This window comes from Eucalyptus grandis, chromosome 3, assembly GCF_016545825.1.
Source record: "Eucalyptus grandis isolate ANBG69807.140 chromosome 3, ASM1654582v1, whole genome shotgun sequence".
In the NCBI taxonomy this organism is placed as follows: Eukaryota; Viridiplantae; Streptophyta; class Magnoliopsida; order Myrtales; family Myrtaceae; genus Eucalyptus; species Eucalyptus grandis.
This window is the reverse complement of record NC_052614.1, coordinates 72,100,551-72,244,729: the sequence shown is the minus strand read 5'-3', so window position 1 is coordinate 72,244,729 and position 144,179 is coordinate 72,100,551. Positions and strand designations below refer to the sequence as shown.

General features: G+C 38.9%; 4 protein-coding genes, 2 long non-coding RNA genes and 2 pseudogenes across 17 annotated transcripts in view; 5 read left to right on the top strand and 3 right to left on the bottom strand.

Annotated features, from left to right (window-relative positions):
• The first annotated feature begins 24,932 nt into the window (after positions 1-24,932).
• Positions 24,933-29,145, top strand: LOC120292148. Of its 2 annotated transcripts, XR_005549836.1 has the most exons (3): positions 24,933-25,635; positions 25,728-25,869; positions 28,802-29,145. It is a non-coding gene; the product is annotated as an uncharacterized LOC120292148 (long non-coding RNA). The 2 variants fall into 2 exon arrangements; XR_005549835.1 differs by having other exon boundaries at positions 24,933-25,869.
• Positions 29,146-40,464: 11,319 nt separating this feature from the next.
• LOC120292147 lies at positions 40,465-43,012 on the top strand. 3 transcript variants are annotated; one of them, XR_005549834.1, is made up of 4 exons: positions 40,465-40,734; positions 41,685-41,940; positions 42,285-42,394; positions 42,582-43,012. It is a non-coding gene; the product is annotated as an uncharacterized LOC120292147 (long non-coding RNA). The 3 variants fall into 3 exon arrangements; XR_005549833.1 differs by having other exon boundaries at positions 40,466-40,734; positions 42,285-43,012; XR_005549832.1 differs by lacking the exon at positions 42,285-42,394 and having other exon boundaries at positions 40,467-40,734.
• An 816-nt stretch (positions 43,013-43,828) lies between these two features.
• On the top strand, positions 43,829-103,252 carry LOC108957610 (annotated as a pseudogene).
• LOC120292115 (disease resistance protein RPV1-like) lies at positions 48,299-49,714 on the top strand. The gene is made up of 2 exons (XM_039310016.1): positions 48,299-48,588; positions 49,345-49,714. The coding sequence occupies exons 1-2, from the start codon at positions 48,299-48,301 to the stop codon at positions 49,712-49,714; spliced, it is 660 nt and encodes a 219-aa protein (XP_039165950.1).
• Positions 48,461-60,015, top strand: LOC104432182 (disease resistance protein RUN1-like). Its single transcript, XM_039310147.1, has 4 exons — positions 48,461-48,588; positions 49,345-50,502; positions 58,961-59,006; positions 59,501-60,015. Exons 2-4 carry the CDS (start codon positions 49,954-49,956, stop codon positions 59,605-59,607), a joined length of 702 nt encoding a protein of 233 aa, XP_039166081.1. The 5' UTR covers positions 48,461-48,588; positions 49,345-49,953; the 3' UTR covers positions 59,608-60,015.
• On the bottom strand, positions 74,229-76,552 carry LOC104435065 (annotated as a pseudogene).
• On the bottom strand, positions 78,298-83,221 carry LOC104432308 (DNA polymerase zeta catalytic subunit). 2 transcript variants are annotated; one of them, XM_039310149.1, is made up of 9 exons: positions 82,883-83,221; positions 81,366-81,448; positions 80,980-81,037; positions 80,607-80,654; positions 80,390-80,502; positions 80,258-80,300; positions 79,143-79,211; positions 78,860-78,976; positions 78,298-78,730 (listed from the first exon to the last, which is right to left on the bottom strand). In XM_039310149.1, the coding sequence occupies exons 2-9, from the start codon at positions 81,410-81,412 to the stop codon at positions 78,704-78,706; spliced, it is 522 nt and encodes a 173-aa protein (XP_039166083.1). In that variant the 5' UTR covers positions 81,413-81,448; positions 82,883-83,221; the 3' UTR covers positions 78,298-78,703. The 2 variants fall into 2 exon arrangements, with proteins under 2 accessions (XP_039166083.1, XP_039166082.1); XM_039310148.1 differs by having other exon boundaries at positions 78,298-78,682.
• A 36,779-nt stretch (positions 103,253-140,031) lies between the features above and the next one.
• The window catches only part of LOC120291296, an 8,024-nt gene continuing 3,876 nt past the window's right edge, over positions 140,032-144,179 (bottom strand). For 4 of the 8 annotated variants that reach the window (XR_005549269.1, XR_005549272.1, XR_005549270.1 and 1 more), the window contains 3 exons: positions 141,878-144,179; positions 141,171-141,268; positions 140,032-140,356 (listed from right to left, as the gene is read on the bottom strand). The exon at positions 141,878-144,179 is cut by the window's right edge. Coding sequence is in view for 2 of the 8 variants with exons in the window: in XM_039308476.1 (XP_039164410.1) it covers positions 140,220-140,356; positions 141,171-141,268 (235 nt within the window). In the remaining 6 variants the exon portion in view is untranslated. The remainder of the gene's footprint in view (positions 140,357-141,170; positions 141,269-141,877) is intronic. The other 4 variants (XR_005549273.1, XR_005549274.1, XM_039308476.1 and 1 more) reach the window with 1 other exon arrangement.

Sequence of the window (144,179 nt, the reverse complement as noted above, 5' to 3'; positions counted from 1 at the left end):
CGTGGTTATATCTACCACCTCGATTGTTTGGCCAACCTTTCATCCGCCAAGCTCATGGCTTTGGCGATTCTACCCTCTCCAACGAGCCCATTGATCAAAGTGTTAAAAGCTCGCAGTTGTGGGTTCAAGTCCAAGTTTGACCATTTTACACAAAACTGAGGACCCGAGATCGGATCTTTTCAATTGGCAGAGGTAATTCATCAAATGTTGCGAGTAGAACTGTTGGGAGTCATTCCTTTCGAACCCATCCGCTCAATCATGTCAATGGTGACGGAGTAATGCTTCATCTTGGCCCCAACCCTCAAGAGTTGGGCGAACCAGGGAGGTTGTCACGCCCCGAATTTCGAGCGCGCGCCCATCTCTCTCTGGTTGATAAAATTTTGCGACTTGTCAGGACTAGTCGCTGACCCTTTTTGTTTTATTGCACATGCGGAAGGGGATTATAAATCCCCTGACAATAATCTCGGATAGAAAAGCAGGATACGAATTCATAAACAAACATACTTTTATATTCACACTAAGTCATGTACAAAAGTTTATGGCCAAAAGACTACAAAAGACTAGCCTTCCAAAAAGAAGCGATCCTAACTGACCTACGCTTTCGATCACCTCCTCTCAGCTCCAAGTCCTCCACTCGGGGTGAGATATAATCTCAGCTAGTCTAAGCTCTAAACCTCAATTAGGAGGGAAATACGTCCAGAAGTGTCCTAATCGCACAATCACACAATCAATGAGACTTACCTTGTCTCAGATCCACCTTGCAGGTAGGGGTGAGCACGGTTCCCCGTTCCAAAGACACCGGTTCTGGTTCCCGGTTCCTTTTTCGGGAACCGGGCGTTTCCGCCCAGCTCCGGTTCCCATAGGAATTGGAACCGGAACCGGTCATAATTCTAAAAAAAAACCCTAGCTTCCCCCGCATGTTTTCCCCCTCTGCGATTCTTCCCCCTTCCTCTCTCTCTCTCTCTCTCTCTTTTCTCCACTTTTCACTCCTCACGTCACTTCTTGCCCCCCCAACTTTTTTCTTTTCTTCTCTCTCTCTCTCTTCTCTCTCTTCTCTTTCGCCCTCTCTCGGCTGAGACCCCACCTCTTCTTCTTCCTCTTGCTGGCTACTACTTCACCCACCACCACACCGCCACCCCACGCCCTACTCACCACCATCTCTTGGCCACCGAACCACCACCACCCACCGCTCGTCCGACGAGCCGTCTCGCCGTTGAGGTCGACGAGCTATCGCGCCGTCCGCGTTTCCCCTCGCCGCCACGAGCCGCCACTGCCGTCTCCAAGCCACCATCACCACCTCTTGCCGCCGCTTGCTCGGCCGTCCAGGCCGTTGTTGCTTCGAACCGCCACTGCCTCCGCTAGAACCGAGCTCTTCCCCCGTTGGCCATGGGTTGAGCCACAACCGCCGCCATCTTCGCCGCGCCGTCCGTGCCACCGTTGGTGCCGTGAGACTCGTGTCTTCGTTGCCTTCGCCGTCGCCGTGTGCTCACCGTTGCCAAACCTCCCTCGAAGATTGATCTGGCCACGAACGATTCGATGGCGAAGTGCCGATGGCTGGGCTTCGCGAACCTCGCTCGCGACTCGATGAATCGGATGGCCTAGTCGAGGTTCCAGTTTGCCGCCTCCATCTCGCGAGCCATGGCTTTTGCGAAGTGCCTCATGGATCGTAAGGTGTAGTGGAGGACTTGGGCGAAGTGGGTCGGGCTCAACGACGTGAACTTGAAGCCGTCGAACAGGGGCGAGACGCCGCTCGCGTTGAGCTTCTTCTCCGACGACCAGCTCGAAGACGAGCTCATCGAGCTTCCTTCTCGCCGCGGAGATCTCCAACTCCTGCGCCGCCTGTCTCCATCTTCTTCACCGTGATCTTGTACGTCCTCATGAGGCTCGCCGCTCCCGAATCTCGCCAACATCGGCGTCACCGTGGGGAGAGGTCGAGCTCCTTCTTGAGGAACTTGATTACGTTAATTTTGACACTGGAAGAGATGAATTTAATATCATGCATAAGGCTATTTCTCCGATGAATTTAATAACATGCGTAAGGCTAATGTAGATACCCCGACAATAATGAAAGGGGAAGAAAATGGGGAGAAATATCCGCTTCTCTCTTTTATATCAGTTCATTCTTTCGTTAATTTTTGAAAACTTTTAGATATGGCTGTTGGTAAATGTTGTCCTAACTCACATGCCGACTTAAATTGACCCAACTCCATATTCTCTCGTTATTTCATTTCTTTCTTTCTTTTTTTCACTTCGGCTATTGTTTTCGATGCTCCAACAACTGCCAACACCTTTAAAGTTTCTGCTGACATTGAATCACCAAATTATATATTAGACAATGAAGAACTATGAATTTAGTTGTCTATTCGAATGTAAAAGATTCACATTGCTATGTATTAGCAGGTACCGAAAATGGAGGGCCAACTATTGAATTATTTCGGCTTTCGAATATTCGCGCTCACTACGAAAATGAAACCAAAAAAAAAAGAACCTGTTGGAACCTAGAACTGACCCTGGAACCTGTGACAGGGTAGGTTCCAAGTTCTCGGTTTTGACAGTGGTTCCAGGTTCCAAAATTGAGGAACTCCGTACTCGGGTAGGTTCCTGTGTTCCGACGGAACCGAACCGAACCGCTCACCCCTACCCGCAGTCGATACAATTTATAACTCGGATAACATGAAAACATGAGCAACAAATAAGCTCCAACAACTGGAACACCACATTCGCTAATCATGCGTTCCTAGTCTTGATCTTGGCATATAGCACGACCTACTCTCTGTTCGGCGGTCTTCTGGCATTGCCAAGCATCGTCTCACCCCATTGAGCATGGCACGTCTTTTTATCAGATGGCTTTCTCGAAGGAGCAAAGGGTCCAGAATCTACTGCGACCAGCTTCCTGTTGTCTAGGGGGTATCCCAAATAGGGATAACGTCCAGCTTAACAGCCTGGGATGATTTCTCTTAATCAACACACGATCACTCAAATATGGTCCAGGGCACCATACATTACACTCAAATGCTTCAATTAAAATGGTGAGCCTGGCTTTTTTCTTCGTATTAGAAATTCACATGTGTGGGTACACGGTTAGATTGGACCCAGAAAATTCATAACATTCTTTTCAAAATCCCACTAATTTATATAGTATATAAAACCATTTTTGGTGTTTAAAATCCGACACCTGTGATTTTCTGAATAAATATCGAAATTCATAATTTTTGGAATTGAATACTTAAATTTCCAATCAGCACTCAGCACTCAATTTGTACAAATTAACATCTAATTACAGAAATTGAACACACCATCGCAATCAAAGCACAATTCCGGTCACCACTATCCCGACTAATTTTCGGAAAATAATTAATAATTAAATAATTTCTAAAATTAATTAAATAAATCAATTAAAATTCTAAAAATACTAATCTAGGCCGGTAATCATTAAATTGGGGATAAGTGTTCCAGAGTCCTACAACTTGTCTCGAAAATGCATTTTCAGCCCTAAAACTTGCAAAAGTGCATTTAAGTCCTAAAACTTGTCAAATTGTTTCAAACAAGTCCTAAGATGGACGCCGTTAGCATTTTCCATTAAAAATGCCGACGTGGCATTTTAAATAATTTTTTATTTTCCACGTGTATTTTTTAATTAATTTTTGTTCATTTTTTTTTTAAGTTAGATTTAAAAACTAAAAAATTAAATTTATTCTTATCTTATTTTCAACAAAACTAAAAAGAAAAGTTAAAAATTTATTTTTAAAATTGTTAAAAAAAATTAGTGCGGCTCTTCTCCCCGCCACGCCGTCGCCGCCGCCATCGCCGGAGGGGCCGGCGACGGGTCGCCGGCCTGGCGGGGTGGCCGGGCCTCACCGCGGCCTCAGGCGAGGCCCGCCACCCCGCCCGGGGCCGGGCGATCAAGCCGCCGGCCCCACCGGCGATGGCGGCGGCGGTGGCGGCGGAGGAGCCACTCTCTTTTTTAATAAATATTTTAACTTTTTTAAAGTTTTTGGTAAAAATAAGATAAAATGAATAAATTTGATTTTTTTAGTTTTTAAATCTAATTTTTTAAAAATAATTAAAAAATTCACGTGAATATAAAATTTTATTTAAAATGCCACATCGCATATTTAACTGGAAAAAATGGCTAACGGCGTCAATCTTAGGACTCGTTTGAAACAATTTGACAAGTTTTAGGACTTAAATGCACTTTTGTAAGTTTTAGACCTGAAATGCATTTTCGTGACAAGTTGTAAGACTTCTAGAACACTTATCCCTTAAATTAATAACCAATATGGACTCGAAGAAATTCCCGAACCCTTCTAGATAAATAGTACAATTTATTTAGGCATTAACTAAACCATGCTAACCACCTAACATGCTCAATTAAATAATTACATTTCTAATTTAATCTAACTAACCACATAATTCTTAATAAAATAAATCTAAACACCCCTTAAACGTCATTAACCTACTAAGCAGAGTTTGGAGTATAAACTACCCGGTTAATTGCGGAAACCGGTTCACCGCAACGACGACTTGACGGTGGCTGAAATCGAAATTTTTGGCGGCGTTGACAAACTTGGGCCGGGCCTAAACTTGGCCCAACAAATCTCAACCCAACTGAGATTTGTTGCTAAAACGGGCCGGGCTTCGCTGGACTGAACAGGCCTTGAATAGGCTGAACAGGCTTGATTGCGCGGGCCTCAAGATGGGCTGAAATGGGCTGCTGATGGACTTCAAATGGGTTGGCTTTGCGTGAAGATGGGCTGCAGAAAAATGGCAACTTGCTGGGCCGTTGAGCCTGACTCGGTGAAGATCAACGGCGAAGGAGCAGCTGCTTCGTGAGGCTTCGGTTCGGTTGAAGATTGCTCGGTCTTCTTTGGCGAGGAACTTCGGACGTGGCAGCTGAAAGAAATCGCCGGTGGAGGACGTGCGGATGTGAACGATGGAGGGGGAAACACCGTTAACCGGAACGTGGGGTTTCGGTGAGCTGCAGGGCCGTGCGGACGTGTGGATTCGGTTGCTGGACAAATGGAAATCGTGGAGGTGTTGGTTCGGTGGCAGCGCAGGAACGAAAATGAAGATGCTGGATGGGCTTCTCGGTGAAGAATTCGGTGGGCGGCAGACTCGCGGAGGCAGCTTGGTTGAATTCTGGGGAAAGCTTCGGGCGTGAGGGGGAAAAACAAAGGGCCAGGGAAATGAAAGCAAGAGCTGAAATCGTGAGGGTGCTTCGGCTGAAGAAAAGATCAATGAAAGCAGAAGCAGATGCGCGTAAGGAGAAGAGAGCAGCTAAGCGTGCTCGTGAAGCTAAGGAGGGGGCCCCAAAGTCAGAAATTTTATCCCCTCCATGGATGGCCTTGTCTCCTATTACTTTCCAACATCAATTACCACTAATTAAACACATTTTGGTGCCTAAAATGCTGCCCCATGCCTTATTCCGAATTTCTCAATCTTAGGATCAATTTCATTACTCGATTTCCCAAATTGAGGTCCAATTTCGATGAAGAAAAATCATGTATAATTTTCTACAAGTCCCCATCACTCAAAAGCTTAGCTTGAAGTCCAAATTTCCATCAATTTAGCCCATTTGAATTTCGTTGATTTCCGCAACATCCGAATCGACTTTTCATAAAAACCTTGAAATCTCTGAAAATTCTTTGGAGAATGAGTTGACGTTCCTCAAATAGCTCGTGACACCACAAAACTTTCAATTTATGAAATCGGGTTTAAATTCGCGGTTAATTTCAATCCGGTACGCTTTTAGCGCGACCTAGTCTATCATGTAGCTTTTAAGAATTTTTAGTGCAATTGACCCGTGATCGATTTATCTCTAATCACAATGTACATCTTCGACACATTCGCGACTCTCGGTTATCGTGAAAATCTCAAGATTTCAAATACGGACACATGGTACCAAAAACGATAGAAAATCAATTTAGTGCCGATCGATGAGAATTTTGTAATTAGGTGGAATCACTTACATTTTGATTACCTATCTCAATCAAATAGACCTATGTTTGATTTCTGATCGATTTTTAATTGTGCCGTAATGATCCTTGCAAATTAGCATGGTCGAGCAGTCGATTTCTGGTCGAATTCTCAAGTCTTTTACGTTAAAATCCCTTAATGACTTTCTTAGATAGTCTAGTTATCTTATGAGTGATCGGCTCAGAGAATAGCATTATAGACGCGTCGATGAAAGGCCCGATTTATTCAATTGAAATCAGATTTGTAAAATCAGGATGTCACAGAGGTAAAGTCAAGAGGGTTCACTCGAATCATCCTCTCCAAGAAGAGAATAAAGCATTGTCGGCATCCACCAATCCGCCATTTCTGCATTTGTTCACCACAAAGGTCATAAGTTCAGATTGATCCATTGAATCACTCACTCCAGCAGTGGATGGGCAACTGTGAGAGGGACATGAAAGAAAATGGTTCGATGCAAAGATGGGATTAGAAGTGAGAGGTTTAGCGAGATGGCAAGATTCTCGAACAAGACGGTGAAGAGCAGAAGTGCAGATGGATTGATTCATTTTCTCATCAGTTTTGCCAAATTTTCTCCTTCTGAATTCCGACAATGCACAAATTGACGCGATGGTGTATGGAGAGGATGATTGTTAGGCAGTTTAATCACTGAAACTTTAGATGTCTTGATAACAACATAGTTTTCGATTCGATCATTGAAAACTAATTGTTTGCCAGACTGAACATTTTGAGAAATACTCTGATCGATTCATTCCCATACTCGGGAGTTGAAGAGAGATCAGTATGCAAAATCATGTTCTTATACTGTTGTGAAAACGATCATGAAATCCACATCTAAAACCAAATCCGAATGGATAGATATCTCACACAACGATGGCGAACACTAGTGGGTTTGAAGTATCGCCTATCGAAATGAACATTTCTAGTCTTACTACTGTTAGCTGAAAAAAATGAGAACTTAATACGAATGTTTCTACTATTGTCATTGTGTGCACGGAACATACTACATTATACCAATTTTTTTATTTTTTATTTTTATTTTTATTTCTATTCGACGCTTTCTTACGCATCGAATGGGACAGTCATCCCAGCTCATATGTCGCAAAATGACGTCAAAGGGAAATTTTGATGGTTTACATTTGAAGCACGTAACTTCGCAAAAGAACATAATATTTCGGTCCTCTTTTCCCCGATGGCATAGGATTGCTTATTTAGTGAATAAACTCTAAACATGTAAAGATCGTGTTAATTCACCTAGTTGAAGTCAGTAGAGGTGAGTGCGAGATGGTTCGGACACCAACTGATTGCTAAATTTTAAAAAAAAAAGAAAAAAAAGAAAAGCTAATGGATTAAGAAAAATTTTAAGCTGTAAGTCTGGACAGCGAAATCCATTATCTGTCTTTGATAATGTGGTTATGCGAAGATCGATTGCTTAATCCACGTGCGCAAGTTCGTCGTAAATCACAAAACCAATCGCATGAGTAGTGTCGGGAAAAAGAATTATTAATTATGACATTCGAATGAAGAAAATGAAAAGATTCTTTTTCCCAACTTCAAATTGTCCCCATTTTCACAAGGAGTATAGTTTACAATTCGGTTCTCATGTTGAGGATACGAATTGTGCATATAGCGCAAAACAGACGTAGAGGTTTGATCAGTAACTTCTTCTTTTATGCTTATCTTATCATTGTGTCATTCAATTGGAGTAAAACACGCACCTAATTAGCAATTCCACTCTATGAGAACACAGAAATAAAATAATTTACAATTTAACTAGACGTGAACACCAAAGTCACGCCGAAATAAATGACTAATAGAGGAAACAAATAATTATCAAAAAGGGAATAAGTATTGTAAAAGATTCTTTTATTCATTTGCTCTATAACATAAAGGAGCAATTCATGAAAAAAAATATGAGTACTCAAATGTTATTAATGACAATAAAAGGCAAGCCTTTGAGGTGAAGAGACCAGAACCAATTGTCCAACGAAATGTAAATATATGCTTAGGTGGAGCATTTTTGGTGGACAATACAGTAAATCCAAGTTTTGCGATATGAATAAGACTTCTCTAGTTATCTTAAGTCTTATGCGTCATCATGGGAAGTGATGCTTTAGCAATACTTTGTTATTACGTATTTGTATAAATGAGACCATATAGAATTTGTAATACCTGGTAGCTTAATGATTACGCATGAACGTTTTCCTAGTACATCAATTTTTTTTTCTTCTAGGTTTTGCCGGATCGGGGAGTGCAGGTAAAGACTAGTTGTGCCATGTAAGAGTCTTATTTAGATCATAAAACAAATTTCAATTGATGCAAAAACAACCCTTCCCATCATTAAGTGGAAAGTAAACGACGATAGGTGCATAATAGACCAAGCTATCTAATTGCCGATAGATCTCATAATAAATTAGCAGATAGTCTGATGGAAAATACATCTAGACTATAGACCAGGAGTGTAGGAACTCAGAGAAAATCTCATGGATTGATGTGGTAGAATAATAGTTGAATTTTTTTTATAGATTTATCTGCCAAAACTTACTCACATCTGGAAGATGTATATCGATGACTTTTTTCGGTCAACTTATTAATTTTCTTTTTCAGAGAGTGCATGCATCTTCCAATTTTTTTGGGTACATCCTTGTACTAAAGAGTCTGCATGGGCAGATGGAAGAAGTGCTATGCAGTAGGGTGAAGTTATGAATCCAACCGTCCATCCTCGAGGATGGAATAGAATGGGCCTTGAATGAAGGTACTAATCAATACCTTTTTGTTTCTATCCACGTAAGACGCAATAACAATTTGGACGTGTTTTCTACTGGTCACTTTCTTAAAAAGTCAATAACACGTGTATAGTTTCTACTACATTGAGCATTTCCATATACGTAGAGAATAGTGAAAATAGTGTATGGAGATTATTGGGTCTTGTTTGGTTTAATTAATAAGAAATTAATGAGGGAACTCTCGTTCCTTGAAGTTACATTTCATTATTTTTCTTTTTTTAACTATTGGTTCAACTTTAATGCGAAATTTCATTTTTATTGTTTGAAGATTAATCGTTGCCGTGAACTAAGTTAAGCTGCTACCACAAACGCACCACCACCACCCACCCACCTATTCACCGCGTCCTCGCCACCTCAAATGCACACCGTCACCGCAAGGATGCCATTAGCTCAACTACCACACCAACCGCCCACCGCCACCAGCCACCACCAAATCACCCATTGCGCCCATGCTCCTCCGCCATGAGCCACGCTGCAGCCACCATCAAAGCACCACGACCACCACCATCAATATTCCAGTACCACCAAGTTGCCCAAGCGAGAACCCCCAAATCACTTCCCCGCCTTCACTCCTGATTCCACCCCACTTCTACTCGCGAACCCAGTCAGCACTCTCCTCCCACCTCCCCGATCTCCTCCACCTCGCCACGACCACTGCTGTCCGCTGCTCCCACCCGGCATGACTTGGAGAGCGTTGATGGACTTTCAAGTCTATGCTTACAACTTACAGCTAATATTAGACTCTTCATAACAAACACATCTGAAAAAAGGACAGAACTAACTAAGGATCAATGCAGCCGCGCCCATATCTTTTGTTGAGATCACTGGAGAGTGTAACGCAGTTTAGTCTCGACCATCTCATGTAACACATCCATTGCCCCTCATATTCTGACCATCTTTAACAAGTGCTCAGGCGGAGATTAGTTTTTTTGCCAGAAGGTAGAGATTAGTTATAAGTCTCCCAAGGTTGAATTTGCTAGTGTTAATAACTTTTCATGAAATACCAGAACTTATCGTACAATCTTTTCCTGCATCTATCACAACGTACATTTGTAGCTAACAGAATTATTAATTGATTTCAATATCCCCAAGTGACAACAGTTAATTGGAAAAGCCAATGAGTATGAGACCCAAGTACGAGAATTATATGTGATGATGCGGTTCAAAACTATTAAGAGCGCGCACACACCTCCAGCTCGTCCAGAACTTCTGCATGACTTGCCTTGAAGGACACAACAAAGAGAAGGCAACAAAATCTCACCAAGCAATGATAAAAGCCGAAAGAGGAAGAAGAAGAAGAAGCATTCTGTGCCATCATTTTGTCGCAAGTTTTCACGACTTTCTGGTCGTGTTTAATAAAGTCGTTCAAAAGTCTTTGCTCATGTAATTTTACAGTCCATTGTCACTTTCTGGCCAAACAGCACCTTTTACTATAGGTCTTTTATTATCTTTATAGACTCGCATTGGTGATGACCATGGAAGAAGGAAATAAAGAGGAAGATGAAGAAGGTGGTATTCGTGTCATTTTCCTAATTTCCTGGTCAGTAATGCAATCTGCCATTTGCCTGAATTGAGTTGACAACAAGATGTACTGAAAATCTCGGAAAATGAAAGAACATGTCTTCAAAGTTTGAACGCAACAAACGGAATTCGCCAACATGGAGTAGTTTGGTGGCACTTCACAGCATGATCAAGGGCTATTCAACTCGATGCTATTCAATGGATGTCCACTAATTTGCGTAATTCTTGAACGTATATTTCCATGGAAGGTTCTTCCGTGCTTTCCCTCATAAATGCTGAGGAAAAAAAATGCCATACCCTGCAAATATATTGCCTCAGTCCCTTCTTTATATGAGCTATTTAATTGCCTGTTGTAGTTACGGTTGATTAGTTTTTGAAGCAGCTATTCACATTGAAGCCGTTCATGGAGGTTGTTATCGTTGTTTTCACACAGTTAGGACTGCAGTAGACTCTCACTGCCCATCTGGTCCCTGATTTGCTGAATCATTATTACAATCATCCTGCTGATAATTGGGCTTCCTAGCGAATCGCCAGCTGATCAATTATGCACATGTTGGAATTTTTGCGAGTTTAGAAAAATAATTTCAGGCAGCACTAATGCTTAAGAAATCCTGTTGACGTTGGAGAGTTTCTCAAACCTCTTGTTGGAGATGTTAAATTCAGTTCTCTATGACATGCTTGGCATCAACATGAAGAAATTCATCTGCACTACATTCAATCTGGGAGTGGCACAAATTCTGTTTCTTGGAGTATTATTAGAAATGGGCGGAAGTAGAGTAGAATGGGACCAAATCAAATGTTGATTGAAAGAAAAATCTCACGCAATTCCAGGTAAATGTCATTTGTCTAGAATGCAGTTCCAAACTATCAGCCAAAACCAGCATTTCATACGTGCAAGTTGCCCCTAAAATGTCGCCTCCAAGTCATTGCCTAATCAATCCAATGGTCTTTTACAGCTGGCGGCCTCTCTGTAAAATTACTTTGCGTTTGGGGACAGCAAGCCTGTGACCCGCCTCTGGAGCCTCCTTCTGTCATTGCATTTGATCAGATGAAGCCCGCAGCCTCTTTCTGTTAAATTTGTTACAAATCTGATGGCCTTTGCAGTGTTGCACGGGCCCCCAGCCATGATTCCACTATATATCCTTTGGGAAGCATTTCATCGACTGAACTTATGACATGACTTGTGCAATTTAACCTTTTCCTTAAAGTCCACTGATCAAAGGGGCAAGCTCACAACATCTGGTTCGAGTCCAAGCTTGAAGACTATATTCAAAACAGAGAAGCCAAGATGAAATCTTTTCAAGTGGCAAGAGGCAATTTATCAGAGTCCTGAGAATATAGATGTCTCAAGATTAAGGGAGTGTGGGTCATTGCAGCATCCTCTGCAAGTTAAAACATAATAAAATCTACAGCAAGCCTATCATGAAAAGACAGTTAAAGGAAAGAATCGTGGTCAATCTATTACTAGAATAAATAGCCAAAAATTTTAAATGGCAAAACAGACGTTAGAAAAGCTCGTTGTAGCTTGGCAGATTCATTTTTCATACTCTCATACCATCAGCATCATAAGGATATCATAAAATGAATTCCGACCTTTCTTTTCTGGTCTTCCGATTCCAACGGAATTTAAGAGAAATTAGGCATGAGTGCCTTTTTACTTTCTGTTAACTTAGTGCCTTAATTTTCTCATCACATGTACCTTTTTATCTTCTGCGAGTAGAGAAATGCTAAATCTATAGCAACCTTACTGGAGAAACACAGTTAAAGATATGAACCATGATAAATCCACAATGAAGATTTATAGCGTGAAGGTTCGATGAGAAAACAGATGTAAAGAAAAACTTTTGTTGTAGCTTGGTAGAGTTTTGAAGATGGTGATGAAGAACCAACAAGAGTTCCATTGGGAGGAGACTCACAGATCAACACAATCTGGACCATGTTTGTATTGGGTGTTCTCTCAAGTCCATGCATACAACTTTCAGCTAGTTTTAGGTCTTCTTGCCAAATATAGTCAAAACAGACAGAACTGAGGATCAATGCAGCCGCTCCAATCATCTCTCATTGAGATAAGAACTCTCTACTATATACAGTCACTCTCAACCATATTGTGCAACCCGTGCATCACCCTCATTTTCTGACCATTTTTAACCAGTGCTCGGGTGGAGAGTGCAGCTTCTCTTTCATTTCTTGAAGCAGCTCATAGGCATCACTCATTTGGTTGGTTTACATAGCCCTGCAATTATAGCACCAAATAACAAAGCATCATGTTGCAAACCTTTCTTAGGCAAAGCATTGGAGAGTTCGATAGCATCTTCAAGTTCCCCTGCCACATAAGCCGCTAATAAGGGTGTTATGGCTGATGATATGGACATTTCCATCTTTCACTTGTCTATACAAAGCAATTGCCTCGTGAACCTGGTGACATTTATAAAGGATCATCTAATGTTATTGATTATTGTTGATTTAAATGGTCGCTACTAGCTAGAATTTTGTAAAACAAATGGTGTGCAACCTGAGGCATTTCAATGAGGAAAAAGCCACCCCCTGAGATAGTTATAGGAGGCAGCATCAAGGACTGATCCATTCTGTAACATTCATGAATCAATGTTAGATTGGTTGTGAGTGAAAGCGAGCAGTTTTGTGCAATCATCAAATGAAATGGAGTGGGTGCATCATCCATTTGATTTTAATAACAGTAACCACCAAGCAATGAATTATAAGCAACTAGGTCGGGTGTAAATCCTCCTCAGATCATCAGATCAAAAATGCACTTTGCCTCGGTAGTCCTGCCCACCCCACTCTGCAAAGCGCATCCACAATGATCTTGATGGTTCGAACATCTGTCATCGCTTCTCTTTGCAGCATCTCAGTTAACGCAGGAGTTACAAGTGAAAACATGTGGTCAGATTCCATTGCTAATCATCTTGTCCAACAAAACCCGTGCTTCTTTTCATTAACCTATGCGAGTTGAGCAAGGGATGACATTTGCGCATCAGTAATAGTATTATAGAACTTCAAAGCCTCTGTCCCGGTGCCTCCTATGACCGTGGTGTACATGATCCCATCTAGCTCCCAGCCTCTGTCTTCCAAATTCTTCGGCAATCAAACGGTCTTCCTAGCCTTGCCGGTTATGCACAATCTGTCACTATGGCTCCACACGTGGTCATATCTACCTTGATTCATCTGACCAACATTTCATCCGCCAAGCTCATGGCTCCGGCAATTTTACCATCTCCAACAAGCCCATTGATCAAAGTGTTAAAGCTCACACTTGTGGGTTCTAGTGCAAGTTCGTCCATTTATATTGGCGGAGGCAACTCGCCAAAATGCCACGAGTAAAAACGACGGGAGCCGTTCCCTTCGAATCCGTCATGCTCCGTCTTGGCCACAACCCCCAAGAGTTGGGTGGAAACATGGAGGTGAAGGCAAAGGGTTCATCCGAACCATCCTCTCCAAGTAGAATAAAGCATCGTCGGCTTCCTCCGATCCCGCCATTTCAGCATATTTTTTTTCGTCACAAAGGCCCCGCATTCAGGTCGATCCATTGAATACCTTACTCCAGCAGTGGTCGCGCAAGCGCGAGAGCAACGTCGGCAAATGGATCGAGGGAGGGACGAAGGTGTGGACGGTGTCCATCACCCTGCCACCTTCGCGGAACGCGTACGGGAGGTGGGCCTTCAAACTGGCATTATATTCTTTTTCGTTTTTCGCATTATATTCTAGATTTTTATTTATTTTTTATCTTTTCGCATTATACTTTAGTGGCATTTTCAAAAGAAATTCTTACCTTATCTATAAATTTCATCTACTTAATAATTTATCCATAAATTAGATTGACAATGTAGAAAAGAACTAGATTTCTTGTAAATTTCTCTTTTCAACTAAATAAATGTTTATGAAAGTAATATCTAACAATAAAAAAAATAGTGTCTTTATTATACATGAAAAATCTACAATAAACGAAAACTAAATATATATGAAATTCTTAATTATAGTAAGGAAATCTTACATATATATAGAAAAACTAAAATAAAAGGAAAGTAAATATTTTGGGGCCACCAATTTGAATTGCAATTGTAAACAGAGTGCAATTTTGTCTTCTTAATGAAAACGGAGTGGATTTAGTCATATAGGGGTAGAAGTAGCACCGCCCCAATAAATTGCAAATGAAGAAAAAACAACTCACTAGACCTGTCTCCTTAGAGCCTAACCAAAGTGCAGTTGGGCGAAACCGCTCTGATTGGGAATTGCACTGCTACGCCATTCAAGCAGCTGATCGAGCCTTGCTGGCGCCTAGGGCAAAAATCTCAGTCTGTTCCTTTGAACATCTGCTCCATGTGAAAACCCCAAAATCGCGTCGGCACTAGATTTATTTATGCTCGAGCTCGAGATACTAATCCAAATAAAAAGTTCAAAAGGAGTTTTGGGTGCTTGGAGTTAATGTGCTAGCTTTCATTGAACACTGTCGAGGATCGACTGAAAGTTCGGTGGAAAAAAACATGAAGTACTGATGTTGAAGTCAACCAAAGCCATAACGGATTTTTTTCTCACCATCTTCTATTAATTATATTATCAGTTTCAAAAGGGGAGTCAAACAGTATTTGTTGACTTATAATATGCAAAACGATATGGCACCAATATTATGCAAACAACCATATGCAAAACATCGAGGTGGGCACCGTCTTAGATTTTTTTTTAAGGCAATGTATATTATACATTTTATTTTCACATAAAAAATTAAAAGAAAATTGTTTAAATTTCAAAAGATTATAAATTAAATGGGAGTTTAGGTGTCCTATGGCAAGGTAGAAAATGGACAAATTGCGCAACTGCATAATTTAATAAAGAGAAAAAAAAACTAAAAAAAAATTTGAAAAGTCAATCTAAATACTAAGTTGATTGATTTGACACACAAGAAACTGAAATGATCAAAGCAATTCGTCTCAGCAACGACTATGACCATTTTTGGGCATACAAAAATGAATAGCTTAAAAGGTTACAGAGCCAAAGATGACAAGTACCAAATCTAGAGAAAAATGGTGAAAACTCTTTAGTATTCCAAAGCAATACCAATTCCAATAAGGCACTATTAATAGAGAAAGAAGAATACCAAAAGAAGCTTGGCAGCACGTGAGACATCATGTGGATGATAGCTTAAGATTCAGTCAAGGTGCCACAAAGATGTTGCTACGGAATATTCAGGCAGAAAAATATATATACAAAAGCTGTCATTTATGGATACAGGTATATCTTGACAAACAGCTCTTCAGATGCATGATAACCATAATATCTCCTTGCCCGTACAAGGCTGCAACCATGCACGTGTTGCCACGCCAGCATTGCCTTTGAGCTGCGGTAACTCACAAAACAATCCTTTCAGATACAAACTAGCAAGTGAATCGCAAGAAAAGTTAAAGCTAGGACTTAATATTTTCGAAGAATGACAAATTATACCTTCAAGGCTTTCTCCATGGCTAGAGAGACAGCATTTGTAAATGCATCCCCTGTGCAATTCAACAGTGACCAATTAATTCCACGCTAGCAGCAGAACATGAATTTGAAATATATAAAAGCACAAATAATTCAAAGAAATTGAGATAAAGTCTACAACAACATTATATTACGAGGACATTGACAAAAACTGGTCAAGTAAAACCACAGCCATGTTGCCAAAAGAACATATCACCATGAAAACATACAAGCTACATGCTAGAGGTATTGTGAACTGAGAGAAACGTTGATTAATTTCTTCAAACCAAGATATGCACAAAGCAGCCTATGCATCTGTAACACGCACAAGTACCTTCAGACGTTGGATGGACAGGAATATCTGTACATGGTACATACAAATAGGGTAAAGCCTGCAAGGAAAAAAAACATAATTTAGAACCAGTACGAAAAAAAATGTACAAGATATTGCTGTCTCATAAGCTATGCCATGATAAGCATCATGTGCTTTTCACAATAGGCTCCTCATTTGTTATTTAGACATTCAACTAGTGTCCAGCCAGTCAAAGAAAGTAGACTGTTGCCAATATGGTGCCTCTTGCGAGCAGAAAGTGGAAGAAACTTTCTGCATCCTGAATTTGCCTTTTATCTTGTAGCATATACCTCAACTCAAGTCTGTAAACCCATGCTGGTTTAAATTCTTCATCGGCAGAAAGGAAGTTACTTTCATTGCTCCACAGCTCAAGGGATGTAAAGCAAGTACTTGAAACAATTAAAAAACTACAAATAAACAAGGACTACACTCACCTTATGCACATGTAAGCAAGTTTTTGACCAGCAGGAGTTGAACCATATACTCTTATTACAGGAACCTCATTCACTTTTTCACCTTCATCAATCAATCATGAACAAGATTATGAACATACAAAAGTAGATATTTCTAGATAAATTTCTAGCTACTGTATAGTAAATGTAACTGTTATTTTTGCAGGTTAAAGGTCAAATCCTCACACAGAATTTTAAAGATTGACATGGGACTACGCCACATGGGAACTGTAAGCGCACCTTCTTCTCTTTGCATCAGCAACAAAAAAGCGAATTTCAAATATGTCATCATCAAGACAACTACACTCTCCAAACGAAAGGTAATCATCATTCTACAGAAGAAGACGATGAGTTGAACAATGCCCACCAAATATTAAGAAAAATATTCAATACTCTCTGGATTTTCTAAGCAACCAAACCAATCATGTAATAAATTATCAAGACACCAATGTGCTGATTCCATGACTGTGCTACAATTTTAATCAATCCTTGCGTATATCTATGCCAGGCAATTACTTCACATCAATCCAGCAGCCCCAACAAGAAGTCTGAATAAGACATCCACGGAAAAACTGACAAACTGATAAGTTCTTCATAACAGAACACTAAGCCAAGCATATTCCTTGCACTCATAAGAAAGTAAACAAACTTTTGTCTGCAATGCAGTAACTGATTGAGTCCTACTCTAGCAAACAAAACTAACAGCTTCCAGATTCAAACCACAGGCTTCTCTGGCATTTCCTACTTACCACTAGATTCCATAACCAAAGAAGCGAACACAAAAATTATGCTTCAAAATATGAGAGCAGACTCTCATTCTTTTTTTACCGAAGATGCGGTACATACATTTTATTAGGATAAAATCATAGAATAACTACAAAATCATCGCTGTTCCTAGGAGAAGACAACATCAAGACCCATTCTAAGACACCAATTCAGCCACAGCTCCATGAAATGGCAAAACCCAACAACGTTCCCACCCGCGGCTACCTATAACCGTCGCGGGCACAGTAAAAAGACGAGTCTTTTCTATCTGTTTCCCCGCTTCCCCTCTGGGAGAAGACAATATCAAGACCCATTCTAAGACACCAATTCAGCCACAGCTCCATGAAACAGCAAGACCCAACAACGTTCCCACGCCGCGACTATACATAACCGTTACGGGCACAGTTAAAAAACGAGTCTTTTCCATTCATTTTTATGTTTCCCCTACTGCCCATATTCCCCACCGTCCGAACTGCCAGTACCTTGAAAGCTGCTGTAACAAACATCGACGCCCGGGTTCGGGCGCGCCATGTAGTAGTCGATGGACACGATCCGGACGATGAAAATCGCGGGGTCCTTCTCCGGACCCGACGCCGCTGTACTGGGCTGCGAACCTTCTTCTCCCTGCGTCGGGAGTGGCGGCTCCTCCATCTGCGGAAACCTCCCCACGACCCTCGCTGGGGAAAAGCGCCGGAACCCAGGGAGCGGTTAGCCCAAAAGTCGATCGCCGGCGAGAGCTCGGAGGCGCTGGCTGGTGTATAACCGACCGCGCGAAAGTCAAGAGCGTCTTCTCCAAGCTTTTTCCAAATTTTTCCCTCTCGCTTATTCTATCTTTGGGCCGATGAATTATTATAAGTTACCTCGGATCAGTTATTTTACTACTGTCAAATATAATGATAGATTCCGACCAAAAAAAAATATTTAACTATAGATTCGGCCAAAAAAATATTTGATGATAGATTAAAAATTGGCTTTGATCTATCTTATTAATTGGTTTTATATACTAAGTAAATGCTAACAACAATTTTCAACTAGAGATATCAGCTTTTAATAACTCAAAGAATCAAACCACCTACCCGGGTGGCGCCGGCCATGCGGCAAGCTTCTCCCCCTAACGCAAGGGGAGGAGTTCAATTCCCGGGCGTCGTAGGGTGACTTATCATGTGGCATGTGGTGGCTAGCATGTGTTGCCCCCAGGATTTACCCCCCGTTACCTCAGCCCTTTCGGGCTGTTCGTGTTGGTACGGTGCGCGGGTTCCCGAGTCACAAAAAAAAACAATAATAACTCAGCAATCAAATTACAATTTTATAACTTTCAAATAGATTAAAGAAATAAGAGTATTGGAAATATTAAAACTTTCAAAAAGTGTAATTAAATTAAAAAATTTATCGTAAATGTACAATTGAGTTTTAAAATTTTAAAAATTACAATCAAGTCTTAAAATGGATTAATAACTTTAATATGAATTAAGATTTGTGTATCACTCGAATCAAAACTAGTTCATAACTTAATTAAAGAAAAAATTGTGTATCGCTTGAATTAGGATTTGTAACTTCATAAAAGAATTAATGACTTTAACATGTTAACAACTTGTACGACTAAATATTTATAAATTATTAAAACGAACAATAATTTTGGAATAATCAAACAAACCCCGATATTTTTAATGAAAGTTTGGGTACAAACATATCACAAGCCAAATACGTCGCCGATCTATTTTTTAACAAATTGTTACTAAACATTATTTCTGAACTTATTGATACGGAATAACAGAACAATCCTGGTCAGAGGTGATGCTCCCAAATTACAGACCTTCAAGAGGTTTGTTCAACAACAATAGGCATCGAATTCAAAAGATATCCACCCATAGCTACATCTACAAGCCCAAGCTGAAAGTTTATCAACACCTCGGACCATTCGCTAAAACACTAGTCGATCCACACACAAATTACTCTCTAAATAAATGAATGTCAAATTTCAAGATTCAATGCAAAATGAATCCAGTCAGACTCAACATGAAGAATCTGAACCTGCTCCAGACTCTTCAAAGCTTACATCTCAAGAAGCATCTCGGACTGAAAACCAGATCAAGTTATTCGTGAAGATTCAAGTAAAGAAAGAGATCATCAATCGACAAATCAACCAAGAATCGGAAGCATAAATCCAGTCATCCCAAAGATCTCATTATTGGCGAAATTAATGAAGGAATTCGCACCAGATCCAAAAGGCGTGAAGAGTCTAGTGCTGTGGCACTTGTTTCTGAAATAGAACCCAAAAGCATAGAAGAAGCTTTATCAGATGAAAACTGGATTGAAGCTATGCAAGAAGAGCTCGAGCAATTCAAGTATCAATGATGTCTGGGAATTGACTCCTAAACCAAAAGGTAAATATGTTATTGGAGCTAAATGGGTTTTCAGGAACAAGATGAACGAGAAAGGAAAAGTTGTAAGAAACAAAGCAAGACTCGTGGCCAAAGGATATACGCAAGAAGAGGGGATAGACTATGATGAGACCTATGCACCAGTAGCAAGGTTAGAAGCTATTCGATTATTGCTTGATTTTGCTTGTTATAAAAATTTCAGGTTATTCCAAATGAACGTCAAAAGTGCCTTCCTAAATGGATTTATCCATGAGGAAGTTTATGTGGAACAACCACCAGGGTTTGAAGATTCGATTGAAAAGGCCTTGTATGGTTTAAAGCAAGCACCTCGAGCTTGGTACGACGTACTAAGTAAGTTTTTAATACAAAATGGTTTTGTCAAAGGTAAAGTAGATACTACTCTATTTATCAAAAAGGAAAACAAAAGCTTTCTACTTGTTCAAATATATGTGGATGATATTATTTTTGGATCCTCTAATGAAAGTCTGTGTAAGAAATTTTCTAAGTCTATATAAGATGAGTTTGAAATGAGTATGATGGGAGAGTTAACCTTCTTTCTTGGACTTCAAGTAAAACAATTGAAGGAATGAACTTTTATTCATCAAGAAAAATATGCTAATGATCTTGTCAAAAGGTTTGGACTGGAAAAGTGCAAAAAGACCGACATACCAATGTCAAGTTCTTTGAAGATAGACAAAGATGAAGAAGGGAAGAAAGTTGATCAAAAGCTGTACAGGAGTATCATCGGTTCACTTCTTTATCTTACTGTCTCTAGACCTGACATTTTGTTGAGTGTGTGCATCTGTGCTAGGTTTCAATCAGACCCTAGAGAATCTCATCTCAGTGCTGCGAAACGGATTATTAAATACGTTGCTTCATCTTCAAGCATCGGTCTTTGGTATCCTAAGAAGGGAGACTTTAATCTTCTTGGATATTCAGACGCAGATCTAGCCGGTTGCAGAGTTGATAGAAAGAGCACCTCGGGAACTTGCCAATTGCTTGGGAACAAGACAGTGTCTTGGTTTTCAAGAAAACAAAACACTGTGGCTCTCTCTACAACAGAAGCGGAGTATGTAGCTCTTGGAAGTTGTTGTTCGCAAATCCTGTGGATAAAACAACAGCTACAAGACTTTGGAATTGAAGACTCATGCACTGAGATTAGATGTGACAGCACCAGTGCAATCAATCTTACTAAAAATCCAATCCTTCACTCAAGGGCAAAGCATATAGAGATTCGACATCACTTCATTAGAGAACATGTTCAAAATGGAAAAATCTCGATTCAATTTGTTGAGTCAAAGAGCCAACTAGCAGATATATTCACAAAGCCCTTGGAGAAGAATCAATTCGATATCATCCGTTCCAGACTCAACATTTTGAAGCTTGAGGAAATCAAAGTCTAGAGACTCTCAAACTCTCAGACTCGATTATTCACGGCCATAGATTGTAAGTTGTTTTAATATTCAATCTCGAAAAGGTACGATCATTCGTTCAGTTATATTTGATTTATCTTTCATTTCTGAGAAAAACGGATTCTTGTCTTTTCAAAAAGATAACCTCTATTTAAAAAGGCAGTTATCGATTTTAAAAAAAGGGGACGACTGTTCACTTTCCTTTGTGTCTATTGGTTTTTCCTTTTTTTTAACTGGGTTATATACAGTCATTTGTTTTCTTCACTTAACTCCAAAACCCTAAAAAAGGCATTCTCCTCCCAATCCTGTCTCGACTTCGTGTTCATCTTCGAGAAAGTTGTCATCTTTTCTTGGGAAAGCGAGTCAAGGAGTCTTTCAACGACAAGAAACAATGTCTTCTTCTAGAAGGTCTTCAAGAATCGCAAAGGTGGGACCACAGAATGAGGGAGGGTCCTACCCATTTCGATCTCACCCGGAAGAAGAGTTACCGAGACAAAGAACAGAGCCCGATTCACTCTCAGCCACGTCAATCTCCATTATCTACCCCACGAGTGTGGATCAACTTCCACGGAAGAAATAATCGAGGAAGCGAGACTGTAAGAGTCCAAAACCCTCTTTTATTTACAAGCTCTATCGTGCTTTGAAAAGCATAGGTACACCACTGAACTATGTGGATGTCTTCCTTAAAGACAAAGGGTATAAAAATGAGTATATCTTTTTGCGACGGATGGAGGATTTGAGAATTGCTTCCAAAGGAAAGGCTGAGGAAGCACTTGCGAACATTCCAAGTGACCCTCGTGTAGGGGGATTTAATCCGACTAATGGGAATGATGATGATAAACTATTTAGAGAATTCCAACTCAGGATGGGTGTTGCTGCGAAAGTGAAGGGAAAAAGAACGGAGTTGTTCAAATCAAAGGAACAGGAGGATCTGTTCTTCAAATTGTTGAAACGGGGGGTAATAAACCCCAAGAGCGTTGATTTTGATTTTCCGGATGCCATCAATGTGAACTTGAAGGAGAAGTTCAATCTCGCTTCAACTAGAGCAATTTTGCTCGACACCACGACGGCTATGCACAATTGACAGCATATTTCTATTCGAATCTCGGCTTTTAGATGCGAATAGAATATCCTTCGATGTTCGAGACCAAGACTATGAGGTAGATGTGGACATGTTGGCGACATAATTGGAGTTGAAAGAGGACGATATCAACCGATTAAGGTTTCAATCGCTCGTACCACACTTTGGAACTTGTCAAAGACAGGAGTACGAAGGAAGAGTTAACTACACAAGAATGCATGCCATCAACATCTTCTTGCACAAAATCGTGATCAACTGTCTCGTGGCCAAAATCAACATCCAAGACAGACGTGTCTAATTCGAGGCGAAATTGATGTACGCGATTAATTCGAAAGAAGTTTTCTCTTCCTCACACCATTCTCTTTCACATGTACAGAGCAATGGTGAAGGATAAGGGCCAGTTACCTTACTCAGGTCTTGTGACTAAGATCTTCAAACACTTGAACATCGAACCTCCACAGACTCTTTGTGTTCGACCATGCGACAAAATGGTGGTGGGTTTGAAAATACTGACAAAAATGCGTCTGAAAGAGCTTGATAAGGCAATGGAGAAGTTTAAAGTGAAAACTCCAGTTAAATCTCATCCGCTCTTCTCATCAAAGGAAAGGGAAGGAGCCCATGGGTGCTCCATCCAAAAAGAAAAGAGCTCTAATCTTAGAGGATGAAGATGAAGAGGATGAACTCACTATCTCTGCCTTGGCATTGAAAAGACTCGCCGTTACGTATCCGAATCAATGGAACGACAAGAGAAAGGAAAAGAAGCAGAGAGAAAGAAGAGAAAGAAAAAGAAGAAGAGGAGAAAGAAGTTGAAGAAGAAGAAGCAGTCAAAGAAAAGTCTGCAGATGAAGCTGGAGAGAAAGGCAATCAAGATTCTACTGAACATGACCATCACTCTTCCCTAATGGAGGCCTTAGAAACAGGGGGAGATGACGAGCAAGGAAGGACTACACCATATCCTGATCACAGTGAAGGTGTGAGTTGCTCGCAAGCAAATCAGAAGATATTCAGGCTTCTCAAATGCCCGAGGAAGGATATGACACCTCAACGCCAAATTTGCGCAATTACACCAAGTTCTATCGTCCGCCTTTACTCCATCGATAGAGCAAATGCCAAAGCACGTAGACGGACAATACCGCAGATTTTCGTCGTATCCTTGATCTTCTTCTAGAAATGCAGGGTCAAATATATGCTTTGGAATGTGAATTTCAAGTCATGAAGAATGCTGGACAAGCGTCTTCTATTACCCTGTCGGATCAAATGCAAGACCTCGCTCATCAAATTCAAGCAAATGCCAAAGAAGTAGAGGTGACTCGTCTAAGGGAAGACTTGAAGAGGTTGGAAGGCGTTGTACAGTCGATGGGAGATTTCCAGATTGTGCGCATTCCCAAGCAGACTTGACTCTTTCTCACCTTTTTAATGATGACAAAAAGGGGGAGAATTGCCAGCTTTGAACTGAACTGAACTTTGATTTTATCTCTTTAATTTCAGTTTGTTTTGATATTTATTGAACTGAACTTTGATTTTATCTGTCTTTAATTTCAGTTTGTTTGGATATTTATTTTTGAGTATGACTTGAGTATGTGGATTTGAAATTGACTGTTGCATTATTTATATCAAGTGTTATTGTATGGCTTTACTCATGAAAGACTAACCTATTTTCCGTGGATGCGAGTCTAGTTGAGTTATTAATCTTTATGAGATATCCATACCGCTTGAGTAATATTTTGCGGAGTCAAAGTTGTTCAAATCTACAGAAAGTTTTGTCACCATAAAAAGGGGGAGATTGTTGGAGAAATCTCTCTAGAGTGTTTTGAAGCGACAAAACGTTTCTATCGATCTAGTCCGGAAGTCGAGACCCTTGTACTTTGAGTCTAAAGACTTTCAGATCACCAGACTTAGCACACATGACTCAAGACTCAAGACTCAAGACTACTCTCATTGACAGTTTCTAATCTAGCGACGAAGACGATCCAGAGCTAAAGTGTTTGGTTAAGGATTTGATCTTATCAACTGGAGAAGATCTCTTGGCTGGATTTGATATAACGGATTATTTATTCGAAATCAAGATCGTTTGAAGATCCGATGATTGACGAAATATTCTTGGAAGGTTCTATTCTTGGAAACCAAGATCCCGATTGTATGAGCGAACATGATTGATGGGCTATCGACATGTTCCTTTAATAGCTCGAATGACCTTCTTAATTGATTCTCATCCAACGGGAAGATTGGAAGAATTCCTTTGGTAAGTGCCAACAGGTATGATGGCATAAAGGAGTATAAAAAGAAGACGTTCCAGTTATTCTAGTAAGTGCTCGATAGAAAAATTCCAGAGTCTGAAGCTCTTTGATTATTAGTCGATTCATATTGAGCGAAACTGTACACACAAAGAGAGTTTATACTTAGTGATACCTTGAGAGAGTGTGGTAGATCTTCTACACCAAGAAATCAAGGAAGAACAGTGCTGTGATATCTCTTTGTTCATAGTGGAATCCAGCCAGTGGGCTGTTAGTGCAGAAGAGTGGACGTAGGCTTGAAATAAGCCGAACCACTATAAACCTCGTGTTCAATTTTCTCTTCCCTACTCTCAAGTCTTACTTTGATTGTTGTTTATTTACTGACGAGGAAAAGTTGTCTCATTTCTATCAACTGTCTAGTATTGTGCGATTATCATTAGAAATTACTCGTTATACCTATTCACCCCCCCTCTAGGTACTTATACTAGCTATATCACAAGTCAGTTGAAAGGCTAATCCTTGTAGAAGTATGGTGTTTGAAGAAATTTACAGCTAGTGGTTGCGACAATCTAGTCGAAATTCGAGGTCTTGATGGGACGGAGTTCTTAGAAACATTGGATCTATGTTTTTGTAAGTCCATTGAAAGATTACCTGACCTATCATGCTTTGGGACCTTGAAAGAATTGAACATTAATGACTATCGCAATCTACATGATGTTGAGAGTCTCGAGAGCTTTTTGTCTTGCCGAAGCATATACATAACGGGGTGCATATCATTAGAAAAACTACCAAACCTGTCAAAATTTGAAAATTTAGAGAATTTCACATTGAAGTATTCGTTTCATATTACAGACATTCCTGGGATTAAGGAATCAAGATCTCTAACACACATAGATATCAGAGGATGTGTATCAATGCAGACTTTGCCGATTTGTCAGGATGTAAGAAGTTAGAACGTCTAGTGGTACGAGACTGCAAGAAACTTACTCAACTTTGGGGATTGGAAAAGTTGGATATTATTTATTTGGATATTTCTGGGTGCGACTCATTGCAAACAATACATATGTTAGCTAATACACACATCATGAGAAATTATGAAAGTCAGCCATATGTGAAGGACTATCAAAATATTATATTGCAGTGATAATGATATGATAGATCTTATACCCATATTACAATAATGAGACGAGCCACGTTTCCTTAACAAAGGTAAATAAGCCATAAAATACCATTTTTCTTCTGAGATTCATAACTTATTTTTCATCACTATTTTCTTTTGACAAGAAGGTTTTCCTTGACAGGGTTCTATACTTTCCTGAACTTCTAGTCTTACATAGTTGAAGGAGTCATGATGGTGGTTGAAGAAGCTGACTTGATGCTTAAGCCAAGATCAAAATGTAGACCCAAATGTGTCTACATACAATAGAAGGCATTTGTCATCTAGTAAGATTCTTCATCCTATAGCCAGCGTGAGTGAATAGTATTAAAATATATCTTGAGTTTGAGTTTGTAGAATAAAATTCAGTTTCAATAAAGTGAAGTACACGGGCTCTTCTTGATCATAAAACAAAATTAAATGGAGAGGGGCACACAAATTATATGTCCTTGTTAGTGCAGTCGGCCAAGGAAAGGATAAAATAGGAATGTTAAAAATTTGGTTTTGGTTGACCGAATATGATTCCGACTTTGTTTCCTATTTGATGCAGCAACCTTCACTATGGAAATTTGCACTTTCGCTGGCAATGGTATATATGATATTTTGTTTTGCTTAGGATTTTTTTTTTTTTTTTTTTGGACAAAGAGTCTTGATAAGCCGTTGTTGATAGATACGTGAAGTGCTTCTTGAAATGCCGTTTTTAAGCGAGCGTTCGGTGTGGATTATTTTCATGGGTTTGTACCAGACCGACGCTAATCCACACTTCTATTGGCAAAGTCAAGAGACTTGTTTACTTGGACTTGAGATGGTGTTGTTGTCTCAAGAAGCTGCTAGAGCAAGTGGGCAAATTAGAAGAACTAAAAGAAATTAATGTAGGTTGGACTCGAATTAAAAAGCTTTCAATGTCAATCAGTTCTCTAAGGAAGCTGAAGAAGGTCAAAGCCCAAGTTTGTCCCAATTTGGGATATCTCTAGCTCAATTGGGAATCTTTCTTCTCTCTTGCACCTTAATCTAGAAGTTTGTCGGTCTTTGAGAGTAATCCCTAGCTCAATTGGGGATTTATAGAATTTACAAGATTTGAACATGAATTATTTTGCGATTGAAAAGTTATCCAGTGCTATTGGGAGGTTGAAAAAATTGCGGAGTCTACTTCTCATGAATTGTGGTAGTCGGAAGGGGATCCAAATGAAATTGGTGACTTGTCTTCGCTCAAGATTCTCCAAATCACTAATGCACAAATGTCTAACCTACCGGAAAGCATCCGAAATCTTTCTTTTCTCAAAATGCTTGACTTAAAAGGCTGTGACAACCTCCGGGTGTTAGCAGAGCTTCCTTTCGACTTAAAATATCTTACGCTTTCTGGTTAGAGTCCCAAATTGCCCCAGCTTTCTTGCCTAATCAATCTGGAAGTACTTGATCTTTTTAGATGCAATCTACTTGAATACATTCCGGAGCTTACCTCAAGACCCTCAAAACATTATGTTGCCTCCTCTCCCAAGTTAATATTGCCTAAGCTTGATGGATTTGGGTACTTGAAAAAATTTTCAATAGGAGAGTGGTTCCATTAAAAGATTGGACATTTCACAATTAAATCAGCTGGAACGATTATATGTTGAATGTTGCCGTAATCTAGTTGAAATTCAGAGCCTTGATAATTTGGAGTTCTTGGAGGAGATACATATATTACACTGCAATTCCATTGAAAGGCTAATCCTTTCAGAAGTACGGTGTTTCAAGAAATTAACAGCTAGTTGTTGTGACAATCTAGTGGAAATTCGAGGTCTTGATAGATCAAAGTTCTTAGAGGCATTGTATATATGTTGTTGTGGGTCCATTGAAAGATTACCTGACCTATCATGCTTTGTGACCATAAGAGTTGAGGATCAATGGTTGCTGCAATGTACATAGTGTCAAGAGCCTCGAGAGATTCTTGTCTTGCCAAAACATATACACAGATGAGTGCAAATTCCTAGGAAGACTACCAAACCTGTCGAAAATTCAAAATTTAGACAAATTCAAGTTGAAGTATTTTCTCTGTGTCACGGAGATTGCTGGGGTTGAGGAATCAAGATCTCTAAGGGACATGAATATCACAGGATGAATGAATGGAGATGTTGCCAGATTTGTTGGCCTATGAGAAGTTACGATCTCTAGTGTTACGAGACTGCAGGAAACTCAACTTCGGGGACTTGAAAACTTGGATTTGATTTATTTGGATATTTCTGGGTGCGACTCATTGGAGACGATACCAAAGCTTCCCGGAACACGTGTCTTTAGAAATTACGAAAGTAATGTGGGAATATCATATTCTGTCGTTCTCTGAATTTATAGTCTTACATAATTGGAGGAGTGGAACAATTGGTCATAGAAGCTGACATGATGCTTCAGTCAAGATCAAGATGTAAACCAAAATGTGGATCTACGTACGATAGAAGGCATTGGTCATCTCGTAAACTGTTCACCCTAGGGCCAGAGCAAGCAAATAGAGTGATACTTTTGCTCCCGACTGAGGGTCTAGTTGCTTGATTTTAGAAACTCCGGATTTGCCAATGTGTACTTGCTGTTGACTGCACCATGGCATTATCTCTTCATATATCCTTCCTTTGGCAGCTTTTGCAGATTGCGAACAGAGTCGCGGCTTCTAAGGCAATGAATGAAATTGTCAACCTCGGTAACCTAGTGATTTAACGGTTTCCCTCTCCTAAAACCAAGGATTGAATTTTTCATCTAAAGGCAAAATGATCTTGTGCTACTAAATATTGCAAACTGCGCCCAAAAACCATTTTTCCCTCCGTCTGAGATTAATATTTTCTTTGGAAAAGTCCTTGGCCGTTTTGGACTCCGTTGTGAGTTTTTTCTTGTCAAATTAGACTAATGGAAGATATCCTGCTTAGAGGAAACACCTTCTAATTTTCTGTGATGTATGATTGTTGATCAGCTTTTTATTACCAGTGGTTGAACTGTTGTTTTAAAAGATTATCAAACAAGGTAAACTTGTACTGCTTTTGTGCCAGGTCTGGTTGGTCTATGTAATGATCAAGGATTACTTTTGGACTTCGATTCAAAGAGCCATATAGATGACATTTTGCACAATTGGGACAATTTTTGCCTGCTCTGTGAAACAAGTTGGGTCGAGAGGCTCAAGAATTGGCTAATTAGTTTTCATCCTGTCTAATCCTATTGTTGACATGGAATTGTTTTATCAAATGATTGATCTAGGTCTGGCTAACTTGTCTAAGAAGCTTCAAATTCCATACCAGAGACCGATCAAAATGAAGAGGAGGGATTTTTTAGAGGAAGCATCAACAACAACTCAGGGCCATTTGCCGTGCCAACCTTGAAGAGGCTAGTGTGCCAGCTAGAGTGTCCTGAGGAAGTTTTGATGTTGGTGAAGATCCGAAGATGTGATATGGTCTATACCCAAATGACTGACTTGAGTGTTTTCAATTGAATCTGCTTCATGTATGCTCATTAGGTTCTACCTCTCTGTTAATCAAATACGTACCTGTTGATATCCTTGTATGTTATCCTGATGCAGAGTTGCTTGATGCAGTTGCATTCTACCATATCACTCCCGAACTTGATGAAGCTCTGCAGAGGGAGGTATGGATAACCAGTAATGCCATAACTATGAATGAAAAACTTATGTGCTTATACTATATGAGCTGTGAAATTTCACCTGAAAACCTATATACAAGGGTGCATGATGACAATCTCCTCCATTTTCTATCAATTTATTGGTGTGACAATATCCCTCAAACGTTGTCAGATAGGTTTCTGATTGAAAAGCTCAGTCTCATGTTTGCAGTGTTGAATTTGTGAAGTCCAAATTCGTCTTCCATCACACTATACTGAATTGCTGATTTTACTAATTGGATATTGGGGAACAAACAAGTACATGTTCATCTTTCTGTTCTGGAGTTTTTGCACATCGCCTTTTCAACATAATTCTATCAACACCAGTTCCGTTCCAAAACACAAGCAAGGAAAGTGTTGCTAATTGCTTACACAAGTCTGTCGTGTTCCTCTTCATCGGCCAGCTAATGAAGTCTCTGCTAACTGCGGTCCGATTGTGAACTAATTAGAGACACCTTGAATCTGTGGCAAGACATGTCCCCAGATTTTGGTCTTGAAGCAAATGATGTTTATGCATTAGTACCTCATCTTTCATGGGGTAAATTGGGATGCTATGATCTCGAATGTCTTCATGTATTGATAATTAGTTAATCCGATACTTCTTGAGTAGATTTAATCTGTTTCCATGAAATTTGGAGAACGAGATGGCAATGCAGATAGCAATGAGTTTTGTCATGAGACATTATGGAAAGCGTTCCAAAGTTCTTTGCCACTGGCGTTTATCATGTGCTCCAGGTTGTTAAAACTCTTCATAGGATTCTTGATATCAAGTGACCACTTCTCATGGGGTGTAGTAGTCCTTTGCAAAGCTTTGATATCGTGCTATTCTTTAGCAAAGGCTGAATCTCAAAAGTGCTTGTGTAGGTGGTTCTGTGTGTGAAGTTTAGGTATGAAATTAAATTTCTTGACAAGATCACCGTTAAGATGTCCTCTTGTGACTGGAAGAGAAACTATTTTCGTGGAAACAGCGAACGCCGTGGAATCAGTAAAAAATCTGTATAGTGCAGCCAAGAGTTTCGATAAAAAGGTTTCCAAAAAGACAGTATTTTCTCTTTTGAAAGAATTTCTAACCCAAAAATGAAAGTTTTAGTGTACAGTTGTCTCTTTGATATGAGTACGTCAAAAAATTCATGTCTTGGCATTTTGCAATGACACCAATTGTGTAATCTCAAACTTGATCATTTAACCATGAATCATAAAGTAGAAGAGACCAACCATATATTTTTACAAAAGAACCAATTTTTGTGTAATCTCTAACCGGTTAATATTCCGACTCTATTAGACCAAATTGTGGTCACAGGTCTATTGGCTGAGTTCCCTCTCATGCGGAGGAAGTCAAATGAATTGTAAGCTCAAGGGCTTGAGCGCATATTATAAGTCATATGGATAAATAGGAGTTTTCACTATTTTTATGTGATAGCCGCAAAGGATATTAGTTGAGATGCAATGACAAGAAAAAGAGAGAGTAGAAAATCTGGTTTGAGAGTAGTATATGATTGAGCTGAAATTTTGTTAGTTTGTTTGTGGAATATTTTTCTCAAATATGAATGGTTTGATTTTCAAATGAAGCTCCTTACATCAGATTTTTCGTGAGTTGAACATCTCTTGTGAAATTTATGTGTATTATCAAGAATGATATTCTTGAAATCTTTACTATGTGCCTCTAGTATTTACTAAGAACTTTATTCACCCAATTTTGTTAATAGTGAAGAATTTGGGTGGACTCCAGTCCTATGGTTTTTTATCTTCTCATACCGAGGAGACTTTTCACGTAAAAAAATGGTCTTGTGTTTGCATGCTTGGCATTTATATTGCTTTATTATATCGTTTCCTATTAGATTTACATAAGAGAGGAAATTATTTTGTTCTATTGTAGTAATCCGATATTGTTCAGGTTGTTACGATACTCTCAACAAGAGTCATGCATTCAAGTTTCATACAAAGTAATTTTTTTGGGCCACTCTCAGAAATTCCTAGATTACATTGGTGGAATTTTAGTAGTTAACACTCGAAGGGTTGATTCACCGGCTGTCTACTTGGACTTTGATTCAATTTCTCCGGAGCTCAAGACAAGTCCAAGTTTTGAGCCAAGCTCGAATCTACAAGTACAAAGTCGATGTATTGACTACCAATATATTTCCTTTGTTGCTTAACTAGTACCTAAGTATTTGTTTGAATTTGACAAAGTAATACTTTTTTTTTCTTAATTTACATTTCTACTTTTATATTCGTTTTTATCTGACGATCTCCAAAAAAATTGAAAAAATGGCATTTCAAACACTACTTTATCCTCTGGCCAGAAAGAAAATGGATAATTATGTACACCAAAGGAAGATTAGGATCCGTAAGGTAATTTACTAACAAACTGAAAATAGACAAACCATACGACCCATAGCAAAATCACCATCATTAGACGGGATTCGGTCCCATCTTCCCTTCTCATCTGGTCACTGTCGATCATTGGACTAATTCTTGCCATTCTTTAGGTGGCTTTGGGTTGTCCCCAAGCATTTTGTTAGCGAACCGAACTCGAGTCAAGAAAAGAATAATTGATCAAGTTTCGATTCTTGAGTGCCACGATCCGAGCCGAATACACGCATTTGTGCACATTTTCTGTGGCAAGTTTCGCCATTACGAGCGAGAAAGATAATGACATTCGGGGACGAGTCCCATATAAGAAAGCAAATGGTCGCAGAGAAAGGAAAGGATACCGAAGTCAGAAAAGCATATTTGTACACATTGCACGGGCTAGTTAGCTTCAAACTTCAGCCTTGCGAACACTGCAGGGCCATCCTGCCTAGCTTTGCATAGGACCGAAAACCTAGATATGTAAGAAATATTGATACTAAATATATATATACATATATATTATATACAAACATATATTATGGAGTGAAAAAATTCAATATATATTGTTATTTTTAAATTTTTATTTTATATTAGAATACAAATATTATTTATATTTAATTTTTCATTAATTTAAGAAGTTTGTTATTTGAGAAAAATAGCTTTTATACCATAAGTATAAGAAATTATATCCACCTTTCTTATACTTTCTATAGGAAAATTTCATCTAAACTGTGTTTCTATATATCCAACTTTATTCTATCTCGATACACTAAATATGATACATTACACTATCCTATCTTGATTTTTTAATTAGGCTCATTCAATTATTGGTCAATCGTAAGATCAAGTATTCAGAACTAACTTTTCTACCAAGTGCAATGGCCATCTGATTCTCGGGGTAGCTTCTATTGTATATAGCCCAGACTCGAGTCTCTCTTCGCTTGGAGCGAAAAAGGTGTACGTCCTCTAGCTTGGCCACAGCGGATGATGGATATCTTGGCCACAGGGTCATATTCATTATTCAGGCATCAGTGCACCTACTAAAGCATGCTCAGCCACTTGCAAAATTCTCATCATACGGTCAACAGCCATAGCTACATTACACCGGACGTAGATACCATGCATGATAAGCAACCAACTCCTTCTTTTCAGATGAGACAACGGCATTTTTCTTCTCTGGTCCGGCCATGATTCTCTCCAGAACATTGGATATCTCACGTTTAGCCACGTCTCCAGTTCACATGTGCTCTGGCGTTTAGCCCCGTCTCCAGACGAAGCATCTAAGCTACCCAGAGGCTGCCACCTCCAACTTCCTGGGATCGTAGATGATATCCAAACAGGAGTCTCCAGGTGGGGCATCCCTACCCGAGTCAACCTGATGAGGAACTTCCAAGTATCATTGACTATCCACAAACATACGTACCTTTATATTATGAAAACCATATACAATATGAAGCATAAAAAGAAAGACGGTCTTGTATGGCATCCGCCATATAAGAGAAGATAAATATGACTTAAATGCAGCAAACATACAATATGACTTTGCCATCACCTGTATTCCTTGATCATTATCACTACATATCTTTGGAGCAAAAATATCTGGTATTGGATGTCGAAACCTTATTCTCATTAGATGAAGAAGACCCATCCCAAATAAGTTATAGTCAACCTGCCACTAATTAACCTCAAGTGCATCAAGAAACACACATATGAAAGATAGCAAGTCTGGGCATGAGGGCATTAATGACCCATCCTTGCAAACTCACCCACTATAGAACCAGAGAAAGGCAAATTTGGATAAGATAGAAAGATAAACTGATGTCGCAAGATAATACCAGAAACTGAAGCAGATAGGGAATATGCGATTCATGCGGCTGCAAACTTCTGTCAAATACTGCCCCTCCCTGGAAAATGATGTTGGACCATGAATAAAAAGAAATAGACAAACAAGATGACTATAGGCACCTGTATTGCATGACACTTTTTTTTTTGTCAAAGCTAATATATTTATTACAAGCTTTTCTTACAAGAAAACCTTCCTCATAGAAGATAACCTTTTGGAACATATCCAAATACCATCCCAACTTTCATGCACATACCAATTTCCATCCACTACTTTTAAAAAACCACCAATTCAAGAGTGTTGTTAATATTGAGATGGGGGAGGGAGGGAGAGAGAGAGAGAGAGAGAGACTGGCAATAGAGGTTTAAGACATCTAGAGCGCAGCCGAAGATGGCAACTGGTGGCTGTGAAGCCTTTGAGTGGTGTGATTGGTGGAGATGATTAGGTTTGGGTTTAGAATTTGGAAATGATTTTGGGATAATCTTTTCTAAAGTTTGTTGAAGGAAGGGCAATTTGGTCTTTGGACTATGCAGTTTGGGCCTAAGATGCAATTTGCGAATTTCAAAATTCAAGTATGTAAAGTGATTTTTACGTGAAATCTTAGCCTGGTATTCAGAAGTTTGCCTTTTTTTTACCAAAACTAATATCTCCATTTACAAGGTTTTCTTTCGAGAAAATTTCCCTGCATCTCAGAAAATGTTCAACAGAACATACTCCAATGGCCACGTTTAATGACCAGTGGACTTCCCATATTCGCCACCGTCCGAACTGCCCGTACCTTGAAAGCTGCTGTAACAAACATCGACGCCCGGGATCGGGCACGCCATTTAGTAGTCGATGGACACGATCCGGATGCTGAAAATCGCGGGGTCCTTCTTCGGACCCGACAACGCTCTACCGGGCTGCGTACCTTCCTCCTCCGTCGGGAGTGGCGGCTCCTCCATCTGCGGAAACCTTCCCACGATCCTCGCTGGGGAAAAGCGCCGGAACCCAATGCGCGGTTAGCCCGAAAGTCGATCGCCGGCGAGAGCCCGGAGGCGCCGGCCGGTGGTAACCGACCGCACGAAAGTCAAGAGCGTCTTCTCAAGCTTTTTCCAATTTTTCCCTCTCGCTTGTTCTCGTGCAGTGCAGTAACGGAAGGCCGGAACGGGAAAATTGACTTCGAGAAAACTCTTCGGACCGATTTTATTTTTATAAGTTATTTTACTACTGTAAAATGTAATGATAGATTCCGACCAAAAATAATAATGATGATGATCAATTCGGTCGAAAAATATTTAATGATAGATTAAAAATTGGCTTTAATCTATCTTATTAATTGGTTTTAAATACTAAGTAAATGCTAACAACAATGTTCAATTAGCGTTACCAAAAAAAAAAAAACAACAATGTTCAATTAGAGATATTAGCTATTAATAACACAGCAACCAAATTACAATTTTCTAACTTTCAAAAAGATTAAAGAAATAAGAGTATTAAAAATATTAAAACTTTCAAAAGTGCAAGCAAATTTGAAAATTTATCATAATTGTACAATTGAGTTTTAAATTTTTTTAAAAATACAATCAAGTCTTAAAATGAATTAATGACTTTAATATGAATTAAGATTTGTGTATCAATTGAATCAAAACTAGTTCATAACTGAATTAAAGAAAAATGTGTATCGCTTGAATTAGGATCTGTAACTTCATAAAAGAATTAATGACTTTATCATGTTGACAACTTGTACGACTAAATATTTATAAATTATTAGAATGAACAATAATTTTGGAACAATCAAACAAACCCCCTGTGTTTTTTATGAATGTTTGGGTACAAACATGTCACAAGCCAAATACGTCGCCGATCATCTTTTTTACAAACTGTTACTTAACAATATTTCTGAACTTACGGATACGGAACACCAGAACAATCCTGGTCAGTGATGATTCAGTGGTGATGCTCCCGAATTACAAACCCTCAAGAGAGGTTTGCTCAACAACAATAGTCATCGATTTCAAAAGATCTGTCCACCCATAGCTAAATCTACAAGCCCAGCTGAAAGTTTATCAACACCTCGGACCATTCGCTAAAACATTAGTCGATCCACACACAAATTACTCCGTTAACATATTAGTCAGTCCACGCATAAAATAAATCATATGCTCCATTCCTTTGCAAAAGGCTAAAAATATATGTACGTTGATCACTTGATTAGAGAATCATACAATAGCCACCACCCTTCTCCTTTTGGACACTATATATACTATGAAATGCAAATTACAAATGCATTATACAAGGTTCTATCCACAGAGTGATGGGGAAACAAGCTAATCGACGCTTGAAGTTGCCCCAAGAATGCAAAGAAATAGATGCGGCTTAGTGGAATTGAAGATTCACACACATGGAGAAATAGGTTCAATTCCAGTCCCGTTCTTCAAGCTGCCATCTCCATTCATTTCATCTTATTAAAGCAGCCATAATGTTGCCTAACCCTTTCATTTAGGCCAATCCCACCTGTCTCTCTCACCTAAGGTCTTCGGAGAATTTCGAGAGTGCAGCCCTTGGGTCACCATCAGAGATAGACAAGTAGTACTGAGCAGTCCCATCATCAACCTGCATGCTCCTCCTAAGCGAGTCGAGTATTCTCTTCTTCCCTCGTTCAGAGGCTGTCCTCTTCAGCAAAGAACTTATGTCCCGGACGCCTTCTGGGTAAAGCACGGCAACTTCCCTCTTTGCATGGTTATCTCGCTCTATGTAGCATGTGGAATCGATAAGAATGTCAGGGTTGCTTATGGGGATTAACAATCTCTCCCTCGAATATATACCATGATCACTCATCATGTTGTTCAAGCGCTTTATGTCCATGACCTGACAGCACAAAAGAAATTCTTGAAGCATGTGACATGCGGTGTTGACAGGCACAAAAAGGATATGCTTGACAGAAACATTGAAGCAGGGAAGAAAAAAATTTCAGTGAAGCCATTCTAAAAGTAAGTTTCGGACAACAGTTATCAAAACATTGAACCCAGAGAGATCTAACTACATGACATCATTATTGACACTTCAGGGATTATTATGACTACAACCATGGAAAATTTCCATATAAAGACATTCATTTCCTAGTTGCACAAACAATTTAAATTCTGCTCTCAGAATTTGAGGTTCACATTCAACCATTTCGATGAATCAATACCACCACTGCAGAATCATCTACCATTTCTATGTCAATGTTATTAAGTCAGAGAAACCATCATGAGGATCACAAAGTGTATTGCCCATCATTTCACACTGATCACTTGCAAAATCTGAGCATCATTTAGCCTTGTGTGTTCTGGCAACTAAGAGATTGTGATTATCTATTAAGATAATCAGTATATAGTCGTCAATCAAGCATATATTTTTGCTATTAGTAACCGGAGATGCTTCTTGCTTGGCAAAATTAAGAAAACTTTACCACATGAAGAGATTTCATAATGTTTTACATGAAGAGGACCCTATGCTCCCTAAGACATAACATTTTTGTCCAAGCCCCAACCTTCCTCCATACCTCCAGAAGAAACCGCGACAGTGACTTCCAAGTGTAACCGTTTCCTTTTCCTTCTTTATATTTTAGGCTTCACTAAAAGATGAAGTCACTCCAAAATTACAAAATTCGTATGTCAATTAGTCTGGCCTTCTCTAATGGGAATAAATCTATAAGATTTGCAGTAGTAAATTCCATTGAGCATCTATCCTACCACCTATTTGATACAATATAGAGCCACAGCGTAAAATTATAACTAACCCCACTCAATGTCATTAACATTGAAGTCATTCAACCGCCAGCCTGCACAAAGAAGCTATGAACATCATCAAATGATATGTACACTGTGTAGCATCTTGTCAACATTTTTCTTCTCCTAGTAAATTCCCCAAGCTAACCTTTATCAAAGAGGCCAGAACCCAATCGAATGGAGGTATAAAAGAGCCATGCCCGAAATTGAACAAAACTATGTACTTAGACAATCCTGCACCAATCAACAGAGCTATCCAACTTTGGCTGTTATAATGGAGGAATGACAGAATGCTTCTTCAAGGAGAAAAGCCTCTGCAAAGACCTGATAATTGTCGCTAGCTGTACAGCATTCCTCAACCAACAAGTCCTCAGCATTCTTCGGGATTCGCCAGTTTAGCAATCAAACTCAGGATCACAAATTCGTATATTATGAAAAGCACCTAACCCATCCCCACCCATCCTCTCAGGGCCATTGAATAACCAAATAGACAATCTATGCTGGAGAAGAAAACCAGATGGATTCCAAGCCATCAGCAAAGCAAACCCACCAGAAATCCATGAAAATTCACAATAAGGCTCCCAGCTTCCGTCCACTTCACTCAAACGGACCCACCCACGTCTAACCCTTGGCTACACATGACCACCATGCAGAACAGACCTACATGACTTCCGAAACATCAGAAGGATACTACCAAGAAACCTTCTTCGTAAAGTTTCAAAAGCTGTAGCCGTACACACCACTTTTGCTAACATTTAAATGAAGTCGCAATCCATTTGTTCTTCAGAATCAGCTGAAAGTGAATCTCTATCGAAAATGCAGCGCCAAAGCATGTCATTTGCAAATGTCAAACGGATTTTTCATGATGTTTTTATAAGTTTGATTATATTTAGCTTTTTGGTGGAAAAATATATATTCTTTTTTACATTTTGAATAATATGAACAAAACAGCTTTTGAAAAGTTTAGGTTAATATGAACTAAAGAGTTTCAAATGTTACATTTCGTAGAGACTTACAAAGGCATGATAAAAAGATAAATTGCTAAAACTTAAATGGAAAATCGAATATATTCATTATAACATTGGTAATCTTTTAAGTACTTGTAAAATTTCGAAGGAGTTGGTGATTTGCTAATTTTATTTGATATGTCGAAGCCAAGAAAAAAAGGTGGAGCGAGGGTCATTTCTGCGATCCCGTGCTTTTGCGCACAACTTTGTCATGTTTCTCCTTAGCCGTTGGATTCAAGTGGTTTAATATCAGCCGTTCGATTAATATGTGTTGTCGGCGTTTCTGGATCACTCCCGTTGGTGGAAAACTCGTGGAATTACCCACTCAAAGGTGCCAAATCACGGCATTGCCCTTCCTTTGTTTATCGCCTACTTCAATTTTTCTTCCACCGTTCCCTTCTTTCCAAACAACATACGTTAATAAAATTTTTAATTAGTGCATTAACATTGTCGCAGTTTCTTTATATAAGCTGGTTTTTATAGAATGACACATATTCAATTTTTATTTTTAGCATGTAGATATATTTCATAAATAGTTATGCTCCCATTTTGAGATTATCTATGTTAAACAAAAAAAAAAAAAAAAAAAAAAAAAACGTACATTGACCGTGTATGTAATATATATTCTCTTCCAAGGGTTTTTATTTTGTACAATGGCAAAATAAATTTTTTTTTTCCACAAATAGGCTTTAGATAATTTTTTTGGCACAAATAATTAAGATTTATTTTCTCTCTTGTTTTATTTTGTACAATGGCGATATAATTTATTTTTTTGGCGATGTTTATCACCTGCCGAATGGCCGTGACTTCAATATTTTATTGACTTGTGTATATGGGTGTCAAAATGGGTCATTGACCCATTTATAGACCCATTTATAGCTAAATGGGTCGTTAATGGGTCAAGCTTACACCCATAATGGGTTTTAAAAGTAAAAAGCTTAAATAAATGGGTTTTAAATGGGTCTGTTCTCGGACCCATTTATGACCCACTTATCAACCCACTAAAGCGAACCCATTTAGGCTGCGTTTGTTTATATTTCTTTTTTTTTAATTTTTAAACATTTTTCTATTTTTTTTTGTTCCCGAACAAAAAGAATGTAAACGCGTTTGGACGCATTTACTTCTTTTTTCTTTTGTTCCCGTGAACAAAAAAAATGAAACAAGAAACACAAATTTTGTGTTTCTTGTTTCAAAACACAAATCGAAACAAAAAAGGAACAAAAGGGAACATGTCTCCTCCGAGCCTCTCCTCGTGCAAGCGTCTCCACCGTCGTCTTCTCCGGCGCCTCCCACTCTCCGGCGCCGATGCCCGCCTTTGTCTCGAGACCATCGGCTTCTCCACCGTCGTCCTCTCCGACGCCGACAAACCGCCGCGAGCGTCTCCACTGCGAGCGGTGACGGAGCCGGGTCGCGGTCGGCGGCGCGGCGGTGCGGGGCTCGGCCGTGGGGTCTCGAGCGGCGGACGTCTAGGAGCGGAGCGGCGAGGACGGCCGGTCGAGTCGTGGGCGGCGGCGGTCGACGATCGAGCGGATCTCGAAGTCGTGGGTCATGGCGCGGTGAGATCTTATGCGCGATGGCGAACTGGGAGGCTCGAGACCCGCGATGCGTCGATCGGGCGTGAGGCGGAGGGGCGGTCGCCGATGCGGTGGCGGCGAGGAGGCGTCGAGCGCGGTCGCCGATGCGGTGGAGGGAGACGACGGTGTGGCTCTGGGTCACTGTCGGCTCGGCGCGGCGAGGCCGACCTCACGCCCGGTCCGGGCAAGCTCGATCTCGCCCAGATCCGGCGAGGCCGAGCTCGCTCGGCGGCGGCGACGCCGAGCACGCCGGGCCGGGCGACGCCGAGCCTCGCCGTGGCCGGGCGAGGCCGCTCTCGTCGGCCGATCGCCGACCATGGCCGAGGCCCGATCGGCCAAAAGTAGAAAAAATGAAAAAGGAAAAAGAAAAAAGAAAAAAAAAGGAAAAATAAGAAAGAAAATTAAAAATTAAAATTAAAAAATTAAAAATTAAAAGAAATAAAAAAATTATACAAACTTACCAAACGTGTTTCTATTCTTATTATATTTCTTGAACAAGTTTACCAAACGCGTTTTTGTTGAAATTGTTAAAATGTAAACACTTTTTTTTTATTTCTGCTCTAACAATTTTTAAACAAACGCAAACAAACGCACCCATAATGGGTTTTAAAAGTAAAAGCTTAAATAAATGGGTTTTAAATGGGTGTGTTCTCGGACCCATTTATGACCCACTTATCAACCCACTAAAGCGAACCCATTTACTTTCCCTCTTCGACGTCTTCGTTTTCTCGCTTTCCCTCATCCATGGTACGACGTACTGCAAGTCGCGACTCAGAGGCCGAGAGCTCGCTGGTGAATTCCTGTCTTTTTCCGAGCACTCCTTTTCCTTCCGCCATCAGTCGCCGCAGCCACCGCCGTCATCGCCGTCTTCGCCGTCCGCGGAAAGCGATTGCGCTTTGATTGGGCGAATTTGCGGTCTTTTTAGATCTCCGTCGCTCTCGTCCGGCGCAGTTCAGCCGCAAACCTAAGCCGTTTTCGTAACAGCCGGGTAAGTAATCGTGTCGCGGGCACGCCCTTCTCGCTTGTCTCGTTTCTGGGTTTGGCCTCTTCTTTGGTGGCAAGCTGATCGGGGCATGGGGCTTGCTGGGTTTTTCTATGGGATTGAGTTGCGATGTGGGTCATTCCGATTGGTTAACCTCGATTGGGGGCTCCAAAGGTTCTTATTCTTCGGGTGAAACAACGGGTCTTTCATTACCAATACAATGCAGCTTAACCTCAATCACGGGCTCCGTAGATACGTGTTCTTCATTTGAAAGCCAAGAAATTGAATCATAGAACTCGTGACTGTTGCTAGGCGGATGGTTGCTAGGCGGATGGTAGCTAGGGCCAAAGCGATTCATTCATGTTGTTTCGTCTGTTTGTTCTTGTGATCTTTACAATAAGAACAGTGTTCTTGAAATTGTGCGCTTGTATTTTTTCAAAAGGACCTACGTGAAATAGAAAAATTATTACTTGATTCCCCGGTCTTGTTATGAAAGTGTCTGCATTGCTTGGTGTATTCGGCTTTTTAATGTTCATGATTTTTATGTTATCCTAGAGGTTTTGCTTAGAGATGAGTCTTTTGCAGCATCTTCACCATCTGTGTGCAGGCTTGGTCTCTCAGACTATTTGTAGGGTTTGTGTGTTTCAGAGTGAGAGTATAGATTTTATGGGGTAACTATAGTTTACAGGTGAGTGGGTATGTGCAATAAAATTGGTTCGCAATATAAGTTCCTGTTCATTTGGAGATAGAAATAGAGATATTGGTGATGTCACAATTAAACTGTTAAAGTGATGTTTGGGGTTTGAGTGACATTTCTCTGCAAGTGCTTGTAAATTTGGAACAGCTAAAATCTTGATTATGTTTGACGAGTATCTTTTTGGAGAACATGAAGATAAGATTTTGCTTATAAATCATCGTTACTTCTGCATTTGACACTTTCTTCGAATGAATGCCAGGACGAGGAAGAGGCAGAGGCGGATACCAATCCGAGGGCCTAAGGGGACGCCTGGGTGGTCAGAGTTTGGGTAGGGGAAGCAACCTGGATAATGACTACAGCCGTCCGAGGGGCAATGGCTCCTACTTCTGTGGTTCGCAATGAGTTATTCGTTCGACCTTTTCGAACCGTTATAGCTGTGGCCAAAGGCTCGTTAGGTTGCTATGGGTGATTCCATGTACGATGGTTTCCTAAAGTCGTGGTCTGTGCTTCTTGAGGTGTGTTTCTTCCTTTTTGGCAAAATTAGATTGTTAAGACCTTTTTCACCTTTTGGCCCTTGCGGAGAGCTTAGATGAGCCTTTCCCCTTGAATGGTTTTTGTGATGCAATTCAAGCGGGAGTTTTGGGCGCCATCGAGCCTTTACACTGTGAGGGCTGGTGAATTAGGTTCTATATTGGAAAGTTTGTAACTGTTCGACAGTTTTCTCTTATCTTTTGTTCAACGGTATAATTCCTACCTTTGCTGTGTATATAAACCGTTTATGCTACCTGCTTCTGAGTTGGGTTTATACGAAATCAGCTGCAGGGTGTTTACTTTCTCTGTTTTTATTATGATGTTTTAGGTGCTTTCCTCCCTGTTTTATCTACTATTTGCGAGAGATATTACAAAGTCACATCAGAAGCATTACGAGTTTGTGGGGAGCTTGTTTGTGTTGTTCGCCCAAATATTGAGGTGGGGCTTATCTTATGATTTAAGATTTGTTAGTTGACATGTCAAGACATAGCGAGGATCAAGGAGAATATTCAACTACCGAACGATCCAAGAGAGTTACATCCTTAGTTCATGAGTTGGGCTCTGATTCTTGTTTCTTTCTTTTTGTATTTTCATTGGCTGATTGGTGGGCTTTTCTGTTTTGCAGATACTAAGCAGATAGCCGTATGGACAAAGAAATTTACAATCAGCTGGTTCAAGGCTGAAGAAGAAGGGTATGACGTGAGCAAGTTCCACAAGACTCCACATAGCGACAGTCCACCGGAAGAAGAAGGACCCAAGGACACTAAAGGCGTTTGGTGGATCAAGTCCATTCTAGGAAGATAGGGGGAACTCAATTTCACAGCCAGCTTGATGAAGATGATGCAGCAAAGGCTTCATGGAGTTCTGAGTACATATGAGTTTTCATAAATAATCAGCATATGATGTACCCCTGTTTTAAGTTAGATTGAAATCTTTTAGTCTCGAGACTACCATGCGTTTGTTTTGTTTGATGTATATTTTGCTTCTGCTGTGTGCGGATATTGTATCAATGATGAGAGATTGGCAATGAATAGGAGCTGTTCAATTATGAGATCATTTTGGGATTTCTTTCCGCTTGCCGGAGTGTGGGTCAGTGGCAAATTTCAATACTTGTGACCTCTTAAAATTAGTCTAGGCATAAAGGTGGCACCTGTAGAGAATGTTGCATCAAAGTTATTTGTTCAATGCTCTCAGCAAAAGGGGCTCATGAAGATCTATAGACACTTGCTCAACTATCAAAGTACTGCATTAATATTCCTTAAATTCTTACATCCATTGAGACACATTCCATCTATAAAAAAAAAAATTCCTTAAGTGACTTGATAATTCTAGTTTTAATTTAATTAAGAATTAAAGTGTACATATATGTCTATGTTTATATGGATGTATGTATTTAATACTGTACCATGTCTATATGGAGAGTCAAGTGTTGCTCGTCGGTTCATAAACAAATGATAAAAGAGTCACTTTTTTCTTGAGCCACCAGAAAAGGCTAGCATGGCTTGAATACTTTACATTAGAAAGAAAAAAAGGAAAGAGACCCCTTCAATTATTTGGTTGTTACGATTATAAGTAGCCCATCTTTTGCCTTTAGCAAAGAAAAAGCAAAAAGAGTAGCCCATCTTTTATTTAAGAATGATATTTGGGATCATGCGCATGATCCCGTTGTTTTGTCAAAGATCTGAATAAAATTTCATTGACAGTGAATGGTATTTGTTTTTCCGCCCACTTGTGACTTTATTACGTGCGTTCACACGCCAAATTTGAAAATTTTCTTCTCTCATTTTATTTTATTATTTTTAACGAAAAATAATATATTTAAAATAGTTGATCATTTGTGCGTTGTCTATTAGTTTTACACGCTAGGGTTTCTCTGCGAGTTCTCTCCCTTTGCGCCTCCCTCTCTCTCTACCCTCCTTCTCTCTCCGACGAACAGGATCGCGACCTCCCTCTCTCTCTGCCCTCCCTCTTTCCGACCGGCGACCCACCGCGCGCAACCGACGGACCACTGCGCGGGATCGGCGAGAGGACCGCGAGCAACCGACGAACCACCGCACGGGATCGGCGAGAGGACCGCGACCTTCCTCTCTCTCTGCCCTCCCTCTTTCCGACCGGTGAACCACCGCACGGGACCGGCGAACCACTGCGCCGCCCCTCCGGCTCCAGATCCGGCCCCGACTCGTCCGTCCCTCGCGTCTCTGTCTGCCCTCCCTCTCTTCGACGGCGAACCAGCGCGTGACCGGCGAACCAATATTTTCTCCTTGCGGAGAAGCAACGAAAATATCTTTGAAGTCTACAGCGAGGTAGTCTTACCGATTTCGAGGAAGGAAGGTTTATTTCGGCGGTCTTGGTCAAGAAGGTGAGGGTAAAAAAGCAGTACAAGTGCCTCGTGAAAAGACGCGCAATCTTGTCACGCAATCCTCTCCACAGGATCGCGCGTCTCCTTCGGGGCAAGAGGTTCGAAGTAAAGCTTTATTTAAAGTCCCGGGTGCTTGTGACCCAGGAGCAGAAACGCCAATCACCATAAATCAATTGAGACGTTCATCTTTCACTCTGAGATATCTGGCTTTGATAGTTCTAGATTGAGGCGTGGGGGTGGTCTTAGAATTGTGCTGCTTTGAGACTCGGACACGACTCGGATGTGCTTTAAGGTAACTCCTTTTTAGACATTAAAGCCCATCCGAGTAATTCCGTCTCTGCATCACTCCTCCAGATGAGCCGGATAGTCTATTACATTTTGATATAAGAAAATAAAAACATTTGATCATTACCCATTGCATGACATCTAACATTCTTAAAAGCATGCACAATATAACATGTGAAGTTCCATCGACTTTTTCAAAATCACGTTCGTCACATTTATTGCAGATTGTTCTTACTACGTTCCCCTTTTTCAAACTGATCAGTATGAGCGGTTGGACTGGTTAACCCTGGTGGAATTTGATAGTTCTCTCTCTCTCATATTTCTCACTTTCTGTATCTTTTACATCCGGCCTCTCTCTTGCAGAACAATTCAAGGCTATCATCTAAAGTCCTCGCTCACTTTCTTTGCTCATTTCCCTCATAAAAGTTCTCGGCGAGGCTTGTTTAGGGTCTTCTCTCTCCGAACTCGCACCTCTCTTTGCATCTCAGCGCGCAGAAGGTAATCGCTTTTTCATCTCTTATTAGCGTGTCATTTCTGTTGATTTGTTGCGGCTGAACTAGCGTGGTTTGGGCTCTTTTTGTCTGATGTGGGTGGCTGTTAACTTGGTGTGTCACCAGCTCATAATCGACTTTTGTAGAAAAGGGAAGACTTTGCTTTCAGACTTTAGATGTGACTAATCACGTGGCCTTTGTCTCATCGTTCGTTTGCATCGTAACTTAGTGTCGATCCTTTGTCGAGCTAGAATGAGTTGGAATGCGAGGCGCGCTAGATTCTATTGTGCGCAAAATTGCCAGTATTCGCCTCAAGCCAAGGACCGTCTTTTTACGGATTGTGAGGTTTCTTTGTCCCTGAAGGTATAAGATCAATTAAATAAAAAATGAAATCCAAAAGAAAAAGTAGTAGGCCAGTTCGCGGCAAAGTTCCAACATCAGGGGGTTCGATTTTCAATTCCGAAAATTGAGAACATGCTCTGATAGGTAGGTTTCAGGGTTTTGGTCTGGAATCAATCAATCACCCATAAAAGCAAGTACTCTCTTAATAAGATTTTATTCACAATTTTTCCTTTGACGATTATAGGACATTCTAGACGAATAATTTGTTGTCTTCCTTGAATTATTGGACAAGATAATTTTAAAAAGTATATTGCCTTTCACCTCTAACTCTTTTTCTTCCTTCAGGGTTTTGAAAATCCTGAAAAATGGGTAAAAAAAGGTTGAATGAGTAATGAAGAGAATAGTTCAGTGATAAAATGTCGATCGATTATTCAAATTTCAAAGTTTGAAGAGAATAGCTCAATGATGTCATATTAGGTTAAAGTGGATTCATTTTGCATGACATTGCTAATACGTAAGGTCAGCGGGAACGAATAAAAGAGAAATAGCAAAGACCTTTTGTTCATCTCGATCTCATTTCCAAATTCATTTAGAATATGACAATTTGAAATTAAAATGTAAGATCACATTCCTAATCACTAACTAGGCCCTTTCTTCATATCTGCCACACATTTCTAATTTCGTTTGAACTCTGTATTAAGCTTTTAAATGATTTATCAAATTATGATTTTTAATAATCAAACAAAAACAGGACCTTTGCTGATTTATTTTAATGAATGCAACTTGCTTGTACACAGATTCTAGCTTTTTATAGCCCAAGCAAGAATTTAACATCGTGAGCGGACCAAGCCAACATCTTTTGGCTTGACTAGAGGGTGAGATACAAAAGAAGATAAGGCAAGGACTAAAAGCATCTGCAACTGCTTCTGTTCAATCAATTACATAATTAAAGATTTTGTGTTAATCTGTTCTTGCTTGATAAAAAAAATTTGGTGGGGCCAAGACTTATGGATGAATATGGAATTTTTTTTAAATTATTGGGTTGAAGCATGATTTCCGAGAGTTGGCCGGGGCAGGGCACCCTTAGCCCCTCATTAAATCCACCCATATTGTCAGACATTTTGGATGCGACAGGAGAAGAACTAAACAAGGAGAAAACTCAGGAGGGCATTGGGAATATATACTGCTGAGAGAGTTGATAACTTAATCAGTGGAGGTTAGGGAAATGAAGAAAATAAGAAAAATAGAAAAAAACCATTAGTAATGAGGGCGAGGATATGGACATGGATGACCCATTTAGCAAGAATGGTTCGGGAAGGCCTACCATTGCTGGGGGAGAGCTCACTCTCAAATTTTATATATATATATATTTTTTTTTCAGTTGGGTCAAAAGCTAACTCTCATTGAGATTGAGCGAACGAAAATGCTTAGAGAGAAAGAGTTTACCTATTTTGGCTCTTCACTTTTCTAATTTTTAAATGACAATTTCTTATTTAATGACCCACAAATTTGATTACTTTTTCTTTAAGTTATTTCCTTTTCAATTGATTACAAAGATTTGATATTAGATTTTATGAATATCAATAATCAGCACTTTGATGAAGGCAGAGATCAACGTATATGCATGTACTTTCAATAGATGCTTATATTAAACCACTGGTCAAAGGCATGATTGGAGCAAATATGAAAATTTCCTAGAGGACCCGAGTGCATATGACCTTAATAAATGTGAACCTTTGTTATTATTGAGTCTCATGTGAAAACCACATAATATAAGAGTTGAGATTCATTAGGGGCATATGCATTTGAGAATGCCTAATGAAATATAGGCATCAGCATGTTAGCTTTAGTTAATTTTACATGTGGGCGACATGTTTAATTTGTAACCAAACAATAAGAGACACGGTTAATGAAAATCTCCTTAGTTAGGAAAGTCCATGCATCAAGAGGATGAGGTCCATGGGAAAGAGAACATGTGCATTACACTGCTCCAAAACAACAACTTGTAATATTGGATTAATCAATATAGACCCCCCCCCAAAAGAAAACTCATTCATTAAATATTGTGTACATTTGGAAATCAGGTGCTTTCTATCTAGCCTTTTCACTTGTTTATCTACATCTTTTAGCGGAGCAGGAAGGCATCTTCTCTTCATTAAACATTTTAGCGTTAGTAATCGTTCAAAATGCATGTGCTCTCCACCAAAGATTAGGAGCCTTGACTATAGAGCACGCATGTAGAGATGAAGACTAGCCATTGTTTTCTTGTCAATGAGTGGACACAACCCAATGATGTTGCCTTGACGAGAAAGCGCGGTCCATTGGAAAGAAAAGATGCACGCCTAAGTCAATAACTTTTACTATTCAATTAGTCAACAGACTGACTTGATCATTAAACATTTTGAATTCGAAATCGTTCAGAAATCATATGCTTTCCTCCCAAAAAGCATGTGCTCTGCCTTTTCATTTGCTTATCTACTTCTTCTTGTGCAGCAGGTTGGCATCCTCTCCATTTTTGTCTATAAGATTTCTATGGGGAAAGGGCAAAGTCTGAGCAAAATAAAAGAAAAAGAAATGAGCGCGAAAAAAAAAGGAGCACCGAGGGAGAAAAAGAGAAGGATTGCTGAGAAAGAGATCATTGATGGAGCATCTGCTTCTTCGTCCTTCCCTTCAATATCCACGGGAGGAGGTAGTAATCAATACGATGTGTTCCTGAGCTTTAGAGGCTCCGACACTCGCAAAGAATTCACTGATCACCTCTACCGCAGTCTGATCAGTGTAGGGACTATACCAATTTCTGTGTTCAGGGACGATAGCAGCCTTGAAATTGGCAAGGATTTTAATTCAGAGATTCTCAATGCTATCATGCGATCTAAGATTTCAATCCCCATCATCTCTGAAAATTATGCTTCAAGCAAATGGTGCCTCCGCGAGCTAGTACACATCATGGACTGCCAGAAGAGCATGTCACACACAGTGTTGCCCATTTTCTACAAAGTGTTCCCATCAGATGTGCGGTATCTAAATGGAAATTTTGGGGAGGCCTTCCATTTGCGTAAGAAGCGTTTTGATAAGAAGGACATTCAGGAAGGTCAACGAGCCCTTACAGAAGTGAGTTACTTGAATGGATGGGAATCTGAGAAATTTGCCAATGGGTACGTACCTTCTACCTGCACCTTTTTTTCTAAGTTTTGTTATTTAGCAAAACCAATGTCATATGGATGAATTGCTTCCACTACAAGCTTACAAAACATCCCAAAATGTCCCAATGAATAACCATAGTGGCCCACAGACTACAAACACTTGTACTCCTTAAGATTTCCCCAGAAAACTACACTAACAACATCTAAAACCTTAGGATCCCTTACTCAATCTTCCAAAGCTTGGTAACCGCCGGATAAATCAATCTCCTATTGCTTCACACGGATCATGTCTAGGTTTAACACCCGTTGTTGCCAGTAACTATCATTGGTAGGTGATCAATAAGTTAATTACAAGTCCTCCATTTAGGCCTGTGGGATACACTGTTCTTAGAGGGATAACATCTTTTTTTTTTTTTTTAGAACGAGTAGGGATAACATCTTGTCCTCCTAAACTTTTTGCAACAAAAATTATCGACCTCCTATCCTTCAACTATCAGTGACCATTAGCCTCATAACAAACTCTTTACTTCTAAAGAATCTTAATTTGCTAGGTGCACCACTATATCTTAATTCAATAAGATCTATCTATTGGAAGAAAAAGAAGGGGAAAAATGAAATGACTGCTACATCATCATCCTATATTGTCATTTGTAAAACCAAGATATTTTGCATGTTAACTGGTCCCATCCATCCTTCACATATATGTGGGTGTCTTTTGATGAGATTACGCAAAATTATGAAGTTATGGTGAGTTTTGTTGTTTGACAGGCATGAAGGAGAATTAGTGGAAGAAGTTGTCAAAACTATTCTGAGCAAGTTGAGACATGATTTTCAGCTTGATATTCCGGACCACTTAGTTGGAGTTGACGATCATGTCAACAAAATTAGGAATTGGGTAGACATTCCTACCAAGCATGCTCGAATGATAGGAATATGTGGCATGGGCGGGATCGGTAAAACGACTCTCGCAAAGGTCATCTACAACCAGTTGTCAAATAAATTCAAGCATTGTAGCTTCCTTCCAGATATACGAGAAACAACTCACAACAAAGGCATTCTTGAAATACAAAATCTACTAATTAGGGAAATACTACCAATGAACGTGGAGTATGTAAAGTTGATGATGGAATTAGTTTGATCAAATCTAGATGTAAAGAAATAAAGGTTCTCATTCTTTTGGATGATGTTGATCACCGAGATCAACTATATGCTTTGGCAAGAGAACGTGATTGGTTTTCAAGAGAAAGCATCATCATTGTTACAACTAGATATGAAGCTGTTCTTCATCAACCTAAATTCAAGGTAGACTACAAGTATGAATTGACAGAATTAGATGTGGTGCATTCTTCATGTTTATTTAAAAGACATGCATTTTCCATGGGTGATTGTCCGAAGGATTTTGAGGGTATCTCTCGTGATATCTTATCCACCATGGGTGGGCTTCCCTTGGCTATCGAGGTCATAGGTTCATACTTGTATGGGGAAACAGATGGAAAAGTATGGCAAGATGTGCTGAAGAAATTAAGAAATGAACCAGATAGAGATGTCCAAAGGACATTGAAGATTAGTTATGATGCATTGGAACCTACACAAAAGGAGATTTTTCTAGATATTGCTTGTTTTTTAATCGGCAAAAATAGCAAATTTGCTAGTTACATGTGGGAGGACTGTGGGCTTTTTCCATATATTGGAATTAAAGAGTTGAAGCTAAGGTGCTTAATAAAAATTGGAGATTGTGGTGAGTTTAGGATGCATGACCAATTGAGAGATCTTGGAAGGAGCATCTTTTGCCAAGGACAACCGCCCGAGAGATTTTTGAAGCCATGGCTCGAAGATAAAGCTTTGAGAAGTAATATGGAAATGGAGGTAACATATGGCTCTCTCTCTCTCGAAGATAAAGCTTTGAGAAGTAATATGGAAATGGAGGTAACATATGGCTCTCTCTCTCTCTCTCTCTCTCTCATAACTCCATAAATTTAATCTGATCCATTTTAGTCTTTTATCTAGTATAAGCAATTACCCCAACTCTTTAGGAAAAAATCTATTCATACACCCATTTATGTCCCCCTTAGATAAATTGTGATAATAATTGGATTATAAGTGTCCCAAGGATGAAAAAGTTACATTATTTGATTCAAATTCATTGATATAAATTACATCCGTCAAAAACTTAATTTTGCAATCAATTTAAGATTCTTTAACTACAATTATACACTGAAAATCTTGTTCACTAAAAGCATGTAATTTTATATCTACTTGAAACTATTGATAATCTAAAAGACTACAATAATTTAATTAAGATGAGGCATATACATCATAGATCAGATAAATGAAGATGTTTTGAATTTTTATTCAAAACGGTAATGTACAACATAAGCTGATCATAATAACTACACGCTAAAGAAAAATTTCACACTTATCACAGGTGCTTGCTTTCTAGTACGGTCAAATGTATTGCGGTGCTCCTATGAATTAGGAAATCAATGTTTGATACACTTTTATTTATTTTTTTCCATTTTGATTTTGAAGATACCTCTTCCCCCACGAGGTATATCTATCTCTTTTCATTCTTCTTGTGTCATAATAGCTATGATGGCAAAAATCACCTTAAGAATCTTATAGGAAAATCCTTACAATGTTTTTAAGGTCGGATCACGTTGGCCTTGTTCATCTCATGGATTCAGGTGTGTGATAAAGAGTGGATTTTCTTATTTTCCTTTCTTTGCTTCTTTCATTTCTCGTTGTCTGGTCCTTCACCTTTCTTAATAAATATTTCTTTCCTCTCCAACTGTTTTATATTATTTATATTTTTGGTACAATGCCCTTTTGTGCCAAAAACCCGACAAACTCGACAATTTAGAGGAAATGTCATGCTTGTTATTATATCGATACCTTTTTCTTTACTAAATAACAATTTCAGCATGCAGTCAATTTTGAAAGTAAGTTTAATTTTTACTTAGATTGTCAATGTTCATGTCGTTTCATTATTTTATATTTTCCATTTAGAGAAGCGTAGTAGGTTCATGACTGATCAGTGGGGGGAATTAACCTGTGCAATTAACCAAGATATGTTGGGAAAGGAAAAAGCTTTACTTTCTCAATTTAATTTAAATTAGTTCTCTCATACCATTATAAAGAACACATTCTTTTGTTGATTCAATAACTATTCTTAAGAGAAATAACATTGACCGTGAGTTTTTCACTAGTTAATACATAAAGTACGGATAATGGCAAATGAGTCAAACCATAAAATTAAGCCCAACCTAAAAAAGAGAAAAAAGAATTCTATTTTTGGTTTGATGGTGTTCGTGGAAGTTCATATTTCACAAAACAATTTGTCTTTTCACAGATTCAGTTTATTCATAATATATCCAAGAAACTAACGAAAAAAAATGCACTTTCAAGTTATGTTGATTAGTTGATAATTTTTTTTTCTTTTTAATGTTTACTTATATCTCCTGCCCTATTGTATCTTTGCACTCGGCCTATAAATAGCATTCCAAAAAAAAAAAAAAAAAAAAAAAAAAAAAAAACAACAAGGTACTATATTCAATTTGGAGCAGATACCGTTGTCACAAAAGTTCATGTGAAAGAAGAAAGGTGTCGAGTGTTGTGAAATATGGATCAATTAGTTGTGAGCCCATACCATGCATATGCACAAAATTGACATGATTAAATTTATCATGAAGATATAAATATAGTATCCTTATCTCTATTGGAAAAGCACATATAGATGGACAAATCATGTTCTTTGGAAAGACAGTTATAATTTATAAGTTGACAGTTCTTAATCTTTCATTATAGTAATTCAACCAGAAAAAAAAAAAATCTCTCATTATAGTAAAAATTCAGGCCGGAAACTGCATTTGAAAGACATTCCTTTTTTTTTTCCCCATAACAATGGACACATACTTCTCTTGGATGGAGTGCACAAGAAATAGTTAAATGCGTTAAAAATCGAATTACAAGGAATTTAAAAAGATAATAAATGAAATTGCATGAAACGGAAGTGCGATCAAAGGAAAATTACAAGGAAAGTAAAAGATGAACTTTGTTGTGCTGTGCGTGTCTGATCTTACCTCTGAGTACCCCTTTTATACCAATGCCTCGTGTCGACCATTCTGTTTCTAGGCCATTCACATGTAACTTCCACATGCATCATATGTCACATGCATCAATTATCTCCTACGTCACTTGCCACATACATCCTATGACACCTAGTCCTATACTATTATTCTTTTCGAGGGAGAGATTTCTCTATTATTCTCTCAACCTAAATTTTTTCAAAATCAAATTCATTATGAATCGTATTATTTAAATGAATCCATGGGCTATTTTCATCATTTAGCTCTTAAAGGGGAAACCACCATCATTAATAGCAATTGTCCACTGTCTAAACATAGTTAATTATATATATATATACACGTGTTTTGCTTCTCTTTTAAGAGGGAATTGCTCATCATTTGAAACATCAATTGGTGTCACCTGCTCAATCCAATATAAATGGTGTGCATAGCGTGGGTCATGTCTAGTCTATATCTAATATAACATGATACTATAGTTATAGAAATAAGATTGGTGTCACTTTAGGTCCATTCCAATTTTACTATTATTTAAGGATTCTCCTACTAATAAAAAGTATGGCAGAGGAGTGAAGTTTCACTTTGGTAGAGTACTCCTTCTCTAACCAACACATCCCCCACCTTTAAAAGTTATATAATATTCTCTTCATCAACATGTTGTACCATCCCCAATTTTTATCACCATTCTCTTTTTATTTTTAAGAGTTTAAGTTACAAAGTTCACATAAAAATAAGCATAATGTTAACATAACATACGCGTAGCATGTGTATAGAGTATTGTGGACATTAAGCAAAGTCCATTTACAAAAATAATACCATTTCTAGGTCGAATTTTGCTTTTTTCATGTTACAAATGCATGTTCTTGAACACGTCGAGTGAGGGGCATTACTGGCTTGAGATTACTCTGCTCTAGAAGTGCATGTTAACATATGAGTACTAATTTCTAATTTCTAATTCACCTCTTGAGAAGCATGCCTGTGCTAAAAACGAACGTCAATAATTTACATCAACATACCTCTAGAAAACCTATCTGACAAAAATGGGTACTAACGGCTACCTAAGTTCCATAATGGTGAAATACTCCATTAACTCTCATTGCCAGGGGGGACACCAGATTAATTAAGTCCGGCTGGACGATTCAAACAGGAAATTATTTGCACTTAATGGTGCAAGGTATCAAACCCATATCATGATACACAAAAGCGCATTCCTTAACCACTAAATGAGCAGCGTGGGGTTGCCTCTCAAACATTTCAGCCAAATCTTTCAGCAAACTATCAACTGTTCCTTATATTGCTTTTGGTAAATCTTAAAGAACTTGACCATAGAATAAATTGCAAAGAAAAAATAACGCCCAACCGAGTGTGACTAGGTGCCCACTTTGATCCAGAATCGCATCTCTACGGTGTTCAAGCGACTGAGTCTTGCTGGAGGCCCAGCCACCGACCAGTAGCTTTGGCTACTTGCGATCTCTGTTGTGGGCATCTCAGTCTGTTCCTCTGAACGTTTACGCAATGTCAATGTGTAGATTGAGTGGCGGCTTGATTTATTTGTGGTCAATCTCGAGATGCTAATCCAATAGAAAGTTTAAGATTTAAAATTTCGATACTTGAACGTTATCCAATACTGTCACTGATCAGCTAAGCTTTGTGGGGAAAAATCATAAAGTATTGTTGTTAATGTCAATCAAGCCGTCTGGGATTTTGTCACCATCTTCTTCCAATTAAATGATCTCCTTTAGCAACAAAGTTTAAGCGGTACTTTTGACTTATAAGATGCGAAAAGAAATGGTGCCAGTCTTGGGAAACGGACATACGTATCTTCACTTTTCTGTTTAGGTAACATAAGTAGATTTTTTTTTCAGAAAGTTTCGTGTGGCAGAGTTTGCCAAAAGATGTTGCCCAGCATCGACAAACCTACTGTTCCATATGTTAAGACCTTAATCTAACTATAACACCATGTAAGGAAGTTAATTAGTTCATTTTTAGTTGGTCAAAAGCCAGCTCTCTTTAATTAGTTCATTTTTAGTTGGTCAAAAGCCAGCTCTCTTCCAATTTCTATCAAAATCTAAAATATTATTCAAATGCTAAAGGTGTATTGCTAAAGAATGATTAAATACTTAGGCTCTGTTCGTTTTGCAGAAAATAATTTTCGGGAAAACGTTTTTCTTGTTTTTCATTTCACGGAAAATGAATTCCTTGGTGAAAATGTTTTTCATGAAAGGAAAAAAGTCTTCTAAATTTGGGGAAAACGTTTTCCATTTTTGGAAAGTGGAAAACATTTTTCTCACTTGATTTCTTTTATCTCACACTTCTACAAATCCTCACTTCCTCCTCCCTTTTCTTATTCTTCTTTTCCTTTTTATTCGAATTATTTTTTAATTTTCTTTTTCTTTTTTAATTCGAATTATTTTTAATTTCCTTTTTCTTTTTATTTTGTTTCCATCTTCTTCTTTCTTGGCTAATCGTGGTCGTCACCAGGTGAACCTCAAGCTTGTTGATCTTAAGCTTGCACTCGTCGATGGCAAGCCTCGAGCTTGATGCTCATGCTCGCCAATCTAGTGAGTGGAAAATATTTTACTTACCGAACACTGGAAAATATTTTTCGAAACATTTTTAGGTTCTAGTCGAACACCAAAAAATATTATCATTTTCTAGGAAAATGACTTCTGGGAAAATATTTTCTGGAAATGGCCAATTTTCTATGAAACGAACGGACCCTTAATAACAATAGTTAACAAATTGAAAATCGGTGCTTACTTAGCTACTTAACAAGTGACCCATGGGTACTCTTTAACATTCGTCTTGTTTTAAAAGGTTTCATGTATTTCCACTTTAATAAAAATCAAAGTACATGCACTACAAAATTCCAAAAAAGCGAGAGGTAAGAATTGAGGTGTTTCATCTTGAATTTTTTAAAGCAAGAAAAAGTGTTCTTTTTATTTAAAATATTGTTTGAATTTTAAATTTTTTTTATCAAAATACTATGTGTGTGTTTATCTGTCAACATTTATGTTTGGCGAGGGGTAAAAAGATGACAAATTGTGAAAGTATGGGGTTTAGAAAAGTAAAAGTAAAAAATCGAAGTCGATTCAAACACTCAATTGATTGATTTGATATGCAGCATTTCGGGAGCAGCTTCGATTATTGGCCCCATGGCTGTTCCTCTACATGCACAAGTGAACTGTTTAAAAAGTTACCGAGCTCAAGGTTCCTTTCATTATCTTGGACGACCATAAGTGGAGACTTTAATGAATTGTTTCCTGAATTAAGATGGCTTCAATGGTTATACATTAAACCCGATATATTTTCTTCAGCAATCAATTTGCATCTATCTAAATTAGTGGTCTTTGGAATTGTCACAAAACAAGCTTACAAATGATTGGGGAGGATGGAGTTCGATCATGGTAAGTTGGACAAAAAGACATCTTCTATGATCTTTGCTTTATTTTGTTTTATCAATTAAACTCATTTTTGATAGCTTTTTCTCTTTTGTATAGGCGGCAAAGCAACTAAAAGTTCTTAACCTTTCAAATAGCCAGGAGTTAAGATATACTCCTAATCTCTCGGCTTTCACGAAGTTGGAGATTCTCATCTTGTCCAGTTGTTACGAATTGAAACAAGTTGACCCTTCTATTGGCAAACTCAAGAGGCTCATTTCCTTGGACTTGTGTAGATGTCATAATCTGAAAGAGCTACCAGAGGAAGTGGGGGAATTGCAAAAACTAAAAGAACTCTTTTTAATTTCTACTGGCATTACAAAGATTCCTATGCCAATCTATTCTCTAAGGAAGTTAGAGGAACTAGCTATCGGATCTTGTCATTCATTGGATGAAATCCCTGTCGCAATTGAGAATCTTTCGTCTCTCCAGGACCTTAACCACAATTTCCATTCATCATTGAGGAAAATCCCTCATTCAATTGAGAATCTTTCTTCTCTCAAACGATTTAAACTAGGTCGTTGCAGGTTATTGACAGAAATACCTAGCTCAATTGGGGATCTTTATTCTCTCGAACAACTTGATCTCGAGTTTTGCTCCTCATTAACAAAAATCCCTAGCTCAATTGGGAATCTTTCTTCTCTCAAACAACTTCAGCTAAGGTTTTGTTGGTTATTGACAAAAATCCCTAGCTCAATTGGGAATCTTTCTTCTCTCAAACAACTTCAGGTAGGGTTTTGCTGGTCATTGACAGAAATTCCTAGCTCAATTGGGAATCTTTCTTCTCTCGAACAACTTGATCTACAGACTTGCTCCTCATTGACAAAAATCCCTAGCTCAATTGGGAATCTTTCTTCTCTCAAACAACTTCAGCTAGGGTCTTCTTTGGTCATTGTGAGAAATCCCTAGCTCAATTGGGAATCTTTCTTCTCTCAATCAACTTCAGCTAGGGTCTTGCTGGTCATTGACTGAAATCCCTAGCTCAATCGGGAATCTTTCTTCTCTCGAACAACTTGATCTACGAAGTTGCAAGTTATTGACAAAAATCCCTAGCTCAATTGGGAATCTTTCTTCTCTCAAACAACTTGATCTACGGAGTTGCGAGTCATTGATAGAAATCCCTAGCTCAATTGGGAATCTTTCTTCTCTCGAACAACTTGATCTACGAAGTTGCAAGTCATTGACAGAAATCCCTAGCTCAATTGGGAATCTTTCTTCTCTCGAACAACTTGATCTACGGAGTTGCGAGTCATTGATAGAAATCCCTAGCTCAATTGGGAATCTTTCTTCTCTCGAACAACTTGATCTACGGAGTTGCGTGTCATTGATAGAAATCCCTAGCTCAATTGGGGATCTTTCTTCTCTCAAACAACTTCAACTAGGGGATTGTGTGTCATTGAGAGAAAATGGGGTTGTAAGTTGTTGACATGATTCCCTAGCTCAATTGGGGATCATTCTTCTCTCAAACAACTTCAGCTAGGGGGTTGTGTGTCATTGAGAGAAATCCCTATGTCAATTGGGAATCTTTCTTCTCTCATACTATTTGACTAGAGGTTTACAAGTCACTTAGAGAAATCCCTAAAGGCTTGCAAGTCATTGAGAGAAATCCTTAGCTCAATTAAGAATCTTTTCTCTCAAATATCTTTACCTTTACGAGTGTTGTTCACTAAAAGAAATTCCTACCTCAATTGGGGATTTAACGAATTTGCAAAGCATTGGGGATTTTTGACCTTGAATAGCTACCGATTGCTATTGGATGGTTGAACAAACCGCCAAAGGCCATTTCTTGAATCTTGTGATAGTCTAAAAGGGGGAATTCCAAGAGAAAACAATGACTTGTCTTCGCTCGTGATTCTCCATATCACTAGCACATTGATATTTGACCCGCCAGAAAGCATCTAGAATCTTTCTTCTCTATAATGCCTTTACCAAGAGGGCTGTAAGGAGCTCGATCATTGCTAGAGCTTTCTTCTGACTTAACATATCTTTAGGTCAATTAGGTTGCCAAAGCTTTCTTACCTATTCCACCTGGAAGAACTTCATTTTTATGGATACGATCAACTTAAGTACTTCCCAAAGCTTACCTCAAGACTCTTGAAACTTTGTGTTGACTCCTGTCCTAAGTTGATATTGCCTGAGCTTGACGGATTCAAGTACTTGGAAGAGTTGTCAATAAAACACTACAATTCCATTGAAAGAATGGATCTCTCACAATCGAATCTTCTGAAAGGATTGGACATTGAGGATTGTGATAATCTAGTTGAAATTTAAGGCCAAGGTAAATTGAAGTTCTTGGAGACAATACGTACATATAGTTGCAAGTCCATTAGAAGGCCGATCCATCCGAAATAACGAGGGCTTGAAGGGATTATATACTTGCTATTGCGACAATCTAATCAAAATACAAAATCTTGATAAGGTGGAGTTGTTAGAGATGTTCAATGTCTGTAGTCGTGGTTCCATTGGAAGATTACCTAACCTCTGATGCTTTTGGAACTTGAAAGAGTTGAATATCAATGGTTGTCATAATCTACATGGTGTTAAGACTCAATTCCCAGTCTTACATAATTGCAAGAGTGGGGAAGTCGGTCCTAGAAGCTAACGTGATGCTTCAGCCAAGATCAAAATTTAGATCCGATTGTGGTTCTTCATACGTTAGAAGGCGTTAGTCATCTGGTAAGATTCTTTGTTCTTTAACAACTAGCATGAGCGAAAAGTGTAATACTTTTCTAATAGATATATCTTTTAAGAATTATTTGCTCGACGCTTGGTATCTATTTGATATGGATTTGCCTAATATTTGCTGTTGATTGCATCACGGCAATGTTTTTTCAGCTAATCTTCAATCGACAACTTTTGCAGATGGATTGGCGGCTTGTGAGGCAACAAATGAAAATTAACGACATAGGTAAACAAGAATTACTTAGTGATTTACAGTTTCCCTCTTGGTAAACTCAAGATGAGAATTTTTCATCAAGAGGTTGATCTTACGCAACTCAATTTATAAACTATGCGCGCCTGATCCCTTTTTTCTCTATGTCTCAAACTAGTATTTTCCTTTAAAAAATCCTCCGCCATTTTGAACTCCTTTTATGAGAAATTTTATGTGTCAGATTTGACTATCGGTAGATATCTTGTTTAGGACAAACGGCTCTCGATTTTTCGTGATGATGGGAAAGCTTCGTCCATTGTTCATTCGAGCATGAATTCCCAGTAAGGAAGAGAAATTGAGCTAAAATAAAAATCAAGGTTCAATTTTTTTTTTTTTGCATGATTTAAAAAAAGTAAAATTTAGTTTTGGCTAGCCTTTTTCATCTATGATTGTAGGTAGGCTTTCCATAAACAATTGTGAGACTCACAAAGATTATCAAACGAGATAAATTGGTGCTACTTTTGTGACAGGTCCGGTTGGTCTATGTAATGATCAAGTTTTACCTTTGGAATTCAATTCAAAGAGCTCTATAGATGACCTTTTGCATAATTGGGACAATTTTTTGCTTGCTCTGTAAAACAAGCTAGGCGAGGAGCTTAAGATTTTGCTTATTATTTTCCATCCCATTTGATCTTGAAGTTGTCGTGGAATCATTTTATCAAATGATTGATCTGGGTCTGGCTAACTTGGCTGAGGCAATTCATAGTCCATACCAGAGAACGATCAAATGGAGAAGAGGGATTTTGCTGAGGTGTCATTAGCAACAGCCGAAGGCTAGCTTTTGGGCAACCTTGAATAGGCTCATAGGCCAACTGGAGTGTCCTAAGGAAGTTTTTTATGCCTGTGAAGATCAAAGCACTTGATATGGTTTCATCAGCACAAAACTGAATGATTGTGAAAGTATTATTTTTTAGTTGAATCTACTTGCTGTATGCTCATTAGGTTCTACCTATATTAAGCAAATACATACGTGCTGATTTTTCTACATGTTAACCAAATGCAGAGTTCTTTGATGCAATGCGCTCTAATGGTATCATTCTTAAACTCAGTTAGGCTTTACAGGTAGAGGTATGCACTGTCGGTCCTACCATAACTGTGAAAGAGTGACTTGTGTACTTATATTTAATTGAATGTGCTGTGTGCTTGTTAGGTTCTACCTTTCTATTAATCGAATATGTATGTGTTGATTTTTCTACATGTTACCCTAAAGCGGAGTTGTTTGATGCGGTCTTGTTCTAATGATATCACTTTCAAACCCAATGAGGCTCTACAGATGGAGGTATGCACTACCGGTTGTACCATAATAAAGCAACTTGTGTGCTTATACTATGTGAGCTTTGAAATATCACCAGAAATCCGTGGACTAGGATGCATGATGGCAATCTCCTCTTTTTCTGTTAGTTTATAATATCTTTTGAACGTTGTGATAAAGGTCTCTGATACGATGAGCATAAATCCCATGTATGCAGCATTAAATTTGTAAAGTTAAATAGACGTGCAAACCCCTGGAATGCCACAACTTTGCACAAAGGGATACTTAAATGTCATAACTTACGAAAGGTACTCTTAAGTGCCAAAATCGGAACAAAATGGATCGGTGCCAATTTGGCCAAAATCGGCCAAATTGCATACATGGCATTTTCTTGTGATTTCTGGCGACTTCTTTTACTGGTGTGGCAAATGTTTTTTTTTAAAAAAAAACCGACGTGGACGACAAAAACGACGTCATCCATCCACATTGAGTGTGCTGACCTAAACAACGTCGTTTAGGTTATTATGCGTTGACCTAAACACCGTTCCTCCCCATCTGCATTCACAGTAGATCTCAGGCCCTTCTGTCTATCACCGTTCACGCCCAGAGCTAGTCATCGGTCGCTGTCGTCAGTTGCCGTTGTTGGTCGCCGTCGCCGCTCACCGCTCACCATTGTCAGTCGTCGTCACTGCTCACCATCGTCGCTCGTCCAGGTTCGGCCCCTTCTCTCCCTACCCCGTGATGAAATTAGGGCTCGATTATTTTATTTGGGTTTGCTCGATTATTTTATTACAGCTCCGATGGAATTTGTGTTGATACATTTCAACTAAAACTTGCTAACATCACACAAAGAGACTAGAATTCTCATTATTTTCGTGAATTTTTCTTTCAAGCCAATGTCAGAGTATGCTTTGATTGTTGAGTCACTGGCTATGCATCTCCTTAAGAGCATCCTAAGAAAGCAGGTGACTAATGCATCTTCGAGAAGAAAATTAAGTCCTTGAACCATCATACTTGTGAGGCTGTATATGGTATGTCCTTGAACCACCCTGCTTGTGAGGTTGTATAGGGTATGTTTATCAATCCAAAATCCTAAATGAGAACATAACAACTTGTAGCTAAAATTTTATTGGTAAAGTTACAAACTAAGAAAAGTTTTAAGCGGGAATAATAAGAACTTGAAAGGGTATTGAAGCATGTTTTGGTGAAGCTATTTTTTGGAATGGGCTTTGCAGCTTGCGTTAGTCTTCTTTGAGAAAGGTATTACCTGCTTGTCTAAATTTGTTATGGGTTAGGATAGTCTAAGACTTTGGAATGATCTGTCTGTGCTTCATTTTCTCTTTGTTTTTCTTTAGCTTTAGCGACATAAAATGCTTCCCAATTTAGTTGTTCTAATTTTAGTTTAAACTTCTAAAGAAATTTGTAGGAGTCAGCGGCTGTGATTTAATTAAATTGATGTACATTCTCTCACATCACAAGTTTAGTTCAGTAGATAAAATTACTTGGGTTGTGATTGTTGTGGGGACTTATGCTTGTTGTGAGGACCTCTGTTTTTGGTTAATATTTCAAGGGAATGGAAGGCAAATAATTAAAGTGCCGACCCCTTTTTTGGCTATCATGTAGGAGCATATTGTTAGTGTAGGAACCTCTGTTTACTAAAGTCCCTAAGAGTGGGGGGACTCTCATGTGCAATTGTCTAGTGGTCCTAAAAACTAATGATTCTTTTTCTTATTCTCGGTGCAGTAATGGCTCATGACAAGGATTATATCACTGTCATAGTTTGCTACGATGGGGAATTTGTGATTGGGGAGGATGAGTGGGAGTATAAGGGTGGAAATGAGGCCACCATCTTTGTTGATATAAATAATGCATCTTATATAGGATTTCTTAGGGATATAAAGACTTATTTGCATTGTAAAGTTCAGAAGCTGCTGTATTGTATTACTGGAAAAGACTTAAGAGATGGTTTGGGATGCTTAGAAGATGATAATGGTCTTAGGGATGTTCTATACCATTATCTTCATGGTAAAGAGGTAAAAATATTTGTTGAGTACAATAGTGAAAGTGAGGATGATAATGATGATGGAGAGAGCACCAAAGTAAGATAAGGAGATGGTATTCAAGGTAGTATTGACGTTAGGGTCGAAAGAGGGCAGGATAGATATGATGAACATGAGAGAAGTGCAGATGTAGTTTACCAAAGTGATGATGACATAGGTGATGTCACAATCTCTGGATTAGATTATGAAGTAGCTGAATTAACTGATGATGATGATGGAGGGTTGCCTGTTGAAAATTTTATAAGTGATGACGAGGAGGAGGAGCTTGTACAGTTAAGAATATAGCACAGGGATTTTTTGACAACTTAAGTTTGCAGCTTTACAAGTAACCGATGAAGTTCCAAAAAGACCCGAAAGCCCTGCAGATGCTAGTGTTGCTGGCGAGGAGACTGACTATGAAGAAAGCGTCGAGAATGCTACTTTCCAGGATGAGCTTAAAGAAGATGAATGACTTATGCATAGAAGGAAAATGAAAAGTAAGTTTCCTTTTTATGATCCATCCATTGCCTCTCTTACTTTGTCGGTAGGCATGAAATTTCATGATGCGATACAATTTAGAGAAGCTATACTGAAGAACTCCATTGCTGCATAAAGGAATATTGACTTCATTAAAAACATTAAAACCTTTATAAGAACTAGGTGTTCGCAGCAAAATTGTCCATGGAAGATCTATGGCGCATTTGTTAGGAGAAGTTGATCTTTTCAGATTAGAGCTTACCAAGAGGAACATACTTGTTCCATTAATTTTGAGAATAAAATGATAACAAGTGCATGGTTGTCGAAGCACTTCTTTGAATTGATTAAGCTGATGCCTCAAATGAATACTACTTAATTCAGGATACTTGTGAAGGAGCATGTTGGCATCAATATATTCAAGAATCAATGTAAAAGATCAAAGAAAAAAGTGATGAATACTCATTGGTCAGTATAGCGATGAATATAGATAATTGTGGGACTATGCTTGGGAGTATAGGCTGCAAAATCCTGGAAGTAAAGTGTATATAGAGGTCGTGGAGAGACCACTTCCTGATATTGGGACGAAGTTCGATAAATTCTATGTTTGCTTCGATGCATGCAAACGAGGATTTTTATCTGGTTGTAGATAGATTATAGGATTGGACGAGTGTTTTTTGAAAGGCTTGTATAAAGGAGCATTGCTGGCCACAATTGGAAGAGATGCAAACAATCAAATATTTCCTCAGGCTTGGGCTGTTGTGAAGGTAGAGAACAAGGACAATTGGTCTTGGTTCTTAAAAAAATTGATGACTGATTTGGAGATAACAAATGGGGCAGGGTGAGCGTTCATGAGCGACCAACAAAATGTAATGTTCGCTTTTTAAAAAAATTGGTCACTTGTTTACTTTTTGATATCAACATGTCATTTGCTTACATTTTTTATATTTTGAATTATTGCAGGGACTGGTTCTAGCAACAGCTGAGTTGTTACCTTATGTTGAATATTGAATGTGTGCGCGGCACATATACGCAAATTGGGCAAAGACCTATAAATGGGACAAGTTGCAGTCGCAATTTTGGCAGCTAGGAAAGAGCACGAATATGGCTTGACTTTAGGATGGCCAAAGAATAGATGCTTCAATTGACAAATGATGGTTATGATGCACTGTCTTAAACAAACCCGAAGCATTGGTGTAGGGCATTCTTCAGCGAGGATTTCAAGAGCAATAACATTGATAACAATATCTGCGAAGCATTCAATGGGAGGATAATAGGTGCCAGATGCAAACCAATTATCTCGATGCTTGAAGACATACAGGTTTTGGTCATGACTCGGCTATACAGATAAAGAGATGAGACTGCAAAGTGGACTAAGTAATATAGTCTTAGGATTGCTAAGAAATTGGATGACAACTTGACTGCAAGTAGGTATTGTCATCCCATTTGGAATATGGATAAAGAATATGAGATAATGAAAGGTTCCGATAAGTATGTTATCCATTTAGGTACAATTAAGTGTTCATGTAGAGCATGACAACTAAATGGAATTCCTTGTGCACATGCCATATGTGCAATTCAATTGAAGGGCCACAACACATAAAACTACCTTGATGATTGGTACAAGAAACCGAAATATTTTGTTTCGTATCAATTCATGTTGCAACCAATTAGAAGTAGCAAGTTCTAGGAGCTAACAGATCATAAAGCACCTCAACCTTTGCCACTAAAGAAAAGAATGGGAAGACTAAAGCGAAAATGAAAAATGATGGAGGGAGAGGACTCATGTCACTGTAGGATGAATAGGACAGGTGTACCGATAAAGTGCTCTTTTTACCACATAGCAGGACACAATATTAAGAGTTGTCAATTAAAGAAGCAGCACGAACAATTGAGGCTAGCCGAAGGGCCTAGTGAAGGGACAGTTGGAGAAGGAGAAACAAAAAGGTGAAGTGACTCGACTGTTCTTCAGTCGACAACAATAAACCCAGTAAGTCATGACAATTGTGTTTATGTTACTTTGTGATTTGTTACGAATATGTATATAGATATAAGTAGCATATATGTAATGTTTTTGTCCTTGTTAGGTCACCGTGACACGTGAAGAATTGGCCGAAGCCCCTGCTATAGCTAAAACTGAAGGGCCTGTTCAAAGAAGGGAAGGTAGAAGACAGCCAGCTACAGGATTGGCTAAAGCAACTGGAGGGCTAGTTAAGTCAACTGTTCTTCAGCGGCAACAGAAAAAAAAAACCCGGTAAGTTCAATGATTTGAGTTTACTTTTTATTTACGTTTTAATATGGCCGATATTATATTTATGATGTCCTTTGCCTTTTTCTCAGGTTCAAAGAAGGCAAGTTAGAGCTCAGCTACCAATAGAGGGCCTAGTTGAAGGGCCATCACAAGATCAATCACCAAGGTCATCACAAAGGCCATTAGAAGGGTTATCACAAGGGCCACCACCAAAGCCAGCCGAAGGTGTCACTAAAGCTAAAGGCCTAACTAGAAAAACAACCAGAAGAAAGTCAAATTAAGAGCCACCTACAAGAAGGCCATCTACAAGATGCCTAACTGAAGAATTGGCTGAAGAAGCCCCTACTGTAGCTGAACAGTCACAAGAGCCCAAGAAATCACATGCGAGAAGAAGAGACAATCAATCGCAAGTACCTGAAAGTAACGCTCCCCTTCGAACAAGAGGGGCTCTTAGGAAGAGGCTAAAACAATATGATTATGGCATTTATACATATGAGCGTTTTGGAACAATTATTCTTAATGTAAGTTTTATAGGCTGCGTTTAATTTAATTTATAGTGCAAACTTTTGTTGATAATTGAGTTTTCTTTTTGAAGCTTAGGAGAAGTTTAGAGGTTCTTATTTCTCAAGGCCCAACTCAAGAATCAACGGCTGCGCTAACAAAAAAGAAGATATTGCTTGCGCCAACAAGAAAGAAGAGTAAGAAGAACCCAGTTGTAAGTCCATCTGAATCAGTTCAGCCTACAACAGTTGCAGCTCCTTCTGAATCAGTTCAGCCTAGGACAATTGCAACTCCATCAAAATCAACGCATCTCAAGACAGTTGAAAAAGAAGTCTCATCCAGTTAGAAAAAGTGCAATGATTATGAATTAAGTGCGAGGTCCATCAAAACAAGCACGAACAGGAGTCATTGTGCATATTGATTGATGAAATGGGATGTGATATGGTTTGTGGGGCTGATGAGTCAGTTGTAAATATCTGTGGATGTTTGTTTTTTATTTATTTATTTATAATAGTTTGTCATTGAGTTAGTTGAGTTTGTGAGACTTCATTTGTCATTGAGTTTGTGAGACTTCATTTCAAAATCAATGGAACGGTTGTTACTTGTCATTTTTGGCATGCCTTTTTCATTTTTCATTTCTTTTACTTTTACTTATTGTTGCTTTTGGTGGTGGATATGTAGTGGTGACTAGGGTGCTCGTGTGGCTGGTGGCGGCAACTGGTGAAGCCTAGTGGTGGTGGGTTGGGTTGGAGGTTTTTGCTACACCTGATGAAAGATATAAGTGTACAATATGCACAGCTTGCACCAAGTGGTGCTGGTGCAAGCTGGTATAAAACACCTTACACTAGCAACTTATGTAGTAACATACCACCAATATAGTGGTGGCCGGTGGTGGCTCAAGTGGATGCCTGAGATGCTTGGTGTGGTTGGTGGTGATGATGGCTGGAGGCTGATGGTGATTAGTGGTGGGCGATGGTGATAGCTGGTAGTAGCCGATGTGTACAAAAAAAAATGGCACTTAACTGATCACATTCTAAAAAACTTAGCACTTAAGTGTTCACTTTTAATAACAAGTGTCATTTAAGTGATCCTTTTAATAATAACTTGACACTTAAATGACTCTTTTTTTTTTTTTTTTAAATTATGACTGTCACTTAAATGATCACTAGATACAACTTATAGCACTTGAGTAATCACTTGTGTCTATTCTATGTATATGATGGTTTGTAGCAAAACAGAGAAGTTGTATTTGCTGTTGGTTTACACATTTGCTACTGGTTTACATTCAATTCAAGTAAAATAGTCACCACAGCACATCGACCTAATATACATTCCATCATCACCGATTTATATTTGAGAATAAGCAAAAACATTGTACAAACAACATTTGTCAAAATCATTCATTCATTCATTCAAAACAAATACATTTCTCTACACATTTACAACTATGCCAGTCGGAGAAACTTCTTTTCGTCTTCCAGTATTTTACATTTCATCATAAAGTAGGATAGACAAAAAAAAAAAAAAAAACAACATTAACACAATAAACGCTTGGTAACACTTCCGTTCAATTTTCATTTTTGAAACTTCGTTCTTCAAATGATTAACAAAAGATACTCGAGCTTGAGCTTGCATTGAGTCAACATTGTCCAAGTCATCCACAAGCGTAGATGGAGGTTGATGACATCCATCAAGTAGGTCCAATATCACCTATGTGGCTCTGTAAGAGAATTTCACATCGACCCATTTGAAGTATTTGCACTTCGAGCCTTCTCTGTATCGGGCACATCCATAGAATCTTCTCCTGGGATTTGTTCGAGTCCACGATGTTCTTCTTGGACTTGGTAACCCACAAAAATAGAAATGCTCACTTTCTCCTTTGCTTCGGCGAGAGAAATTTGAGCCGCTGCTGAAAGTCTTGCTCTCCATTTTCAATATTCGGTGGTAGAATTTGGAGCAAATCGAATTAGGGTGCGGGATTAGGGCTCCAACGCTTCAATGGCATTTTGCCTGATTTAGGGTTTTAGATTTAGGGCAAATGGGGAGACAACGGCGTTTTCGTTGATTTAAGGGCTCTATTTTGGGCCAACACCCGAAACAACGTCGTTTGAGGTGAATTCGAGCTGACTTAGCTCTCTGGTGAGACACATCGACGAGAAATATTAGCATTTTAATGCCACGTATGATTATCGGCCAGCTTTGCCGTAGATGGCACTCAAGTGTCCCACTTTTTTTAAAATGTGGCACTTAAGTGTACCTTTCGTAAGTTATGGCACTTAAGTGTTCCTTTGTGCCAAGTTATGGCACTTAAAGCGTTCTTTTGCCAAGTTAAATATAGTCTCCTAGCAAACAATTCCGTATTGCTGATTTCGCTAATGGATATTGCAAAATATCCAAGTGACAAGTATGCCTTTATGTTCTGTAGTTTGGGCACTTTGCCTTTTCGGCATCCATTTTGTTCATAAACACAAACGAGGATGATGATGCTAATTGTTGACTTCTCTTCTCTTGAGTCCGTTGTTTTCTATTTCTTTGGCTGATAATGAAATCTGTTGATTGCGATCCAACTGTGAATTAATCAGAGACCCTGGATTGTGTGGCAAAACTAATGTCCCCAGATTTTGGTGTTGATAGATGAGATTGATTGGAGAGTTCACTCGTAGATCGCCATAATCTGGACTAGGTCAAAATAACCTTGTTTATATTGATGGACTCTCAAGTCTATACTTACTACTTTCAGCTAATTTTAGGTTCTTCATTCCAAATACATCTAAAAATAGACAGAACTAAGATCCATGCAGTTGCGCCTTTATCTTACTTCAAGATGATTGGAAAGTGAGACACATTTTTACTCTCAACCATCTCGTGTAACACATGCATCACCATCATTTTCTGACCATCTTTAGCAAGTGCCCGGGTGGAGACTAGTTAGAAGTCTTCTAAGGTTGAATTTGTTAGTGTTCGTAACTTTTGATGAAATATCATAAACAACCTGAATTTATTATTCATTCTTTTCCTGAATCTATCACGAAGTACATATGTAGCTAGTAGAATTATAATTATTTTCAAAATCTCATGTGACGACAACAGCTGATTGGAAAAGCCAATGAGTGTGACACCCTAATACAGGGTTTACATTTGATGATGCGGTTCAAACTATAAGAGACACACCTTCGGGTCATCCAAAACTTCTTAACGACTTGCCTCGAAGGACACAACCAAGAGAAGGGAACAAAATCTCACCAAGGAATGAAGAAGGAGAAGGAGAAGGGGAAGGAGAAGGAGAAGAAGAAGATTGCCTCAACTGAGTTGAGAACAAAATTGCAGCTACCACTGCTACCGGAACCTTCTCATGTGGACTCCGGTGCCACCTCCTCTGTGGTTTAACTGGTATGATGACTAATTCATGAAATATTTGATATAATGCCAAAGTGCTAATTTCCAAGTCCCCTTCATTTATTGAGTAGTATAAGCTTGCACAAGTTCAATTTCCTTGCTCTCGTATCAGCAGTAGCATCACAAAGTCCGGTCTTCCAATTCCCAAGGAAATGTTCTTTTTTATTCTTTGCAGGGTTTTATACCGATAAATTATTGATACTCCCTGCAATAACCGCCTACGATCGTGGTGTACATGGTCGCATCTAGCGCTCAGCCTGTGTCTTCCAAATTCTTCAGCAATTGAACGACTTTTCCAGTATTGTCGGTTCTGCACAATCCCTTATCATGGCTTGGCACGTGGTTATATCTACCTCGATTGTCTGGCCAACATTTCATCAAGCTCATGGCTTTGGCGATTCTACCCTCTCCAACGAGTCCATTGATCAAAGTGTTAAAAGCTCGCAGTTGAGGGTTCAAGTCCAAGTTTGACCATTTTACACAAAACTGAGGACCCGAGATCGGATCTTTTCAATTGGCAGAGGTAATTCATCAAAATGTTGCTAGTAGAACTGTTGGGAGTCGTTCCTTTCGAACCCATCCGCTCGATCATGTCAATGGTGACGGGGTAATGCTTCATCTTGGCCCCAAACCCAAAGAGTTGGGCGAAACAGGGAAGAGGGTTCGCTCGAATCGTCCTCTCCAAGAAGAATAAAGCATTGTCAGCTTCCACCAATCCGCCATTTCTGCAATTGTTCACCACAAGGGTCACAAGTTCAGATTGATCCATTGAATCACTCACTCCAGCAGTGGTTGGGCAACCGTGGGAGCGACATGAAAGAAAATGTTTCGATGCAAAGATGGGATGAGAAGTGAGAGGTTTAGCGAGATCGCCAGATTCTCGAACAAGACAGTGAAGAGCAGAAGTGAAAATGGATCGATTCATTCTCATTAGTTTTGCCAAATTTTCTCCTTCCGAGTTCAAGAATCCACAAATTGACGCAATGAAGTATGGAGAGGATGACTATTAGGCAATTCAATCATTGAAACTTTAGATGTTTGATAACAACATAGTTTTCGGTTCAACCATTGAATATTGCTTGATTGGCAAACTGTACATTTCTAGAAATACTCTGATCGATTCATTCTTGTACTCAGCAATTGAAGAGAGGTCAGGATGCATAGTCATGCTCTTATACTGTTGTGAAAACAACTATGAAATCCACATGTGAGACCAAATCCGAATGGATTGAAATCTCACACGACAAGAACAGCGAACACTAGTGGAGTCCAATTGTCACCTGTCGACATGAACGTTTCTAGTCTTACTACTATCGGCCCAAAAACATGAGAAAACAATACTAACATTTTTTACTATTGTCATTATGTGTATAGAACAGAGCAGCTGTGGCGTGCATCTGCAGGGATTTCCAAGGATGCTTGGTGGATGGGTTTGCAAGAGTGGTGGAGGCGACATCGGCGGAGCAGGCAGAAACTTTGGCCCTGCTTGAAACCCTAGATCTGCTGGCATCCCGTGCGGAACTCTCTTTGGAAGTACATACCGACTGTTCCTCACTCGTGCAAGCACTTACCACTTCGTCGGATGTGAACTGGAGACTTCAGCCTCTCTTGGACCGGGCCCAAACGAAATTGCAGATATTCCAAGATCTCTCTCTGGCCCACTGTGATCGAACAACAAACCGGCCCGCCGATTGGCTTGCAAAGGCCTGCCGGTGTAATTTTCTCCCCCCTAATTGGTTGTTCCAACCCCCGCCTGCTTTTCTAGATTTATTATGCACCGATGCTCTTGATGTAATTGTCTCAAACAGTGGCTAAGTAATCAATCGTATATCGTATTTCTCGTTCAAAAAAAAATTATGTGTATAGAACATACTTTTGACATTATACCAATTTAACAATTTCGTTTGGTCTATTCGATGCTTTCTTAATCAACGAATGAGGCAGGCATCCCAGCTCACATGTTGCAAAACGAATTTTCCTTAAATGAATTTTTTGGGCTGGATGGTTTGCATATGAAGTGCGTTTATTATTTGTGTTTTGCATATGAAGTACGTACTTCATGAAGGAAAATAATAATAATGTTTTTGGCCCTGATGACATAGGATTACTCAGCCAGTGAATAAAACTCTAAACATGTGAAACGGATGACGAAGCTAAATCAATAACTTCTCTTTGAAATTGGAAGTGTCTTCTTTTTGTGACAAGCCTTTTCATGCTTAGCTTATCATCTTGTGGTTCAATTGAACAAAGCATGCAACTGATTAGAATTGCCGCTCTACGAGGACATAGAAAGACAATAATTTACGATTTAAGTAGACAAGAATCCGAATGTTATGAGGAAATAATTGATAAAAAGAGAAAATGAGAAAGTCGTCCGCATGACATTCATAACAGGTAATTACCACTAGATAGGCAATATTTAGGAGGATAAAGTTTTCTGTTTTACATTTCTATCTCAATGTGTCATCAGATTTGGTAATTCTAGATTTAATTCGTATTGTGATTCCTCTCATTCTTCACCCTGATCTCTTTTACGTCATTTCAGTTGCTTCGTTCTTGTACACCAAACATGCCCTTGTGGTTTTCTAGTGTAGGCATGGGTAGTTTGTTTTCTTCTAAGATATTTTTGCTTCTTGGAATTAATGTTGACAGAGTAGAGTTTTCTCCATCTGGCGATTTGGGTGTATTGAGGTGCTTGTGTGGTGGTGTTATGGGAAGGAAGTTTCACATCGGAGACATGATGTAAGGCAACGTTGTCGACGTGAATTTTGATGAAAATGCATCTAGACCATAGAGTAGTGGTATAGGAACTCAGAAAACTCTCCGTGGCAACACAATATATGATTTCTTTGATAGATTTTCCTGCGGAAACTTGTCGAAGAAAGGTATCTGACTTTGCGTTCTGAATATGTATGTCAACAGCTATTTCGCCCAACGTATTTGTTTTTCTTCGGAGAGTGTGTGCATCTTCGCCCTTTTTTTTTTTTTAATTGTTGTTGTTGTTGTGCATCCATGTGGTAGAAATTCTGCATTGGCGAATAATAGAAGTGCTATGCCATAATTTCAAATTATTGAGGGGAAGTTATGAGTTGTGCGTCCAATAGTCCTTCCTCGAGGATGGGATAACGCGGGTCTTGAATGAAGCTACTAATCAAGATTCTTTTGTTCCCATGCACGTCAAGACGCAAAAACAATTTCGACCTATTTTCTATGGGATTGCGCAGCCACCTGATCCCGTTGCAAAGAGAACTAGCAAAAGGTGAGGAGGGTTTATTGAGTAAAGAAGTAAATTTTCTGGTCAAAGATGAGCAGTCACGGCAGGATCGCGTGTATCCCAAGCACATCCGGCTCATCTTCTAAGGCAATAATAGATGAAGTAATTTCCAATATCAACACCTTACAAATGGAAAAGTTGCCAAGTACAAGGAGATAATTCCGTACCTCTTAAAGATGGTATCCTATAAAAAAAGTTAATCTCCACCGGGATTGGTGTGGCGATGGGCTCCAATTACGAAGAGACCTAACAAAAATATCACAGCGGGTAGTCTTGCCAATTTCGGGGGAGGAAGGTTTGTTATGGTGGTCTTAGTCAGAGGGTTAAAAAGAAGTAGAAGCGCCATCCTCTGCAAGATTGTGCTTCTCCTTTGGGCAAGAGACTAAAGTAAAGCTTTACTTATGACATGTTTGGTAAAGCTCCTGATTCTCAAAATTTATATATTTTCATTCTCGAAAATAGAAAAAGAATGGAAATTTATTAAGTGAAGCCAATTAATTTTTCGATTACTTGAAACAAAGAATAGATTTGGAACAAAAATAAAAAGTGAAAAAAGTTATTTATTTATTCTCGAAAACAATTTTTGAAACAAATCATTTTTTCTTCTTTTCTTCTTCTTTCTCTTCTTTCTCCTCTAGTCAGTTGTCGGGCCTCTTTGATGGCCGGCGATCAGCTCGCTAGTGAGGTTGCCAGTGATTGGGCGAGGTCAAGCCTTACCGGTGACTAGGACTGGAAATAGTCCTGTCCTTTTTTTTTAATCGATTAATTATTTTCCTTTTTTATGTTCTTTACATAGTGGCCATGAGTTTGGGGGCATGACCAACTCCCAAGTTAATGAAAAGAAGACTAAGGTTCACTCGTAAGCACACGGGATTATAAAGTTGGGCTTGAGGTTGAGCTAAAGCTAAGCTTTAACTAGTCTAGTTTTAGTGTAAGAACTTTTTTTTTTGTGGGTAGATATTACATCAAAGTACATTGAAAATCACTTATTAGGTTATAGTTATGTTTAATTAATTGAGCAATTCTAGTGAATAAATGAAAAAAAAACGACGTCAGCTTTACTCCTGAAGGGAGATAGAAATTAACATGCTGTTAGCACTTAATTAAGGTAATTTATAAACGTTTTTTTTTCCTCCACTGCTCCCCAGTACGTATTTGGTAATTATAATCCTAAATAGAATACGCATTTTCTATGTGGCCTTATAGTGGGCATAGAGCTTCGTATGGTCTCTTCAAAGGTCTTCCCCAGTAATTCAGTAGAAATTGTTATCAAAAGTTGCCTCTGGTGCTGTGTTTTGTCTCTGTGTCCAAACTTCTTTTGTTCGTATCCTACGGTGGCTTTTTGTTCATGAAAATATGCTTTATTTAACAAACTGTAAGCTAACATGCTTATAGAAAAATGTTTTAGGAACCTACAGTGTTTTGGACTTAGCATTCAAACCAAAAATGATACTGATCCAGAAGCAATTATCGTACCAAAAGGTAAAAGAGAAAGAGAAACGGAGAATATAGATAACAAGTCTTGGTCGGGTTGTTTGTGGGGTTGAGAGGCATCATTCCTTCAGACGACATAAGATGCTGGAGATCTTGATTTTGTCTACCACTTTAGAGCGTGTTTGGTAACGATTCTGCTTCCGAGAACAAATTCTGATCAAAAATGAATTTTTTTTTTTATTTTTTATTTTGTTCTCGAGGAGATTTTGAGCAAAAAAAAATATACGTTTGGTAATTGTACAAAATTTCTAATTTTAAATAGAAAAAGAACATAAATGCGTTTAGTAACTACATAAAATTTATATTTCAATTCTTTTTTAATTACCTTTTTAGATGAGTATAATTTTGATATTGAATTCTCATGAACCACTCACTAATATAATCTTCTTTTATGAGTGAAGAAATCATATTATATTTTATTATATTTTCAATTTCAAAATAATTCGAATTTAGAATTCTATTATATTTTAAAATTCTATCAAATCATAGAAATTCTATTGATTAATTATATTTATACTAAGTAATAAAAATATTAACTAATCAATTTTTTATTAAATAGTAAATAATAAACCATAGTATAAACTATACTAATTATAAACTATCCGGACTTGGCACTTGTGAGTGGGATTGAAGCAGCACCACCACTCGGCTACGGCCACCAATGCCCGCGGATGGAAAGCCATACTCTATGCTTTCTTTCATGTGCCGCTTGAACAGAATCGTTTTGCAACCAATCCACACAAGATCCACGCGAGAACGATCGTCGCTTCCACCGTATGTCGAGAGAATCCCGACTCGAGAACTCTTTCGCAGGTTAAGACAGCCATCGCACAAAGGAATCTTTAATGAGTAGAAGGGGACAAGCTTCTTCCTTTCGAGCAACCAGTCGAGCATATAGGCACACGGGCAACGGGAGAAAATGCGTCAGCTGCAAAGGTCAATGGTGTAGCATGTAGCAGAACGTCTGTGAAAAGGGTACCACAAAGAATGCTGAATAGAAATTGCAATGAACAGACCATCAATCTGAAAGAATATCTGAAAGCACCTTTTGGAGTTCAATATCATGATGAAGTCTCGAGTTTTCCTGTTTGTCAGCAGAGAAATGGCCAGTGAAACGTCTGAAACCATTGTCTTGATGGCATCAGCCGCAAACTGCTGTAGAACAAAGGGAGCAACTGACTGGACTTGATGCTGCAAAGATAATGTATCTTGATTCCTCAGCTCTGCTAATCGCTGATGGAGAAAGGCTTTGATCTGATGAAAGTACCAAATCAGGCAAGAACAAGAGATGTTGTCCAAAACAATGTCAGTACAATCTTTGCAAAATACAATAAATCTGGGAGGTGATCATGAGATGAACCATAAATTGGGAAAGAACAATTAAACGACGCAACAAACTAAACACCATCTCATAGAGATCATCGAGAATCTTATTTCTATACTCTGTATCTAGAAGCTGGCTTCGACCTTCCTTTGTTTCTGCAGCTTGTACAATAGTTGGTGAATTAACTGCACCTACATTGTGCAAGCTAACATCATCAATGACATCAACTTGAGGTGTTTCCACACTAACATCCCAAGATATCTCTGACACCAATGCGTCCTGTCCAGCATTGCTCGGTTGAATTTGATTATGCTTGACAGCTTCATTGACCTCACTTGCCGTGACGATTTCATAAGTACCAAAGCCATTACTGCCGTCATCAGTTTCTTCCACTGTCCCAATATCTCAATCAACTGCAGCATTGTCTACTGAGATATCCCAGTCAATATTATCTGCAGCAGCATCCACATCACCTCCTATCTCATTGAAGCCTGATTGAGTATTTGCAGAGTCTGTGGTATCAGAGACAGCAGAAACATTCAAAGATGGTGGATTTTCACGAATGTCTATCAAGTTTGGTACAACACTCTTAGGACATATCTGCAAACATGTTTCAAGAAATTAATCTTTACAATCAGACTGAAAACCAATAAATGGATCTTAAATAATTTCTAATTTACTGCCTTACATCCTCTCTGTGTTAGCATCTTTCACAAAATTTGAGTAATACTCAATAGCTCGAGACACTGAGTCGCTGTTGATCACTTCCAGAACTCTGCTAAATGTGCTCGGAAGTGATTTTGCAGTTTCCAAAAGTTCAAACCTCACATTTGTTCCCTGAAAAGCAGACATGGATGCCCTTTAATCCTATCTAAAGGAAAGGTTGCTATTCTTTAGCTTGGTAGAAGCACACACCCAATATCTTAATAGACTAGATTCAAAAGTTTAACCCGCAAACCAAGCTCTTGACAAGCCTCCACATATTTAGCTGCTGACAGAGCTGCATTTCTTTTGATATCAACTTCTCTACGCTCTAGCTCTGCTAGTTGCTGCTGAATCTTCTGAACTTGTTTCCTCTGATAGGGGCTTCACATCATATTAATTATCAATGATATGATTATGCCTATCACAGAAAAACATATTGCAATGTACTCTACACATCCTATCCTCTCGGCAAAACATATCATAATTGACATTTTGGATCATTATCTGAGCAGCTTCGCCTAAAAATATATGATCTTTCTCGAAAGAACAAACAATTGTCTCCCAAGCACCCTGCCAAAATTCTAAATCCAATGCGAGAATTATCCTTTAGATCACAAAAGAGTGTGTGTGAGCGTGAGAGAGAGAGAGAGAGAGAGAGAGAGAGAGAGAGGTCTTACAGCGGCACCTGATAGCCAGCCAGATCGGCGCGGGCGCCCGCCGATTCGGGCCCAGGGGTCGCCCGCTGACTCGAGCCCGGTGGCGCTCCCGCCAGCCGTCGCAGACGACGAACGACGGCGATGGTGAGCGAGCCGTCACCCAGATCAGCCGACAACCACCCATAGCTGCGAGTGAAGGGAACTCACCTTGAACGAGCAGCTTCAACGATGAAGAAGCAGCAGTCGCCGTCGGTCGCAGTTCTTGAGGAGAGAATGAACGCAGTTCTTGAGGAGAGAATGACTTTTGTTACGTAAGAAGAAAAAGAAAGGGTTTGAGCAGAGGAGAGGAGAGAACGTATGGGAGAGAACGTCGAGCAAAGGAGAGAAGAGTTCTACTTTTTTTTTTTTTTTCGAACAAGAATCAAATTTTTTTTATTCTTGATTTTACTCAAAATTTATTTTCGAGAACAAAAATTTTATCAAGCGCGATTCTGTTCCCAAATTAATTCTAAGAACAAAAATCAGAATCAGACACTATTTACATAGTTACAAATTGTGCCTTAGTAGTTAATACTCACAAAGTTGGTTCATTGGCTGTCTGCATGGACTTTGATTCAATTTCTCCGGAGCTCAAGATAAGTCCAAGTTTTGAGCCAAGCTCGAATCTACAAGTATTAAGTCGATGTATTGACATTCAATTTATTTCCTTTGTTGCTTAACTAGTGCCTAAGTATTTGTTTGAAATTGACAAAGTAGTACTTTTTTTTTCTTAATTTACCTCTCTACTTTATATTCGTTTTCATCTGACGATCTCCAAAAAAATTGAAAAAATAGCATTTCCAACACTACGTTACCGTCTGGCCAGAAAAAGAAAATGGATAATTATGTACACCAAAGGAAAATTAGGATCCGTAAGGTAATTTACTAACAAACTGAAAATAGACAAACCATACGACCCATGGCAAAGTCACCGTCATTAGACAGGATTCGGTCCCATCTTCCCTTCTCATCTGGTCACTGTCGATCATTCGACTAATTCTTGCCATTCTTTAGGTGGCTTTGGGTTGTCCCCAAGCATTTTGCTAGCGAGCCGAACTCGAGTCAAGAAAACAATACTCGATCAAGTAAGTTTCGATTTTTGAGTGCCACGATCCGAGCCGAAGACACGCATTTGTGCACATTTTCTGTGGCAAGTTTCGCCATTACGAGCGAGACAGATAATGACATTCGGGGACGAGTCCCACATAAGAAAGTAAATGGTCGCGGCGAAAGGAAAAGATACGGAAGTCAGAAAAGCATATTGTACACGTTGCACGGGCTAGTTAGCTTCAAACTTCAGACTTGCGAACACTGCAGGGCCATCCTACCTAGCTTTGCAGCATAGGACCCAAAACCTAGATATGTAAGAAATATTGATACTAAATATATATATTATATGCAAAATATATATTATGGAGTAGAAAGAAATTCAATATATATTGTTATTTTAAAATTTTCATTTTATATTAAAATACGAATATTATTTATATTTATTTTTCATTAATTTAAGAAGTTTGCTATTTGAGAAAATAGCTTTTATACCATAATAATAAGAAATTCTATCCACCTTTCTTGTACTTTCTATAGGAAAATTTCATCTAGACTATGTTTCTATATATCCAGCTTTATTCTATCTTGACATACTAAATATGATACATTACACTATCCTATCTTGATTTTTTAATTAGGCTCATTCAATTATTGGTCAATTGTAAGATCGAGTATTCAGAACTAACTTTTCTACCAAGTGCAATGGCCATCTGATTCTCGGGGTAGCTTCTACTGTATATAGCCCAGACTCAAGTCTCTCTTCGCTTGGAGCGAAAAAGGTGTACGTCCTCTGGCTTGGCCACAGCGGATGATGGATACCTTGGCCACAGGATCATATTCATTATTCAGGCATCAGTGCACCTACTAAAGCATGCTCAGCCACTTCCAAAATTCTCATCCTACGGTCAACAGCCATAGCTACATTACACCGGACGTATATACCATGCATGATAAGCAACCAACTTCTTCTTTTCAGATGAGACAACGGCATTTTTCTTCTCTGGTCGGCCATGATTCTCTCCAGAACATTGGATATCTCACGTTTAGCCACGTCTCCAGTTCACATGTGCTCTGACGTTTAGCCACGTCTCCAGACGAAGCATCTAAGCTACCCAGAGGCTACCACCTCCAACTTCCTGGGATCGTAGATGATATCCAAACAGGAGTCTCCAGGTGGGCATCCCTACCCGAGTCAACCTGATGAGGAACTTCCAAGTATCATTGACTATCCACAAACATACGTACCTGTATATTATGAAAACCATATACAATATGAAGCATAAAAAGAAAGACGGTCTTGTATGGCATCTGCCATATAAGAGAAGATAAATATGACTTAAAAGCAGCAAACATGCAATATGACTTTGCCATCACCTGTCTTCCTTGATCATTATCACTACATATCTTTGGAGCAAAAATATCTGGTATTGGATGTCGAAACCTTATTCTCATTAGATGAAGAAGACCCATCCCAAATAAGTTATAGTCAACCTGCCATTAATTAACCTCAAGTGCATCAAGAAACACACATATGAAAGATAGCAAGTCTGGGCATGAGGGCATTAATGACCCATCCTTGCAAACTCACCCACTATAGAACCAGAGAAAGGCAAATTTGGCTAAGATAGAAAGATAAACTGATGTCGCAAGATAATACCAGAAACTGAAGCAGATAGGGAATATGCGATTCATGCCACAGCAAACTTCTGTCAAATACTGCCCCTCCCTGGAAAATGATGTTGGACCATGAATAAAAAGAAATAGACAAACAAGATGACTATAGGCACATGTATTGCATGACACCTTTTTTTTTTTTGTCAAAACTAATATATTGATTACAAGCTTTTCTTACAAGAAAACCTTCCTCATAGAAGATAACCTTTTGGAACAAATCCAAATACCATCCCAACTTTCATGCACATACCAATTTTCATCCCCTACTTTTAAAACCACCAATTCAAGAGTGTTGTTAATATTGAGATGGGGGAGGGGGAGGGAGGGGAGGGGAGGGGAGAGAGAGAGAGAGAGAGAGAGACTGGTAATAGAGGTTTAAGACAGCTAGAGCGCAGCCAAAGATGGCAACTGGTGGCTGTGAAGCCTTTGAGTGGTGTGATTGGTGGAGATGATTAGGTTTGGGTTTAGAATTTGGAAATGATTTTGGGATAATATTTTCTAAAGTTTGTTAAAGGAAGGGCAATTTGGTCTTTGGACTATGCAGTTTGGGCCTAAGATGCAATTTGCGCATTTCAAAATTCGAGTATGTAAAGTGGTTTTTGCGTGAAATCTTAGCCTGGTATTCAGAAGTTTGCCTTTTTTTACCAAAACTAATAGCTCCATTTACAAGGTTTTCTTTCGAGAAAAACTTCCCTGCATCTCAGAAAATGTTCAACAGAACATACTCCAATGGCCACGTTAAATGACTAGTGGACTTCCACTGATACATTTATATTACTCTGTCAAAGAACAAAATATATGCTAATTTTCTCAGGCCTCTCAATAAATCAAAACTTAATTGCCAAATTTTCGCCCATATATTTCTGGGATGCCCCAAATAAAATATGAATAGCAAATGCTTTCTTTCTATGATAAAACAAAAATTTAGTCATCAGGCATGCACACTCCAGATCGAAACAATGGATACACTTGAAGGCATGCAACTGAAGAAGCCAAAGATGACAAGTACCAAATCTAGAGCAAAATGGTGAAAACTCTTTAGTATTCCAAAGCAAGACCAATTCCAATAGGGCACTATTGATAGAGAAAGAAGAATACCAAAAGAAGCTTGGCAGCACGTGAGACATCATGTGGATGATAGCTAAAGCTTCAGTCAAGGTGCCACAAAGATGTTGCTATGGAATATTCAGGCAGAAAAATATAGATACACAAGCTGTCATTTATGGATACAGGTATATCTTGACAAACAGCTCTTCAGATGCATGATAACCATAAAATCTCCTTGCTCGTACAAGGCTGCAACCATGCACGTGTTGCCATTTTACGCCAGCATTGCCTTTGAGCTGCAGTAACTCACAAAACAATCCTTTCAGATACAAACTAGCAAGTGAATCGCACAATAAGTTAAAGCCAGGACTTAATATTTTCGAAGAATGACAAATTATACCTTCAAGGCTTTCTCCATGGCTAGAGAGAGCATTTGTAAATGCATCCCCTGTGCAATTCAACAGTGACCAATTAATTCCACGCTAGTAGCAGAACAGTAAGAGACTAGTTTAAAAAGGGACATGAATTCGAAATATATGAAAGCACGAATATATCAAACAAATTGAGATAAAGTCTACAGCAACATTATAATACGAGGACATTGACAAAAACTGGTCAAGTAAAACCACAGCCACGTTGCCAAAAGAACATATCACCCTGAAAACACACAAGCTACATGCTAGAGGTATTGTGAACTGAGAGAAACGTTGATTAATTTCTTCAAACCAGGATATGCTCAAAGCAGCCTATGCATCTGTAACACGCACAAGTACCTTCAGACGTTGGATGGATAGGAATATCTGTACATGGTACATACAAATAGGGTAAAGCCTACAAGAAAAAAAAATAAAATTTAGAACCAGTACAAAAAAAATGTAAAAGATATTGCTGTCTCATAAACTATGCCATGGACAAGCATCATGTACTTTTCACAATAGATTGCTTGGCGCCACGTAAGCAGAAAGGGGAAGAAACTTTCTGCATTCTGAAATTGCCTTTTATCTTGTAGCATATACCTCAACTCAATTCTGTAACCCATGCTGGTTTAAATTCTTCATCGGCAGAAAGGAAGTTACTTTCATTGCTCCACAGCTCAAGGGAGGTAAAGCAAGTACTTGGAACAATTAAAAAACTACAAATAAACAAGGACTACACTCACCTTATGCACATGTAAGCAAGTTTTTTGATCAGCAGGAGTTGAACCATATGCTCTTATTACAGGAACCTCATTCACTTTTTCACCTTCATCAATCAATCATGAACAAGATTATGAACATACAAAAGTAAATACTTGTAGCTAAATTTCTAGCTACTGTATAGTAAATGTAACTGTTATTTTTGCAGGTTAAAGGTCAAATCCTCACACAGAATTTTAAAGATTGACATGGGACCACGCCACATGAAAACTGTAAGCGCACCTTCTTCTCTTTGCATCAGCAACAAAAAAGCGAATTTCAAATATGTCATCATCAAGACAACTACACTCTCCAAACGAAAAGTAATCATCAGTCTACGGAAGAAGACGATGGGATGAACAATGCCCACCAAATATTAAGAAAAATATTCAATACTCTCTGGATTTTCTAAGCAACCAAACCAATCATGTAATAAATTATCAAGACACCAATGTGCTGATTCCATGACTGTGCTACAATTTTAATCAATCCTTGCATATATCCATGCCAGGCAATTACTTAACATCAATCCAGCAGCCCCAACAAGAAGTCCGAATAAGAAATCCACGGACAAACTGATAAGTTCTTCATAACAGAACACTAAGCCAAGCATATTCCTTGCACTCATAAGAAAGCAAACAAACTTTTGTCTGCAATGCAGTAACTGATCAAGTCCTACTCTAGCAAACAAAATTAACAGCTTCCAGATTCAAAACACAGGCTTCTCTGGCATTTCCTACTTACCACTAGATTCCATAACCAAAGAAGCGAATACAAAAAATTATGCTTCAAAAGATGAGAGCTGACTCTCATTCTTTTTTTACCAAAGACACTTTACGTACATTTTATTACGATAAAAACATAGAATAACTTCAAAAGCATCGCTGTTCCTAGGAGAAGACAACATCAAGACCCGTTCTAAGACCCCAATTCAGCCACAGCTCCAGGAAGCAGCAAGACCCAACAACATTACTGCGTGGCAACTACCTATTACCATCACGGGCACAGTAAAACGAGTCTTTCCATCTGTTTTCGTGCTTCCCCTAATGCCCAAATTCCCACAGTCTCATTCTTTTTTACTAAAGACACGTTAGATACAAATTATTACTATGAAAACATAGAATAACTTCAAAAGCACCGCTGTTCCTAGGAGAAGACAACGTCAAGACCCATTCTAAGACTCCAATTCAGCCACAGCTCCATGAAACGGCGAGACCCAACAACGTTCCCACGCCGCGGCTACCTATAACCGTCGCGGGCACAGTAAAAAAACGAGTCTTTTCCATCTGTTTTCCTTCTTCCCCTCTAGGAGAAGACAATATCAAGACCAATTCTAAGAGACCAATTTAGCCGCAGCTCCATGAAACAGCGAGACCCAACAACGTTCCAGCGCCGCAACTATCCATAACCGTTACGGCCACAGTTAAAAAAACGAGTCTTTTCCATTCGTTTTCATGTTTCCCCTACGGCCCATATTCCCCACCGTCCGAACCGCCCGTACCTTGAAAGCTGCTGTAACAAACATCGACGCCCGGGATCGGGCGCGCCATGTAGTAGTCGATGGACACGATCCGGACGCTGAAATTCGCGGGTCCTTCTCCGGGCCCAACGCCGCTGTACTGGGCTGCGAACCTTCTTCTCCCGTCGGGAGTGGCGGCCCCTCCATCTGCGGAAACCTTCCCACGACCCTCGCTGGGGAAAAGCGCCGGAACCCAGGGCGCGGTTATCCCGAAAGTCGATCGCCGGCGAGAGCCCGGAGGCGCTGGCCGGTGGTAACCGACCGCGCGAAAGTCAAGAGCGTCTTCTCCAAGCTCTTTCCATTTTTTTTCCCTCTCGCTTGTTCTCGTGCAGTGCAGTAACGGAACGCCGGAACAAGAAAATGGACAGAGAAAACTCTTTGGGCCGATGAATTATTATAAGTTACCTCGGAACGGTTATTTTACTACTGTCAAATATCATGATAAATTCCGACCAAAAAAAAATTTAATGATGGATTCGGTCAAAAAAATATTTGATGACAGATTAAAAATTGGCTTTAATCTATCTTATTAATTGGTAATGCTAACAACAATGTTCATTTAGAGATATTAGCTTTTAATAACTCAACAACCAAATTATAATTTTATAACTTTCAAAAAGATTAAAGAAATAAGAGTATTGGAAATATTAAAACTTTCAAAAATGTAATCAAATTAGAAAATTTATCATAATTGTACAATTGAGTTTTAAAATTTTTAAAAAATACAATTAAGTTTTAGAATGGATTAATTTTAATATGAATTAAGATTTGTATATCAGTCGAATCAAAACTAGTTCGTAACTTAATTAAAAAGATATTTGTGTATCGCTTGAATTAGGATATGTAACTTCATAAAAGAATTAATGACTTTAACATGTTGACAACTTGTACAACTAAATATTGTTAAATTATTAAAACAAACAATAATTTAGGAATAATTAAACAAACCCCAGTATTTTTTATGAAAATTTGGGTACAAACATGTCACAAGCCAAGTACGTCGCTAATCTTTTTTTCAACAAATTGTTACTAAACAATATTTTTGAACCACTGATATGGAACAATCAGTGGTCCTCATGTTCTGTCTCTTGCTTCCATGGAGGTTCTCGGAAAAGACATTTTCCTTTCGGCTTTCTCTGTTCCGACAGCAACTCACCACCACTTTCGAGAAGATAATAATTTAGTTGGACCTAAGCAGTGGCAGGGAGGAAAAACTAATATCCGTCAGCTTGCATGATTGGTTCTATTGTATTATTTCGCAAGAGAAGTCATCTGCGAGTTCTTTCTCTTTGCGCCTCTCTCTCTACCCTCCCTCTCTCTCTCCGACGAACAAGATCGCGACCTCCCTCCCTCTCTGCCCTCCCTCTTTCCGATCGGCGAACCACTGCACGGGACCGGCGAACCACCGCGCCGCCCCTCCGGCTCCAGATCCGGTCCCGACTGGTCCGTCCCTTGCTCTTTCTCTCCTCTCGCGTTTCTGTCTGCCCTCCCTCTCTTCAACGGCGAACCAGCGCGCGACAGCGAACCTGTATTTTCTCCTTGCGGAGAAGCAACGAAAATATCTTTGAAGTCTACAGCGAGGTAGTCTTACCGATTTCGAGGAAGGAAGGTTTGTTTCGGTGGTCTTGGTCAAGAAGGTGAGGGTAAAAAGCAGCACAATTGCTGCGTGAAAAGACGAGCAATCTTGTCGCGCCATCCTCTCCACGGGATTGTGCGTCTCCTTCGGGGCAAGAGGTTCGAAGTAAAGCTTTATTTAAAGTCCCGAGTGCTCGTGACCCAGTAGCAGAAACGTCAATCACCGTAAGTCACTTGAGACGCTCGTCTTTCGCTCTGAGATATTTGCCTTGGATAGCTCTAGATTGAGACGTGAAGGTGATCTCATAATTGTGCTGCTTTTGAGGCTCGGACACAATTTGATGTGCTTTAAGGAACTCCTTTTGAGACATTAAAGCCCATCCGAGGAATTCCGTCTCTGCATCACTCCTCCGGATGAGCCGGATAGTCTATTACATTTTGATAGAACAAAATAAAGGCATTTGATTATTACTCATTGAATGACATCTAACATCCTTAAAAGCATGCACAATTTAACATGTGAAATTCCATCTGACTTTTTCAAAATCACCGTCGTTACAGTCATTGTAGATTTTTCTTACTACCTTCCCCTTATTCAAACTGATCGGTATGAGCCTCTCTCTTGCAGAACGATTCAAGGCTATCATCTACAGTCCTCGCTCACTTTCTTTGTTCATTTCCCTCATAAAAGTTCTCGGCGAGGCTTGTTTAGGGTCTTCTCTCTCCGAACTCGCACCTCTCTTTGCATCTCAGCGCGTAGAAGGTAATCGCTTTTTCATCTCTTATTAGTGTGTCATTTCTGTTGATTTGTTGCAGCTGAACTAGCGTGTTTTGGGCTCTCTGTCTGATGTGGGTGGCTGTTAACTTGGTGCGTCACCAGCTTATAATTGACTTCCGTAGAAAAGGGAAGCTTTTGCTTTCAGACTTTAGATGTGACTAATCATGTGGCCTCTGTCTCATCGTTCGTTTGCATCATAACTTAGTGTCGATCCTTTGTCGAGCTAGAATGAGTTGGAATGCGAGACGCGCTAGATTCTATTGCGCGCAAAATTGCTAGTATTCGCCTAAAGCCAAGGACCGTCTTTCTACGGATTGTGAGGTTTCTTTGTCCCTGAAGGTCTAAGATCAATCAAATAAAAAATGAAATATAAAAGAAAAAGTAGTAGGCCAGTTCGCGGCAAGTTCCAACATCAGGGGGGTTCGATTTTCAATTCCGAAAATTGAGAACATGCTTTGATAGGTAGGTTTCAGGGTTTTGGTCCAGAATCTACACACTCTGTAGCCAATCACCCATAAAAGCAAGTACTCTCTTAATCAGATTTTATTCACAATTTTGCCTTAGACAATTATAGGACATTCTAGACGAATAGTTTGTTGTCTTCCTCGAATTATTGGACTATATAATCCTAAAAAGTATATTGCCTTTCACCTCTAACTCATTTTCTTCCTTCAAAGTTTTGAAAATTGACGAAGTTAGTTACCCCAAAAAAGGGTAAAAGGAGGTTGAATTGAGTAATGAAAAAGTATAGTTCACACGCATAAACAATAATAACTATTATGCAAAGGTTAGAGCATTTTTAACTCTATTGCCACTTTCTCGAACAAAATATCTCCGTTGCTACTTTTTACCTGCTCTCAAATCAGTGATAGCTTCAGTCATCATCACAATACAAGACATACCAAAATCAATGGTATGATGCTTCTTAAGATCTTTTATGTTAGAGAAAAATAAACTAATTGATCTTTGACATATGCACATGAAGACATTTCAAAAAAATTGAACTATACATGTTTATTAGGACACTCACTCAGCTTTATATCTCTCATATCTTTCACCTTTTTGCTACAAACTATAAGTTCATTCATTAAAATGTAATTAATCAATTTAATCTGACTTATCACGAATTTAGCCGATAATCCTATTCTACGTCCATTTAATTGGATTAAAAAAACTTTGCGATGATATTCTCAAGGTGGACCCTCGAGGAAAAAGGGGGCACTAACTGAAGGTCATTCTTTTCAAACCTTGGTCCTCTCTGAATTTTCCTCAGCAGTTTTGCTTTATTTTCTTCTCTTCTGCTCCTCCTTCGATCAAATCATGACCTAATTTCAAGTTGTTCAGACTAAGGCAAAGTCAGAGCAAGGCAAACAAAGGGATGCACCGTATCGCTTCTGGTCGTTCCTTTGCTATGCTCGTTGCACTGATTCTTTTCTCTATGCTTGTATTCTATCATCTCAAGAGGAAGAATGTGAGCGCAGAAAAAGAGAGCACTAAGGAGCATTCACTTCTTCTTTGGTGTCGTCTAATGAATGACAGTTCTATTCTACAGATAAAATGATGACCAATTATTTAAATTTCAAAGTTTGAAGAGAATAATTCAGTGATGTTACATCAGGTTAAAGTGGATTCGTTTTGCTTGACATTTCTAATACGTAAAACTCATTCATTAAATATTGTGTACATTCGGAAATCAGGTGCTTTCTATCTAGCCTTTTCACTTGTTTATCTACATCTTTTAGTGGAACAGGAAGGCATCTTCTCTTCATAAATATTTTAGTGTTAGTGATCGTTCAAAATGCATGTGCTCTCCACCAAAGATTAGGAGCCTTGACTATAGAGCACGCATGTAGAGATGAAGACTAGCCATTGTTTTCTTGTCCATGAGTGGACACAACCCAATGATGTTGCCATGACGAGAAAGCGCGGTCCATTGGAAAGAAAAGATGCACGCCTAAGTCAATAACTTTTACTATTCAAAATTAGTCAACAGACTGACTTGATCATTAAACATTTTGGATTCGAAATCGTTCAGAAATCATATGCTCTCCTCCCAAAAAGCACGTGCTCTGCCTTTTCATTTGCTTATCTACTTCTTCTTGTGCAGCAGGTTGGCATCCTCTCTTCATTGTTGTCTATAAGATTTCTATGGGGAAAGGGCAAAGTCTGAGCAAAATAATAAGAAAAAGAAAAGGAGCGCAAAAAAAAGGAGCAGTAAGGGAGAAAGAGATCACTGATGGAGCATTTGCTTCTTCGTCCTTACCTTCCATACCCACGGGAGGAGGTAGCGATCAATACGATGTGTTCTTGAGCTTTAGAGGCTCCGACACTCGCAATGAATTTACCGATCACCTCTACCGTAGTCTGATCAGTGTAGGGACTGTACCAATTTCTGTGTTCAGGGACGATAACAGTGTTGAAATTGGCAAGGATTTTAATTCAGAGATTCTTAATTCTATCATGCGATCTAAGATTTCAATCCCCATCATCTCTGAAAATTATGCTTCGAGCAAATGGTGCCTCCGCGAGCTAGTACGCATCATGGATTGCCAGAAGAGCACGTTGCACACAGTGTTGCCCATTTTTTACAAAGTGCTCCCATCGGATGTGCGGTATCTAAATGGAAATTTTGGGGAGGCCTTCCATTTGCGTAAGAAGCGTTTTGATAAGGAGGACATTGAGGAAGGTCAACGAGCCCTTACAGAAGTGAGTTACTTGAATGGATGGGAATCTGAGAAATTTGCCAATGGGTACTTACCTTCTACCTGCACTTTTTTTTTTCTAAGTTTTGTTATTTAGCAAAACCAATGTCATATGAATGAATTGCTTACACTACAAGCTTACAAAACATCCCAAAATGTCCCAATGAATAACCATAGTGGCCCATAGACTACAAACACTTGTACTCCCTGAGATTTCCCCAGAAAACTACACTGACAACATCTAAAACCTTAGGATCGCTTACTCAATCTTCCAAAGCTTGGTAACTGCTGGATAAATCGACCTTCTATTGCTTCACACAGATCATGTCTAGGTTTAACACCCGCTGTTGCCAATAACTTTCATTGGTAGGCGATCTATAAGTTAATTACAAGTCCTCCATTTAGGCCTGTGGGATACACTGGTCTTAGAGGGATAACATCTTGTCCTCCTAAACTTTTTGCAACAAAAATTATTGACCTCCTATCATTCAACTATTAGTGACCATTAGCCTCATAACAAACTCTTTACTTCTAAAGAATCTTAAATTCAATAAGATCTATCTATCGGAAGAAAAAGAAGAGGAAAAATAAAATGACTGCTACACCATCATCCTATATTGTCATTTGTAAAACCAAGACATTTTGCATGTTAACTGGTCCCATCCATCCTTCACATATATGTGGGTGTCTTTTGATGAGATTACGCAAAATTATGAAGTTATGATGAGTTTTGTTGTTTGATAGGCGTGAAGGAGAATTAGTGGAAGAAGTTGTCAAAACTATTATGAGCAAGTTGAGATGTGATTTTCAGCTTGATATTCCAGACCACTTAGTTGGAGTTGACGATCATGTCAACAAAATTAGGAATTGGGTAGACATTCCTGCCAAGCATGCTCAAATGATAGGAATATGTGGCATGGGTGGGATCGGTAAAACGACTCTTGCCAAGGTCATCTACAACCAGTTGTCGAATAAATTCGAGCATTGTAGCTTCCTTCCAGATATACGAGAAACAACTCATAGCAAAGGCATTCTTGAACTACAAAATCTACTAATTAGGGAAATACTACCAAATGAACGTGGAGTATGTAAAGTTGATGATGGAATTAGTTTGATCAAATCTAGATTTAAAGGAATAAAGGTTCTCATTCTTTTGGATGATGTTGATCACCGAGATCAACTATATGCTTTGGCTAGAGAACGTGATTGGTTTTCGACAGAAAGCATCATCATTGTTACAACTAGATATGAAGCTGTTCTTCATCAACCTAAATTCGAGGTAGATTACAAGTATGAATTGACAGAATTAGATGTGGAACATTCTTCGTCTTTATTTAAAAGACATGCATTTTCCATGGGCCATTGTCCGAAGGATTTTGAGGGTATCTCTCGTGATATCTTATCCACCATGGGTGGACTTCCCTTAGCTATCAAGGTCATAGGTTCATACTTGTATGAAGAAAGAGATGAAAAAGTATGGCAAGATGTGCTGAAGAAGTTAAGAAATGAACCGTATAGAGATGTCCAAAGGACATTGAAGATAAGTTATGATGCATTGGAACCTACACAAAAGGAGATTTTTCTGGATATCGCTTGCTTTTTAATCGGCAAAAATAGCAAATATGCCAATTACATGTGGGAGGACTGTGAGCTTTTTCCATATATCGGAATTAAAGAGTTGAAGTTAAGGTGCTTAATAAAAATTGGAGATCGTGGTGAGTTTAGGATGCATGACCAATTGAGAGATCTTGGAAGGAGCATCTTTTGCCAAGGACAACCGCCCGAGAGATGTCTGAAGCCATGGCTCGAAGATAAAGCCTTGAGAAGTAATATGGAAATGGAGGTAACATATGAATCTCTCTCTCTCTCTCTCTCTCTCTCTCTCTCTCTCTCATAACTCCATAAATTTAATGTGATCCATTTTAGTCTTTTAGCTAGTATAAGCAAATACCCCTACTCTTTAGGAAAAAATCTATTCATACACGCATTTATGTCCCCCTTAGATAAATTGTGATAATAATTGGATTATAAGTGTCCCAAGGATGAAAAAGTTACATTATTTTATCCAAATTCATTGATATAAATTACATCTGTCAAAAACTTAATTTTGCAATCAATTTAAGATTCTTTAACTACGATTATACACTGAAAATCTCATTCACTAAAAGCATGTAGTTTTATATCTACTTGAAACTATTGATAATCTAAAAGACTACAATAATTTAATTAAGATGAAGCATATACATCATAGATCAGATAAATGGAGATGTTTTGAATTTTTATTCAAAATGGTAATGTACGACATAAGCTGATTATAATAACTAATAATTAACCAAATCGGTTGGGCTAAAGAAAAATTTCACACTTATCATAGGTGCTTGCTATCTAGTACGGTCGAATGTATTGTGGTGCTCCTATGAATTAGGAAAGCAATGTTTGATACACTTTTATTTTTTTCTTCCATTTTGATTTTGAAAATACCTCTTCCCCCCACGAGGTATATCTATCTCTTTTCATTCTTCTTGTGTCTTAATAGCTATGATGGCAAAAATCACCTTAAGAATCTTATAGGGAAAATCCTTACAATGTTTTTAAGGTCGGATCACGTTGACCTTGTTCATCTCATGGATTTAGGTGTGTGATAAAGAGTGGATTTTCTTATTTTCCTTTCTTTGCTTCTTTCATTTCTCGTTGTCTGTTCCTTCGCCTTTCTTAATAAACATTTCTTTCCTCTCCAACTTGTTTTATATTTATTATATTTTTTGGTACAATGCCCTTTTGTGCCAAAAACCCTCGACAAACTCGACAATTTAGAGGAAATGTCATGCTTGTTCTTATATCGATACATTTTTCTTTAGTAAATAACATTTTCAGCGTGCAGTCAATTTTGAAAGTAAGTTTAATTTTTACTTAGATTGTCAATGTTCATATTGTTTCATTATTTTATATTTTCTATTTAGAGAAGCGTAGTAGGTTCATGACTGATCAGTGGGGGGGGGAATTAACTTGTGCAATTAACCAAGAGATGTTGGGAAAGGAAAAAGCTTTATTTTCTCGATTTAATTTGAATTAGTTCGCTCATACCATTATAAAGAGCACATTCTTTTGTTGATTCAATAACTATTCTTAAGAGAAATAACATTGACAGTGAGTTTTTCACTAGTTAATACATAAAGTATGGATAATGACAAATGAGTCAAACCATAAAATTAAGCCCAACCTAAAAAAAGAGAAAAAAGAATTCTATTTTTGGTTTGATAGTGTTTGTGGAAGTTCATATTTCACAAAACAAATTTGTCTTTTCGCAGTTTAGTTTATTCATAATATTTCCAAGAAACTAACGAAAAAAAAATGCACTTTCAAGTTATGTTGATCAATCGATAATTTTTTTTTTTTAATGTTTACTTATATATCCTGCCCTATTGTATCTTTGCACTCGGCCTATAAATAGCATTCCAAAAAAAAAAAAAAAAAACAAGGTACTACTTTCAATTTGGTGTTGTCACAAAAGTTCATGTGAAAGAAGAAAGGTGTCGAGTGTTGTGAAATATGGATTAACTAGTCGTGAGCCCATACCATGCATATGCACAAAACTGACATGAATAAATTTATCATGAAGATATAAATATAGTAACCTTATCTCTATTAGAAAAGCACATATAGATGGACAAATCATGTTCTTTGGAAAGACAGTTATAATTTATAAGTTGATAGTTTTTAATCTTTCATTATAGTAATTTAACTGGAATTTTTTTTTTTTTAAAAAATCTCTCATTATAGTAAAAATTCAGGCGGAAACCGCATTCGAAAAGACATTCCTTTTTTTCCCCCTAACAACAATGGACATACTTCTCTTGGATGGAGTGCACAAGAAAAAGTTAAACGCGCTAAAAATCGAATTATAAGGAATTTAAAAGATATTAAATGAAATTGCATGAAACGGAAGTGCGATAAAAGGAAAATTATGAGGAAAGTAAAACACGAACTTTGTTGTGCCGTGCCTGCCTGATCTTACCTCCGAATACCCCTTTTATACCAATGCTTCGTGTCGACCATTCTGTTTCTAGGCCATTCACATGTAACTTCCACATGCATCATATGTCACATGCATCAATTGTCTCATGCGTTACTTGCCACATACATCCTATGACACCTAGTCCAATACTATTCTTTTCAAGGGAGAGATTTCTCTATTATTCTCTCAACCAAAATTATCTCACAATCAAGTTCATTATAAATCGTATTTATTTAAATGAATCCATGGGCTGTTTTCATCATTTAGCTCTTAAAAGGGGAAACCATCATCGTTAATCGCAATTGCCCACTGTCTAAAAATAGTTAATCATATATATATATAAACATGTGTTTTGCTTCTCTTGCTCATCATTAGAAACATCAATTGGTGTCACCTGCTGAATCAAATATAAATGGTGTGCATAGCGTGGGTCATGTCTAGTCTATATCTGATATAACATGATACTATAATTATAGAAATGACATTGGTGTCACTTTAGGTCCCTTCCAATTTTACTCTTATTTAAGGATTCTACTACTAATAAAAAGTATGGCAGAGGAGTGAAGTCTCACTTTGGTAGAGTGCTCCTTCTCTAACCAACACATCCCTCGCCTTTAACGGTTATATAATATTGTCCTCATCAACATGTCGTACCATCCCCAATTTTCATCACCATTCTCTTCTTATTTTTAAGAGTTTAAGTTACAACGTTCACATAAAAATAAGCATAATGTTAACATAACACGTGCGTAGCATGTGTATAGATTACTGTGGACATTAAGCAAAGTCCATTTACAAAAAATATACCATTTCTAGGTCAAATTTTGCTTTAACGTGTTACAAATGCGTTTTCTTGAACAGGTCGAGTGAGGGGCACTACTGGCTTGAAATTACTTTGCTCTAGAAGTGCATGTTAATAGATGAGTACTAATTTCTAATTTCTAATTCACCTCTTGAGAAGGATGTCCATGCTAAAAACGAATTTCAATATTCACATCAACATACCTCTAGAAAACCTATCTGACAAAAGTGGGTACTAACGGCTACGTAAGTTCCATAATGGTGAAATACTCCATTAACTCATTGCCAGGTGGGACACCAGCTTAATTAAGTCCGACTGGACGGTTCAAACGGGAAATTATTTACACTTAATAGTGCCAGGAATCAAACTCATATCATGATACACAAAAGCACATTCCTTAACCACTAAATGAGCTGCGTGGGGTTGCCTCTCAAATATTTCAGCCAAATCTTTCAGAAAATTATCAACTGTTCCTTATATTGCTTTTGGTAAATCCTAAAGAACTTGACCATAGAATAAATTGCAAAGAAAAAATAACTCACTAGACATGTCTCCTTAGTGCCTAACTGAGCGCCAGGTGCCCGCTGTGATCCAGAATCGCACGCCCAACCGAGCGTGACTAGGTGCCCACTTTGATCCAGAATCGCATAGCTACGCTGTTCAAGTGACTTAGTCTTGCTGGAGCCCCAGCCACCGACCAGTAGCTTTGGCTACTTGCGATCTCTGTTATGGGCATCTCAGTCTGTTCCTCTGAACGTTTACGCCATGTCAATGTGTAGATTGAGTGGCGGCTTGATTTATCTGTGGTCAATCTCGAGAATGCTAATCCAATAGAAAGTTTAAGATTTAAAATTTTGATACTCGAACGTTATCCAATACCGTCACTGATCAGCTAAGCTTTCGGGGGAAAAATAATAAAGTATTGTTGTTAATGTCAATCAAGCCGTCTGGGATTTTGTCACCATCTTCTTCCAATTAAAAGATCTCCTTTAGCAACAAAGTTTAAGCGGTACTTTTGACTTATAAGATGCGAAAAGAAATGGTGCCAGTCTTGGGAAATGGACATACGTATCTACACTTTTCTGTTTAGGTAACATAAGTAGATTTCTCCAGAAACTTTCATGTGGCAGAGTTTGCCAAAAGATGTTGCCCAGCATTGACAATCCTATTGTTCCATATGTTAAGACCTTAATCTAAGTATAACACCATGTAAGGAAGTTAATTAGTACATTTTTAGTTGGTCTAAAGCCAGGTCTCTTCCAATTCTGTCAAAATCTAAAATATTATTCAAATGCTAAAGGTGTATTGCTAAAGAATGATTAAACACTTAACAACAATGGTTAACAAATTGAAAATCAGGTGCTTACTTAGCTACTTAACAAGTGACCCATGGGTACTCTTTAACATTCGTATGTTTTAAAAGGTTTCATGTATTTCCACTTTAATAAAAATCGAAGTACATGCACTACGAAATTCAAAAAACCGAGAGGTAAGAATTGAGGTGTTTTGTCTTGAATTTTTTAAAGTAAGAAAAAGTGTTCTTTTTATTTAAAATATTGTTTGAATTTTAAAAAAAAATTATCAAAATTCTATATGTGTGTGTTTACTTGTCAACATTTATGTTTGGCGAGAGGTAAAAAGATGACAAATTGTGAAAGTATGGGGTTTAGAAAAGCAAAAGTAAAAGATTAGAAGTCAATTAGACACTCAATGATTGATTTGATATGCAGGATTTCGAGAGAAGCTTTGATTATTGGCCTCGTGGCTGTTCCTCTACATGCACAAGTGAACTGTTAAAAAACTTACCGAGCTCAAGGTTCCTTTCAGTTTGCTGTACGACCATAAGTGGAGACTTTAATGAATTGTTTCCTGAATTAAGATGGCTTCGATGGTTATACATTGAACCCAATATGTTTTCTTCAACAATCAATTTGCATCTATCTAAATTAGTGGTGCTGGAATTGTTACAAAACAAGCTTACAGATGATTGGGAAGGATGGAGTTCAATCATGGTAAGATGGAAAAAAAGACATCTTCTACGATCTTTGCTTTGTTTTGTTTTATCGATTAAACTCCTTTTTGATAGCTTTTTCTCTTTTGTATAGGCAGCAAAGCAGCTAAAAGTTCTCAATATTTCATATAGCATAGAGTTAAGATATACTCCTAATCTCTCGGCTTTCACGAAATTGGAGATTCTCATCTTGTCCAATTGTTGCAAACTGAAACAAGTCAACCCTTCTATTGGCAAACTCAAGAGCCTCATATCCTTGGAATTGTGTTATTGTGATAATCTGAAAGAGCTACCAGAGGAAGTTGGGGAATTGCAAGAACTAAAAGAACTCCTTTTAATTTCTATTGGCATCACAAAGATTCCTATGTCAATCTATTCTCTGAGGAAGCTAGAGAAACTGGCTATAAGATCTTGTCATTCATTGGTTGAAATCCCTCTCACAATTGGGAGTCTTTCATCTCTCCAATACCTTGACCTTTATTTATGTTCGTCATTAAGGAAAATCCCTCATTCGATTGGGAATCTTTCTTATTTCAAACGACTTGAACTAGGTTGTTGTACATCATTGACAGAAATCCCTAGCTCAATTGGAAATCTTTCTTCTCTTGAACAACTTAATCTAAACGATTGTTTGTCATTGATAGAAATCCCTAGCTCAATTGGGAATCTTTCTTCTCTCAAACAACTTGATCTAAAGAGGTGCAAATTATTGAAAAAAATCCCTAGCTCAATTGGGGATCTTTCTTCACTCAAACAACTCCAGCTAGGGATTTGCTCGTCATTGACAGAAATCCCTAGCTCAATTGGGAATCTTTCTTCTCTTGAACAACTTGATCTAGATGATTGTTGGTCATTGATAGAAATCCCTAGCTCAATCGGGAATCTTTCTTCTCTTGAACAACTTCAGCTAGGGTTTTGTTCGTCATTGACAGAAATCCCTAACTCAATTGGGAATCTTTCTTCTCTTGAACAACTTCAGCTAGGGTTTTGTTCATCATTGACAGAAATCCCTAACTCAATTGGGAATCTTTCTTCTCTCAAACAACTTCAGCTAATGGGTTGCTCGTTACTAACAGAAATCCCTAGCTCAATTGGGAATCTTTCTTCTCTCAAACAACTTCAGCTAGTGGGTTGCTCGTCATTGACAGAAATCCCTAGCTCAATTGGGAATATTTCTTCTCTTGAACACCTACAGCTAGGGGGTTGCTTGTCATTGACAGAAATCCCTAGCTCAATTGGGAATCTTTATTCTCTCGAACAGCTTCAGCTAGGGCGTTGCTCGTCATTGATAGAAATCCCTAGCTCAATTGGAAATCTTTATTCTCTCAAACAGCTTCAGCTAGGGGGTTGCTCGTCATTGATAGAAATCCCTAGCTCAATTGGGAATCTTTTTTCTCTCAAACAGCTTCAACTAGAGGGTTGCTCGTCATTGATAGAAATCCCTAACTTAATTGGGAATCTTTATTCTCTAGAACAGCTTCAGTTACGGGGTTGCTCGTCATTGATAGAAATCCCTAGCTCAATTGGAAATCTTTATTCTCTCGAACAGCTTTAGCTAGAGTGGTGCTCGTCATTGACAGAAATCCCTAGTTCAATTGGGAATCTTTCTTCTCTCAAACAGCTTCAGCTAGGGTTTTGCTCGTCATTGACAAAAATCCCTAACTCACTTGGGAATCTTTCTTCCCTCCAACAACTTGATCTAGGGGATTGCGTGTCATTGACAAAAATCCCTAGCTCAATTGGGAATCTTTCTTCTCTCGAACAACTTTATCTAATGAGATGCGAGTTATTGACAGAAATCCCTAGCTCAATTGGGAATCTTTCTTCTCTTAAACAGCTTCAACTAGGGTTTTGCTTGTCATTGACAAAAATCCCTAGCTCAATTGGGAATCTTTCTTCTCTCGAACAACTTGATCTAGGGGATTGCGTGTCTTTGACAAAAATCCCTAGCTCAATTGGGAATCTTTCTTCTCTCGAACAACTTTATCTAATGAGATGCGAGTTATTGACAGAAATCCCTAGCTCAATTGGGAATCTTTCTTCTCTCAAACTACTTGATCTAAGGGATTGTGTGTCATTGAGAGAAATCCCTAGCTCAATTGGGAATCTTTCTTCTCTCAAACAACTTTATCTAAGGGGTTGCGAGTTATTGACAGAAATCCCTAACTCAATTGGAGATCTTTCTTCTCTCGAACAAGTTAGCTAGGGGGTTGTGTCATTAAGAGAAATCCCTAACTCAATTGGGAATATTTCTTTTCTCAAAGTACTTGGACTAGAGGCTTTAGAGGCTTGCAAGTCATTGAGAGAAATCCCTAACTCAATTAGGAATTTTTTTTTTCTCTCGAACAACTTGATCTAATGGGTTGTGAGTTATTGATAGAAATCCCTAACTCAATTGGGGATCTTTCTTCTCTCGAGCAACTTGATTTGAGGGGTTGCATGTCATTGACAGAAATCCCTAGCTCAATTGGGGATCTTTCTTCCCTCGAACAACTTAAGCTAGGGATTGTGTGTTATTGAGAGAAATGCCTAACTCAATTGAGAATCTTTCTTCTCTAAAAAAACTTGGACTAGAGGCTTGCGAGTCATTAAGACAAATTCCTAGCTTAATTAAGAATCTTTCTTCTCTCAAAGGGCTTTATCTATCACATTGCGTGTCATTGAGAGAAATCCCTAGCTCAATTATAAATCTTTCTTCTCTCAAATACCTTAACCTTTACAGGTGTTGTTCACTAAAAGAAATTCCTACCTCAATTGGGGATTTACCGAATTTGCAAAGCACTAGGGATTTTTGACCTTGAATAGTTACCCAGTGCTATTGGAAGGTTGAACAAACCGGCAAAGGCTATTTCTTAAATCTTGTGATAGTCTAAAGGGGGGAATTCCAAGAGAAATTGATGACTTGTCTTTGTTCGTGGTTTTCCATATCACTAGCACATTTATATTTGACCCACTAGAAAGCATCTAGAATCTTTCTTCTCTCTAATGCCTTGACCAAGAGGGCAGTAAGGAGCTCCGATTGTTGCTAGAGCTTTCTTCCAGCTTAACATATCCTTAGGTCAATTCCCTAATTCCGAGGTTGCCAGCTTTCTTACCTTTTCCACCTGGAAGAACTTCATTTTTATGAATATGATCAACTTGAGTACTTCCCAGAGCTTACCTCAAGACTCTTGAAACTTTGTGTTGACTCTTGTCCTAAGTTGATATTGCCTCAACTTGACATATTCAAGTACTTGGAAGAGTTTGTCAATGAAACACAACAATTCGATTGAAAGAATGGACCTCACAATCGAATCTTCTAAAAGGATTGGACATTGAGGATTGCGATATTCTAGTTGAAATTTAAGGCCAAGGTGAATTGGAGTTCTTGGAGACAATACGTACATATAGCTAGAAGTCCATTAGAAGGCCGATCCATCCGAAATTACAAGGGCTTGAAGCGATTAAATACTTGCTGTTGCGACAATCTAGTCGAAATACAAGGTCTTGATAAGGTGGAGTTGTTAGAGATGTTGAATGTCTGTAATCCCGGTTCCATTGAAAGATTACTTGACCTATGATGCTTTTGGAACTTGAAAGAGTTGAATATCAATGGTTGTTGTAATCTATGTGGTGTCTGTTGAGGCTCAGTTCCCAGTCTTACATAATTGCAAGAGTGGGGAAGTTGGTCCTAGAAGCGAACATGATGCTTCAACCAAGATCAAAATTTAGATCCAATTGTGGTTCTTCATACGTTAGAAGGCGTTGGTCATCTGGTAAGATTTTTTGTCTTTTAACAACTAGCATGAGCAAAGAGTGTAATACTTTTCTAACAGATATATCTTTTAAGAATTATTTGCTCGATGCTCAGTATCTATTTGATCTGGATTTGCCTAAATATATTTGCTATTGATTGCATCACGACAATGTTTTTTTAGCTAATCTTCAATCGGCAACTTTTGCAGATAGATTGGCGGCTTGTGAGGCAACAAATTAAAATTAATGATATAAGTAAACAAGAATTACTTAATGATTTAGGTCCCGTTTGGTTCGACATTTAGAAGGCACTTTGGGACTGTAAAGTCCCTGGGCCAAATGCAAATGCGTTTGGTTCGCCTTTTTGGGTGACTTTGGCAAGATGCAATTGCATTTTCAAGTAACTCTAAGAGACTAGCCCAATGCAGCTTTGGAGGTACTTTGGAAAGTTGCATCTTCGGAATGCAAGTCCCCGATACTATTCATTTTCCCCAAAACCACTGCACACCACTGCACGAAGAAGCCGATCGGAGGCCGACGACCATCAGCCAAGGGGTCGCGCGCGCCGGCGATCGTCGCTTGAGGGTCGCCCGTCAGGCGACGGTCGCCGGGGTTGGGCAACCCCAGGTGATGGTTGCTGGGGTTAGGCAACCCCAGGCGGTCGTGCGACCTAGGCGACGGTGGTCGAGGTCGCGTGACCTCGGCAACCGTTTGGGGGCTAGATCCGATGGTTAGACTTCATAAAAAAATGCAAATTTTCTTTTATTTTTTAATTTAATAAAAATCATTTACAAATGCAAATTTTACCAAACAGTATTTCAGCTAAATTTGTTTCTCAATGCAAATTTTACCAAACGTTATTTGCATTTCGGAAAACTCCATTCTCCCAAAGATATTTGCATTTTTGCAAATGTATTCCCCAAAAATCGAACCAATCGAGCCCTTACAGTTTCCCTCTCGGTAAACCCAAGATGAGAATTTTTCATCAAGAGGTTGATCTTCTGCAACTCAATTTATAAACTGCACCTACATCCCTTTTTTCTCTATGTCTCAAACTAGTATTTTCTTTAAAAAAAATCTTTGCCATTTTGAACTCTTTTGTGAGCAATTTTATGTGTCAGATTTTTTTTTCATAATTTTATGTGTCAGATTTGACTATTGGTAGATATCTTGGTTAGGACAAACAGCTCTCGATTTTTCATGATGATGGGAAAGTCTGTCCATTGTTCATTCAAGCATGAATTCCCAGTAAGGAATAGAAACTGAGCTAAAATAAAAATCAAGGTTCAATTTTTTTCTGGTGCGTGATTTAAAAAAGTAAAAATTAGTTTTGGCTAGCCTTTTTCATCTATGATTGTAGGCAGGCTTTCCATAAACAATAGTGAGACTTTTGAAAGATTATCAAGCGAGATAAAATGGTGCTACTTTTGTGACAGGTCCGGTTGGTCTATGCAATGATCAAGGCTTACTTTTGGACTTCAATTCAAAGAGCTGTATAGATGACCTTTTGCATAATTGGGACAATTTTTTGCCTGCTCTGTAAAACAAGCTAGGCGAGGAGCTTAAGATTTTGCTTATTATTTTGCATCTCGTTTGATCTCGATGTTGTCGTGGAATCATTTTATCAAATGATTGATTTGGGTCTGGCTAACTTAGCTGAGGCAATTCATAGTCCATACCAGAGAACAATCAAATGAAGAAGAGGGATTTTGCTGACGTGTCATCAGCAACAGCTGAAGGCTAGCTTTTGTGCGACCTTGAACAGGCTCACAGGCCAACTAGAGTGTCCTAAGGAAGTTTTTTATGCCCGTGAAGATCAAAGCACTTGATATGGTTTCATTGGCACAAAACTGAATGATTGTGAATGTATGATTTTTTAATTGAATCTACTTTTTGTATGCTTATTAGGTTCTACCTTTATTAAGCAAATACATACGTGCTGATTTTTCTACATGTTAACCAGATGTAGAGTTCTTCAATGCAAAGCGCTCTAATGGTATCATTCCCAAACTCAGTCAAGCTCTGCAGATAGAGGTATGCACTGCCAGTCCTGCCATAACCGTGAAAGAGTGACTTGTGTACTTATATTTAATCGAATGTGTTGTATGCTTGTTAGGTTCTACCTCTTTGTTAATCGAATATGTACGTGCTGATTTTTCTGCATGTTACCCTAATGCGGAGTTGTTTGATGCAGTCTCGTTCTAATGATATCACTTTCAAACCTGATGAGGCTCTGCAGATGGAGGTATGTACTACCAGTTGTACCATAATAGAGTAACTTCTGTGCTTATACTATGTGAGCTGTGGAATTTCACCAGAAATCCTTGAACTAGGATGCATGATGACAATCTCCTCTTTTTCTGTTAGTTCATAATATCTTTTGAATGTTGTGATAAAGGTCTCTCATACGACAAGCTTAAATCTCATGTATGCAGCATTAAATTTGTAAAGTTAAATATAGCCTCCTAGCAAACAATTTCGTATTGCTGATTTCGCTAATTGGATATTGCAAAATAATCAAGTAACAAGTACACCTTTCTATTCTGTAGTTTGGGCACTTTGCCTTTTCAGCATCCGTTCTATTCATAAACACAAACAAGGATGATGGTGCTGATTGCTGACTTCTCTTCTCTTAAGTCCGTTGCTTTCTATTTCTTTGGCTGATAATGAATTCTGTTGATTGCGATCCAACTGCGAATTAATCAGAGACCCCGGGAATGTGTGGCAAAACTAATGTCCCCAGATTTTGGTGTTGATAGATGAGATGCATTGAAGTGGTCACTCGTAGATCGTCAGAATCTGGACCAGGTCAAAATAACCTTGTTTATATTGATGGACTCTCAAGTCTATGCTTACTACTTTCAGCTAATTTTAGGTTCTTCATTCCAAATACATCTAAAAATAGACGGAACTAAGGATCCATGCAGCTGTGCCTTTATCTCTCTTCGAGATGATTGGAAAGTGTGACATATTTTTACTCTCAACCATCTCGTGTAACACATGCATCGCCCTCATTTTTTGACCATCTTTAGCAAGTGCCCGGGTGGAGACTAGTTATAAGTCTTCTAAGGTTGAATTTGTTAGTGTTTGTAACTTTTGATGAAATATCATAAACAACCTGAATTTATCATTCTTTCTTTTCCTGAATCCATCACGAAGTACATATGTAGCTAGTAGAATTATAATTATTTTCAAAATCTCATGTGACAACAGTTGATTGGAAAAGCCAATGAGTGTGAGACCCAAATACAGGGTTTACATTTGATGATGCGGTTCAAACCATAAGAGACACACCTTCGGGTCGTCCAAAACTTCTTAACGACTTGCCTCAAAGGACACAATCAAGAGAAGGGAACAAAATCTCACCGAGGAATGAAGAAGGAGAAGGAGAAGGGGAAGGAGAAGAAGAAGATTGCCTCAACTGAGTTGACAACAAAATTGCTGCTACCGCTGCTACCGGGACCTTCTCATGTGGACTCCGGTGCCACCTCCTCTGTGGTATACTGGTATGATGACTAATTCATGAAATATTTGATATAATGCCAAAGTGCTAATTTCCAAGTCCCCTTCATTTATTGAGTATTATAAGCTTGCACAAGTTCAATTTCCTTGCTCTCGTATCAGCGGCAGCATCACAAAGTCCGGTCTTCTAATTCCCAAGGAAATGTTCATTTTTTATTCTTCGCAGGGGTTTATACCGATAAATTGTTGATACTCCCTGCAATAACCGCCGACGATCGTGGTTTACATGGTCACATCTAGCTCTCAGCGTGTCTTCCAAATTCTTCAGCAATCGAACGGCTTTTCCAGTATTGCCGGTTCTGCACAATCCCTCATCATGGCTTGGCACGTGGTTATATCTACCTCGATTGTCTGGCCAACATTTCATCCGCCAAGCTCATGGCTTTGGCGATTCTACCCTCTCCAACGAGCCCATTGATCAAAGTGTTAAAAGCTCGCAGTTGTGGGTTCAAGTCCAAGTTTGACCATTTTACACAACTGAGGACCCGAGATCGGATCTTTTCAATTGGCAGAGGTAATTCATCATAATGTTGCGAGTAGAACTGTTGGGAGTCGTTCCTTTCGAACCCATCCGCTCGATCATGTCAATGGTGACGGGGTAATGCTTCATCTTGGCCCCGATCCCCAAGAGTTGGGCGAAACAGGGAGGTAAAGTCAAGAGGGTTCACTCAAATCGTCCTCCCCAAGAAGAATAAAGCATTGTCAGCTTCCACCAATCCGCCATTTCTGCATTTGTTCACCACAAAGGTCACAAGTTCAGATTGATCCATTTGAATCACTCACTCCAGCAGTGGATGGGCAACCGTGGGAGCGACGTGAAAGAAAATGGTTCGATGCAAAGATGGGATGAGAAGTGAGAGGTTTAACGAGATCGCCAGATTCTCGAACAAGACGGTGAAGAGCAGAAGTGCAGATGGATGGATTTATTCTCATCAGTTTTGCCAAATTTTCTCCTTCCAAGTTCCGACAATCCACAAATTGACGCGATGGTGTATGGAGAGGATGATTGTTAGGCAATTTAATCACTGCAACTTTAGATGTCTGATAACAACATAGTTTTCGGTTCAATCATTGAAAACTAATTGTTTGCCAAACTGAACATTTCAAGAAATACTCTAATTGATTCATTCCCATACTCGGCAGTTGAAGAGAGATCAGTATGCAAAATCATGCTCTTATACTGTTGTGAAAACAACTATGAAATCCACGTTTGAAACCAAATCTGAAAGGATAGATATCTCACACAATGATGGCGAACACTAGTGGGGTTGAAGGATCGCTTGTCGAAATGAACGTTTCTAGTCTTACTACTGTCTGCCTGAAAAAATGAGAACTTAATACAAATGTTTCTACTATTGTCATTGTGTGCACAGAACATACTACATTATACCAATTTAAAATTTTGATTTTGTTCTATTTGACACTTTCTTACGTATCGAATGAGGCAATCATCCCAGCTCATATGTCGCAAAATGACGTCACAGGGAAATTTTGATGGTTTATATTTGAAGCATGTAACTTTGCAAAAGAACATAATATTTCGGTCCTCTTTTCCCCGATGGCATAGGATTGCTTATTTAGTGAATAAACTCTAAACATGTAAGGATCGTGTTAATTCACCTAGTTGAAGTCAGTAGAGGTGAGTGAGAGATGGCTCGTACACTAATTGATTGCTAAATTAAAAAAAAAAAAAAAAAAAAAAAAAGCTAATGAATTAAGAAAAATTGTAAGCTGTAAGTCTGGACTGCGAAATCCATTATCTGTCTTTGATAATGTGGTACTGCGAAGACCGATTCCATAACACGCGCTTAATCCATGTGCGCAAGTTCGTCATGAATCACAAAACCAATCGCATGAGTAGTGTTGGGAAAAAGAATCATTGATGATGACATTCTAATGAACGAAAATGAAAAGATTCTTTTTCCCAACTTCAATTGTCCCCCATTTTCACAAGGAGTATGGTTTACAATTCGGTTCTCATCTTGAGGATACCAATTGTGCATATAGCGCAAAACAGACGTAGAGGTTTGATCAATAACTTCTTCTTTTATGCTTATCTTTATCATTGTGTCATTCAATTGGAGTAAAACACGCGCCTAATTAGCAATTCCACTCTATGAGAACACAGAAAGACAATAATTTACAAAATGGGAATAAGTATTGTAAAAGATTCTTTTATTCATTTGCTCTATAACATAAAGGAGCAATTCATGAAAAAAATATGAGTACTCAAATGTAATTAATTACAATAAAAGGCAAGCCTTTGAGGTGAAGAGACCAAAACCGATTGTCCAACGAAATGTAAATATATGCTTAGGTGGAGCATTTTTGGTGGAGAATACAGTAAATCCAAGTTTTGCAATATGAATAAGACTTCTCTAGTTATCATTAGTCTTATGCGTCATGGGAAGTGATGCTTTAGCAATACTTTGTTATTACATATTTGTATAAATGAGACCATATAGAATTTGTAATACCTGGTAGCTTAATGATTACGCATGAACGTTTTCCTAGTATATCAATTTTTTTTTTTCTAGATTTTTCCGGATCGGGGAGTGCAGGTAAAGACTAGTTGTGCCATGTAAGAGTCTTATTTAGATCATAAAACAAACCTCAATTGATGCAAAAACAACCCTTCCTATCATTAAGTGAAGTGGAAAGTATATGACGATAGGTGCATAATAGACCAAGCTATCTAATTGCCAATAGATCTCATAATAAATTAGCAGATATTCTGAAGGAAAATGCATCTAGACTATAGACTAGTAGTATAGGAACTCAGAGAAAATCTCACGGATTGATGCGGTAGAATAATAGTTGATTTTTTTATAGACTTACTCACATCTGGAAGATGTATACCAACAACTTTTTCGCTCACCTTATTAATTTTTTTTTTTTAGAGAGTGCATGCATCTTCCAATTTTTTTGGGTACATCCTTGTACTAAAGAGTCTGCATGGGTAGATGGAAGAAGTGCTATGCAGTAGGGTGAAGTTATGAATCCAACCGTCCATCCTCGAGGATGCAATAGAATGGGCCTTGAATGAAGGTACTAATCAATACCTTTTTGTTCCTATCCACGTCAGACACAATAACAATTCATACATGTTTTTTATTGGTCACTTTCTTAAAAAGTCAATAACACGTGTATAGTTTCTACTACATTGAGCATTTCCAGATACATAGAGATTAGTGAAAATAGTGTATGGAGATTATTGGGTCTTGTTTGGTTTAATTAATAAGAAATTAATGAGTGAACTCTCGTTCCTTGAAGTTACATTTCATTATTTTTCTTTCTTTAACTATTGATTTAACTTTAATGCGGAATTTCATTTTTATTGTTTGAAGATTAATCATTGCCGTGAACTAACTTAAGCTGCTACCACAAACGCACCACCACCACCCACCCACTTATTTGCCGCCTCCTCACCACCTCAAATGCACACCTCTCGGGGTGATTAGTTCCCAATTCGATCTAGTTTCTAAATGGAACCGAGAACTGGACCAGGTACTCTAGTTCCGAAATGGAACCGAGAACCGGACTAGGAGAACCGGTTCTCAAAATTGGGAATCATGGACTGGACCGTTAAGTCGTAGGACCGGGAACCAAACCGGACTGCCAATTTCAGCCAAGTCCGATCTAGTCCAACGAAACTAAGCACTTTTTTTGTTTTTTTTTTTCACTAAAGAGTGGTCGTGCTTCATCAATCAATCCAATTTGGTTCTCGAGCGGTCCAATAAAATTAATTGCACATGTTCCCACATGCAAAAAATTTAAACTCATGTGAACATCAATCACATTTAATGTATTTTACACTCAAATCTTAATCATAAAGGCTGTGAATGATATGGCTAAAGATCGTGCTTGGCTTAGATTTTATAAACAATCTCTCTTATACTCTTTGAGTATTTGGTTGATGTGGGACTCTTGGAGGCTACGGATGCCTTGTGTTTTGCAAGTGAGGAGAGCAAGTGAGAGAGAGAGAGAGGAGAGAGAGAGAGTGAGTGAGCGTGAGGAATGAGGGTTTCTTGAAGCCTTAGTCTCATATCGGGTGGAAAAAGAAACTAACAAGTAGGCTTTCTCTTTAAATAAAGAGGAACAAGAAGAGTTTTGATGACTACTTGGCCGTAATATTTGCAATTCCGGCTGTAGTAAGTTTTATATATAATATATGTATATAAACTTTATATATATTAAATTCGGTCCGATCGGTCCAATTCTCACCTTGGAATTGGGAACGTGATCGACTAGCCACCAGTTCCAAGAATAGGAACCGACAACTGGACTGCCGATTGTGGAAATCGCGCGGCTTATGGTTCGAGCAGTTCTTGTTGCACACCCCTACACATCACCACTACAAGGATGCCATTAGCTCAACAACTACACCAACTGCCCACTGCCACTGGCCACCACCAAATCACCCATTGCGCCCATGCTCCACCGCCACGAGCCATGCTGCAGCCACCATCAAAGCACCACGGCCACCACCAACAATATTCCAATACCACCAAAATGCGCAAGCAAGAACCTCCTCATCTCTTCCCCCGTCACTCCTGATTCCACCCCCTTCCACTCGCCCACCGAGTCAGCCCCTCCTCCCACCTCCCCGACCTCCTCCACCCCGCCGTGATTCTCCAATCACGACCACTGCTGTCGGCTGCTCCCAGCCGGCACCACTTGGAGAGTGTTAATGGACTCTCAAGTCTATGCTCTCAGCTTTCAGGTAATTTTAGACTCCTCATAACAAATACATCTGAAAAAAAGACAGAACTAACTAAGGATCAATGCAGCCGCGCCCATATCTCTTTTTGAGATGATTGGAGAGCGTAACACAGTTTAGTCTTGACCATCTCGTGTAACACATCCATCGCCCTTATGTTCTGACCATTTTTAACAAGTCTCACAAGGTTGAATTAGTTAGTGTTCATAACTTTTGATGAAATACCTGAATTTATCATGCAATCTTTTCCTGAATCTATGACAAAGTACATATGTAGCTAGCACAATAATTAATTATTTTCAAAATCTCACGTGACAACAGCTAATTGGAAGCCAATGAGTATGAGACCGAATTACAAGGTTCGTATGTGATGATGCGGTTCAAAACTATAAGAGCGCGCACACACCTCCAGGTCGTCCAGAACTTCTGCATGACTTGCCTCCAAGGATACAACCAGGAGAAGGCAACAAAATCTCACCAAGCAATGATATAAGCTGAAAGAGGAAGAAGAAGAAGCATTCTGTGCCATCATTTTGTCACCAGTTTTTACGACTTTCTGGTCGTGTTTAAAAGTCTTTGCTCAATAATTTTACAGTCCTTTCTCACTTTCTGGCTAACAGCACTGTTTACTATAGGTCTTTAATTATCTTTATAGACTTACATTGGTGATGACCATGGAAGAAGGAAATAAATTGGAAGATAAAGAAGGTGGTATTCGCACCATTGTCCTTATTTCCTTGTTAATGATGCAATCTGCCATTTGCCTGAATTGAGTTGACAACAAAATGCGCTGAAAATCTCAGAAGATGAAAGAACATAACAAAACGGAATGGTGAGGATTGTTGCTAATGCTGCTACCCGGGACTTCTCATGTGAACTAAACTGTCCCTTCCTCTGTGGTATGATGACTTGTGCCTCTAATATTTGATCAATGCCAAAGTTTCTATAAACAGCGAGCCGTCAATATTGCTCATTTCCAAGTCCACTCTATTTACTCAATAGTATAAGCTAGCACAAAGTTCTTTTTTCTTATTCTCATATCAGCAGCATCACAAGGTCTTCTCTTCCAATTCCCAAGGAAAGGAAATATGTTGTATTTTTTTTTTTTTTTACTTTACAGGGGTTCATACCACTAAATAGTCAAATCCTTTTCTGCTTTGTCAAAATGTCATAGTCGGCATTAAAACTGAATTGCATATTAAACTTATTATTGATAAGAAAACTTGACAGTAGATTCACTTATAACGTCTCAGCTAGAAATGTCCATCGGTTTTCTGACTCAGCTGATTCAGAGGGACGACAGAGTCCTCATTGCTCAAGTTCTACCTAGATGTCTATTGTGGCATTGAAATTGAAGCGTAGCTGGAGATTATTTCTTCTTAGTCAGAGCTGTCATTGTGTGTCAGCAATATATCGAACTCTCTAGATTCCATGCTGATTGGATGATACAACTGTGTCTTCAACATGGAGTAGTTTGGTGGCACTTTGCAGCATGATCTAAGGCTATTCAACTCAGTGCTAATCAGTGGATGTCCACTAATTTGCGTAATTCTTGAACGTATATTTCCATGGAAAGTTCTTCCGTGCTTTTCTCATAAATGCTGAGGAAATTTAACGCCATCCCTCGCAAATACATTGCCTCAGTCCCTTCTTTATATGAGCTATTTAATTGCCTGTTGTAGTTATGGTTGATTAGTTTTTGAAGCAGCTATTCATATTAAAGCAGTTCATGGAGGTTGTAATTGCTGTTGTCATACAGTTAGGACTGCAGTAGACTCTCACTACCCATCTGATCCCTGATTTGTTGAATCGTTATTACCATCTTCCAGCTGACAATTGGGCATCCTAGCGAATCGTCAACTGATCATTTATGCACATGTTGGGATGTTTGCAATTTTAGTAAAATAATTTCAGACAGCACTAGTGCTTTGAGAAATCTTTTTGACATTGGAGAGTTTCTTGATCCTCTTGTTGGAGATGTTAAATTCATTTCTCTATGACATGCTTGGCATTAAGGGTGTGCAATGGAAAATGCCTAAATCGGGAACCGCCCGAATTAGATCAAACCAGCTGGTTTTGGGCAGTTCCCAAAGAGAGTGGTCTGGTTCCCGGTTCTCACTTTTGGAACCGGTGGCCGGTCGGTCTAGTTCCCGGTTCTAAGGTGGGAACTAGATTGACCGGACTGGACCAGTTAATTATATATATATAATTTTAAATTTCTCAAGAAAAAACTCTAATTCCTCATAATTTCTCCCATTTTTCATTTTATTTTTGACCAAAAACAGCAAATTTACCGGTTCCATCGAACCGACCGGACCAGTCAGTCCAGTTTCCAATCCCGGAATTTGGAACCAATCCTCCTGGTTTGGTTCCTAGTTCCACCTTGGAGCTAGACCGGAATGGTTCCACCTCGGACCTAGACCGGAATGGGAACCAATCAACCTTGCTTGGCATCAACATGTAGAAATTCATCTGCACTACATTTAATCTGGGACTGGTACAAATTCTGTTTCTTGGAGTATTATAAGAAACGAGGGGAAGTAGAGTAGAATGGGACCACATCAAATGTTGATTGAAAGAAAAATCTCAAGCAATTCCAGGTAAACGTCATTTGTCTAGAATGCAGTTCCAAAATATCAGCCAAAACCGGCATTTCGTATGTGTAAGTTGCCCCTAAAAATGTCACCTCCAAGTCATTGCCTAATTAATCCGATGGTCTTTTACAGCCGGTAGCCTCTCTGTAAAATTACTTTGCATTCGGGGACAGCAAGCCTGCGACCCGCCTCTGGAGCCTCCTTCTGTCATTGCATTTGATCAGATGAGGCCTGCAGCCTCTTTCTGTTACATTCGTTAGAAATCTGATGGCCTTTGCAGTTTTGCATGGCCCTCCCCTCCAGCCATGATTCCACTATATATCCTTTGGCAAACATTTCATCGACTGAACTTATGACACGGCTTGTGCAATTTAACCTTTTCCTTAAAGCCCATTGATCAAAGGGGCAAGCTCACAACATCTGGTTCGAGTCCAGGCCTGAGGACTATATTCAAGACAGAGAACCCAAGATGAAATCCTTTCAAGTGGCAAGGGGCGATTTGTCAGAATCCTGAGAATATAAATGTCTTAAGTTTAAGGGGGCGTGGGCCATTGCAGCAACCTCTGCAAGTAAAAACATACTAAAATCTACAGCAACCTTATCATGAAAAGACAGAGCCGGGCTCAATTTATTACTAGAATAAATAGCCAAAAATTTTAAATGGAAAAACAGACGTTAAAAAAGGTCTCCTTGTAGCTTGGCAGAGTCATTTTTCATACTCTCATACCACCATCATAAGGATATCATAAAATCAATTCGGACCTATCTTTTCTGGTCTTCCGATTCCAACAGAAATTAAGAGAAATTAGGCATGAGTGCCTTTTTATTTTCTGTTAAATTAGCGTCTTAGGTTTCTCATCGCGGGTACCTTTTTATCTTCTGCAAGTAGAGAAATGCTAAATCTATAGCAAGCTTCTGGTGAAACACAGTTAAAGATACGAACCATGATCAATCCTCTACAAAGATTTATAGCCTAAAGGTTCAGTGAGAAAACAGATGTAAGAAAGAGCTCTTGTTGCAGCTTGGTAGAGTTTTGAAGATGGTGATGAAGAACCTACAAGAGTTCCATTGTAAGGAGACTCACAGATCAACAGAGTCTGGAGCAGTCATGTTTGTGTTGGTGTTTTCTCAAGTCCATGCATACAACTTTCAGTTAATTTTAGAGTCTTCGTACCCAGCATGGTCAAAACAGGTAGAACTGAGGATCAATGCAACCGCTCCAATCGTCTCTCATCGAGATAAGAACTCTCTACTACATAGGGTCACTCTCAACCATCTCGTGCAACCCATGCATCACCCTCATTTTCTGACCATTTTTATCGAGGGTTCGGGGGGAGAGTGCCCCTTTTCTTTCAATTCTTGAAGTAGCTCATAGGAATCACTCGTTCAGTTGGCTTTACATAGCCCTGCAATTATAGCACCAAATAACGAAGCATCATGTTGCAAACCTTTCTCGGGCAGGGCATTGAAGAGTTCTATAGCATCTTCAAGTTCCCCTGCCACCCAAGCCGCTAATAAGGGTGTTACAGCTGAAGATATGGATATTTCCACCTTCCACTTGTCTATACAAAGCAATTGCCTCATGAACCTAGTGACATTTACAAAGATCATCTAACTTTATTGATTATTGTTGATTTAAATGTTCGCTACTAGCTAGAATTTTGTAAAACATATGGTGCGCAACCCGAGGCAGTTCAATGAGGAAAAAGCCACCCGAGACAGTTATAGGTGGCAACATCAGGGACTGATCCATTCTCTAACATTCATGAATCAATGTTAGGTTGGTTGTGAGCGAAAGAGAGCAGTTTTGTGCAATCATCAAATGAAATGTAGTGGGTGCATCATCTATTTGATTTTAACGACAGTTACCACCAAGCAATGAAGTATATGTGAACTAGGTCGGGCGTCAATCCTCCTCAGATCATCAGATTAAAAATGCACTTCATCTTGTCCAGCAAAACCTTCGCTTCTTTCCGTTAACCAACCCAAGTTGAGCCATGTATCAAGGGCTGACATTTGGGCATCAGTCATAATATAATACAACTTCAAAGCCTCTGTCTCAGGTGCCTCCGATGATCGTGGTGTACTAGGAAGCACGGACACTCTCTAGGGGCCTCCATGTTAGTGTCAGACGCATGCAATTCTTGTTGTCATAGTTCAACAGTTAGGATCACAGGAGACTCATAAATTTCCCATCTGGTTCATGATTTGTTGAATATCTCAATTTTCCTGCTGAAGATTGGACATCCTAGCGATTTGTCAGCCGACCATTTCTGCATAAGTGTGATTGCGATTTTAGCAATATAATTCCAGACAGCACTAATGCTTGGAGAAATCTTGTTGATGTTGGACATCTTCTCAATCCTCTTGTTGGAGATGTTGAATCGATCTCTCTACGACATAATAATTGGTATCTCATGTATAAATTCATCTACCCTTGTTCCAACTCTGGGATTGGTAAAAATTCTGTTTCTTGGAGTATTATAAGAAACAGAGGAAGTAGAGTAGATTAGGATAATATCAAATGTTGAACGAATGGAAACATCCCGTGCATTTCCCGATAAATGTCATTTGACGCAAATACAGTTTCAAAATAGCAGTCAGTCAAAACCGGCATTTCATAAGTGCAAGTTGCCCCTTAAAAGTATCGTCTCCTAGTCATTGCCTAATCAATCCAACGGCCTTTTTGCAGCCTGTAGCCTCTTTCTGTCAAATTACTCTGCGTTTGGTGACATCAAGCCTGGGATCTGCACTCTGCAGCCTCTTTGTGTCATTGCAAGACGAAACCTGCGGCCTCTTTCTGTTGAATTTGTTAGAAATGTGACAGCTTTTGCAGTATTGAACGACCCACTTGCTAGGACTCCCCATTGGCTTTAAATCCTTGGGCTAAAATTTCATCCCACCAAGCTTACTCCACGGCTCGCTTTATTCTACCTGTTTCATAAAGCCCAGCGATCAAAGTGGGGAAGCTCCCAACATCCGGTTCAAGTCCAAGTTTGAAGACTATATACTCAAAACAGAAAACCCAAGAGATCTTTCCAAGAGGCAACTTGCCAGAATCCAGAGAATATAAGCTTGAACTAGTCTGGTTTTAGAGTAATAACCTTCTTGTGGTTCTTTACCGAGAAATTACATTAAAGATTACATCAATATACATAATAAATCACTAATTAGGTTATAGTTTGGCTCAATTAGCTGAACGATTCTAGTGGATCGATGGAAAAGGAAAAAAAAAAAACAAACTATGGCTTTACTCTTGAAAGAACATTGACGTTACCGCGTTGTTAGCAAGTGATTAAGGTCGTTGACTTTGGCTTTACGTTTTTTCCTCTACAGCACCGCAGTACATATTTTGCAAATAAAATATGCATTTTCTTTGTGGCCTTGTGGTGGGGATACAGATTCCTATAGTCTCATTAAAGGTGTGCCAAAAAGTCTTAAACCTTTTGATTTTGTGCCGATTTAGTCCTAAATCTTTTTTGGTGCCGATTTAGTCCTAAACATTTTTACATTGTGCCAATTCAGTCTTTTCCGGCCAATTTTGGCCGGATTTTGCTGACGGACGCCGACCGGCCGACGTGGCATGATCGGCGATGACGTGTACAATTTTTAATAATATTTTTATTTTATTTTTCTCTTTTATTTTATTCTTTTCTTTTTTTTTCTTTTTTTTTTTTCTTCTCATCTTCTTCCTCCAGCCGGCCGCCGAAGCCGGGCGACCAGCCGAGGTGACGGCCGCAAGGTCGACCTCGCCGGCCACCTCGCGCAGTGGCCGCGAGGCTCGCCTCGCCGGCCACCTCGCGCAGTGGCCGCGAGGCTCGCCTCGCCGGATCTAGCGAGGATCGAGCCTCGCCCATGGCCGGCAAGGCTCGACCTCGCCAGATCCGGCTCGCCACCCGGCCGCGAGGGGCCTCGCGGCCGGGCGGGCGAGGCTTGGCCTCGCCGGATCCGGGCGAGGGTCGAGCCTCGCCCATGGCCGGCGAGGGCGAGCCCCGCCAGCTCGGCGTGAGGCCAGCTGCCTCGGAGAACCCAGGAATCACAAAACCCCCACCCCCGACGAATCGCCGCCACCGGAGCCGCGCGACCGAAGACACCCCGAGCTCCCGTAAACCCTAGAGACGACGACGACGACGAGCGGAGGAGGGAGGAAATTTCTAGGGCGAGATTGGTATCGAAGAACGGAGCAGGGGAGGAGTCCAGTGGCCTCGCGCCGAGCTGGCGGGGCTCGCCCTCGCCGGCCATGGGCGAGGCTCGACCTCGCCGGATCCGGCGGGCGAGCCTCGCCACCCGAGCCGCGAGGGCGGGCGAGCGAGGCTCGACCTCGCCGGATCCGGCGGGCGAGCCTCGCTCGCCCGGCGCGAGGCTGCCCTCGCGGGCACGGCGAGGTGGCCGGCGAGGTCGACCTCGCCGGCCGTCGCCTCTGCCGGTCGCCGAGCTCCGGCGACCGGGGCTGGAGGAAGAAGACGAGAAGGAAAAAAAGAAAAAGAAGAAAAGAAAAAGAATAAAAGAATAAAAGAATAAAAATAAAAATAAAAAGAGGAAAAATAATATAAAATTTATTTAAATATATTAAAATATTATTAAAAATTGTACACGTCGCGCCGATCAGGCCACGTCAGCCGGCCGGTGTCCAAAGTCAGCAAAATCTGGCCAAAATTGACCGGAAAGGACTGAATTGGTACAACGTAAAAAGGTTTAGGACTAAATCGGCACCAAAAAATGTTTAGAACTAAATCGGCACAAAACCAAAAATTTTAGGACTTTTTGGCACTTTTCCCGATTAAGGTCGTTGACTTTGGCTTTACGTTTTTTCCTCTACAGCACCGCAGTACATATTTTGCAAATAAAATATGCATTTTCTTTGTGGCCTTGTGGTGGGGATACAGATTCCTATAGTCTCATTAAAGGTTTTTCCTATGAGTTTCGGTAAAAATTGTTGTCAAAACTTTTGCCAAAGAGAAACAGAGGAGGATCGACGAAGTCTTGGTCGCCATGTTGAGTAGGTCAAGAGGCACCGTTCCTTCAGACAACATCACATACGGGAGATCTTGATTTTGACTTTGGAGTACTCTCTGGATTCTCTCATCTTTTTCTTAAATATCTCGGATGCATTGTCGTTATTAGTTATTGTTTTTATTATTATATTATTGACCAAAGATCCATGGAGTAAAGCTAAACTTCTCCTGGTACATTGTTCTTATTACATCTCTCTTGTAACATCAATCATGTTGTATTCTCCCGTTGGTCATAATCAGTATTTATATAAAATTGATCATTTGGGACCATTCGTAATTTATTCCCTCACACCACTGATTCTATGTGATAATGTTATCAAATGTCCGTATCTTTTAATTCTCGACTCTTCATTCTCACCACTTAAATGATATTGAAGGTCCATTGTAGCACCAACTGCTTCTTGAGGGATAGCTATAAAGATTATTGCCGTGCCAGTCTCCAGGATGGAAACTGGAGCAGCGCCCCACATACCGACAAGAAGGCCTGCTTGTACTTTTTTCCCTAAGGAAAATTACATCAAACATTTTAAGAACATTATAAAGACGCGACATTGGATTTGCAAATTATAGGGATTTCGATTTTCTACAAGGAGCTCATGACATTTCGCATTGTACCTTTCTTTGTACAACTTGTTAGTCAACATTCAGGACCTACCAACAGCCTACGGCCGATTTTTCGTGAGGAACTATGGTTCTATCTATGTTGCTTGGTCGAATCAAAATCTAGAGTTCTATTCACATTATCAGCTCAGTTAAAAGTAATTTTATTGTGATTCTTCCGTGAGAAGAAGGTAAATGTGATGGCATGAAGAGAATCGGTATTCGATGTGTCGTGGATGCTTCCATCTTCCTTTGCAATGGAGTTTTCACAATTAATACAGCGCAAGGGACAGAAACTCCATTACCTGAACGGAGTACTTCACGGCGAGGCTCACGATGCTATCGCTGCGCTTAATCTTGTGCGAGATCGCGAACTTCCCCACGCCGTTATCCCTCTAGAAGCTACTCGAGCATGGGACACCAACCACCTCCTTCAACCTCCAGGGGGCCGCGAAGGCTCGGGTGACCATGTTGCGATCGGAGGTGACGGAGCTCCAGATGCAGCAGACGCAGCTCGCGCGGGCCAGGTCAGCGACGGGGAGCTTCTCGAAGATGAGCCGGAGGATGTCGCGGCAGGCGAGGGTGGAGAAGTGGGAGTTCATCGGCGAGATGGTGGAATCGTCGGCGGCAGAGGCAGAGGAGGAGGAGGCGGCGGCGGAGGACGGCGGCGGAGAGAGATTGGGGATCCGGGGTGGAGGCTCCCGGTCGTCGTCGACGTCGCCGCAGCAGCCCATCTAGAGAGAGAGAGATGGGAATGTGTATGGAGTCGGTTTTGATGGTTTTGGATTTTTGGTTTTGAACGGTGGATGGTAGGTGCCTGAAATATGGTTGAATTACGGTTTTTCCCCGTGATTTGTCATTTATTACAAATTGCCCCTGACTTTTCGATTATTTGTGATGTCTCCCCTAAAATTTGAAATCGGTTGCGATGTTAGACTGGTGTGACTTCCATCATTTTTCAGCTTGAGCACCGACCATGTGCTTGTCACGTGACTGAGTTGATCTTTCATGGAGGGTAAATCCGTCGGATGATAACATGCAAATTGCATTTTAACCCCCAAACTTTGGCACGTATGAGAAAACTCTCCCTTATATCTCTCTTCCACTTTTTATCAGCAATAGAAATTGTAAAATCATTTCCTTAGATTTATAAATATGTTGCTCACACCCAAACTTCACGAAGGCAAGTACTTATACCAATTTGGTACTTTTTTTATAAAATAGCTAGACACATCATCATACTGCACGAACATCTAATGTTCGTATCATGTTCCTACAAACTAATGATAGTGCTAAACTATCATGTCCTTTTTTTAACAATCAAAACAATTGACTTACTGAGTAATCACTTAAATTTGTGCTAATAAACCAGTTTTGCAGGTTCTATTGTGTCTTGCAAATTTTAGGACTTTTGTTTGCATTTCTTAAATTGCTTTTATGTCTTACCCTGTGTTGCAAGCCCTAAGAAGTCATTTCTATAAATGATACACAGATTTTTTTAGTTGATTACATATACCTTTGAAAGTTTGGATGAAGTTTGGAGGCCATAATTAAAATCAAATATAAAATTTATTATTAACTAATGTTTTTAGAAGTATGGATTTATTTCGTAGGTTTTGGATTCCGCAACGAAATATTTTTCACCAATTGTCATATTTTAGTTTTTATTAAAGGAGACTCAAGTTCTATATTAGTTTTAGACAGAATGCGAACAAAACTATACAACTTATAATCTCGAGTTCAAAGAACTCGCTAATCCTCAATGACAAGCGTTGTTATGGTCTAGTTCAACTTTCGAACTCCATAAGCCATCTAGTGAATTTATTGACCCTCGAATTTATGCAACTATCCGGGAGTAGCCGAACTTCTAGGCAACATGGGGTGCCTTAAGAAGCTGCAGAGCTTGCTATTTGGTGTGACTTCTGCACTTTCTTGCCCATCGACACAAATCCCATACTCCATTAGGAAGATAGAGTCACTGACTAAACTCAACCTGTCCAGCACAAGCATAACATAACTACCATCTTCCATATGGGGATTTGCATAATTTGGAAATCCTGAAAATTTCTCCTACCAAGATCCAAAAGTTGCCAGGTACTATTGGAAGGTTGGGGAAAATCCTGAAGAACCTTTCTGGGGGTCACCAGGTAGAGTTGTGCTTTGCCTCCTCTACTATTCCATCTAAGAGAACTCATTGTCTATGATTGCATATCGTTGGAATCTCTCCCAGAGCTTCCTCCAAGACTATTGAAGCTTCATGTGGCAGGATATGGCAAGTTGAAATGCTTGCCAGGATTAGAGCTCCATGAATGCTCCAGACTGAAGCAAAGTGAATGTCGGCAAGTGTCAATATCCCCAACAACGTTGGCCATAGTAGGTCGCACAAAGTTGACTAAGCTGGATGGCCTTTGACAATATGTAGAGTCCTTGAGATGTGTGCCAATGAGTCAAAACTATGGATCGAGCGCTTCGTCAGATATGGAAGACAATCTAGTTGAAGTTCAAGGTCTTGATAGGTTGAAGCACTTGGAAGAATTAGATGTAGATTTTTGCTATTTTACTAGAAGACTGGACCTTCAAAACCAAATCATCTGAACGATTGATTGCTAGATATTGCGAAAATCTAGTTGAAATTCGAGGCCTTTATAGTTCGGAGTTCTTGGAAGCACTGCATATCACTAATTGCACATCCATTTTGAGATTGAACCTTGCAAAATCAGAGCGTCTAAAGGAATTAAAGGCCGCAAATTGCAAAAGTCTAATTGAGATTCGAGGCTTTGATAGGTTGAAGTTCTTGGACAAGTTGGATCTCTGGTCATCCAAGTCCCTGGAAAGATTACCAAAACTATCGTGCTTCCTTCTAGGTTAAACTTTATGCAAGTCACTAAGGGTTTTTGCCTCTCACTTTTATACCTAATTCATCTAAGAGAAGTCACTGTTTTTTTTTTTTTTTTTTTGGGTCGAAAGAGATACTAGTATTTATATGAAAGGAACCGTACATTGTGAAGCTAAAATATCCATAGACAGCAGATCAAGAAGTACAGCAGGAGGATGAAAGAACCAGTTTTGGGCCGGAGAAGCAATACGCTGGGCCTTCGCAGCCCAGTTAGCTACCCGGTTTGCCTCGCGTGGATAGTGCTACAGCTCTAGGTCAAAGAATTGGGAAAATAGAAGGAGAGCCTCCACAACCAACGGCCGAAGCTCCCAGATCGGCGATCTGCCGTCCCGCACCGCATCTATGAGAGTAAGGCCGTCAGATTCAATCACCAGTTTAGTATGCTGCAGATCTTGGCTCAGTAGATGGCGAAGGGTGAAGGTAAGTGCTTGTATTTCGGTTTCCAAAGCTGATGTCGAGCGTGTGCTGGAATAATAATCTCTTAGCCTTCCTTGATTGTCCCTGCAAATCCCTACAATCGATCCCTCTGTGCTCGGTTGATAGGTGCCGTCTATGTTATATTATAGGGTTCCGAGTTTTGGAGGACGCCAGAGGTGTTCGGAAGTCATGGATCCGATCCCTGATGTCGATCTGTTGACTGTAGGAACGGAGAAAGCGCTTGTCTGAGCTACAGCCGCTGCAACTACAAAATGTGGGTCCGATTGCTGGTTGCGGAAGACAAAGTTGTTGCACATTCGCCAAATTTGCCAGAGGACGTTTGCAGTTAACTCCAATCCAAGTAAGTTTTTTGGTGTGGATGCTCTCTCTGATAACCATGCATCAATTCAATGGATCGAGTGAGGGAAAGTGTGACCGTTAAGATGAGGGTTAGCCCATACAACTCGAGTCCAAGAGCAGAAAAGAAAAATATGCTCTAATGTTTCAGGAGTGTCCTGCTGACACATAGTGCAGCAAGGATTCGACAGTATATGTCTATGAAATAGATTGGCTCGAGTTGTGAGTGCATTGTGACATACCGCCCAAATGAAATTTCTGATTTTTGGTGCAGTTCACATTGACCATATCATTTGTCATAGAAATCTGGGATTCTGATAGGAGATTGATGCTCTGCTGTTGTTGTTATGAGTACATGCTGTCTGAAGTAATTGGTAGTAGTTACTTTTAACTGTATGGACACCATCTTTCGTTCCTGTCCAAACAACCTGATCTTCAGTGATTAAAGGTCGTACTGGGATAGTAAGGATCTTTGCTGTAATCTGTTCTTTGAATATACTAAGGAGCATTGATAGGTTCCAATTCTGGTGGGTTGAATCAATAAGATCCGCCACGAGCAGTGGTTCCTCATTAGTCTTAGGTCTATGGAGAATACCCATTGGTAACCAACGATCGCCTCTAATTCTGATTTTTTTGACCATTACCCACTAACCAATGGATATTAGGAAGAATAGCATCTCTTCCCAAAAGAAGACTCTGCCACCCTTAGGAGGGGCTTCTACCTATAGTTGCCGAGAGTAGATCTTGGGAAGGAAAATACAAACCCTTAAAAAGGTGACTCCATAAAGCACAAGGCTGCTGTAATAATCTCCAAGCCTGCTTTCCCAGCATGGCTTTATTAAAGGCAATAAAGTCACGGAAGCCTAAACCTCTGTTATCTTTACTTTCCTTAAGAAGGTCCCATCTTTGCCAATGGATTCCCGCCTTATTTTGATCATTTCTCCACCAAAATTTGGCAATGCTATTCTCTATAGAGTTGCAAATTGGCAGAGGTATCTTAAAGATAGACATAGCGTAATGTGGTAACGCCTGAACTACAGATTTAATGAGAATTTCCTTACTTCCCTTGGAAATTAATTTCCCTTTCCATCCCTCCAACTTTGCATTAACTCGTGCGAGTATCCAAGAGAACATTTCCCGCTTCAATCAACCCCAGTCAAACAGCAATCCCAAATACTTGCCATATCTTGATAATATAGGCATTCAAAGCTCCGACGCCATGTTGATTTGCGAACTCTGGGGGCAGTGTTTACTAAACATTAGACTAGACTTATTGCGGTTCACTACCTGACTAGTCGCCAAACAATATTGATTTAAGATATCAGCAAAATTATGACTTTCCCGAACTGTCCCATCTAGGAAGAAAATGGCATCATCAACAAAAAAGAGATGAGACAAGGTCGGACACCACCTATTGAACCGAATACCTTTAATGTGTCCAATACTAACAGCTTGATGTATGAGGTGCGATAGAACATTTGCCAGTAAAATAAACAGATATGGAGATAATGGGTCACCCTGTCTGAGGCCCCGAGAAGAGGAAAATGAAGGAAGATTCTCACCATTAAATTTCACATTGTTGTGGACACGCATTGCATTATCCACTTAACCCAACTAGGATGGAATCCCAATTTAAGAAAGTAGTCATGAAGGAAATCCCACTCTACTCTGTCATACGCCTTGTGCATGTCTGTCTTTATGATTGCATTGAATTTCTTCGTTCGCTTCCTTGTCTTAAATTGGTGAAGAACCTCTTGAACGATTAAAATGTTATCCCAAATCTGTCGGCCACTCACAAAAGCCGACTATTCCTTAGAGATTAGAAAAGGCAGCCATGGTTTGAGATGGTTAGCAAGAACCTTGAAGATAATTTTGTAGGCGAAGTTGCAGAGGCTGATTGGGCGATATTGCTCCAATTTCTCGGGGTGAGGTATCTTAGGTATCAGTACAAGATAGGTGTGATTTAGACTCGAGGGCATCTGTCCTGACATGAAAAAATCCTGCACTAGGAGCAATTGATCAGATTTAATAATATCCCAGTGTTTATGATAAAATAGGCCAGTTAATCCATCAGGACCAGGGGCTTTGGTGGTCCCCAATTGAAAAGTGGCCCATCTAACCTCCTCAAGAGTGACCAATGAGACCAACTATTCATTCATTTCAGACGTTACAATCTGTTGGCATTGGTTAAGAACAAGCCCATAATCTCTAAACCCCACAGAGGTATATAACGTTGAAAAAAAATTGGTCGTCATACCTTGTAGAGTTTGTAGTTCACGAACCCATTGCTGATCAGCATCTTGCAACATAGTAATACGATTTCTTTGTCGTCTTTGAAGTGTTGAAGCATGAAAAAACCTCATATTCTTATCACCTCATTTCAGCTATTGTATTCTTGAGCGTAGAACCTAGTATTGTTCTTCCCTTTGCCATGTTTGTGTAAGCTCTTCTCTGATTTTTTATGCTTCCTCCCGATTATAATTTAAGTGCTATTGGTTCATGAGATCCTGTAACTGTTGTTGTAAGGCAATCATTCTGGCATGTCCATTTGAAAATTTTTCACTACTCCATTTAGACAGAGCTAAGGCGACATTCTTTAACTTCAAAAGGAAAGTTGGTTGAGGATGAGAGGTTGAATTCCATGCGGTAGAGATAATAGCACTACATTCTGCATCCTCGTTTCAATAGGCTTCATAAAGAAAAGGCTTCTTATATCTTTGGAATGTGCTGTAGTGTCTAGGAGCAATGGGCTATGGTCGGATCCCACAACTGGTAGCGCTAATACTTCTGCCCCTAAAAACATGATTTGCCAATCCATCGAGCACAAGACATGATCCAATATTTCCTTCACAAGTTCTTCACCGTCTCTATTATTCATCTAGGTGTATTTACAACATTTACTTTCTAACTCCAACAGGGCACAATCATTAATGACAGTGCGAAAAGACCGCATGTGAGAAAGGTCCGTAGGTTGCTTCCCAACATTTTCCCAAGGGTAAAGAATGTCATTAAAGTCCCCTGCACATATCCAAGGGTAGGTATTCACTCTGCTGATTTGCTGAATTTCATCCCACATAATCTGTCATTGGTTATGGTTATAAGGAGCATGAATACAGGTTAGACAAATGGTTCTATCTTCCTTCAACATCTTACAAGTCATATCCAACATATGTTGTGAAGAACTAAGCACTTGTATAGAGACTTGAGCATTCCAAAACACTATTAATCCACCGGCTATACCAACTAGGTTGAGGATATATGAATTCAGAAAATGTAAGTAGCACTAAATTTGATGAACCTTTGCTTCAGAGTTCTTTGTTTCCATTAAAAATACTAGATCGAGCTTTTCTTTGGCTGTCATGGCCTGTAAGGCCTGAACTGTCAGGGGATTGCCCAAACCTTGATAGTTCCAGCTAATTATTTTCATTTGTTAAGGGGTGGCTATTTAGGGCCAGCCACCAAAGCCCATGCTCCCACTTCATCAGCCACATAAATAGGTGTGTCCATGAGATTTGCTTCATCAAGGTCGTCAATCAGTAAACATTTTGACTCAGAGGGTTGTGTCTCTTCAACTTTTTAAACACACCTAGCTTCGGTGTGAGTCTCGCATGTTTCAGAGTCTTATGCGCCTTGGCCTCCATTGGTTGAGTCTGAATCCCTTTAAACTTATCTACTGCAGGTATGATCGCTGTGGTTATAGGAGTGCCATGCATAACTAGCAGTTGAACAGGCTGCTTGTCAGAGCCCGCTCCATGATGGCTGGTTGTAACGACTGCAGAGGAGATCATCACAGGATTATTAGTTATTGATTGGGGCAATAATGGGACGTGGTGTAGCTGTGAGGGCGGGGTTTCAGGTATGGCTTCTTCATGTTGATCTAGGTTGTCCTGTTCCGTATAGAACGTATGCCAGTACGGGCTATGCTCCCTAACCTCTACCCGAAGCCATTGGCCATAGGTCATTTGTTCTCGGCCTTCGAATTTGGCTTCAATAAAGGGTATATCCCTGCAATACGATGCATAATGTCCTAGGTTTCCACACAAGTAGCAGAAATGAGAGAGATGTTCATAGCAGAAATCGATCCGTAAATGCTTTCCCTCAAGCCAAATTAGCTTCCCTATCTTGAGAGATTCTTGTAAGTTCAACTCTACCCTAGCTCGCACAGTTCTAGATGATGTCCCTTCCTTTGTATCAATTCGAACTTCTAAGACTCGACCCAAATGTTTAACCGCCCTACTAATCAGTGGTTCTATACAGCATTCTAAAGGTAAACCAAATACCTGAATCTAGAAGGCACAAGTAGAAAATTCATAACAGTGTAAAGGAGTGTTTGGAGTCCATGGTTTTAATATGACCAAATGACCCGAGAAACACCAAGGTCCTCCTTCAAGAACTTTCTGTTTTTCCGCATGAGAACGAAATTTTGCTACATAGATGCCCGCTTCTCGCTGTGATATTTCCACATTGTTAATACGCCATACTCACTTCAATGTACTTTGAAAAGCTGAGAAATTTATCAAAGGATTAGAGAGGATGTATCCTACTAAAGTTAATCGGCATTCTTCTAACTTTGCAAGTGATGGAGCATCATCCCAGTCTTCTATTACCTGTTTTGTAGTAAGTCGGCCTAACTTGTTGCAGAGAGCAGACAATTGCGAAGAATCGGCATTCACTTCGGATGTCAATTAGATTTCTAGAACAGAGAATGAGACGAAAGTCAGAGAGAAAGACTATAAGACGTAACACAGAGAGAAAGACTGAAAATCCTCAATCCAGACGAAAGTCAGAGCAGCAGAGAAGGTAAATTCCACCGAGCCCAGCCAATTATCCACAATCAACACTACATACCAAGACTCACACGAATTCGACATGCCCAATGCAGAGGAGACCTCAAAGGTAAATACTTAGCTACTACTAGCCATCGATAAATTGGGAATCTTCAAGCGCATGGTAGATGGAAAAATCGAGAACGTGCAACAATCAAACCAAGTAGAAACCGAAGAAAATTGGGGTTGTAGGCCTATCCTAACTGATCGATGCCTGTGGAAGTCAGCTAAACTAAAGGACTGAGCGCAATCCAACCCACTGCAAACTGATGAAGAAATCACCGAAGGGTGAAGAGACGCGGCATCTTGAGGTCACTGAAACCCGCAATTGACAAAGGAAAGGAGACCTGAGACACCGGGATGAAAGAAAAGGAGATAAAACAAAGATGGAAATGGAGCAGGAAAGGGTAATTAGGGTTGAGAGTTTGAAAACTACCATTAAGGTAGAGAAGGACTCTACATATCAAGAGAGCAAAAAGTTGGAACTTTATTGGCCTTAACATTAGCTATTAGAGAAGTCACTGTTTATGATTGCATGTCACTGGAAAATCTCCCAGACCTTCCTCCAAGACTATTGAAGCTTCATGTCTTAAGATGTGACAAGTTGAAATGCTTGCCAGGATTTGAGCCCCGTGAATGCCCCAAAATGATGCAAAGCGAATGCCGACAAGTTGCAATATCCCCAACGATGTTGGCCATAGCAGGTCGCATGAAGTTGACTAAGCTGGATGGCCTTAGACAATGTGCAGAGCCCTCAAGACGCGTGCCAATGAGTCAGAACTATGGATCAAGCGCTCCATATGATTATGGCTTACCAATGATTGAATTCTGAAGGTAATGATGTGATAAATCATGTATTATAATTGTGAGACGATTGATGCTTCCCTAAACTAAGGAAAAAGAGCAAGTAAATTGTCGTTCTTCTTTTGGTTCGTACTAACTTTTTGCCAAGAACATTTTCCTAAACAATCAGCTCTCCGATTTTTCATTATGATCCCGAAGCATTGGAATTGTACGCACGCAAGGCGGATTTGTTCCCTTGATGCTTGTCCTGGACATTCCAACTTGGCAAAGTTAATCTCATCGATACCATATGTGCTTGTGGTTTTGATGTGAGCGAGTTAAATCATTCAAGAAAACTAATATTCCAATTTCGCTGGAAATTTTTAGTCTAATGAGTTAAGCTGCGTTTGGTAACGTTATCGGGAATAGGTATTTATGTTCTTTTGTTCTTGGGAGTAAAAATAGAACATAAATGCATTTGGTAAGTTCTTTGTTCTTGAGAACAAATTTGTTCTTGGAGACAGATTTGGAACAGGAAAAAAAAAAAAGTTGCTTCTTGTTCTCACGAACAACTTAAGAAACAAGAAATAAGCTTTTTCTTCTTTTTTTTTTTTTTTTTCCTTTCTCTTCCTCTCTTCTTCCCCTAACCGGTGGCCGGCCTCTACAACGACCGGCGACCAGCTAGACGAGGCCTGGCAACCTTGCTAGAGCCTTGCTGGCCCTCGGCAAGGTCGTCTTGAGCTCATCGGCCACCAGTGATGCCCCCCAAGCAATCGGCCGGAGGAAGGAGAAGAAAAAAAAAAAAAGAAAAATGTAATAAAATTGTTAATAAATTAAAAAGAAATTCTAAATCATAAAAATATATGGGATCGAATCAAATGCATTTCTCTTCGGTGAATAGAAATTTTGTATAATTACCAAATTTATTCAAATGCTCATAAATTTTTCCGGAAACAGAAACAAAAAAAATGTTTAAAAAAAATTCAGATTTCAGGGCAATTTCACAAAAAAGGAAAAGGGGTCTACTAGCATGCAAATTAAGAAAAAATGGCATTTTTAGAAAGCTTATGGAGTGCTCTAGGGCTTACTAAGAGATATCGAACTCGAATAAGGATTATTTCATGCTCGAGTTGTGTCATTTGCAAAAGCATGCAACATGGAAAAACAAATGGCAGCAAGCACATTAAAAAATGCATGGCCTACAACATCTACATGACGTGGCAAAAATAGGATAAAAATCATATAGATTGTAAACAAAACCATGAACAATTTTCATGAAGGGACTTATACCCGAATATGGTCACAGTGTATAATGCAAAATTAACAAAAGTAAGTCAAACATGTTCAGCATGTATAATGGCAAAATCAAAAGCACATTTAAGACAAGCGATTATGTGAGCAAACCATGTCTAATTGGATGATTTATGCATCATTAGAAAGGTAAGGTGATGCACTATGACTTTCATAAAAACATTAAAGACAAAAAATCACAATTGCGCAATCAATTTCACATGATTGCAATTCCGGTTACAATAGGAGAGACGTATGGACGATTTTATGGGGTTTTTACCAAGTGAATGTTGTCCAAAAAATATGAAAAAAAGATACGATATGACCAACATCCATACGAGCAATTTTTATGGAGACTCTGAAGACTGAATCTAAACACAAAAGTCAGAAATTTTTTGAAAAGCAGCATCAGTTGATCAGAAATCACAATTACAATAACAATCACGGACGTTTAGAGGCTGATCGACATGCTTAAATGAACTCCAAAAATTATAGAAAAATTATATGACATAGAGACATGTAATGTGATTGATTTTCATGAGAAACAAACTTAAAAATTGAATCGCAAAAATCCACAAAAAATCGACAATCCACAAAGGTCAGAGAATCACAGAATATGCAAAATACGGTTCAACTTTCAGAGCGTGCTACTGATTTTCATAGAGGTTTTCAAGTAGTAAATGACATCAGATCAGGACGTTCTATATATCGTTGGAAAGCTCTTCGAGTCAACTTCTAACATCAAGACATCAAACGCAAAAAAAACATTTACAAGCTCATATCAAGTCATTTCTTAGATCTGTCATCCAGGTACACGAAAATTGCATATCAAGTTCAAACACTAAATCAAACAAGCTCAATCCATCATCAATCATCCAAATCCATTCTATAGCATCTAAAACATCCCATAGTAGGTTGGATCATCATCAAACTAGATTTGGATGTGAGCTCTAGCCTCGATTGGCTAACACAATCTCGCATCATTGAACTCAAGAACAAGAATATTACCTTTTATGCGATTTCTTGACGATTCGAACTCAATTAGAGCAAAATCGAAGCGCGGCTGCACTAAGGAACGTCAAGGAACCTCCAAGGAGTGTTGAGGTCACCGGAATGGGTTGAATCAATGCCGGAATGGTGCCAATCAGCCGTTGAACAGAACTAGTCCAATTTGGACTGGTTTGCGCCGCCATGAAGAAGTGGAGGAGAGTGGGCCGATCGAAGTAGCTTCAGGAAAGTTGCTGGTCGCCAGGACGTCGGGCTGAAAGGGAGGATCTCCAAAGGAGGTGGCACAGATGCTGGCATCGCCGACAAGGGCTCACCAGCGGTGATTGAGTCAACGGTTGGAGGAACCGCATGGGGTGGTTAGGAGGACAGAGAGGAGGTGGGAAAAGAGAGAGGGAAGAGAGAGAAGAAGAGAGAAAATGTAGATTAGAGAGAAATTTTCTGCACAAACGCTCCCTTCAAACTTTTAGAGGGAAATTTCCTTATATACTACCCTTTAAGATCAAATGCCAAGGGTTAGGATCTAATCCTATCCCTAGATCTACTCTCAACCATTGAATTATTCACATGTTGCAATTTTTTAAGGGTCAAGATGCATTCCTAATGAATGGGCAAGATTTAATTATGAGATTATGACCTTTTCGCACATTTCTTAAATTTGAGGTGTGAGTTTGCAAAAATTCAAAAATCTTGGGGCACAATTACAATTTCGAAAGTTAAAGGCATGAAAGGCCTAACCATGAGGTAGGCCACCTCATTGTGGTCGCTGGCAATAAGGAATCGGTGACCAGTCAAACCGGTCAGATTGGTTGGAACCGATTCGATCGGTTCGAGTCCTCATGGGGCGGTTTGGTCTTCATTTCCCCTATATTTTTTACAATTTAGGCCTAGGATTAAATTGCAAAGAAACTTTATTAATCTCAAGGGAAAATGGTCCAAAAGAAACGGTTCAATTTAGATTAAATTCGGTAATTAAGCCATATAAATGCACTTGTCATGAGTGCACCTAATTGGACTTTCTATGCTTAAATGAGCAATTTCCTTTAATTGTTTGCCAAAATTTGTAAATTAATTGAAATTGGATTCAATTAAAATTGCAAGATATCTATTAGTCTAATTGCCATGCCTAGAGGGACCTATTGTATTCAAATTGATCGTGAATTGATATCAAGACCTTTACATTAAAATTAAATCGAGGGCCAATGTCGAAATTGAATCTCAATTCATCAAATTAAACCTTAATCATGAATGAGTCAACTTGAATTTCATGAATTAAAGCTTAACAACCCCATTTTTCTAAAGCCAAGTGAACTAAATTTCCCAAATCGATAGGTTGGTGAATTCCCCAAAATTGACTTCAAATTTGAACTTAGCTCACAAAATTGAGTAGAATGAAATTGTTCGCTCGCAAATCATGTTGAACCAATCCGGACCCCTGATTAGGGGTTACAATGTACATTCTGACTTACCCGATCTTGAAATTAATCAAACAAGTGAATAGATAATTGTCTCTAAATCAAATGTTGCAAAAGGACCTAAGCCTAATTATGACTAGAGGAAAAGTAATTTTATTTTTTATTGATTTCAAGCTAAAAATAATCTATTTTTGCAAAAGCATTTATGCTAAAATTAAATTGAAGCTAAAATGAAATGATTTCTTGATTCTTGTATTTTTTGATTTTTTTGGTCAAATGTTTAATCCAAAGTCAAACCCTAATTTACCTTTCATTAGAAGTTTGATTTTGTGGTCAAATATTTTAATTTTTTCAAAATTTTTACTTCTAAAGCAAAATTAAACTTGAAAGGAATCTTTTTATGTAAAAAGCCACAATTTAACTGGGGTTGACTTATGCTATGAGTTTTACATCAAATTGAGTCATTCGTTTATGAAATTTTGGGCATAGGTGGGATCTTAGAAGTGGGAAATGAATTATTTACTATTAACTCTTTTTGTGAACGTAGGTACCAATAATCAGACCGAATCATGAAATTATTTGGTGTCCTTTATCATTTTTCGTTTATTGCTTTGACGATTTCATATTGATTTAATTGTAAAGTCTTGATTAGTTTTTGCATTAATTTTACAGTAGTTTCCAAGTATTTGGAATACTGTCTACCTCACGACAATGTGAAGAATATTTTGTAATTCCTTCTGGTTTAATGTGTTCACCTTATACACTCAGATCATTCCAAAGCATATTTATTAACATTTGATTTTTAGTCGATGCGTTGATATAAGAAAAAAAAAAATCAAATTTGGGATTTCCGGTTGCAACGGAGCTCTTTTTGGACAAAAATGTCGAATTCAATTATGTTTGTTGGCTTAGCTTTGATAAGTAATTTCTTATTAATTTCACGCAAAAAATCAAAAAGTAAAACGGTTGACCTCCTCCGTGCGATCAAAGAGGGTGTCACCAAGCGTGCCCTTTCGATAATCGCTGTTCGTCCTTTACGGGAGTCACAGTGCGGCTCTTTTCTCTACACGTTTTTCTTTTGCACCGCCAAAAAGAAAGCCTGTGGCTTCTTGCAGAAGCCACTATCTCGATCAAGCTTGGATAAATATCTACAACAAGAAATAATAAAATGCAATTTTCTCTTACTAGAGAAACTGAGGATGAAGGATATTAAAAGTATCATAAATTATGTGCAACGTTCACTTTAGTGTCAAATATTTTCGCCAACTCACTCAAGTGTCTCTGACAAAAATTTCGGCTAAAAACATTATGTGAATTTTATAATTAAATTTTTTATCTAAGGTGGCATTTTTTTGGCATTGAAGTTATCGCTTTCTCATTAAGATTGGCATTAAAGTGATAACTTTTTAACAACAATTGACACTAAAGTGATTATTTTTTACGACGACTAGCACTGAAATGATTACTTTTTAAACTGTTGCACTATGTTGTTTTAGGCTTTTATGTTGATTCAGGCCTTAGGTGAGCCACGTTAGCTTAAGATACTTATAAAAAAAAAAAAAAAAAGTGCCGCATCAGATTTTCAACTAAACAAATCGGAGTTGCAACTTAAAAGACCGTTTTTGAAAAATCTGGCGCTCAAGTGATCTTGTGAAAACTTTTGACACTAAAGTGAGCATTGTCCATAACTTATAGTACTTTTAGTGTTCTTCTCTTGAGAAACCGAAGATCCCAAAATACATGTGCTCCCTTGGTTATATAATTGGAGAAGTTCTGCTCCGAATAGGAACTTGATTTTTCAAATTCTTCGCATAAAATCAAATTCGAGACATAATTTAACAAAAATAATTCATCTTTGTTATTTGAGTTATGTATGTTGGATTCACAATCGACGTTCAAACATTTTCTTTGAATCTACTTTCGTTTATTTGACATTGCATTAAGTTCGTGTCCCTCTTTGCTTGTTACTTTGATACAGACTCATCCATGCTCATTTGATGCATTGGACTCATTCACCACATTTTTTCTTTTCTTTTTCTTTTTTTCTTGAAAGAACACGGATCACACACCATGATCAGTCGAGCCCTTATTTGCCTTTATGATGCAGCAATTTCACCTGAGAGAGATTAACTGAGTTTTTTTGTGCTTGAAATATAAAAAGAAAACTATATATGTATTTACTTTAGGAAATCTCATGATATGAAGATTTAACCAAGTAATGTGGTACCAAAAGGGTGATGTTGATTTTTTTATCCGCAATCAACCTGCAAAAATTGATTGATGTCAACTCCTAAACCAATTTAATAATATGGATCAAAGTGGCTTACCCTGGCCTAGAGTTTGGGTGGAACTTTCGGACTTTTACTCTCAAAATTATATACATATTTTTCAAATCCGCGAGGCACATGCTATAGTGATTATGTCATATGTTTAATCAATATGTTGGTTTCATGTATATGGAATAAGAGGAAACGTGACTAATTGAAGGATTTCAGATACTTTATGCTACAGATTGATGATATACACGGTGAGGCTATAATCCAAAGTTTGATGCTTATGGGAGTGCAAAACTATAGCTTTAGTATTTTTTTCTTTCATAATTAGATGAGTTCCACTAGAAAAAAATTGACTGGAAAATTGCATTATCAGTTTCAATTCAATCTTAAGCACCTTCTTTCACGTTCTCGTCACGATTGCGCGTGATTCAATCTTTGATTGGTCTAGAAGTACCGAGTTCAATCTTCAAACCCCTCACGAAGAAGCTGAACAATACCCAAACTAGCTTTTGATATTGGGCATTTTGTTGGCATATTTTATATCATAACTTGTGCGGGCATGTGAACCCCTCTTCCTGAACAGTGTTCATGTACAGTTGTAAGGCTATTTGACCTGAGATAGGAATCAATATGAAAGTATATGTTACTCTTTGTGTCGAACTCAGAAAATTTTTGTTGTCCTGCTATTCTGGTTTCTATTTAAATTTGTCTAATATCTTTTGACATGCTGAGTTATATTGCGCATTTCGAATTGCGATTCAATGAATACAAAGGAGGATAGTATCATGTCAAACAGCATATCCAAAAACTCATGTTATCTAAATGGTGACATGGAACTTTGTAAATTCCATGTCAATGTTCATATTCCAGCAATATATTGAGAACTAAATTGTGACCACATAATTTTTTTTATTAATCTATTAAATCCGGAAAAAGTTTCTAACAAGGGGCTGTAGTACATTTTGAAAATTAGGGGGTTTTTCAATTAACTTTAATGAAATTGAGGGGGTGTCCTAGTAATTTACCCTATAATCAATATCGCTAGAGGAAAATGGATCTTAATTCAGAAAAAAATTTTACGAGAAGTTCCTTATTTCCTTAAACATTGGAATTTAAATAAATTTTATTAATTATGTGGCAGCCGAGCTTTATGGATCTATATGTAAAATTTTTTCCCTACTAAGGGCTTAATTGCAATTTCAAGAAGTTGGGGGGCTAGGATTAAACTCACCCATGTGGGGAATACAGGTCCTATTTTTTTTCTCCCTTAATTTTTGAATTATCAAATCAAGTTCCTGTTTTGACCTATGTATATCTTGTTATTACATAGCAATGGGATTCTCATATTTCTTGAAAAAAAAAATTTGCATCCTAATTTTCGGCATCTAGAGGAACAACAGAGTCAGAAAGTGGGCTGTGCCCCTGCTTATGAAAACACTAGACACTGTCCTCAGCTGGGACAAGCCCGTGATTACATATTGATATTGTATCACTAATCTTTTCGTATGACAAAGCAAACCCAATTATTTCTACCTTGCATTATATCTCTAATTTCACTGCACAATAAAGTCATTCCTTAAGGGACATTGGCCATTTAGGTCGCTTGAGAATTCTAGGTGATAGTATTCTAGCACGAGTTCAGTTGATTCCACATCTGCCAACATCTTCCATCCATGACTCTAATGGAAGCATCACATTGACCGGCATTTGAAAAGTTAAAGTTTGGTCCTCAATGATCAACGATAATCATGCCTTCCAAATTTAGAATGTTGGCACATGTTTATTCCTCTTTCTCTTTTGAATACCATACTTATGATGTCGTTCCATGCTATATTACTAGTAACTAAGCGCCAACACATGGAACAAAATTAAAGAATGAAATTCCCAAATAAATCCAAACAGGATTAGCAATTACATATGATACATATGTAAAATAAGTCCGCAGTCCCAAAGAAAAAGGAGACATGCAAACACCAAATAAATGTTTTATGCATATTTATTACACTCACGCATACTAGTCATCATCGAGTTATCTTTCACATAAAATTATAATAACTGTTTTGTCCTATTTAATCCAATTTTGCTTCTTTAAAAAAATAAACTAATCGAGAGAGCAATCATATCAATTTAGTTTTAATGAAGAGATTACTTAATTGACAAATTCTAGGTATTTCCTCATTAACATGATCAACATAATGATGGTTATGCCCATCAAACTTTTATGTTACTCAAGATAAGAGTTTGCAAAACCAAACATTCACATAAGTACGAAGCGACGGTTTGTGAACAAGATAAGTCATAAGCGTTTGTGAGTTTGCAGAATATGGAGATGGATGATCGCCATATATAGCAATATATCCTTTAAAGATTTTTAATTTTTTTATGTCTGTTTGACAACTTTTCAAAATTTCTGTTCGGATTGTGTTTATTTTCATTCTCTTATTAGATTTAACTATACTGATGCGTTGCCTCTTCAACAGCATACGCGTTGCCTCCTTCAATTTACGTCTCCAAACTGGCAGTGGCCACTCCAAGGACCGTGTTGGGCTGGGCCAATTCGGAGAAGAGGCCCTGTCCAAGCACGTGGTCTGACCGTGCCGTGCTTGGCGCGGCGGCAAAATGGCGGAATCTTATATTGCATATAGAAATAGCCCATCAAAATGGATTATAAATCCATTTCTTAACCCATAACCTATATATGTATGAAATGGGTTATAAATGGACTAGTTATATCAAGTAAATGAGTCATAATCGGGTTTAAACACAATATAAGTATTAAATGGATCATCATGGATTATAAATGGGTCATAAATAATTTTAAAACTTACTTATACCTAACCTATTTTTATGACTCTTTCTTCGGTCTCCACCGCCTTCACTCTACACTCTCACCTCATTTTGGTTATGAGTTTTCATAGATTGATTTAAATATGGAAATATATTAGTAATTTGGGTTAGGTATGGAACGGGTTGGATATAGGGCGGGTCGGATATTGGTTACTAGATTTGTATTACATGAATATGGGTTAAAACGAGTTAAATTAGTCTATTTGGATTAGACCATATATGATTCAACTCAAATCCAAGCCGACCATCCCATATGACAGGTCTATATAGGAATTAGTAGATTGGACGTCCCTCGGACAGCAATGTTGCTGGAGAGTTTGCCGGGCCTGGAAAATTAGTCATACAGAGGCCCGATTCCTCTCACTCTGTGTCGGGGGGGTATTGATCTACTTGAACATCTGGTCCATTTTGTATCTGCGCAGGAAGCTTTAAAGTTTCTGTTTTGTGTTATCAACAAGAAACCTGCAGCAGTGTCATAGAGTCTCTTCTATTGCATTGTCGGCTTTACAAACATTTCCAACTAACTGTAGCCTGAAAATATCATATATTGAATTACCAGAGAAGAAGAGAAAATAATCTTGTTGATGCAGATGATGAGAGCGTTAATTTATTTGACTTGCAAGTGTATCTTTTATTCTGCAAAAGGTGTAAAGAAATAACTTTGACCTTTCTTTTTCTGGGTAAGTTGTTTCTTTTTTATCCCTCATCATTTTGATTTGGTGAGTTACCTGATGTTGATGTTTATCTACAGCGTCGGTTTCAGAGGAACTTTCTATACTTAACTTCGATGACGATGAATTTTAAAAATTGCAAAAGAAGATTTCCCCTTGTGGGGCAAGTTATCTTAGGCATGTCGAAATGTTTCTATTCAATTCTCGTTCTTTTAGCTCAAACTTTTGGTTGCCTTGGTTAAGTTCCTTCCGGAGGATGCAGTCATACTGGAGAAGACCATTGTCGATACTGGATTGTGGAAATGTCATCCAAAAGTATCAGTGAAGCCGGTTTGATCTTTGCAATATGCTTGAAGTGACTGAACTTTACTAAACCACCAAAGAGCTTCCAAAAATGGTAAATTTAGGGAAAAGAACGCTATAAGTGCCACAAGTTTTGTATAAAGTTCACCTAAGTGTTATAACTTTTGTTTTTAATCACTTGAGTGCCATATGACTTTTTAATCAATGATTATTTTTAAGTGTCATATCTTTTTTTTATTTATAATTCGAGTGTCGGATAACTTTTCAATCGATCACTTTTTTTTGATACTATAACTTTTTTTTTATCATTTGAGTACTGTATGACTTTTCAATCAGTCACTTTTTTTGTGCCATCTTTTAAAAATATTCACCACAAGTTCTATGCGACACTGGATTTCCAACACTTGAGCGAACGTTTTTAAAAAATTTTGACATCCAAGTGACTGATTAAAAGTTATGTCATTCAAGTGATTGTTTTTTTTTTTAAGTTATGACATTCGAATATTAGAAAAAATATTATGCCACTCAAGTAGGCGTCATACGAAAATTATAGCATTCATGATATCCTAATTCCACTAAACTTATAATTGATTATCCTTTCAGGGGATTTTTCTTTTTTGAAAGCATACACAAATGAGTTCCGAAAGATCACACGAGATAGACATATCGTCTTGACAATAAAGGGGTTTCTTTGAATTTGAATTAACTTGATACTAGAAAAAGTTTTTTCGTTATCCACATACTACCTAGTTAACCTCTTCTAGCTTGTATTGTTAATACCAGCATTTGTTTCATTAATCCAACCACATTTCGTTGGGAAGCTTTCCGGCATACGAACATTACAAGTTAATAAATACTGACAAGTGCACTCAAAGTAGAGCAGTCTATATTTTATAAAAGCCTGTAACTTCTAACATGCCCATAACATTCCCAAATATATGTCGTTAGACTGCAAAAACATGCGGTGTTTCCAAGGACAGAGGAAACGTCGGGACACGTGTGAAGTCCCTCTGCAATGCATCGTTCCGCCGGCATGTTTGCTATTCGGTCGGCGACAGCAACGCACACAAAGACGTGGCAGGCTTCGGCGCTGAAGCGTGGGTTATCCACAAAGCGTGTACGCGTCCGCAGTTCTCAACACTCTGGTTTGCCCTCCTCCATCTTGCATCTGCTGCATGTTTGTGTCGTGGCAGTGGGCACTGGAAGTGGGTCAAGGCCAGGAAGTCAAGACACGAAATGACTCCTCCAAGTCGAAATTCAGGTTCTATACTCGCTTTTGTCTCTTTTTTACTGTTAATCAACGCGAAATATGAGTAAGAAGATTTGCCAGCATATTCCCCACAGAATGGGGTAACGAAAATCCTGTATTAATGCCGAAAATAAGCAATCAAAAGAGTCAAAATTTTCAAACTCACCCTCAAACTTTGAAATCCATGCTACGCGTAATTACATCAAAATTATCTATCATTCAAATTTTGAACTCAAATGTATTTGATCCGATGCTACCTATAAAAAATTTAGTTATCTAAAAGTTTATGTAAAGAATTTCGAATACCTAGCCTTGAATGGAAATCACGTACCTGGTACCGATCAATACAAGACGAAGCCGTACGAATCTCAGGCTAAGTCTTGCTCACCTTCTCTATGCTTAGACGGTGATAAATAAACCGCCCATCACACGTCACTGTTGAAATACTAATCTACACTAATTGCCCAACCACATCGTTGTTAACAAAATGTGCTGCACCCGATGTAAAGCCCAATTCCCTTAAAAAGCACAAATTTTCATTTTATACCTAAATCTAACCCAAACTCTTTTTTTTTTATCCTATAAAAAATCACCAACTCTTAATTTTTACAAATTCGGCCCTCATTATTTATCCGTCCAATATTACCGTTAAAGTCTGACATTTCTTGTAAATGCATGTATTTCTCCTTTTCTTCTCAACTAGATAAATAATTCTAAAAACATTTTCTTTTTTCTCTATATTCTTCGTCTTTGCTCGCAACCTCCGTGAAGGGAGGTGCTGGAGCTCAAAACAAAAGCAGCCCACACCCATGTTTATTCAATTCAGCAAAGAATTACTGCAAACAATGCCACATCATTGGAAGTAGCTTCGGACCCAAAAAAAAAAAAAATTAAAAATGGAAGTAGCTTGACCAGTAAAAAGCCTTTCATGCAGGTCAGTTACCAAAAAAGAGCTCCGAGCTCCTCCTCGTCACTGTTCATCGTCTTCTTCGCAAGGACTCGCTCGGGCACAGCTTTACCACCTCTCACCCATCGCCGTCTAAACATCTGACTCCGCGCCCCGACCTCTGACAACCCCTCCGCGACGGTTGGCAGTGTCGGAATCATCTCCGGTGAGCTTGGCCGAAACGCCTGTTTTCTGTTCCAGTTTTTCAAGATTCGGGAAGCCGTTTTTATCAGCCACCATCTCCGCTCAGCCATCCTTGAAGCTTTGTATATCTACTCCGTGGCCGGACGATGACGAGACGAGCCCAAGCTTTCCCTAAAACCACCGTGGCCAAGAAGGCACTGATCGTTTCCTTCACTCTAAGTGTTATGGTTAACCTCCATTAATGGAGTTTGCCACTCGCGATTGAGGTGCGCAACCTCATCTTTGGGGTCATGCGACTCAGTTCCGAGGTTGCGCGACTCAAATCCGAGGTGGAGCGACTCAGATTTTAGCTCGAGCACCTTCCTTCATGGAGATTGCAAATAAAAACGAAAGAGAAAGTAAAAGGAAAAGACAGAAAAAAAGTTTTTCTAAAATATTCAATTGAGCTGAAATTCCACATCATCAGTTCATCACTGGATAAAGAAAAAAAAGATATGCAGGGAATTTACCCATCACACGTTAACGGCAATATAGGCCCTGCATGTTTGTGACATTTTTATCATCTCATGAACAGATTTTCTATTTTTTTGTTCTCGGGAATAAAAAAAAACATAAACGCGTTTGTTTGCATTTTGTTCAAAATCTGTTTTTTTTTGTTCCCGGAACAAAATTGAAACGGAAATAAGAAATAAAAAAGTTATTTTTTTATTCTAAACACTTTCCCCGAACAACAAATTTTCTCTCTCCTCTCTTTTCTTTTCTTTTTTTTTTTCTTCTTTCCTTTTTCTTTTTTTTTTTGGCCGGTCGCCGGCCTCGACCATGGTCGGCAACCGGCCGTCGAGGCCCGGCGACGCTCGACCTCACCGGATCCGAGCGAGGCCAAGCTCACCCAGTTATTGTGGTCAGGCAAGGCTGCCCGGCCCCGGTCGGCCGGTGCCGGCCTCGGCATGGTCGGCGACCGACCAAAAGAAGAAAAAAAAAAAAAAAGGAAAAATTAAAATAAAAATATTAAAAAATTAAAATAAACAAAAAAAGAATATAAATTTACCAAACGTGTTTATATTCATTTTTCATTCTAACAAGTTTACCAAACGCGTCTTTTCGGTAAAAATTGTTTCCGGAACGAAAATAGTTTTTTCTATTTCTATTCCCCGAACAATTTTGAAATGTAAACGTTACCAAACGCACCCATAATAACGGCCAAGATTTGAATATAAAGTGAAAGTTTGGTGATTTTTTATGAGAAAAAAATTGAGCTAAAATTGGATATAGGTTGTAAGTTGGTGGTTTTCAATGGAATTAGGCCCCCGATATAATATGATCATATAATCGTATAATATAGCATTCTCACAAATCAACAACTATTGGCAAACTAAAATGCAATTAATGCTAGCCTACATATAATTAAAAAAATTAAAAAATTAAGTTCCAAAATTAATCATGAGGTTTATCCAGTGGCCACCCTTCTCATATGAGAAGGGAGGTGAGGATTTGAATATTCACTTCCACAAACAGAACAACTGCAGCGCAAAACTTACCCACGAGCTGGACAGCGCCGGAAGGAGGAAACCTGAAACTGAACGTTGACTGTTCTTGGGTGGAAGGAGAATTCGCTAGCTCTGTTGCAGGCCTTCTGCGAAATTCCAGCGGAGTAATCGTTGAGGGATTCGCCAAAGCCATCCACGCCTCCTCACCCCTACAAGCGGAAACCCTAGCCGTGCTCCATGGACTGCTTTTGTTGAAGAAAGAGAACGACACCCACGTGGGGCAAGTACAAGAATCGAAGAAGTCTTTAGTTTGTGAAACTGATTGCCGCACGGTTGTAGAGTCCATTATGGGCCGAACAGAAGCACCATGGGCCGTGAAAGACCTGATACAGGAGTGCCAGCAGATTTTGGCCCAAGTACCCCACGCAAAGCTAACCCACTGTTCCAGAGATGCAAATTACGCTGCAGATTGGGTAGCAAAAGCATTTCGCCTAAAAACCCTTCCCTCAGGTTGGCAGATCGAACCACCGCAACCCCTCTGGAATATTTTAAGTTCTGATTTCAAATTATCCTTTCCTTGTAATCCTCGTATCAAAGAATGAAATGCAAGCACTACTTTCGATCAAAAAAAAAAAAGAGAGTTGGAGTGAAGACGATTTAATTTTAAAAGTAGATTTCGACTCTCACGCCTTGTAAAGAAGTAGGATAAAAGTCTGAGCAGAGTAAGATCGACAAAAAAAATTTCCTAAATTACAATCTTCCAATTCGTTTTAGACTATGGAGTTTTAGACAAATGGCTTTGTACTTTCTAATGTTTTGATAGAATGGGATATAACATAATCATTACTACTTAAAGAAAACTCATAATTTCCACATTTTAAAACAGGAAGAAAACTTTTGACCCAAACAAAATCACATAAGAAATGAGGTCTCTCATTCAGGATTGAACAACAATGAAAGCACACTTAGGGAAGAAGCAATTGAGAATTGCCTCTTGACCAAGCATAACATTAATATTTTTACGTTCTGTTGGAGCCATAACCTGACCATTTCAACCTATGATGGTTGCTACGTGGCCAATCATATCACGGAGATTTACAATAGTAAGCTCGGAAAAGTCAAAAATGATTATGACTAAATTTGATTGGTTTCAGAGTAAATCAGTTCCCATTTTGAGACTTGGAATTGGACTGGACAGGTTTGGTTTCTCCTTTGTGGAATCAGGAATCGGCCCACCTGGTTTTGATACCGGATCGGCTAGTCAAGGCCAATTTGGGGACAGTTCCAAAACAACTGATTTTTTTATTTTCTTTTTTTTCCTTGTATTCGTTACAGGTCTAGGTACTGCTAAGTGCAGATGTGGAACAAATTATATGACTCTTGAACAGATTGCTAACCTACTCCGAGTCATCTTTCTCTTTGGGCCTTTATTTTTTAAACTTTTCTATTGTTGGTGGTAATGATGGGAGGAAGCAAGATTAAAATCTTAAGGGGTCGATGTTGGCTCTCTGCTTTATAGCGTGATAGAAACTGAGGAGTGATGGCACATCATGTGGGTTTCATTTCTCAGCTCGGGAGTTCAGCAAGGGTATAAACATATATGCATATAGCAATGAACCATTGGTAGGTGTAATTATAATGGTGGATGTGTGGCTGCTTCCCCTTCCACATTACACCTGCCCACAAATTATCATAGCGAAGGTGGCAACAGAAACACAAGCAAATAGTGAAAAAAGCTGAAATCAATTCTTACTCCTCAACTAATCTTAAAACCAGATCGGTCACCTTAATGCTTTTACCTCATTCTCTAATTTCTTTCGCACTGCAAAAGTGAGTCTCTCTCGTATAATCACGTGACATTTCAAGTCTTTGAGAAATAGTGCCGATCTGATCCTTTATGTGGAATTAGGAATAGGACTGGTTTCCCCAAAAATCACGAAGAACTAGCCAATTCACTTCAGTCCGATTTGATCCAGAACCTGGGTTGGACCGGACTGATGCCCACTCCAAATCACGACATTAGTTCACTCTACATTACTCCAAATTAAAGTGTTTATGACATAATTGATATAACTACAAAGCCTAAATCCAGTTAACACAATTCAATACCCAAAACTACCTGCGAATCACATGTAAATCATATACTTCTTTAATCATCATTGGTGATAGCCCATAAAATAGTTCAGAACTATGAAGCTCAAACACATTAATAGCACGCCTGGAATTACCTCAAAGTTTGAAAAACTAAAAAAATCAAGTTAGATCATAGAATATGTGTGATGACAAAAACTTAGCATCAGAAAAATGATGCCTACACAAGATTATGCCGTAAATTATCTCAAACATCTGATAAACAAGATAAAGCATGAAATGGACTTTGATCACAGCTGCAGTCCTCCGCAATCACATGAACATCCAGGCAAAAACTGATCTGCTCATGCACAATGCCTCCTTTCTCAGGTTCTTGATGAAATTCTGCGATTGGAAAAGCGGTAAAAGGCACATGCGTTGTCAGTCAGAGTGCACTGAATTGTTTAAAGACACTTTATGGAATGCTAGATTTTTAACTACATCCTTTTGACCATAAATTAGAATGCTTATCATCACAAATAACATACACACAAATCTATACACTTCAAAGGACTGTTTGAAAACACTATGATCATAAAATGCTTTAACATCTTGAGACAAAATAATTAACATCAACTGTTGCAGTCATCACACACAAACAAGAGAGAATGTTGTATCTGCGCCAATAATGTAACATACATATTTGCAGTTTACATGAATAAAAAGAGTCGCAAAACTATAGTTCAAAAGTTATTTTGTAAAGAGTTCATCTCAAGAATGGGAACTACCTGGACTGCAAATTTGACTAAGGTTGAAGCGATTAACCATCAGTAATAAGAACAGTGCACAATATAATCAAAACAAACCAAGAATCAGGAATGAAGAGTAAGGATGTTGTCTAGCTTCATCTTGAAGACCTTTTCTAGTGTCCTTGTTTTAATTAATTTTCTACTTTACAAGGAAATCTATAGCTATAGGTATACTCAATCTTATCATGAGTATCATATCACACTGCCACTACAAAAAAGAAATTGCCACATAGTCTGTTCCATTTTGATGTTAACAGGCTATGACAGAGAGAGGTCACACCATGCAGACCACTTGTTATATGCACGAGTAACTGATGATCATTTGATGTGCAGCAGAGGTGCATCATAATAATATGCATGGTGTACATGATATTCATAAAAGGAAGGATTTAATTGTTTAAAAGTCTTACCTAGTTGTGCAAAGGCATGAGAGGATTCGACAGGAAGAATCAACGCATGCAGATCGAATGAGAAGCCTGATGAACCCACGACCTGTGAGGCTTTGAAGCTGCACATCAAATAGAAGTGTTCAGCATATCTATAAAATACTTAACAAATCATAGATTCCACAATGTCATTAACAGCAAATGAATGGAAAAGGAGGGGAAGAAAGGCAAAGAGAAATGATATTCATGTAACAAGTTTCTACAAAACAGAGAAGAACCATGAATCCAAATTAAATTTATCATTGCGAAGACAAATTATTTTAAAGCCATTTTTTCTGTATGTAATTTGTTTCTAAAGCGTATTAATTATTTCAGAGGCACAAAAAGTTTATGGTCTGCCAGTCCCTTGAAATATTTGCGACTGAAGAGCTCAAATTGGAGAATTTTTGGACTAAGAACCCTGTATGTTTAGTAATTCAAGATAGGGATCAAGGAAGAAGACATTTCTCTCAAATGAGTCTAACCGATGGATTATCAACTCTTAAGGTACTCCATTTTGTCTTTTTTCTTAACCAGGGACATGACGTTTTATTTCTCCAATGGCAATCTGGTTAAGAATACCTTTTGTTTACAGGGCAAATTCTACACCTATTTATAGCAACCATTTTATGGCTGAACACCGTTCCACTCAAGCAACTATATATAGTGTCAATCTGGATAAGTGTACCCACCATCTCAAGATAAGCACCTTATCCTTGATGGAGAAAACTTCTGAATGGGTTTCTATCCAACCGACAGCCCGCTAGTTCAAAGCTTGGAATTTCATCAACACTTTGTTATTACAAAACATTCAACTGGGCCAGGTTTATTGACTTGGGATGTGCAGATAATCTGCAGAGTATAGATACAACATATCTTTACTGCAGCAAACGATTTAGATATAAACAAGTCCAAGCGTGACTAGAGAGAGAGAGAGAGAGAGAGAGAGAGAGAGAGAGTAGTTTAGCAAGATCTGCAATCAAGAAAAGCCCCAGCTACAATTCTTTCTCTAGCTGGTTGGGAGAATTGATCAAAAGGTAGAAATAGAAAGAGACTTCCTAAATTGTTCTTAAACAATATCGAAATGGATGTGTGCTCCGAGAGGGTCTTTCAGGGAGATATAGCTAGCAGTCGCAATGCTCTACTTCATTGATTGATAAAGTAAACTCTGGTTCAAAAAGTAGAGTTACTCTATTATGCTCGTGAAACCTGTTAAAATGTGTACTTAACTACAGGTTCATTGAAAAAGAACTATCATTTTCCTTAGGTTATCTGATGTAAATAGGTGCTAACTGTAGTATTATAAAAAAATTTCGAGTAGACAGTTCAACTGGTGGTTGATCACTGTTCATACCATTAGGGTTTCCTTGTTCATTATAATTTCACAGAAGAGATATTGCTTCTTACACTATCCTATCTCCAACATTTGAAATCCTTTGATCCATAATTCCCATTATGGCAAGAGAAACAAGAAAAAGGTTGGAAACATTCATATTTCAGGCAGACACTTGAAACCTGATGATTTTGTGGAAACCAGCCAATATTTCCGATGATTCTGCAATTTTACCTAGCTCATCAGCTTGAAATCCCAAGACAAATTCCATTTGCAAGACGTGTCCAAATATCATGCTAGAGATAATATATCAGACTAATTGACAGAGCAATTTGCAAAAGAAGTTACTTTTTAAACAAAATCAAGTTCGCTAGTGGGAGAATATGTTTAGTTAGGAGGTTTACATATCTGTCTTGAGAATAGCAATTCTAAGAAATGTCTGTACTTCAGATAATAGGTTTTCATGCTGAACTGTACCAATTGATTAACTTGACAGTAACTAGGCACTGACCTTGGCAAAATTCTTGCATCAAATATAAAAGAGTGTATGCTTGGGGTATCTATTGCTAAAAATTTTCTACTTTCATGATGCCTTTGGGTTGTTCTATATTTTTTCTTCAGCATGGAACCTAATGTCCTTGGAGAACAAACAACATGCTGTAAACAGAGTGATGCTTAGAGGCTTTTAATTTGGATGGGCAACTTCTCTTCAGATACATCTTGCAACAGTGATATGATTGAGAGAAGATTTATGGATGGCTCTTGTACTAGTACTGGCTAGGAGGGGTTTCAATCAGCTACATCTTCCAAACATCGCACAGGAACCGTGCTCAACATTATAACAGTCTTGTTCTCTCTATCATGAAATTATGCAGTACCTTGGGCTAGTTTATGAGCTCCAGAGAGAGGAAATTGAGCAAGTGGTCCTTTATCTGCAAGATGAGTCCCCTTGCTTAATGTTGTATTCAGAAAGGTAAAGAGCTACGTCATGTTTCCCACAATACTTTTGACTCATAATCACATTATTTACAGCAGCATAACCATGTATTTCAAGCTCTTAAAGTCAGAGCTTTCATGTTTTTTTTTTTTTTTTTGGCTGAACTTTTTTGTTTTGATGCATCCCTTGGTGCATCCTCATGCTTCTTACCCCTTGTACTTGAGCTTCTTCTTTCAAAACTAATACTTCAACAAAGAGACAATTTCGTAATCTAAATTAGCTACTTCATGAGCTACATTGAAACAGATCCTATTTCAGTACGTTTTAAGTTTTATGTCAACAAAGTCTGAATAAAAAATTGATGAGTTCTGCCCAAGCTTAGCAAACATGAAATGTTAGGTTATGGCAGCATCAGACAGATAATAAATCATACTGGAAACACAAGCCATATGCCACAGTTTAGCTAGCACTTGCCCTGATGTATGCAAGAAGATCAAGTACATTGCCCACAGCATATCAGAAAGCACAATTTGCTCATAGTTACAAAATCATATTTCTTTGAAGATACTATATTTCCTGATTTAAACTTGATAACATTAAGACATCAAAGAATCTCACTGCAGTGAAAGCAAGTGAGGAAGAAGAGATGAAGAAACAGGGGGCAAAAGGAAAAGGAAAAAACAAACTAATGTTAGCTTAACTTGTAGCACTTCCGAGAACTCTT

Coding starts and splice junctions, on each gene's coding strand:
- LOC120292115 (XM_039310016.1), top strand. CDS start 48,299: ATGCGATCTAAGATTTCAATCCCCATCATCTCTGAAAATTATGCTTCA. Junction 48,589..49,344: donor TCTGAGAAATTTGCCAATGG/GTACGTACCTTC, acceptor GTTGTTTGACAG/GCATGAAGGAGAATTAGTGG.
- LOC104432182 (XM_039310147.1), top strand. CDS start 49,954: ATGGGTGATTGTCCGAAGGATTTTGAGGGTATCTCTCGTGATATCTTA. Junction 50,503..58,960: donor GAAGTAATATGGAAATGGAG/GTAACATATGGC, acceptor CAACTTTTGCAG/ATGGATTGGCGGCTTGTGAG. Junction 59,007..59,500: donor AATGAAAATTAACGACATAG/GTAAACAAGAAT, acceptor CTTTTGTGACAG/GTCCGGTTGGTCTATGTAAT.
- LOC104432308 (XM_039310148.1), bottom strand. CDS start 81,412: ATGGTTCAACTCCTGCTGATCAAAAAACTTGCTTACATGTGCATAAG. Junction 81,038..81,365: donor CTTGCTTACATGTGCATAAG/GTGAGTGTAGTC, acceptor TTTTTCTTGTAG/GCTTTACCCTATTTGTATGT. Junction 78,683..78,859: donor ATAATGATCAAGGAAGACAG/GTGATGGCAAAG, acceptor GTTCCTCATCAG/GTTGACTCGGGTAGGGATGC.